Source organism: Pipistrellus kuhlii, unplaced genomic scaffold, assembly GCF_014108245.1.
Source record: "Pipistrellus kuhlii isolate mPipKuh1 unplaced genomic scaffold, mPipKuh1.p scaffold_m20_p_35, whole genome shotgun sequence".
In the NCBI taxonomy this organism is placed as follows: Eukaryota; Metazoa; Chordata; class Mammalia; order Chiroptera; family Vespertilionidae; genus Pipistrellus; species Pipistrellus kuhlii.
The window spans coordinates 2,742,154-2,886,332 of record NW_023425535.1 but is presented as its reverse complement, the minus strand read 5'-3'; the positions used below and the strand labels follow the sequence as shown (position 1 = coordinate 2,886,332).

Below are 144,179 nucleotides of genomic sequence, written 5' to 3'. Positions count from 1 at the left end.
GCTAAAGCCCAGAAGGAAAGAGCTTCCCCTGGGAGGGCCTCGTTCCTCAGACAGATCTTGCCTTCCCCACAGTGGCCTCTGGCTCATTGCTGGCCCTCTTCCTACTGAAGCAGACAGCCTGTAATAAACACTTTTGGAAACTTCCTATGCCTTTGAGGCATTGATATCATGACTCACATAGAGAGAACAACGAACTCAGGAAGAGAAGTGATTCGGGTGTGACCTGCAGCTCTTGCACAAATTGCATAGCATCTCACTCCAGAGTGGGGATCTGCTCAGATGCATAGCACAACGGTAACCTCAACAGCAACCACTCCCATGTGCTGATGTGCCGGGCACAGCGGCAAGCACAGGAACTGCATTGTACCATTTAATCCTTACCCATAACCCTGTGGAGTAGACATTATTAGACCTATTTTATAGATGAGGAAACGTGAGGTCAGAGAGTGTTCATAATTTCCTCAAGATTAGGACTGGCAGGTGGCAGAGCCAACTCTCACTCCAGTCAGCCAATCCACACCAGGAAATGGATATGCCAAATATACAGAGACAGAGCAGTGCACAGCCCAGCCTCCAACCAGGACCCATGGGGACTGGGAGCTTAGCTAAGCCTGATGGATACTCATGCCCACAGCCAGACACTCCAGCAAGAGATGGTGGTGGCAGGGTCTCAGCCAGAGAGGTTTAGTGGGTTTGAAGGAAGTCTTTGCACAGAGGTTGAGGTACGAAAAGAAGGGGCTGCCCCCTAGGGGCTGGCTCTCATGGAAGGTAGCTAGGAGAGCCCCAGTGGGCTCCGGGCAGGGCTGTCCCCAGCAACAAGCCTGACAGCTCAGGCTCTGGGGAGGACAGAGGCCACAGAGAGTCAGGGAAGTGGAGCCCAAATGTCACACAATTAGCATCAGCTGCTCAGCACTGAGCCGGACAGTGGGGCTGGCAGGGAACATGTTACCATTACTAGGCCACAGCTTGGGAGTTTGATTGGCCAGACAAGCAGTGGAGGAAGAATTGATTGGTAGGTAAGAGATCCAAGAGTTGATAACTTCAGAAATGGGAGGAAGTGTGGCCAAAAATGTTCCAAAGCCACCAACTGGCATGCCAAGGAAAGTGGGTGGTTTCTGTCCACCGGCCATTGGTGATTCACAGCATGAGTGTGGCACCAGGAAAGCAGCTGATAAATGTCCCAACCGGTCTGCATGGCAAGCTCTGGGATCCAGGTGAGTTACAGTGTTTCAAGGGCACAGGAGTCACCAGGGTCAAGGGCCATGAAGAAAATGGAAAGGGCCGGGACTGGTTTGGCTCAATGGATAGAGCGTCGGCTTGGGCACTGAGGGGTCCCGGGTTCAATTCCGGTCAAAGGCATGCACCTTGGTTGAGGGCATATCCCCAGTAGGGGGTGTGCAAGAGGCAGCTGATCGATGACTCTCTCTCACCGATGTTTCTGACTCTCTATCTCTCTCCCTTCTTCTCTGTACAAAATCAATAAAATATATTAAAAAATAATAATAAAAATAAAAAAGAAAGAAAGAAAGAAAATGGAAAGGGAACCAGGGCCAGATCCTGGGCAGCCCTCAGAAGAGCCACAGAGTTTTACAGCTACCAGCTGTCAGAGCGAGAGTCCAAGCCCCCTCTGCAGTGCTGACAGATGACAGAGCTTGCCTGATTTAGTCCTGAAATTATGCAGAGTATAATCATGGTAGTGTTTCTCTCTCTCCAGGGAACCCAGTATAACTAACTATAAAGTAGTATGCTCATTGAGACAATTCACCTAAGAACAACTAAGAAACATTTGGGAAATGTTCAACTTCTAAAGAATCAAAGAAATGCCAAATAAATTATCAGTGAGAAATCATTTTACCTATCAATACTCAAAGGCAAACATGGTAAAATCCATTCTGCAAGGATGCAGTGCAACAGGCAGGGTGATACTGGGCATGAGAGCCCAGGAAACAGTGCGGGTCTTAAAAATGCCCCGCCTTTGTGCCCAATCTCTACATTTCCAAGACCTAGCTTAAAGGTATTGCAAGATACAGAAGAAATTGTCTTTCAATGATATTTATTGCAATATTACTTAAAATACTGAAGAATGAAAAGCAACTTAAAATCAAAACAGGGAAGTGATTAAATGATTCCATTTCCACACTCAAAAATCATCCCATCTTTCAAAAAACTCTGCATGGCCACCCCCCACTTGACATAGCTCTGTTCCATGCTGGAGCCGTGCAGGCCGTGGGCCACTGTCCCTGCCCTGCAGACTGGAGGCCGACAGGTCCACAAATCTAAGGGGCAAAGAAAGCAGGTGAAAAAATGGAGTCTGCACAAAAGACGGGGTGGTCAACACCTGTAAGGGAGGACAGGGCCAGTCAATCAAACTTTAGAAAGGGCTGTCCTTGAACTCATTCTTGGAGAACTGGCTTACCGTGGTGATCTGAGTCTGGGGGAGGGCAGGAATAGCTCTGTAGGCAGAGGCCATTTTTATGAAATTTTGATCTACATTGACCGGCCCAGTGGTTTCTCTTCTGACATCTAGGACACAGAGAAGTTGAATCTGTGTTGATCGAATTGGGAGGCAGATGCTCAAGCCTAGAGCGCTACCTTGTGTCCTTATAGCACATTGTATTACTGTTATAGCGGCAGCGAGTAAATTTGCTTGAAAAGTGTCTGACCCCACATTCTGACATGCTCGAATCATCTCTATAATGGTGCTATTTTTTCTGAGAGGCGTCAGGCATTTCTTACAATCAGCATTGGCATTTTCATAAATTAATTGCTGAATTAAAATGTCTCCTGCTATTTCATTGTTGAATTTGTCGACTCACTGCTCAAGTGAAGCAAGCCACAAAGTCAGAAAATACCTCTGTAGGCCCCTGCATACATTTACTAAAAGCTCCCTCAGGGTCCCTTTAACTGGTAAAGCCCACCAAACTCTTCTCCCACAAAGTCTAATTTGCTCATATGCCTGTTGCACATAATTTAGCTGACTTTGCACATCATTATATTGTCCTTAGTCCTGCCAGCATTTCATAAGTTATTTGAGCATTCAGCCCGCGGTTTGTGTGGGCTTGCTCCTGACATTTCTCCAAAAATTCTCCCTTCCATAGTAAATAATTTTCTACATCCAGAGTTGCATGAGCCAGAGAATACCAATCATAAGTAGCTAAGAATGCTTCAGAAATATTAGTCATAATTTCTCTGGTAAAAGGAGCTGTAGGACCATTCTGGACTACATTTTCATGCAATGCCTTTATCATTTTAAAGTTAAAATTTTCATGCTGTCACATTATATGATTTGGGAGCCCTGGGTCAGCTACCTGAATAATAGGAAAAGCAAATTGGTCCTCCACTCTCACATCCTTTAATCTTTCTCAGATAGCTCTTTGCATAGGTGATTCTATTAATGGTGAATTAAATGTTTCGGGATTAGGACATGGAGGTGGAGGAAACCATAAAGGTCATTCCTCCAATTTTCCAAAATCCTCTTTAGGAGTGGAAGGTGCAAGAGGAAGAAGTCTATCCTCTTTCATCTCTCTAAAAGACTTTAGCAAATGCAATACCGTGTTCCACAAGGAGAAACAATTTAAAGGCAAAATTTTCCACTGATGCTGAGCTTTTCTCAAATTCTGACCAATTCTTTCCCAACATTCAACATCTAATGTACCTTCTTCAGGAAACCAACAAACAAGGCTTAATAACAAGACAGCACACACAGCCCACAAAGGGCTACACCAAGACTGTCCACCTCAGGTAACTGGGAAGGCTGTGCTACTGGGCTCTACCAGAACACCTAGCACACAAAACTATTCCATCAAATCAGGGAAGAAGCTAAAATGCAGAGGAGAGGCAGGACACAAAGGAAGGAGATGGAGGGAAAAAAAGAATGGACATTTAGTTCAAAACTACAGTTATAAGGTTTTTCAATAATTTTGTTAAAAATGCTGATAAAATAAATGAGACCTATGAGGATATAAAAAGGATCAACTAGAAATAAAAAGTGATCAACTAGAAATAAAGAAAACATTGTCTGAAATAAAAAATATTACACAGAGCTCTAAAAACAGAATGGAAGATCACAATAATCAAGTCAAAGATTTGGAACACAAAGAGCCAGAGGACACTCCTCCAAAGAAGCAAGAAGATAAGAGAATCCAGAAACTTGAGGATAGTGTAAGAAACCTCTGGGACAATTTCAAGCTAACCGACATCAGAATTATGGGGGTCCCAGAAGGATACCGAAAACATACTGGAAGAAATAGTGACAGAAAACTTCCCCCACCTGGGGAAAGAAATAGACTTACAAGTCCAGGAAGCGCACAGAACCCCAAACAAAAGGATCCAAAGAGGACCACACAAAGACACATCATAATTGAAATCCCAAGAGCAAAAGACAAAGAGAGAATATTAAAAGCAGCAAGAGAAAAGTAGGTAGTTACCTATAAAGGAGCACCAATACGATTGTCAGCTGATTTTTCAACAGAAACCATGCAGGCCAGACGGGAATGGCAATAAATATTCAAGGTGATGAATAGCAAGAACCTACAGCAGAAAATACTCTACCCAGCAAAGCTATCACTCAGAATCGAAGACCAGATAAAGAGCTTCACAAATAAAAAAAAAAAGCTAAAGGAGTTTATCACTGCCAAACCAGAATTGTATGAATTGCTGAAGGGGGTTCTTTAGGAAGAAGAAGAAGATAAAGATAAAAATTATGAACAATAAATACGTAACTATTAACAAGTGAATCTAAAAACCAAGGAAATTAAAAAAAAAATCTGATGAACAATATTAACTGGTGAATATAATAGAATCAGAGGTATGGAAGGGGAGTGGACTGGCAATTCTCAGGGAAAAGGGGAAAGGGGGGATGAGGGAAAAGACTGAATAAAAACTGCACCTATGGATGAGGACAATGGGAGGTGGGGAAAGGGCAGAGGGTGGGGTGGGAACCTGGTGTGGGGGAGCAATTGGGGGAGGGGGGAGGCTGGAAGAGGAACATTTGTAATAATATGAACAATAAAGATTTATTTTTAAAAAATTTTTTAAAATGTAATCAGAGTGGATGCCAACAAAAATTTGAAAGGAAAAAAGAATTATAGTTTTCCAGTGAGTTAATTAAAACATTATTTTTTGGGTTTTGTGGCTTTGCAATATTTTTTTTTTAATTTACACATTGTGGTATTTCCTTTCTCATTCTAAATGAATATTTACTTGCATGTTACAGTTTTCATTTTGAACTTTTGTATTATTTTTCTTCGAGAGAGGCCCACAAAGTCTGTATTTTTCCTCTTCAGACTTTTTGGCTGTTGCTAACCAAGGTCAGTGACCAGCATCACTGCACAATGAACATGTTCTCGAATGGGTAACTTCTGAACTGGTGCTGTCTCTGTCACAGACAGGCTGCCAAGGCACCCACAAGTTATCGTCTTTGAAAAGGGCAATTTTCTCTATTTCTTTTGCTACTTCCCAGCAGGCAGGCAATATAGATGATCTGTGACTGTTTGAACATTTTGGCTTTCACTATTAATTAAGCAAATTTCAAACCAGCTTCCTGAGTGAATGCTCCATTGTTCACAGAGTCCCCATTCTGAGTTTGTAGAAGCGTGAAGAGTTCAAGTTATCTTCTGTGTAAGACACCTGGTTTGTGGCAAGCAGCTGGTGGAATTCTACCTCTGGTGACTTTACTCTAGAAAAGGCGTTCATGCTAAGAAAGGGGGAGCTCATGAGGGCACGGAAATCCCAATCGTGACGATGTCGTTTTCAGGCTACTCAGTTTGTCTTGTGAATCTGATGACTATTCAGCTGAATCAGGAAATTATCCTTGGTTGTGGGTAAAATAAACATCTGTAAAAATTAAACCAACTGAAGTATTAGTTAGGGCGTTGTTCTTTACAATTTCAAAAAATTCTATTTTGTAAAATTACTTTTTAGGTTATTTGCATTTTTACAGATTTGTGTTAAAACAAATTACATTAGCCGAAACCGGTTTGGCTCAGTGGATAGAGCGTCAGTCTGCGGACTGAGAGGTCCCAGGTTCGATTCCGGTCAAGGGAATGTGCATTGGTTGTGGGCACATCCCCGGTGGGGGATGTGCAGAAGGCGGCTGGTCAATGTTACTCTCTCATTGACGTTTCTGGCTCTCTATCCCTCTCCTTTCCTCTCTGTGGAAAATCAATAAAATATATTTTTTTAAAAATTACATTAAAAATCTGGGACAATTAAACATTATGTAAACAAAATAGGGAATAATGCAGTGGTATTAAATTAATTCAATAATAAAAATTCTCCAAAGAATCTTTAATTGAATTGAAATAATGTGTCATTAGAATTCTGAACATCTGCCCAGCTGGCGTAGTTCGGTTGCGGGCTCAATCCCCAGTATGGGGCATGCAGGAGGCAGCCAATCAATGATTCTCTCTTGTTGTTGATATTTCTATCTCTCACTCCTTCTCCCTTCCTCTCTGAAATCAATAAAAGGAAGAAGGAAAGAAGGAATGAAAGAAGGAAGGAGGGAAGGAGGGAGGAAGGGAGGGAGAGAGGGAGGGAGGGAGAAAGAAAAGGGAGGGCCTCCTGATCACTCTCAGATATCCCCTGGTATACTCCCTCCCAATGTGCCACAGTGCATCTGAGCACAAGGCAGCAGGCAGGCTGAGCTTAGCTGAGTAAGACATCAAGGGACCCATCGCTCTTTAAAGAGGTAACAGATCAAAGGAAAATGAAGCATTGGCCATTTTTCAGCTGAGCTGCACTCACATAAGTTGAAATCTTCCCAATTTCTCTCCACTGAAATCATAAAGTCGCAATTCTGCTGCTGTTTTTCACTTCATATATTGATGGGGAAAATGAGACATTTTTGGGGGGCTAGCAATCTCAAACTGTACCATTAATCCAATGCACATTCCTATTAGCCTATAGTCTTGCCACTGCCCCTTTAAATGTCTGGTCCTGAAAGACCTGTTTACTCCCATTTTTGAGAGGCCATAAATTATCCCCAGACGGAGTTATCAGTGCTGGTGCCAGGCCAGGCCTTTGGTTGTGGTCTCAAGGCCCCAGCACATGGGGCTCTTTAATGACTTGCAAAGGGGGCTGGAAACACCCTTATTTGGAAGACAAAGGGCTGGAAAGATATAAAAGGGGAGGGCTTCCTCCATGTTTTGCTCAGGATTTGGAGAGATACAGCCTCCCCTGAGTCTTGTGCCGGTCCATGTGATATGTCTGGAAATAAATGGTTTTTTCATGTGCTTCCGGTACTCCTGCATATTTTTCGGTTGCCTGGTAAAATCTATAACAATATTATGAGGCCTTTACTTTTCTTCTTCTTCTTCTTCTTCTTTTTTTTTTTTTTTAAATCCAAGGGATCTTTTGTTTTAAAACAACACCTGGAATGCAGTTGCTATGAAAATGAAAATAGCATGACAGTATTCTGGACACATTTTTAGAATTCAGACTCTTCTGTGTAATTTCACAGTAAGGAATTCCTTCTTCAATTGCATCAATCAAAGTCAACTGAAGTATTACTTGGTCCAATCCCTTCCTTTTATAGATGGAGAAGTTAAGGGTCAGGTATAGAAAACAATGGTCCAAATGGGTAACATCACTGTTAAAGCAGGATGAGCCATGCACTGGCATTTCTTACATGTGGCAGCCCAAGGTGCGTCCTCAGTTTACCAGTTTACCAGGTTAGGAGGCTGAGTTTTATGGTGGTCTGTCACTTAGAGCTGGGACTGCATCAGGCCAGTCACATCCTTAAGAAACTGGTGTATAACCTAACCAGGCTTTTAGTTGTGTCTCTGGCTGGGTCGCTCCCATCCTCATCCTCACCTGGACCACTCCAGTTCTCATCAGGAGGTGGGTGCACCTGGGCTCACAGCAGCAACATCTTGCTCCAGAGGGTTTCGGTGGTGAAATCTAGTTTCTCGTCTGTCCCGTCCAGCAGAAACACTACATCCTATCAAGTCTCTCTCACCCCCAGGCAGGGTCACAAATACAGGGATAAAGTATGGCTTTTCAGAGCTCCTCTCTCAGGCTCCTCTCTCCTTCTGTTGATGAGTGAAAGGAGTGTTTAGGGGTAAAATAGGCAGGTTTAGGGAATTTTAGGAATTAGAGGGTTGAGGAGGGGAGACGGGGGAGGGGGAGTCATAGTTGGCTGGGGACTTGGAGCTGCCAAAAGGCATACATTCACAAAGAACAAAAGGCACCACAGGATGGGGGAGAGAAAGACACCCATTCACAGAAGATAGGGAAAGCCACGGGGAGCAGAGAAATGCTGACAAAAGGGAAAGAGAGGAAAACAGATTTTCACAGGGGATAGAGAATCCTACCACTGGAGGGGGAGAAGGAGAGAGGGGCCCAAGTGGGGTTTGAGCTTTGAAGCTGCTATAGTGACCAATCAGAAGGGAATATCAGGATGCAAAGAACTGCAGCCTCTATAAACCTTAGAAAAAAGGGGGCTTAGTGGGCTATCCCCTTTGGAACCCCCTCCCTAGGGGGGAGTCTGTGCTTGTTTTCCAGTAAATTTCCACCTTTCCATATGCCACCTTTTGACTGTGGCTTCATTCTTCAAATTCATCTGGACAAGGACCCGGGAAAGAAAGCACCTTGGCATCTTGCTCAGAAGAAACTACGCATTTCAGTTTGGTTCCGGGGGTCATAAGTAATCTCTAAAGATAAATTCTGCCACATGTAGAGCCTTCAGGTCTTCATATAATCATGATCCCCCCCCCCCCGGACCCTGAGCCTCCTTCTTTTAACTTTGAAGAGACCTTGTCGTCGTCATCATCATCATCATCATCATCGTCACCATCATCCCAACAATATTTATTGAGCTCTGATGTGGAAATAGCCCATGGCCTGACTCAGCATGGGCTTCAGATATGACAAAACAAGTCATTCCAAAACAAGTAGGTGAATTATTTTAAAGTATTTGATGTGATATTTCTAAAACAAAACAAGACCCTTCATTACAATAACTAAGCCCTTCATAGGCTTGCTTACATTTTTAATTATTTAGCATAAATTTTATTTTTAATTAGAGCGAGAGAGAGAGAGAGAGAGAGAGAGAGAGACTGAAGTATTTAGAGCCACAAAATTCTTAAAGTGGTAAAACACCATTCTAATATTTCCCGTAAGAGAGAGCTGCAGCCATGTATTTTCAGCTGAGAAAATGGGGCCTGAAGGGTTGAGTAGTCTGCAGAGGTTCCCAGTGGGAGTCAGGAATGGAAATAGGAGTCCATTGGCTTCTGAGTCTTCCTGCTCAAGCACAGCATTTCTGCTGTAAAATCTGGAAATATGGTGACTATATGAAGGTCAAGGGCATCTTCAAGCCGTAAAAACATGTCACATCTCCATGCTTTGCAAGGGACCCTTCTGCAGCTGTGCTCCTGGTCCCAGGGTGCTGTTACGGGCCTTCCTCTCGGGGTCCCTTGCTTGCCACGTGCTTAGGACCATCTCACTTGCTCCCCTTCTCCCTAAAAGAGCAGCAAGGTTGAGGCTGGACTCAGACTCTCGGGCTCCCAGCCACGCAGCACACTCTCTGTATTGAAAACTGTTGGAACAAATGGATTATTTGCAGATATTTGTCAAGAAATCCATAATTTATATCCTCTGACCCTATAACTCCACCCCTGGGAATCCGTCCTAAGAGAATGTACTACACAATCAGTACGAAGCCTTCTCATAGCAATGCTCACTGTAGACTTGCAAGGTGGGGTTGGGAGGACCAGACCAGAGCTCAATGGTTTCCTAAAGATAGGACCGCCTTGAAAGGGATTACCAGGCAGTTTAACAAAGGCTACTTACAAAGCATTTGCAATTACCGGGAATGCAGATGTTATAATGCTAAGTGGACAAAAATACAAGATACAATCAGAATAATTTCAACAATAAAAGATGTTTCAGTAGCATATCAGGACCCCTTGTCATGCGGAAAATGGCTCCATGGTTGGGGTACTTGAAAAACACTGAGTTAACCTTGAACATGTTCTGGGACTTACATGCTAATGTAGTTGTGAATGTTCCAGGCCTAGTATGTTCTTCGGCATCACTCAGCCTGGACTTCTGTCAAGTCTCCCAGTGTGAGCTGATGAGCCAGGAGGACCCGTCACCCGTGAGCCATGGGGAGCGGTAATTAAATAACCTGCGCCTGCTTATGGGGCATCTGGGCGCTCAGAAGGGCACTTACAGCCTAGGAGAGGGACTGACAAATACACGAGATGCTGCAGTGTAGTGTCTTAGCATGTTTAATGTTCAAAATGTCACATCTTCCGCCCTGCCATGCTATTCATGAGCTTCTATTCCTAAGGAACTGAGCAGAGTGCAGCTAAAGACCTACATAAAAAAGTACTGATCTCAGTATTCTTTAATATAGTCCCATGTTTAAAACAATTTACATGCTAAACAACAGAGTATTGAGAAAAATTTAAAATATATGCACATATACACCTGTGAATGGCCAGAACATAGAGAGAGGAAGAAGTACACACAGTGTAACTATGCTGTCTACAGGGCAGAGTCCAGACCAAAGGTTGCTTTTACAATCTTGGGGGGAAGGACTTTGTTTAACAAACACTCACTCTGACAAGGAGGGTCCAATGTGCTCTGGGCTGCCATGCCCTCAGGTCCTGCCTCTGCACCGCAGTGGGCATAGTCTCATCCAGCCAACCAGGAGAACTTGGAAAACCACTTCCTTGAAACTGGTAAGATACCTGCCACAGAAATCAGACCTATGCAGGGTTTTGCTCATAAGATGGTTGCTTCCTTTATGATCAGTTTCATTCTTCTACCAGGACAGCCAGAGACACTGTGAGCCTGGCCACAGAGCCAGGCCTCAGCAGAGGTGGGCAGGGGTCCTAGTCCTGCAGGACCTCCCTGCTGGCTCAGTGGCTCTGTGGCCGCTCTCCCCCAATGTGTTCTGATGGCCTGGGAGTCCCCTCCTGCCCCCTGCACCCCTCTTGACAGGGAGCACGTGAGGCTGGGTTCTGCAGGACTGCTCAAATGAGCCCCTGCAGGCCGCAAGCATTAGGTGATACTAACAGTTCTGCAGAACCCAGCCTCACGTTGGCCCATCATAAAGGAAAGGCCAACCCTCCCTGGGCATTTGGTGTCCTGGTGCCTGTTCCTATCAAAGGTAAAAACAATGACAGAGAAGATAGCGGCTTAGGTAAACACGCCTAACCTGCTGCTGCACACAACAACTTCAAAACTACAACTAAAAACAAAACATCTATCACCCAGAACCATGGGAAAGCTGGCTGAGAGAAAGCTCTACAGCTAGAATGAAAGAGAAAGGAGCATTCAGGGCACAAGAGCTGAAAAACTGAGGTACAGGGGCGCGAGCGCAAAATGGGCGGGCAGCGGACTCCGGTTGGTGGAGGGCATTGCTTTCTTCGACCCAAAGAGAGACAAGCTCCCAATCTCTCTGAAATCCAGTTTCTGGGGAGAAGCTAGACTGTCTACCATCGGGTCGGAAAGTGAGAGTGGCTTGCTTGCAGAGCTGTGTGCAAGAATAATTGTTTGCTGTGCTGGGGCACGAGACATGGGAACACAGTCAGAGAGGCAGAGAAGGCTGACTGGGAGCCATCACTGTTTATCACATGCCCCAGCCTAGTGACACCCTGAGACTCTACCCTGAGACTCTGCCCTGCACAATCTACAAACACACCCAAGCTCCAAGCAGCAGCTTTTGCACATAAATGGCCTTCTCTATTGCAGTTTAACCTAGCAAACTTGCAACCTGGTGCAGATAGCTCCAAAGCTTCCAAACTCAAGCAGGGAGGAGAGGTCTGTGGTTCTCACTGTAACTCCTTGAAGGGTGGCCTCAGACAGCAACTGAACTGCACCCCATTGGAGATCCAGAAACTAGTGTATCTAGTGGTCGGTGTGAGACAACACCAGATTTCAACTACTCTCATAAGGGACACATTCAAGAGACAGAGTCAGTGAATAAGTCCTCCCCCATAAACATGTCTCCAGCAAAGCAATTCTTCCATTATAGACACAGTGGGTCCTCGAAGCCAATTGGCCTGGAGGTCAATTTCTCCCAGTGACACCAATAACAATCAAGACTTAACTACAACAAGGGTGTACACACAGTCCACAAAGGGGTGCACCAAGAGTGTTCATATCAAGCAATTGGAGGCTGATTTATTGAACCATATAGGATACCAGGCCCACAAAGCTACCCTACCAACTCAGGGAAGCAGCAAAAATGCAGAGAAAAGGAAGGAGATCTCAAACAAAAGAAATAGAGGAGAACAAAAGATTGGATATAGAGTTCAAAACCACAGTTATAAGGTTTTTCAAGAATTTCCTAGAAAAGGCCTATAAATTTAAGGAGGATACGAAAAAGAAATTAAACCAACTAGAAATTAAACATACACTGACTGAAATAAAAAAATATCATACAGAGACCCAACAGCAGACTAGAAGAGCGCAAGAATCAAGTCAAAAATTTGGAATACAAAGAGGCAAAGGACACTCTTCCAGAAAAGCGAGAAGAGAAGACAATCCAGAAAATTGAAGATAATGTAAGAAGCCTCTGGGACAACTTCAAGCATACCAACATCAGAATTATGGAGGTGTCAGAAGAAAAGAGAGAGCAAGACACTGAAAACCTATTTGAAGAAATAATGACTGAAAATTTCCCCCACCTGGTGAAAGAAATAGACTTACAAGTCCAAGAAGCACACAGAATCCCAAACCAAAGGAATCCAAAGAGGACCACACCAAGAGACATCATAATTAAAATGCCAAGAGCAAAAGACAAGGAGAGAATCTTACAAGCAGCAAGAGAAAAACAATTATCTACAAGGGAGCACCCATATGATTATCAGCTGATTTCTCAACAGAAACTATGCAGGCCAGACGGGAGTGGCAAGAAATATTCAAAATGATGAATAGCAAGAACCTACAACCAAGATTACTCTACCCAGCAAAGTTATCATTCAGAATTGAAGGGCAGATAAAAAGCTTCACAGATCAGAAAAAGCTAAAGGAGTACATCACCACCTAACCAGTAGTATATGAAATGCTAAAAGGGGAAAAAGAGGAAAAAGAAGAAAAAAGTAAAGATAAAAATTATGAACAACAAATACATATCCATCAACAAGTGAATCTAAAAGTCAAGTGAATTAAAAATCTGAGTAACAGAATAAACTGGTGAATATAATAGAATCAGGGGCATTGAATGGGAGGGGATTGATAATTCTCAGGGGGAAAGGGGTGACTGTGTGGGGGGTATGGGAAGAGACTGGACAAAAATCATATACCTATGGATGAGGACAGCGAGTGTGTGTGTGGGGGGGGGGGGGGACGGGTAAGGGCAGAGGGTGGAGTGGGGACCAGGTGGAGGGGAGCTATGGGGGGAAAAGTAGAAACAATTGTAATAATCTGAACAATAAAAAATTATTAAAAATACTTAAACTTGGGCGGGGGGGAACAATAACAGAATATTTCTGCCTGTCTCAGGAGACTTTGTACAGAGAAATATGCAAGTTTTGGAGATTTATTTATTTATTTATTGCCAGGCCCTGGTGACCAGCTTTTGGGGATCACTGATCAAGCCCAACACTAAATGTATTTCCTTCTATTTCAATGTAAGAAAGTGACCTAGATAGATCTTTCAAGGCAGGCAATAATATTTTTCTTTTATTTTTGGTGAAGTGTAACAAACAAATAGAAATGTGTGCAAAAAACAGATGTAGAAATTAACATAAAACAAAAATTCAGGTAACCCTCACCAAGGGTCATGACATGAAATATTGCCAGCATGTTAGAAGTTACCCTCTACCCATTGCTCATCAAAATTTGTGCTCCCACTGCCAGGTCAAGACCCTCGGGGTCCCAGTCTAACGAAGGGTTGTTTTATCAAGGTTTTGCCCAAGTCTTCCCCCCTTCACCTCTCTCATCCTGGAGCTATCTCCCAGATGTTTCTTGTGGATAGGCAGTCAGTCTTTCAGGTTGTTGGTGGGGGTGATTCTTGGAGCTTCTTTTAAAAACCGCTTCCAACTCTAAAGGCCCGCCAAGTACCCTGCCCTGGAGGAGCCTGGGGCACTCCTCCCACATGCTACCAGCTCTGTCTCCAGGGGCATAGGGGCCACCTGCTCCCACCCTGAGTAACCGCTATTGCCATTGGCCTCTGGGCAGTTATCACAGTATAGGCCTCTGGGCACTCCCTGGGCAGCCAGCAGTGCCCACAGTGCCTGCCTCCAGCAGGCGTGAGCCTAAGCGTGAGCAAAGCCTGTTATAGACTCTGTGCCCACAAACATGGAACCTGAAGCCCTGCTCCCGTTGCTCAGGACTGAGGAGAGAGTGGACCAGAGGGGCACCTGGATGCATGGACCACACTTTCTGCTGTGCTGAGGAGAATTTTCTGGATGGTGCAAACTTGGGGTCTTCCAAGGGCTTTGCTTTGGGCTCACACCCCAACCTTGCACTTCAGTTGTCCCAGGTGTCAGCTACGAGAAACACTCCCAGGAAGGTGACCATGAGCCTAAGGCTGGAGAAAGGCCCCAGCCTGGCCCACGAAACCCCACCATCCTTTGGGACCACTTCCAATGCGCCTGCTTCAGGAGCCTCTCTGCCCCACGGGCCCTGCAGCTTCCTTTCTCCCCAGCCTCGCTTGTCCCTCCTCACGGGTCTGAGCACATGAGCCGCAGTGATGGCCTCAGAGGGGGTTGTTGATGTGTGCCCTTGAGCACCCACACTTCTTCCAAGGGAGCCAGGCCTCACCCTCCGGAACTCCTGGCCGCCTCTCCCCATCAGGGGCCGTGGTAGTGCATCGCTGAGACTGAGACCTGGACCCCGAAAGCAGTCATCCTCTCAATCAGACTTGCTGGGAAGAAATGGTCAATGTGGAAGCAGGTTTGGTTGCCGCCTGCTGGAAAAGAGGCTGACAGAGGGCATGGCCAGGCTGCCTTAGGTGGCACTCTGGGCAGAACAGAAGTTTGCCGCAGTCAAAGCCCAGGTGTGGGCCAGCATGCGTGGGCCAGGAACCAGGAGGTCACCAGTTCTATTCCCGGTCAGGGCACATGCCCGGATTGTGGGCTTGATCCCCGGTAGGAGTGTATGCAGGAGGCAGCTGATTGATGCTGTTTCTCTCGTCAATGTTTCTATCTCTCTACCCCTCTCCCTTCCTTTCTCTCTAAAAATCAATAAAATGAAAAAAAAAAAAAAAACCCAAAACATTAAAAACAAACAAATCCAGGTGAAGCCCCAAGGGCAAGCATGCTCCTTCAGAGTGCCCACTGGGCACACCTTTTTCAATGTTAGAGGCTGGGCCAATCACAAGACAGGAATAGAAGGGAGAGAAGAGAGGAGCCACCCATAGAGAGCCCTTCTCTCTGCCAGTGGGTCCTCAGCCACTCAGAGCTCTGGCTCTCACAGTATTCCTGTGGGCAGCATGAGTATTGCCACTGCCAAGATGAGCACCATGACAAGGAGGGACGTCGCCATATGGGGCCAAGGTCACACCGCATGTAAGTGACACAAACAAGACATGGTCACCAAGCCCTCCCACATGCCATGATGCCACACCACTGCCCACAGCACAGAAAGCCCTGGAGCCGAAATTCTGATTCTCTTCATCCTCTCGCATCTCTATGCATATGTGCTCCTGGCACACTCTCCCCTCCTCCAAGGGAGCCCTTGCCTGTGACGCTCTCTGCCCACAACAGGTGACCAGAAGTTGCCCCATGAACCAGGGGGACCTGACAGCCCCACCTGCGCCAGGTGAGCCCCCACCACGGCTGCTCTTCAGCGGACCTGGGGCTGCAGCACGCGAGCAGAGCAAACACTGCCGGTTTCCGCAAAACTACACAGACCCTCACTCACCGTGCGACTCGGCGGCGTGCTCCTGGGGAGGCTGAAGCATCTGTTCACACAGAAACTGCATGCAGATGTGTACAGCACTTCATTCACAATTGCCAAAACCTGATGCAAGAGACATCCTTTCTTCCGTGGGGATGGATAAATAAACTGTCCATCCAGCTAAGAGGAAATGAGCTACGGAGCCATGAAAAGAGGGAAGGTCAGTGCATATTAGCAAATAAAAGCAGCCAATCTGGAAAGACTCAGTTCTGCAGGGTTCCACCTATATGACATTCTGGAAAGGGCAAAACCATGAAGATGTGAGGAGGTCAGTGGTTTCCAGGGGTTAGTGGGAGGAGGAGGGAACAGGCAGAGCACAGAGGACTTTCAGGGCCATGAGACTACTCTGTCTGACACTGTGGCACTAGATATTTTCATTATAAACTTGTCCAAACCCATAGGCTATGCAACAGCAACAGGAACCGTACAATCAACTATGGTTTATGTGTCGGTGTAGACTCATCATAGTAACCAATGTACCACTCTGGCAGGGGTGCTGAAAGTGGGGGAGCTGGGGGAGGGGGCAGGCGGTATTTGGGAACTGCCTTACCTTCCTTCCATTGCTGTGACTGAAAACTATTAAACTCCTGGTAAAGTATTTATGGATTTTAACCCTGCATCTCACTGCCGAACATGTCCAAGAGGAGACGTCACTGCAACTGCGGCAGCACCAGCACCAGCACCAGCCTGGGCTTCCATGTCACTTATTAAGAGGGAAGATCAGCAACTGGAACAATAACAGCAGTTACCACTCCGATGGCACCTCTAGGTGACGCCCAGCACTCTGACTACCAGTGAGGGGGCCCAGCCCTGAGGGTCACACAGGGCTGACCCCAGCCGTCACTTGGCGGCTGCAGGTCATGGCCATCGGGTGAGAGAGGGGTGCGGCTGGGCAGGGTCACACCGAGAGCCTCTCCACACCGGACACGGCTGCAGGGGAGGCGCCAGGGCGGGGGAGGGGGGAGGGGGGGGGGAGGCTGTTCTGTCGCGATGATGTGATTTAGATTTATTTTTACACCAGATTGTCTTTGTCTCTCTTCAAAATGCAAATGTAATCATGTCACTTCCCTGCTTAGAATTCATCTGTGCTCCCAATCTTTCACTACAGTGATTTTCAAATTATTTTTTTCCATCACCAGAACCATTTATCAAACAAAATGCCAGCCCCTTAGGAGGGCACACTAAGTCCTCCGGGCCCCTGGCAGTGCCACCAGCCCGCAGCCCTGCAGCCACGGTGGAGTACCTGCCACGCTCTGGACAGGCAGCCTCTGTCCCAGGCACGGCTGCCACCTGCAGGGAGCGGCTCTCCCTCTGAGTCCCCCAGCGCCCTCTGACATGCCCAGCACAGTGGCTGCAGCGAGGGGAAGCCAGGCCAGAGAATGGGTCCTCGGAGCTCTCACCAGCTCCCCTCCCCTCACGGACAGAATGCTCTCAGCTGCAGAGGGAACGGCATGGCTCTGCAGGGCTGCCACGGCCTCAGGTGGCGCCTGGCACCGGGCACCGGGCAGGCCCCATACACAGTATGAGCAAGTGGGCACGCAGCAAATGTCTGGGTGACCTGCTGCCTTTCCCCACACAGCAAAGGGAAGGTCTGCCTGTGGGGGCCACATGGGAGCATCAGAGCTCTCAGAAGGACTTTGACCCCAGGGCAGTGGGAGAGGTAAGCTTGGGCAGGGCCTGGGAGAGGAGACAGAGATGGAGGTGAGATCAATAAGGTAGGTTCCTCAAAAACTAGACAGGCACAGGGAGGTACCAATGGACCACCCTCAGACAGGTCTGGGCCCCTGAGCCTTGGGACAAGTGAGCCCACAAGAAGGACCTGGGCTGAGTCTAACTCTGGCTTCCAGGTGCCTTCAGGGGACCTGGCCCATAGCGTCCACCAACTCGAGAGTTCAGGTCTCGGTTTTACATCCCACGCCCGAATCCCGAGGCTGCCAGCCAGGCCTTTGTGAGGTTTATAGAGCGCTCCTAACTCCAGGTGAAGGGAGTTTGCAAATAGCAGTTGCTGCACGCGGGGGCCATACATGCAGAGCCACTGGCACCCTCCTGGAGCTTCGCAGGGACCGGCTGCTGTTCCCATTTTGCAGATGAGGAGCTGAAGCTCAGAGAGATACGAGGTATCTGGTTAATAATGTGGATTTTGCCATCAAAGAAAACACGGTAATTTTAAGAGAAACATCAAAAGTGCTTTATTCAAAGTCATGTCCATCACTAGCTACATATTTTCCCCATCTTTCAGGTAATTTGTCCTAATAGATACCGTCCTGTCAAAGGGGCAGGGAGGAGGCGCCGGGACCCAGGCCTGTGCTGGGAGACTGCCCTCCCAGGTGGGGGCAGTGCCAGGGGAGCCAGTGGAGCCAGGCTCTGCAGACAAGGTGGGCACAGGGTTGTGAGGGCAGAGGGGTGGCTGGGGATTGAGCTACAGTTATCACCTGACAAACAAGGTGACTTCGATCCGTAGTGTCATCCAGTCCACGCCTGTACCCACTCACTCACCAATGGCTCTTGAGCAAACTGGCTGTGACGCAGGCACGCTGTGGTGCTGGGGAAATGGCAGGATATCAGGCTGCTTTCATTCCAGTGAAGAGGACGTAGACTGGCAAACAAAGGCGGTGAGAAATGGTACAAGGAGAAACCTCTGCCTCGGTTCTGTCATTGTGCACTGTATGTGTCGTTATAAGGTTTTCTTTAGCACGGGTCCTGGCACGGGGCATTTGAAAGCCACTAGTCTCAAAGAATTGCTTTAATGCTTGAGCTGGTCCTTGTTTAAACCCAGTTCCTGGGATGAGGCAGGCAGGCTGTGGCTGAGGTTCTGGGATGGGTGGGCAGGCTGTGGCTGAGGTTCCTGGATGGGGCAGGCTGTGGCTGAGGTTCCTGGATGGGGCAGGTTGTGGCTGAGGTCCTGCCCGCCACCTCACTGTGCCTGGGAGAACAAAGGACAGAGAAAGCTGTGGAGGCAGCCACTCTGCAGCTCCTCCTCTTCCACTCACGGTTCATTAGTGCGGGGCTGCCATGACAGCACAACAAGCTGATTGGCTTAAACGACCGAAATTAATTTGTCACAGTTCTAGAGGCTAGCAGTCCGAGAGCAAAGTGACAACGGGATGCATTCTCAGGGCCTCTACCCTGACCCGGTGATGATCACACCCGCCCCTGACCACCACAGCCACGCCCTGACCACCACAGCCACGCCCTGACCATCACACCGTGACCACCACAGCTGCACCCTGACCACCACAGCCACAAACTGACTATCACAGCCACACCCTGACCATCGCAGAAACACCCTGACCACCACAGCCACACCCTGACCACAATAACCACACCCTGACCACCACAGCCACAAACTGACTATCACAGCCACACCCTGACCATCGCAGAAACACCCTGACCACCACAGCCACACCCTGACCATCACACCGTGACCACCACAGCCGCACCCTGACCACCACAGCCACAACTGACAACCACAGTATCACCCTGACCATCACAGCCACACCCTGACCACAATAACCACACCCTGACCATCAGAGCTGCACCCTGACCACCACAGCCACACCCTGACCACCACAGCCACACCCTGACCATCACACCGTGACCACCACAGCCGCACCCTGACCACCACAGCCACAAACTGACTATCACAGCCACACCCTGGCCATCACAGCCACACTCTGACCACCACAGCCTCACCCTGACCACAATAACCACACCCTGACCATCACAGCTGCACCCTGACCACCACAGTAACACCCTGACCACCACAGCCGCACCCTGACCATCACAGCCACACCCTGACCACCACAGCCACACTCTGACCACCACAGCCACACCTTGACCATCACAGCCACAGCCTTACCATCACAGCTGCACCCTGACCATCACACCCTGACCATCACAGCCGCACCCTGACCACCACAGCCACACCCTGACCATCACAGCCACACCCTGATCACCATACCCTGACCATCACAGCTGCACCCTGGCCATTGCACCCTGACCACCACAGCCGCACCCTGACCATCACAGCCACAGCCTGACCATCGCAGCCACACCCTGACCACCACAGCTGCACCCTGACCACAACAGCCACACCCTAACCACACCTGCACCCTGACTGACCATCACACCCTGACCACCCCACCGCTGCTCAGCACCCACAGTGCCCCAGCCGCCAGCCTATCTCTGCCTACATCGTACACCACATGGAGCGCTTCTCCCTCTGTCCACAGGGCAAGCTCCCGAGAGGCGCAGGCTCAGGCCACTGGACTATGGCCACAAGAGGAGTCACTCTCGCCCTTCTCTGCTCCTTCAGCATCTTGTGCCTCAGAGCCCAGCGTGCGCCTGGCCAGACCTCCCTGGGACATTGTCCTTGGAGGACAGTCATGGGTGCACAATGACATTGTGGCTTTAGTGCCATTGAGACCAGCCCACACCCGATCCTCCAGACACTCCAGGGGCCAGTGCAGGTCTGAGGACGCCTGGGGGAGGGGGGTATTTGTGCAAAAAGCCCAGAGCTCATCGCTGGTGCCGCCCTTGCTGCCCCCTGGACCCCCTGAGCAGCTGCTTAACCCGGGGTTCAGGGGGAGGGCGAGAGGGAGGAAGGTATCATCCATGCTCAGAAGGGCGCTGTGCTTGGGTTCAATACCCTGTAGCAGCTCCCGTGAGATTGTAATGATTGTATCTTTGAACATGTATTTCCAAGCGTGGCCAACGGGACAAAAGCCACGCATGGAGTGTGAGCTGACAGAGTCCTGCCTTCCCACCCTGGCAATGGGTTCTGGCTGCCAACTTCTGTGCTTCCTGGTGCCCCAAAACCCACCTGGACCCCATCCCACCTCTATCCCCACCCCCATCTCCATCCTCACTCCCACCTCCATCCCCACCCTATCCCCACCCTGCCACCTCTATCATCAACACCCAGATGGCCAGCAGCCCACATCCCACCACCACCTCCTCTGTGCAGACAGCTGGTTCAGAAAGGGCCCCGCCGGGCACACACTCAAAGCGCCCCAAGCATGGGTGATCATCCCACTGCTGCTTAGCACCCAGGGCTCTTTCTGGAGGTGACTCCCAGGGACAAGCCTCTCCTGCCCCAATCCAGGACGACTGCCTGTCATGTGGAGGCTGCAGCCCCTGTGGGGTCTGTGCTCTGCCTGGGCAGCAGAGCTGTGAGAGGGCAATGGACCTGCTGGCCCAGAGATAGACAAACCAAGGATGCTGGCCTAGGCTCAGCGGCGGGGCCTGGGCTCCCAGGAGAGTGGGCCTGGAACACGCCTGGGGCTGCTTGATGCTTCAACAGGAGTTCCTGCCTGAATGAGGCCAAGGCTGGGCTCAGCAGGACAGAATGAGCAGAACTTGGCCCGGTCTCAGGGGCTCCTCTGCAAGGACCGGAGGTGCTGAGGACGGGGGCGGAGTGGGCTTGGCAGAGCGCTGGCAGGAGTCTGGGGCAGAGGGAGCACCGGGGCCTCCTGGCCGAGACCCAGCCAGAGCAGCGGGCCTCTGGACCCGCCCAGCCAGGGCTCCTTCCCACCGCCTGACCGGCTCGCCCAGCAGGGCCACCAAGCTCCGGCAGGAGCCAGGGCCGTCTCTGCAGCCGCAGGACCCACCAGCCTGCAAAGTCCTCACAGCAGAGGTCATGTTCCCTGGGCTGGGCCCCAGCTGTGGGTCTGGGCTTCCCCTGAGGCCTCAACGCCCATACACACCACACAACACACCACACACCACACACACACACCACACACATACACATACACACACCACACACCACACACCACACCACACCACACACATACACACACACACCACACACATACACATACACACACCACACACCACACACATACACATACACACACACCACACACATACACATACACACACCACACACCACACACATACACATACACACACACCACACACATACACATACAAATACACACATACACACACCACACACACACACATACACAACCACACACCACACACCACACCACACACATACACACACACACCACACACATACACATACACACACCACACACACACACTCACACACACACCACACACCACACACACCACACATACACACACCACACACACACACTCACACACACACAACACACCACACACTCACACACACACCACACACCACACATACACACACCACACACACCACAACACACACACACACACTCACACACACACACCACACACACCACACCCACACCACATACCACATACCACACACAACACACCACACACACACACACCACACACACACACACCACATACCACATACCACACACAACACACCACACACACACACCACACACCACACACACACACACACCACACAACACACACAACACACAACACACACACACATACACACACCACACACCACACACCACACACACACACCACACACAACACACCACACACACACACCACACACCACACACACACACACACACCGCACACCACACAACACACACCACACACACACATACACACACCACACATCACACACACACACATACACACACCACACACCACACACACACACACACACCACATACCACACACACCACACATACACACACCACACACACACACACACACACAACACAACACACACTCACACACACACCACACACCACACATACACACACCACACACACCACAACACACACACACACACTCACACACACACACCACACACCACACACACCACACACCACACACACCACACACCACACACACCACACCCACACCACAACACACAACACACACATACACACACACCACACTCCACACACACCACACACACACCACATACCACACACATACACACACACCACACACACCACACACACACCACACACACCACACACCACACACACACCACACACCACACACACACCATACACCACACACTCACACACACACACACACACACACACCACACACACACACACCACACACACACACACACACACACACACATATGCCCAGCCCCAGGAGAAGCTGCTGGGCGGGGACCTTTAGGTGTGACCTGTTAATGATCTCAGGAAGCCTGGGGGAGAGACTGCAGATCCCATGCAGGGGTCCTCAAACTTTTTAAAGTGGGGGCCAGATCACGGTCCCTCAGAGAGCTGGAGGGCCGGACTATATGAACTACTAATTCCTACTGTAACACCTCGGCTGCGCTCACTGCCCAAAAAACCTGGCGGGCCGGATCAGACTCCTCTGCGGGCTGCATGTGGCCCGCGGGCCGTAGTTTGAAGACCCCTGCAACAGACAGAAAAGCAGTCCAAGGTTCTGGTAAAAAAAGATGGACTCGCAGCTGAAGTCCAGGAGGCCACTCTTGTTTTATTTTTTCTCTTCTTTTCATCCTATGCCTCTTTTAACCTTTGTTTGAAACGTATGGAGTGATTATTTCTAATCACTCTAAGACGAAAAAAATGCATTCAAAGTTTTCTAGGCTGATGTAGCTAATTAAGACCATCATTTCAATATAGTAATAGAGAAAGAACAGCCTTTTCAAGAAATAATGCTGGGCTCATCATGAAAATAGTCACACCTTATACAATGGATCATAGAGATAATGTAAAACATAAAACTATTTTTTAATAGTAAATATTCAGGATCTAGGACTAGACAAACTGTTCTTAACACCAAAAGCACATTTTCTAAAAGAAAAGAATTGACAGATTGGACCTTATCAAAATTAAAAACTTTCGCTCTGAGAAAGACACTGTTAAAAGCTACAGTCTGGGAGAAAATATCTGAAAACCCCATACCTGACAAACTACACATAAATTGAATACATTAAAAACTCCTGAAATTCATCAATAGTAAAACAATTCATTTGGGAAACGGGCAAAGGACATACACAGATATTTCATCCAAGAGAATATGCAAATCATAAAGAAGTTGAGGAAAGATGTTGGAGACCACTAGCCGTTAGAGAAATAAAAATTAAAACCATGACCAGATGCCCCTGCTCACCTACCAGAATGACCAGGGAGAACTGTGACACCAGAGCACCCGGGCAGTGAGCAGGCCTGAGCGAGAGGCTGGACCCCTGTCCTCCCTGGGTGAGTTATTTGTCCTTTTTGCTCATCTGCTGTGACTGACACTCCGCAGCGTCTCAATAAAGGCTACTCACATGGTCACTGTTGAGGAGACAGTGAGGGCAGGGGACAGGGCGCCCAAACCTGCAAAACCAGGCTTGAGAGCAGAAATGGCTTCACCAGAGGGGCTGCTGGTGGCTGTGGCGAGGCTGTGTACCCCAGTCCTTGCACCTCACAGTGTGGTCCCCCACACCAGCCGTGGTGGCCCCACCTGGAAACTTGTTAGAAAGGCACCCCAGGCCTCAGGAGTCAGAACCTGCATCCCAGCGAGGTCACTGCTGGTTCCTGGGCACATTGCAAGCTGCAGGGGGCACTGCCCAGCTCCCATCCGCTCGCTCGTTGGGACGAAAGGCAGTGGCTGCAGCCACTCGCTCTGGAGGCAGAGTGGCTGTGTTAGTGGACGGAGGAGCCCCTGACTGGAGCTGGTCAGGGCTCAGGGACGTGGGTGACGACACTCCCAGATCAGAGGGAAGGACGTAAGGGAGGACTTACCTCAAGATAAGCCGAGGCCGTAAACCAGGCAGCTGCCCGATGCCCGGCCTGTGTGGCCTGACACAGGTGAGAGGAAAGCATATGCAGAAGGGGAGGGTGGCAGGGGCAGTGGCAATCACCAGCCAGACACCCGGAGGGCTGAGAGGAGAGGGAGGGTCCACAGGCTGTTTTCCTTTGAGTCCCACACAGGCTGTGCGCTTGGCCCACACTTTCACATGTGTCAAACACAAGGCCCACGGGCCAAATTCGTCCCGCCAGGCCTTGCAATGTGGCCCGCACCGCGCTGTCATCACTGCACTCCGCTGCGTTTCCATCACAATGACAGTTTATGACTGTTCAGTAAAGCATTCGGCCCGCGATTTAGGCTGGATTTTAGATTTTGGCCCCTTCTCTGATTGAGTTCGACACCCCTACTAGCAGCATGGCCCCTCTGAGCAGGCCCTGTGAGCAGCCCCTGTGAGCAGCGCTGTGCTTCCAGAGCACCCGGGCAGTGAGCAGGCCTGAGAGAGAGGCGGCAGGGGCTGCCCCGGGGTCTCTCCAGGAAGGTTGACATCGCTTTCCAGCCATTCCTTTAGGCTCAAACTACACTTTGTAGAGCAAGCATGTCAAACCCATGGCCCGCGGGCTGCATGCCTTGTTTATTCGGCCTGGTTCACCTTTGAGTTTGGTATGCTTGTTGTAGAGTAGAAGGGCGAAGTAAACATTGTTTTAAAAATCAAAGAACTAATGCACAATAACTTAGCCAAAATAAGTTCCATTGAGAACCATTGTGCCAGAACCAGGGCTCGAGGTTCAGATGCCAGAAATTCAAAAAGTAGGACCACCTCCACCTTCATTGCTTAACTTCCTTCTTCTAAATGTAAACAAAAGTTCCAGCCAACATTCATGCTGGAACCACACTCATTGGTCAACTGCAGACATAGACTCACAACACAAAAGTTCAGCAAAAATCAATGAATGTATTCTGTGAATCACCTGGCTAGATGGACTTTCAATAAAAAGTGGATCTTATTGTAACTTGTGCAATGCACATCCTTCATAGCAATGAAATGTTAATGGGCTTATGTGTGTATGTATGTATGTATGTATGTTTGGGGGTTTCACAGTGCTGGCAGCACTTGCTTAGTGGCTGTCTACATCCGCACTGTTGGTTCCTTAGGTTAGTAAATCCATCATCATTCCAGCCTCCTTCACAACCTCCAAACCCATACCCTATTACTACCAAAATAATTTCTCTAATGGTTAAATGCAGTCTGGGCATGCCCCCATTGCAATTAGCAGTCAGTCCCCAGGGCCTTCTGAAAGCAGCCATAGGCCTTCCTTGTTTTGTCCTGGTCACCCTTGCAGCCTCCTTTCTTATCAGATGCCAAACTGCCTGCTATTCCCAGACTAAACTTTACTTATTCATGCCCCTGGGCCTTCTGTGCTTTCTTAGGCTGGATGCTTTTCCCTTCTCTCCTCCCCTCCCACCTCCTGCTAGTTCCCATCTCATCAGCATTCTAAGCATTCTCAAGCATCACCCTTCCAGCAGCCTGGGCCACTTTAGCACCTGCCACCCCATGAATTGGGCAGGTGGGGCTCTCTGGCTCTCACCAGGAAGATGAGCAGAGAGAGGTTCCCAGAACCTCATTCCCGGCTGGGTACCCAGGAGATATTTAGTAAGTGCTTGTTGAGTGGGTAAACTAATTGAGTGGTTTCAGCTATAGCTGATAGCAAATCACAGGATTTAGCAGGATATATACACACATTTTATCTCTGAATTGAAGTGTTCCTTAAAAAAATTGTTTAAATTGTTGAAAAACTCAGCTGAGCTATTTCTTTCCTCTAAGCATTTGCATAAAACTAGGTGAATCGTTGATGTTTTTTCCATTGTTTTCTGGAGTCAACTAGACATGGTCTGAGACCCTGCCTTAGCCACTGCTTCCTGTAAGCATAACCACAACACCATTCCTGGGGTAAAGGCCTACAATGTGCCAAGGCTTTTAAAGAACAGTGTCTGATCCTTTATGCACACACACTAGGACGTGGACAGTATCACCCCCTTTTACAGGTTAGGAAACTGAGGCCCAGAAAAGTTAAATAATTAGCCTAAGAACACACAGTTATAGCAGATGGTAGAGTTAAGATTTGAACCCAAAACAGACCTCAAAACCTGTGAACCCATTCAAGAGAAAAAAAAATAATAAAGGTCTCAGGTGCTGAAATAATTTAAAAAATATATAATAATAATTTAAAAACCTTCCACCTGGAGAGCCAGAGCAAAGGCAAGCCTTGGGAAGGCGGTTCTTTGAGGTGGCAGAGAGGGAGAATGGGTGTGTGAAAGACAGAGAAAATGTGAGGCCGATGGGAGGAATTGAAAAATCTTCTATCAGATACTTCAATCTTCCCGGGAAAGTAGCATTCAAGGCCACCTGTATGGTGAGGTTCAGACCTGAAAGTGGAAAGGATTTGGTGGGAACATGGGAAGACTGAGACTGGGATCAATTTGAAAGCAATTATGAAGACAGTGAGTGGGGAGGGAGGGACTGGCAGGGATGAGGCTATGCACAGGGTCAGGGAATCAGGAAGGCAGTGGAGGCCCAGTGACAGGGAGAGGGACTGGGGCAAGGCAGGGACAAACGAAGGCTGGCTCAGTGCCTGGTACTGCATTTATTGCTGGTGGAGCGGGCAGGGATTTTTAAAGACCAGGCACCCAGGTTTCATATCTGGAGCCATGATGCCTGTTTATGGAGAAGAGTGAGCAGAAAGGAGGCTTTATTCAGAAAGGGAGGTGGATTCTACTAAACATCAAGAAAGGGCAGTCCCAGGGCCAGGCAGTGCTGAGCAGGGTGGGTGGGTGGAGGGGTGGTGGGGCGCGGAACAGGATCTATAATGATCCAGGGAGGGAGGAGCCTGGGAGAGAGGGGCAGCATCAGCTGAGACTGGCACACCAGCCAAAAGTGCCAGGGCCAGACTGGGGCTTGCTGTTTTCCTTACCAGCCTCAGAGGTGCAATTCCAGCTCCTGCCAAGCTCCCCTGGCAGGTGCACAGTCCCACCCTGAAGTCGTGAGGAGGACGTTGAGGGCAGTCCTCACAGCCCAAGTGGGATCAGCACCTCGGGGGCAGATGCTATAGATGTAGACACCTGTCCCTTATGTGGCTCCCTCTCCAGGTACATTAGGCTCAATGGTGTGCTCTGGCCCAGATGGAAAAAAAGGACCAGTCTGGAGTCAGACAGAGCAACCAGGAAGTGGGGCCGGAACCCATGGAAGCCAGCCGTGCAGACAGAGCGGCACATGGGCCTCGGGAAGCAGAACAGCTGGAGGTGGACACAGGGTGAGCTGCAGACACCGTGCTGCTGTGTCCTTTCTTGTCGTGACAACATGTTTTAGAAGCTGGCCAGGTGCTATACTGAGACAAAGGTCCTGGCTGGTGGCTCAGTTGGTTGGAGAGTGGTCCTGCACACCAAAAGGTTGTGGTTTTGATTCCTGGTCAGGGCACATACCTAGGTTGCTGGTTCAATCTGGGTCAATGCATATGGGAGGCAACAGGTGGATGTTTCTCTCTCACATCAATGTTTCTCTCTCTCTTTCCCTTCATCTCTTTCTAAAAATAATCAATAAACAGCCAAAACCGGTTTGGCTCAGTGGGTAGAGCGTTGGCCTGCGGACTGAAAGGTACCAGGTTCGATTCCGGTCAAGGGCATGTATTACCTTGGTTGCAGGCACATCCCCAGTAGGAGGTGTGTAGGAGGCAGCTGATCAATGTTTCTCTTACATTGATGTCTCTCTTCATCTCTGTAAAAAATCAATAAAAATATATTTAAAAAATAATAATCAGTAAACATATCCTCAGGTGAGGATAGAAAGAAAGAAAGAAAGAAAGAAAGAAAGAAAGAAAGAAGAAAGAAAGAAAGAAGAAAGAAGAAGGAAGAGAGAGGAGGAAGAGAGAGAGAAAGAGAGAGAGAGAGAGAGAGAAAGAGAAGAGAGAGAGAAGAAAGAAAGAAGAAAGAAAGAAAGAAAGAAAGAAAGAAAGAAAGAAAGAAAGAAAGGAAGAAAGAAAAGAAAGAAAGAAAGAAAGAAAAGAAAAAAAGGAAAGGAAAGACAAATGAGTTCCCACGTCCCTAACTGACAAGGGAAATGCCAAATTCAGGGAAGGGCCCATTTGAGGCCCCTCTGCACGGGGAAGGGGGATTTGCCAGGGCAGTCCCTTTGTGGTGCTCCTTGCACACCACAGGGAGCAGGAGACCCGGGATCTGTTCAGTAATAAAGGCCCACATGCTGTCTCCCCACTGCTTCCCACCCAAGTATGTTCCTTGATGAATGAGACCGCTTTAATCTACTGATGGCCCTGATGGCTTTGGGCACCCTCACTCCCACTGGGAGTGCTGCTCTTGGTCACTGGGTGAGGAGGTGGTGCTTTGCCACCTCACCTTGCTGCGCACAGCTACGCACCCAGATGCTTTCCAGGCCTCCAGTGGCCTGCCCACCTGGGGAAGGTCAACTCTGCTCTCCTGGCCTTTCCTCTGCTCCTCGTGGCCTCATTCTGCCTCAGTTTCCATTCACAGACGAGGCCTGGTCTGAAAGAACATGACAAGAAAGCTTCTCTCCACCCTCAAACACTGGTTTGCTCATCCCCCACCCCCTCATTGGCCCTAGGAACTTAGATGAGTTGCTTTACCTCTCTGTTAAAGTGGAATGCCTGTGAGAATTGAAAGGGCAAAGAGATGGCTATGAGCTAATCATTACCCATTTACTCAAATTTTACCGAAGTCAGCGATGGCAGGCCTGCTTCCCCGAGTGCGAAGGCGAGGGGTAAATGAGATCTGTGTTTGAACAGCTTAGTGCCGAGGCGGTCTGCAGGACTGCCCCTCTGTATCTCCCTCTATATCCATTACCTATAAAAATATCTTTTTAATGACAGCACTTCTTTTAGAAATCCTGGAATTCTTTCTATTCCCCTGCTCTCTGTCTATATTAGGGGTGTCGAACTCAATCAGAGAAGGGGCCAAAATCTAAAATCCAGCCTAAATCGCGGGCCGAATGCTTTACTGAACAGTCATAAACTGTCATTGTGATGGAAACGCAGCGGAGTGCAGTGATGACAGCGCGGTGCGGGCCACATTGCAAGGCCTGGCGGGACGGATTTGGCCCGCGGGCCTTGTGTTTGACACATGTGGTCTATATAATTTCTCCCCCTGGACTAAAGCGTTATCCAAACGTGGGGAGGAAGCCATAATGAAAGGAGGAGAGGTGTTCATTGTCTGGGATGTTTTCTTTTGCCCTTAAATTGTTGAAAAGAAAGGCTTTCTAAGAACAATGCCTGGCAGCCCCAGGTCCAACAATGCAGACCCAGCATGCTGCATCTGACCAATGATGGCGACACCTGCTGGTCATCACTGGAACTACATCCAACCTCCTCAATTGACACAGTTCAGGGTGACATTGAGGGCTATCTGGTGAGCAACATTGTCTGATTAAGGTGACTAAATTTTAGGAATCAAAGAAAAACAACACATTCTTCAGGAGGCACCATGCAGTAGCGATTAGACCTATTTCTGAGTTTCAACTCCAGACTCTGCCATTGAGAAGCTGGGTGACTTCGCCCCTCAAAATAGATTCCCTCAACAGAACAGGAGTCTCCTCCTTCTCATATAGCCAGATGAAGAGGATGTGAAATTCGGGATGTGCCAGCTTGACATGCGGCCAATCACTAGCACATTGCTTAACTGAGGAAAGTGTATTTGATGAAATTTTCCCTTGCTGAACTTAATGGTTCCTTCCAACCAGTGACTAATCAGGAGGCCCTTTGTTCAAAAGCAGGAAAAAGTATAAAGGTATTAAAATACATAGATCTGCTGAAACTGGTTTGGCTCAGTGGACAGAGCGTCAGCCTGAGGACTGAAAGGTCCCAGGTTCGATTCCGGTCAAGGGCATGTACCTTGGTTGCGGGCACATCCCCAGTAGGGGGTGTGCAAGAGGCAGCTGATTGATGATTCTCTCTCATCGATGTTTCTAACTCTCTATTCCTCTCCCTCTATGTGAAAAAAATCAATAAAATATATTTAAAAATAAATAAATAAAATACATATATCTTTTTTATTTTAAATATTTTACTTCTAAAACATAACAGCAAAAAAATTTATTTGGTGCTATCATTTAATATTATTAACATTTGGTGAATAATTTCATATAATAAAATTTCACATTTTATTGATGTGGTATCTTGATTTTTTATATTTTTCTGGCTCACTTTGAAAATTCATTTGTCAGGTCATCAAAATTTGTAGTTTTAACAACTTCTAAAAAAATCTATTTTCAATTGATATTGAAAGTGATATCAGCTGCTCTTACAACTGCAAGATGACAAATAATTTTTGGTAATTTTAAAAGTTAATAAAGATCTTTCTACTGATATAACCATTACTGGAGCTAAGACTATTTTATCAGCTCTGATAATATAAAGATAAATTTCTCATAAATTATTTCAAAAGATAAATTTTAGTACATCTAGAACTGATCATTCTTAAGGAACAATTTTTCTAAAAAGATTTAATTCTTTATACAATTCAGTTTTACTAGTATATGTCATCATTTTAAATATTTGCTCTAACATTTTCTGTAACTTGTGCAAGTTGAACAAAAAACAAAGTGATTTGTGTATAATCAAAACACCTACTGACACATTACAAGGAAAAATTAATTTTGAAATTGTGATCCTTGTTAATAATTGTTCACTTAAAGCTTTATATGGAAACTAGAGGTCTGGTGCACAAAATTTGTGCATGGGGAGGGGTCACTTCAGCCCTGCCTGTGCCCTCCCTAATCCTGGACCCCTCGGACATCCCTCTCAGAATCTGGGACTGCTGGCTCCTAACTGCTCACCTGTCTCCTTGCCTGATGGCCTTTAACTGTCCCCCTGCTGGCCTGGTCGCTCCTCACTGCCCCCCTTGCTGGCCTGGTCGCCCCATGCAGCCTGCTGTTTGGTCATTACTGTGAGGGCATCCTGACCAATTTGCATATTACCCTTTTATTACAGTATAAATACCGATCTTTTTGTTGAATTGACAACCTTTCATCTTAATTTCCATTTCTAAGCCTATGGATATTTCTTTGTCATGTTGCATCAGTTTTCAAAATCAGATATTTTAAATGCTCTGTAGAACTCTGATAATTTCCTGATGTGCTTTATTACAATGTCTGTTTCATTTTTATTTTTTAATAAGAGTACAATTTTGTAGCGAAGAACATTACTTCCCGAGTGGGCAGTTTCTGTCCTTGAGTTTAGATCAGAGAGTTCATATCTGAGCAGATGCCTCAGGGATGGGGGGCTGGATAATGGGAAGGCGCCACCCACGGGGGTTCCCGAGCTTCTTCTGGGCCATGGCCACTCTGGCCACCTCTGCTGCTTCTCCTAAAGCCACCGCTGCTACATTTAGTCATTCAAACCTGGACACTTTACAGTGCAGGAAGCCTGTTAGAATTATACTGAGGCAACAGGTATAAACTGGACCCATCCGTACAACCTGGGACATCTGGTCAAACCACCTGCCACACACAAGGCTCACAGTTCCTTGACTACTCTCTTTGAGTGATCTTTGCTTCTCCTTCAAACTTGCCAGTCACAGTTGTAAGTGTACCCAGGAGCTGCTCCATGATGGAAATGTAAACTACAATCTCCCACCCATTTTCTCCTGTCAACACCCCTCCTGCATGCTTTCATGTTCATTGACAACTTTCTCAGTCCGGAAAGCCCTGCTGCCTGGGTGAATTTTGTCCCAATATATTTGTCCTCTGCCAGCTTCCCTGTCCTTCCTGTCCGGCCTGGCCCCTGAAGTTCCTATCATGATGCTCTCAGGAACCCTTCAGCTTCAACAAGCCCAGGGACATCCAGCTCCCAGATACACCCTCCAAGTGTCTCTATTTCTCTACTTGACAGGGGTTGACAGGGGTTCTGGAGAAATGGCCACAATTATGCCATTTTGATTCTATGCCTTTCAATTCAACTGAGGACCAGCCAAGAATCCTTGAACTCCCCATGTGCTTGTCACTCTTAAACATCTTCCATTGGATCTATGAGCTGCAGAACTATTTTGAGGTGTGTGTGTGTGTGTGTGTGTGTGTGTGTGTGTGTGTTGAGGGAGTGGAAACCTAGTGCCTTAGCCAGTCTCCTGTTTCTTCTGTGTAGTTGTTTTGTTTTATTTATTAATGGTTAAAATCTCTGCCCTTGAGCTCAGCTCTCCATGACTGGTCTTCTCTTTGGCTTGCCTCTTTCAGCCCTCTCAGTCTCCCTCCCAGGGCGCAGACCTCTGGAACAATGGGTAAATTCTGCTTCCCAGCTCCTGATGCCCCAACCTTCTGAGTGCAGAGTAAACCACATGTTGAGGCGGATGTCAGTTTGCATGGTCCCATCTCTAAGTATGTAGGTATGTGCCCTCACAAGGGGATCACAATGGGAGGGACCCCATCTCTGCCTGTCACACCCTTGCTAGGTAGACCTTGCTTGATTGCTTGTGATAGAACCTCATCCACGATCCTGCTTTCGAGAAGATAGTGTTGGTGACATCCTTCTTGTTCCTGCTGGTTTCAAGGGAAGCCCTGCTCTTTGTTCTGCATGGGCTAACAGTCACCAACACACCCCGGCTTTCTGAGGAAATGGAATTCTGCAAGGGGACAGAGGGGGAGGCCTGGGTCTGGGTTTGAGACCTTATCCAGTTTTTATGACTTAGCACCCTCAGATACAAGTTTCTTCCCTACTGACCTGGATTGCTTGTCCCTCAAGCATCAGTCAGAGTGTGACTGCCTCCAGTTCAGGAAGGAGTGCCCACTGTCTTCCCTGTGTATCTTTCAGTCAGAGAGCTACATTTTGAAGGATGGTGGCACCTCCCTCTGCCCTCTCCTCAGCCCTGCAGCAAGGCCTGGGCAGGAAAGGCTGATGCAGCCATGTCAACCCTCATCTGGGGATTAATCCTGCTGGGTTTGGGCAAGAAAGACAATGAACTAACCCTCAGAAGCAAACCTGTCCTCGTCTGGGAATCCGTTTTTAGGAGCAGGATAAAGGAGCTATTGAAAATTTGATCACCATATTGTATCTTAACTTCTGCTTTCTAGAAGCAAGAGCCTCTTCTCGGGACCTTTAGAGGGGCTCAGATTGCCTCCGGAGTCAGGGACAAGTGCTGCCTGGGTGAGGCAGTGGTAAGGAAACACCTCTCCAGCAGCCCTCTTGCCTCCTGAGGGACTCCAGATCCTGCACCTACAGACAATGATTTTTCACTCCCTGGTGATACCAGAACCTCCTCTGTTACCTAATAAGAACATGAGAAGCCTTTTAAAATCTCTCTGAGAATGGGTAGAGCTTTTGCAGAGGTTGGGAATTCATAGGGGTTTCCCTGCCGGAGGTTCATTAGTGGAATGCCAGCTGTCTGGCATAGCAGGAGCTCCAGTTTTACATCTGAAAGGTAAGAAACAAAGCCCTAGAGTAGGGGTGTCGAACTCAATCAGAGAAGGGGCCAAAATCTAAAATCCAGCCTAAATCGTGGGCCGAATGCTTTACTGAACAGTCATAAATTGTCATTGTGATGGAAATGCAGCGGAGTGCAGTGATGACAGCGCGTTGCGGGCCACATTGCAAGGCCTGGCGGGACGGATTTGGCCCGTGGGCCTTGTGTTTGACACATGTGCGCCTAGAGGTAGAGATGGAGATGAGGGAGGAGGTGGGGATGGAGGTAGAGATGAAGGTGGAGGTAGAGGTGGAGGTAGAAGTGGAGGTGGGGATGGAGATGGAGGTGGAGATGGAGGTGGAAGTAGAGGTGGAGGTGAAGGTGGGGGTGGAGGTGGAGGTAGAGGTGGAGTTGGAGGTGAAGATGAATGTGGAGGTGGAGGTGGAGGTAGAGATGGAGATGGATGGAGATGGATGTGGAGAAAGAAGTGAAGATGAAGGTGGTAATAGAAATGGACTCTTCCTAAAGATTCCAAGGGAAGGAGACCAGTAATGGGGTGTTGTCTTCTCTCCACCATGGGGCCTGGACTAATCTTCTACAGTGCATGAATTGCAAATGGTAAAATCCACTGGACTGGAAGGAATTCTAAGCTAAGAAATTGTAAATGGGGGAGAGGGTCCATACTGAGAGGTCTAATGGAAAGCCTTCTTCCTAATATAATCAATATTTATTTAAAACAACAACCAGGGTTTTATTTATCAGTTACAGGACTTCAGCACCTTATTCTTTCCCTTCCATTTAATTCTCTTTTATCATTTTCTTCAGAAGATAAATATTGAATATGTTCAATATCTGAGTTTGGTAGAGAGAAGACAATTTATCATAGGTATACCTAAGCTGTAGGAGATGGGTGCAGGACATTAGAAAAAAGAGCCGGTAATGAGGGTAAGGATTAAGAGAAGCCCGAGCCCTGGTCAGTGTGGGTCAGTGGGCTAGATGCCATCCGCACCAAAAGGCTGCTGGTTCAACTCCTGGTCAGGGCACATGCTCAGGTTGTAGGCTTGATCCCTGGTAAGGATGTGCAAGAGCCAGCCGACAGATGTTTTGCTCTCACATCGATGTTAATCTCTCTCTCTCTCTCTCTCTCTCTCTCTCTCTCTCTCTCTCTCTCTCTCTCTCTCTCTCTCTCTACCTTCCTCTCTTAAACCAATAAAAATATATATTTAAAAAGTGGAAAACAAAACCCAGAGGGCTGGCCCCTCTCCTAAGGCATGTCTGTAGTGGGTCTGAAAATGTGCATCTCCAACAGGTTACCTGGTGGTGTTGGTGTTGCTAAGCTCAGGAACCACGGTTTGAGAACTGACATCTTAAGAGAATAAATGTTGTCTGCTTTTTCCATGAAAACATGCATGTGTATTCATCCCGTCTACAGACTTGACTAGCCAGTGTGTCTCTCTCTTGTGTGCACCTGGAGGCCACGTGTGCACGTGGGGGTGAAGGGAAAAGTAAGCCCAAGCAAAGAGGGGGTACAACGTGTAAGTTCAAATCAGAGAACCTCCCACCTCTGACTCCACTTGTTTTGTTCAAGTTGTGACTGAGGAACTGTGTTCATTTTTGGTCCTGTCCTACCCCTGACAAAATAAGCCATCGTTAGTTGCAGATAGAAAGATAATTTGCAATATTATTTTGTTAAATGAATGAGTGAATTCAGGTAGACTGTCTTCCCATGTCATGTTGGACTGGCCTGTTTCCAATGATTCTGAAGTGAAATATGCATGTGAGCACTCATTCATTTATTCTCTCCCCAGTTCTTCATGATCACTGTTAACAATCTGGCGACCAAGTCATGTTTTCTCTACTCGTGCACCAGAGGCTGGACTGCCCCTCTGGAGCCAGCAGGCTCTACCTTGAAAAAGCCCCGAAGAGCATCCCAGTGTCAGAGGGACTGACTGGGGATCTGACCCTGCTCCTCCGGAGGCAGACTTGTCCAAGGGCGTAGTTAGGAAGCCAGGTGGGTGGCTTGGAAGCCAGTCTAAAGGAGAAGGAGGTAAGGAGGTGGTGGAGGTGGATGGGGCCCCTCTGCGGGCATTAGTGTCCCCTCGCTCTGAAAGGGAGAAGAAGTTTCAACATTGGGTTTCTGTGTGTGTGTGTGGTGGTGGGGGGGGGAAAGGCACTGCAGTGCACATACACACTGAAAGAGGAGGTTTGAAATCCTGAGTGGATCGGAGTGGTGCAGCCTCTTCCTGACCTGCCCCTCTGGAGCCAGCAGAGCCTGGGTGTAAGGGGCCTGCAGCATCCCCTCTTCCCTCCCCCATCCCAGCCTCAGAAAGACCAAGGACCCCAAGACAACTTCCCTGGGACAAGAGTCAAACCTGAATCCTTAGCTTTTCCTCTTTTTCTGAGTCCACCCCCAAAAGGTTCACAAGAAGCCATAATAGGCTAACAGGAACTATGCCCTAAGGAGGAGCAAGGAGGCCCGAGCATTCTGAACATTGGAAATTACAGAAAGCATTTCCAATGTTCAGAATAACACCGATGATTACATTCAACCACACTTAGTGAATGTTTTCTGAAATCACACACATGTACTTACACACACTTAAACACGCAGATGTCCCTTCTAGATGTAGACCATTGGAAGCTGATGCGGAAGGCTGCTCTTGCTGTTGAATGAGAGGCTGTCAATAGCATTAAAACTTGGGAGCCCAGTTCTGCCACACCCCTCACTTTACAAATGTTCAGATTCTATGGTCTTTTGTTACCTCCAAATTGTTAACATTATCTTGTGGGAAATAGGAGGTACCTGCCAATACTTCCTCTTGTGTATCCTTGAGCTTCCAGGAAACTTACACTCATGCTTCTTCTATTCTGCCTCTTCCTTTAATTGGAGTCTTCCTATCAGATGTAAAACATGCTGTGTCTTTTTTTTAATTCTCACCCAAGGATATGTTTTAATGATTTTTAGAAGAAAGGGAGAGAGAAAAACACCTATGTGAGAGAGAAACATTTGTCGATTGCCTCCCATTCACACTCCAACTGGGGATCAAACCCCCAACCTAGGTATGTGCCCTGATGGGAAATCAAACCTGCAACCTTTCAGTGCTGGAGAACACTGAAAACAACTGAGCTGCCAGGCCAGGGGTATGCTTATGTCTTGATTCACTGCCTGACTCCTTGATATCCGCCCTCCATTTTCTCACCTCCCATTCAGGTTAATTTGCCTCTTGTCCCAGAGGAGTTGTCTTGGGCACAGCTGGTCCTTGGTTCTTTCTGAGGCTGGGATGGGGGAGGAGAGAGGATCCTTCAGGCCCCTTACACCCAGGCTCTGCTGGAGCCCTGAGGGGTGGTCAGGAAGAGGTTGTACCACTGATTCACTGCAGGATTTCAAACCTCCTCTTATATTTGATACTATTGGCCACTCTAGTCTTCTTGTTCCCCTCTTTCCATTTACCTCCCTGGCAGCTCCTTCACAAGCTCATCCTCTCCATGGCATTCAATGCCAATCCTAAAGATTGACCCCGGCCTTCTTCTCTTCTTGCTCTCTATCCTCTCCCCCTCAGGCCTAGCCTAATGCATCCTTATCCAAGGCTTCAAGTCATCACTGTCGGATTCATCTCTTACCTATCAAGCTCAGCTCTGTTTACACAGCTGCCAACTCAACATCTCTTTTGAGGAGATCAAAAGCCTTCAATCTACCTGCTCTCATGATTTCCCCCTCAATCCCTGCCCTCTTTCCAACTCAGTGAACCGGCATCAACATCCATCCTTACCCATAAGCAAGAACCTATGGCTTTCTCTTGATGACTCCCTCTGGTTCACTGTACACGGGGTCTATCAGCAAGTTCTGTGCACAGAATTTCCTAAACTGTCCTCAGATCCTTTTTCTTAGTATTCCATGACCATCCCCCACATCCAGCCTCTACCAGCTGCCATGTAGACGGCTCAAGATGCCATTCTGACCATGCCACCTCTTTCAGAAGCATGCCAGAGGTTTCCTCTTGCACTTGGGACAAAGACAAGATGTTGAACCTGGGTAGATGGCTGCACTAGGTTTGGTCCTTTTTCAGTCTTCCCAGCTTCTAATAATTCCTTCCTTGTTCTTCCAGCAGCACTGGCTTTTCCTCAGTTTCTCCAACTCAGTCTGCTCCCTCTTTTCACAGGACCCCTGCACACAAAGTTACCTCTTACTGAAATATATCTCAGCTTAAGAGGCAGTTCCTTAATTGTTAATTTCTTTTCTTTATGAATTCTATCAACTCGTTTTGTACTACTATGTATCCATATTGATTTGTATTAGTTGCATTTGCTTACTGTTAATATTTCCATATTACAATGGTTAAATCTGTAAGGTCCATTGTGTTGCCAGTGCTAGTACAGTGCCTGGCAATGAATGGGCATGCATATTTATTGGAGGAATAAAGGAAGAACATAAAGAAGCCTGAGGAGTGAGGAAATGGGGAGAGAATAAATGAGTGAGTGCTCATGTTCCACTTCAGAATCATTGGAAATAGGCCAGTCCAACATGACATGGAAGACAGTCTACCTTAATTCACTCATTCATTCAACAAATATTTGTTTGTTATTTATTCATTATTAAAGTAGCATACATTTTTTTCTGATTATGAACATACCTGTTCAATTTGGAAACCATGAAAAAAATACCCCAAATATAAAAGAGAAATAACCAATTTGCCTTTCATTCCTCAGTCTAATGATGAACTACTGTTATAATAATTTGGCATATTTCTTTACAGGTTTTTTTCTATGCATATCCTAACTAATAAAAGAATAATATGCAAATTGACCAACCCTCCAACACACAAGATGGCTGCCCCCATGTGGTAAAAGATCCAGCCCTCATGTGGACACAAGATGGCCACCACAAGATGGCCAGCAAGGGAGGGCAGTTGTGGGCAATCAGGCCTGGAAGGGAGGGCAGTTCGGGGTGATCAGGCCTGCAGGAAGAGAGCAGTTAGGGGTGACCAGGCCTACAGGAGAAGGCAGTTTGGGGTGACCAGACCTACAGGGGAGAGCAATAAGGGGAACACAGGGTGGCAGGGGAGCAGCTAGGCATCCATCAGGCTGGCAAGGGAGTGGTTAAGGGTGATCAGGCTGGCAGGCAGAAGTGGTTAGGAGCCATCAGGAATGCAGGCAGGTAAGCAGTTGGGAGCCAGCACTCCTGGATTGTGAGAGGGATCAGGGCCTAAATGGGCAGTTGTACATCCCTCAAGAGGTCCTAGATTGGAGAGGGTGCAGGCTGGGCTGAGGGACACCTCTCCCTTCCCCTTACTATTCCCCCCCCCCCCCATGCACAATTTTTTTGCACCAGGCCTCTAGTATAGTATATACTGTAAGTAGGATCATTGTATGCTTCTTTCTATTAATGATATATTATGAACATTTCCTTGTGTTAAAAATTCCTTGAACACTTTACATTTACATTGCTAAAATGCATTCTATTGCATAGAAGTATGCCATTTAGACATCTTTCCACTCACTGTTCGATATTTAGGGGCTGGCCACTTTGTCATTTCTATATATACACGCTTTGTGAGAGCCCGGAGAGAAATAGGGTAATGCACAGACTGGTAGGAGGTGGACTTTGGGAAAACAGGAGGCAGCTTTTTCAAGTGGCTGAAGAGAACATTTATTTGCTTTCAGGTTGCTGAGCATGGGGAGGTGTTCTCAGAATGCAACATACTGTCAATCAAGATAATAAGCTCTCATCTCTCAGTGTCCACCTGCTCCTCGGGGCAGTTTGGCTTCAGCACACCTGGCCTCCAAACCCGGGCAGGTGAGGACCTGAGGCTTTGGCTCTGCCTGGCAGATCGCCCCTGGCCAGGCCAGGAGCTGGAGCTGTGCGACCAGGCGCCGCCATTGGCCCACAGCAGCGCCCCTACCTCCTCTCCCACCCAGTCCCTCTCCCAGGTCCCAGAGGTGCTCCTTCAGCCCCGCCCCCGGCGACCTCACACGTCTCCCCGCCCCCTAATCAGCTCCGCTCCAGAGCTGCAGGCCCCGCCCCGCTGCCTGGGCCCCGCCCCCGCAATCCGGGCCCCGCCCCCGCAATCCGGGCCCCCGCGTTGCACCGCCCCTCCCCGCTCAGCCCGCCCCGCCGGCCGCTCGGAGGCGCAGGGGCGTGCCCTGCGCGATGACGTGAGCGGGCGTGCGCGGTGACGGCCCTCGTCCCTGTTACTCAGCGGAGCGACCGAGGCCGGACGACGCGGTCCCCGAAGCCGAGCCGTGGGCAGCGCCGGGTAGCGGCTGCGGGACCGCCCGGACACGCCGGTGCCTCCGGCCGGCTCCCCTGTCGCCGCGCGCTGTGCTGCCGGTAAGCGCGGGGGGCGCCGCGGGGCCGGCCGGCGCCGCCGTGTTTATGTTATTGTGCCGCCGCCGCCGCCTTCCCTCCGCCGGGACCCCCTCCCGCGAGTGGGGCGGGCGCGGGCCGGGGGGGCGCGGGCGGCGGGCGGCGGGCGGGGGCGGCGCGGGAACCATTGCGGCCCGGAAGGCCGGGGCCGGCCTGCGGCTGCGGCTGCGGCTGCGGGGGGACCCCCGCGCTCCCGGCCATCGCCCTCCTTTTGCGCCCCAGCTCCGCCCTCCCGTCCCCGCGCGGGTCCCACGTCCACGTCGAGAGGGGAAAATGGAGCGGGGCGGGAGGGGCGGCAAGTTCGGGAGCACTGGGAGGAAGGTCGGGCCTGAGGCGCCGGTGCCCCCGCGCCCCGCCGCCCCCCCCGCGGAGCGCTCGGCCGCCGGCCCCGCCGCCCCTCCGGGACCGGGTGGTGGTTCCCGGTGGCTCCTTTGTGTGAAGGATCCGGCGAGCCCGGCGCGGAGCGCGGCTGGGGCCGCCGTGGCGGGGGCGGAGGTGCCGGTGCAGCGCCGCTTCCGTGGACGGCGCGCTTCTCTCGAGGTCACTCGCTGGTGACCTTTTGACTTTTTCACCCCAGCCTCCCATCTCTTTGTCTTGCACTTGCGCTCCAAGCCTTAGGGGCTAAATCCAAGTCCGCTTCTGAGTATTTTGATTCACACTCTTCATTTTAATTTCTGAAAGTTCCTCATCAGATGTTTACATGCTGAGTGCCTGGTGCCAGATAATGCCCAGGTGTTACTGTTTTTACCTTTGAATTTCAGTGATTTTTCCCAGTAGAATTCTGACCTGTCAGCCCCTGGTGTTTTAACAAGTGCCTTCTTGGCAATTAGAACATCTGCCCATTCATTCATTCATTCATTCAGCAACTGTTCAGTACTGCACCCTGATGGAGAGTGTCAACCATGATTGGTGGCACCAATTTAAACACCAACAGGAAGGAATCCTCAGTTTGAGGTGCAGTGAAGAAGGAAAGTTTATTTAGTGCAAGCAGCTCAATTATGCTATAGCAGGCTGTGAAAACACACAGCTGTGGGGCAGCTCTGGGGCCAGGCCCCTCCGGCTGGTCTGTTCTGCTCTGGCCTGTGCTGCTCCACACCCTGGTGGGCTCTACTCCCCAGTGAGGGTTCCAGCTCACCTTAGATTATCAAGGTAGAGCCAGAGGGGAGCTAGCTCTTATAGAAGTCCCTGCCTCTAGTATCTGACTGGTCTGTCCTTATGCAAATTAGGGCTCAGAACCTTTGAAGTTTGGCCCAAAAGGCAATGTCCTGATAGGTCAGAATGGAACTGCTGGAAGCTCTTATTGGATGGGGGAAGTCTCAGTACTATTGGTTGGAATAGGATTCCAGAGACTCCTTTATAAGGGCTGGCTCAGGTGGCAGAAACAATGAGGCAGGCAGTTCAGTGTGGGCCTCTCCCTGAAGTGCAGTTGGCTGGAGGCTTCTACTTTTATTATTTGAGCCTAACTAGTCACCAGGATCCCTTCTTAGCAGGTGTCTTTTCTTTTCTCAGGATTCACCAGGGTTCAAGGGTAAAGAGTAATATCCTTTAATTGGAGAGGATGCTTTAAAATAGAACAGATGTGCCTTTTTTAAAATTTGAATTAGGGTGAGATTGGTTAATAAAACTAGGTTTCAGGTGTATAATTCTTAATCATCTGTGTGTTCTATGGTCACCAAGTCCAGTTTCCTTCCATCACAATTATCTCCCCTTTTCCTCTTCCACCTCTCCCACCCCCCTTTCCCCTCTGATCATCACTATACTATTGTCTGTGTCTGAGTTTTTGATTTCTTGCTTATTCCTTTCACCATTTTTATCCAACCCCACTATTCCCTCCCTCTGGCAGCTGTCAGTCTGTTCTCTGGATCTATGTCTCTGGATCTGTTTTGTTTATTAGTTTATTCATTAGATTCCACATATGTGTGAAATCATGTGATATTTGTCTTTCTCTGACTGGCGTTTTTCACTTGGCATAATACTCTCCAGGTCCATCTATGCTGTCACAAAAGGTAAGATTTTCTTTTTTTTTTATGGGCAAGTAATATTCCATTTAATTCATTACAGCATTATTTACACTAGCCAAGATTTGGAAACAGCCCAAATACCCATCAGTAGATGAATGGATAAAAAGTTCTGGGACATTTACACAATAGTTGTACCTTTAAATAGGGTGATTTTACAGGGTCGTTATTATTTTTACCTCTGAAATTCAATGATCTTCCCACCTTCTTCTGTCACCTCAGTTGTATGTGAAACATAGTTTATTCTTATATTATTATTTATTATTTCCCATAGACACAACTATAAACCTATTTTTGCCAACACTGTATAAATGTGTGTTAAAGAAGATAGAGTTTCACTCTGGTTCATTTTACTGTTTTTTTAGTAGTAGATCTGGGACTTATAGTGTAATGTTATATTAGAAAGTTGAGTTAGATTGTGTCTAAGTATATTCAACACCTTTTATTTATCTCCAAATTTTAATTTTCAGAGTTATAGCCTTATAGTCATTTGTAATGTTTACCTGAGGTTTTCCTGTAGTGGATTAAGCCTAGGAGGTCAGATGCTATAAGTGGACAGTTTGGTTCTATGCCTGACAAAAGCAAGCAGTCAAAGGGGGACTTCTTTAAGGGCATCTTCTTGCATCTGTGACTCCAGCACTGGCCTGGGATAGTAGCAAATGTCCAGTAATAGTCAGTGGTGCAAAGCTCTTTACAATCGATGATATTTAAAATAAGCCTTTAAAGAAAGAATGTTCTCCGTAAAGTTTTGGACGCCTCATGAAACATGTCACTTTCAAATGAGTAAATGAGCAGTTCACGTATATTTTCTGTCATGGCAGTAGCTTTTGAATTACTTCACTATCAGTTATGTTTTTGTTACTTTTAAACCATTTACTATCCTAAAATAAAACCTGTCTAAAATGTATGTCTTTGTGTATCTGTGTATTTTCTTTCTCTCTCCGTCTGTCTCTTACACACACACACAGATACAGTGATATTTGAACAGGGGTCTAAAGTGATTTGTTATCCTTTTGTGAAAAGTTTCCAATGACTCCCTGAAGTGGAAAAGTTGGAACAAAGGAAACAAACTGTATAATTCCCAACAATATTTCAGAAATGTTTAATTTTTAAAAAAAATATGTTTTATTGATTTTTTACAGAGAGGGATAGAGAGTTAGAAACATCGATGAGAGAGAATCATCGATCAGCTGCTTCTTGCACACCCCTTCCTGGGGATGTGCCCGCAACCAAGGTACATGCCCTTGACCGGAATTGAACCCGGGACCTTTCAGTTCTCAGACTGATGCTCTATCCACTGAGCCAAACCGGTTTCGACCAGAAATGTTTAATTTTTAAATTCTTTAACTAATACTGCTGGTGAAGCCCATGGGCCTCAAAGTAAAAATAATATCAATTTATCCAAGTTACATTGTATTTGCAGTCACTGTGTAATAAATTTTAGCATTTGTTTTGGATGTGAAAGAATTGGGGTGAGCTTATCTGATGTAGAGTACAAATAAAGAAGAAAATGATACTTTATTAAATAGTGGATGAAAATCTTGAGGTATTAAACTTTTATTTTTATTTATTTATTTATTTTTTTAAATAAGTTTTTATTGTTCATATTATTACAAATGTTCCTTCCCCTCCCCCCCCCCCACCATTGCTCTCCTCCACCAGGTTCCCACCCCACCCTCTGCCCTTTCCCCTCTCCCCATTGTCCTCATCCATAGGTGCACAGTTTATGTTCAGTCTCTTCCCACGCCCCCCTCTCCCCTTTTCCCCAAGAATCGTCAGTTCACTCCCCTTCCATACCTCTATTATATTCAACAGTTAATATTGTTCATCAGATTTTTTTAATTTCCTTGGTTTTTAGATTCACTTGTTGATAGTTATGTATTTGTTCATAATTTTTATCTTTGTTTACTTTCTCTTCTGAAAGAACCCCCTTCAGCAGTTCATATAATTCTGGTTTGGCGGTGATGAACTCCTTTAGCTTTTTTTTATTAGTGAAGCTCTTTATCTGAGTGATAGCTTTGCTGGGTAGATTATTTTTGGCTGTAGGTTCTTGCTATTCATCACCTTGAATATTTCTTGCCATTCCCTTCTGGCCTGCATGGTTTCTGTTGAAAAATCAGCTGACAATCGTATAGGTGCTCCTTTATAGGTTACTACCTTCTTTGCTCTTGCTTCTTTTAATATTCTCTTTGTCTTTTGCTCTTGGAATTTTAATAATGATGTGTCTCAGTGTGGTCCTCTTTGGATTCCTTTTGTTTGGAGTTCTGTGTGCTTCCTGGACTTGTAAGTCTAATTCTTTCACCAGGTGGGGGAAGTTTTCTGTCACTATTTCTTTCAGTATGTTTCCGATATCTTGCTCTCTCTCATCTTCTGGGACCCCCATAATTCTGATGTTGGTTCGCTTGAAGTTGTCCCAGAGGTTTCTTACATTATCTTCAATTTTCTGGATTCTCTTGCCTTCTAGCTTCTGTGGAGGAGTGTCTTCCAAATCTTTGACTTGATTCTTGCGATCTTCCCTTCTGTTTTTAGGACTCTGTAAAATATTTTTTATTTCAGACATCGTATTCTTTATTTCTTGTTGATCCCTTATCATTTCTTGTTGACTCCTTATTAATTCTAGTTGATCTCTTTTCATATCCTCATAGGCCTTATCCATCTTTTCTAGGAAATTCTTGAAAAACCTTATAAGTGTAGATTTGAACTCTATATCCAGCTGCTTTTTGTCCTCCATTTCTTTCATTTGTGATCTATTTTGTTGTCGCATTTCGCAGGTATAGATGGGGCGGGGTTTCAGGGTGGAGCCTGCAGCTTTGGCTTCCGTCAGCCCCGCCCTATGTGGGTCCGTCAGTGCTCGCTGCCGGCGCCTCTGAGAGAAAGGTGCCCTCGATTTTCGCCTGCTGCCAAACAGTCTGTGCTCTCCCCCAATTAGCCTGGTATTGGGATTCAGTTCAGTTGGAAGTGGAGTTGGAGGTGGCGTTCAGAGCAGTCTGGAGCCCCTGTCTCCTTCCCGTCAGGGCAATCCTGTGGCACAGCCCACCGTCCCTTCTCTGTGTGCAGTGTGCGCGCCACCGGGACCTCCTTTCGCCTATCCCCAGGGTTCCCCCTTACAGCCCGGCTCCCTATAGCTGAGCCTGAGTCCCCAGGGTCTGGCCTAGAACAGGGGTTCAGAGCAGTCGGGGGCCCAGCACAGTCGGAGTTTTATCTCCTTTCCGCTAGGGAACGCCCGCCAGGCACTCTGCCTCCCTTCTCTCCGGCTTCGTCTTCTCCGCGCCCCGTGTCTCCGCACCTTGGACTTTTCCAGCTCCTCTGCTCTTCCTTCTGGTTTTCTCCTTGCTTCTCGCTGTAGAATTTCCAGTCAGTCAACCTTCCTGTAGTTCTGGGCGATGTCCGTTTTATATTTTAGTTGTATTTTATTGAAATTGTTGTGTGTGGCTGCGGCTATGTGTTCACCTGGGCGCAGCCATCTTGGATCTCCGAGGTATTAAACTTTTAAAGTATGTCAGATTCCAGTAAGGGTTATTGATACAAAGCCTTTGGCAGTTGCTCACTGTCGGGTAGTGGTCAAATCATTTTTTTTTGGGGGGGTGGGGGTGGTGTCTATTTTCTGTATGTGTGTGTTTTTTTTTGTGTTTTTTTAATAACAGCATTGTTAAGATATACTTTGTGTACCATAAAATTTACCCTTTTAGAGTGTGCATCATCACTAATTCCACAACATTATCATCACTCCAAGAAGAAATCCCCATACCCACTAGCAGTCAGTCACTTCCCATTCCTCTTTAGATTGTGTTTCTAGGGAAGGATAGCACTGATTCTGTAAGTTTATTCCATTAGTGTGCTTGAAAAAGGCTTCTTTTAAGTGTCCTGGCAGACTTAGGTCCTGGGAGAAAGGCCACTTGAAAAGGAAATTAGTTTAAGAATAAATTCTACCAAAATTAATAAGGTTAGAATATTCACTATTATGGAAATAACCTTATGAAAGATACTAAATGCTCAGTGAAACAACTTGATGTAATTTAAGTTACTAGTCAAACTATCCTAATTGTCATTCTTGTTAGTCTACTTTGTCTTTAAATTGAGTTTTGATAAATTTTAGTCATGCAGATAAGTTGAAATGCTTAGTGGCTCCTATAGAAGTATAACATCTAACATTGAGATGACAGATCTCTAGAGGTCTCAGGTCAGTGGTATGGATAGTGGCCTTTCTGATTTATGTAGTGCAAGGAAGTTGTAGTCATACAGCTTTAGATATGAGTGATTGGCCTATTTCAGAGAGCTGTGATGCTTCTTGCCTGTTATGGTCTCTTTACCTGAACATTTAGAAACTTTGTCTTCTTATTCTAATTCAGATTGATTTGAATTTTGATTTCAGAAATGACTTCTGAGTCAACAGACTTGACTACTGAAAATATTACGGAAATCTAATAATAGCCTAGGTGGTCCTCTTGCCCTTGCAATGTCATCACAAGATGGCTGCCACAAGATGGCCATGCTCACAGCAGGAGTGGGGCCCAGTGGCTGCTATGTGCAGTGAGGCCTGGGGGTCCCTTGGCTCCACAGGGCAGGGAGGAGGTGGTCCCGGCGGAAGAGGGGGATCTCAGAGAGGTGGGTCTCATCAGGGGAGTGCAGTTGGGGCTATCAGGCTGGCAGGGGAGGTCAGTTGGTGATCCAGGCCAGCAGGGGAGGGCAGTTAGGGGCGATCAGGTCTGCAGGGGAGCAGTTAGGCATCAATCAGGCTGGCAGGGGAGCCAGTAGTCCTGGATTGTGAGAAGATGTCCGACTGCTGGCAGGAAACTGGCACAGTCAGAGGGGTCCCAGATTGGAGAGGGTGCAGTCAGGGCTGAGGGACACCCTCCTTTACCCCCCTGCACGAATTTTGTGCACTGGGCCTCTAGATTGAAATAAGAGCCCCTCTATCATTCAGGGTGGTAGGTGGAATCAGATCTAGGTCTGCTTCTCAGTTCTGTCATCAACAAGTCTAGAGCCTTAGAAAGTTGTTTAGCCTTTTTGGATTTAGAACTCTTAACTGAGGCTGTTGGAACTTTTTTTTTTTTTTTTTTTTTTTTTTTTTAATAAAAAGATTGTTCCCCAGATAGGTGATTCTTCAGAAAACATACTGGGACAAAAAGAGCCTTATTTAAGTGATAATCAGAATTTCTTGTCAAGAACAGCAATGAAAGTTGGACTTTTTGTAATTTTCAGAAGCAGAGTAAATTGTTGAGTCAGACATTTTCTGTAATATTCATACTTATAAAACAAATCGAATGCTTCACTGTAAGCTGGCTCTTTCAAGGACACATTTTAGGCCTTCCACTAATAAGATTGTTCTCAGACACTTATTAATGGAAGATGTGAAAATGAAGAATTTAGTAGCCTCAAGGAGCTTCTGATCAGGGATGGGACTGAGGCATGGCTAAACAGTGAATGCATATTCTTTGAAAAGCTTTATGAGAGGTCTTCCCCCAAACAAACTACTGCACAGCTCTGGGCAGGCCAAATTTCATTGAAATTCAGTTTTTAAAATCATAGGTAAATGTGATAAGGCCTTTTCCAAAAATTATTAGCTGCCATTTTTTCCCCCAAAGTGGTGGGTTATATCACACTATAGCAAATATACACAAATATATGTCTATGTATCCTATTACCCTTTGGTTAAAATTTGCTCATTCTTTAGAAAATTAAGGAACCTAAACTTAATAGTGGTTGCTAGCATGGGCTTTAGAGTCAGCCCTGAATAACTACATAGCATACATAAGCTAGTTTAGGTTATGTAACATCTTTTGACCTGTTTTATTATCTGTCAGATGAGAATAATAATAGCACATAATCTCACAGGGCTGTGGAGTTTGAATAAGGCACTGCATGTACAATGTCTGGAACACTAGATGTAAGTATTCAGGAAATTTAACTGTTGTTATCACTTATTATTTTTAACTTGGAACAAATGCAAAATGCCAAGTAAATTTAAAACTAATTTTATGTACAGGATTCATTCACAGTTGTTTCCCTCTGTACCTCTGAGTTTATTTAAATTTGATTATCTTATCTAAATTGACTGAAATGATTTAACATTAAGGGCAGTAATCCTCTCTTGCTGAAAAATTGGAAATGTTCCAAAGCATATATTAAAAGGGATTTTTTTTCCCCACATTCTCTGTCACAGAGTTTGCCACTTTACCTCTCCATAATGTAGAGCACATGTGTCAAACACAAGGCCCGCGGGCCAAATCCGTCCCGCCAGGCCTTGCAATGTGGCCCGCACCGCGCTGTCATCACTGCACTCCGCTGCGTTTCCATCACAATGACAGTTTATGACTGTTCAGTAAACCATTCGGCCCGCGATTTAGGCTGGATTTTAGATTTTGGCCCCTTCTCTGATTGAGTTTGACACCCCTAATGTAGAGAATTGCTTGAGCTTTCCTCAGTTTATTTTGAAGCTATCTAAAGGAATGGGGATCCAGGAGCTCTGTCACATGCCCACATTTGAAGAAAATTGAATGCTGTCTCATCTTTTAAAATTAATCTTATTGGGATCTTTGATTCTATGTGAAGATTGCAACTTTTTCAGAGACCTTACAACCCCAGCAGTTAATTTAGCATTTTCCAGAGGTCTAGAAAAGTGAGGAAAGTTATTTATAAGTAACATCTGGAAATACCTTCTCTGCTTTTTTAAGTTTTCTGTGTGGTGTTTTTCTATTGTTTTAGTGATACATCAAATTTCTTGCTCCTCGAGTTAACAACTCTGAAATGATGCTGGCTCTGCACAGGAAAAATTTATTGAGAATAAGTATGAACAGGTATTAAGTGATGTGAAGGCCAGTCAGTTTCTACTTTCAATGAGTGTAACTTAATGAGAGGCAAGGACAAACATAATTGCCTTTATATTCTAACAAAAGGAACCAAATATTTTGAGGTTATTTCGTTAGGAATTTCTTTAGTCATCAGGACTGATAGCTGGACTTTGGGCATTTTGGGGACATCAAACTATTTTTATGCATTTCTGATTGCTGAGCGGCCCAAGACCCAACATATTTCTTGGGGCACTAAGGGAAAAACAAAACAAAGCAGCTCCTCCTTTTGAAATATACTCACTAGATAAACCACACACACAAAAACAAACAAACAAAAAACACACCAATGTATTCTCTCCTAATTTCTAGTTAAAGTTGAGAGTGTGGTACAGATTACTCAAAATCTAAATAGTAAGAAGGCAAACCTTATGGTCACCTCAAATCCATCTTGGAACGCAACAAGGTATCAAAATAAGTGTATGAACAGCACATAGTAGAAAAGATGCTGCTCAAGTACCGGCAAGTCGTCACATTCAGTGTTGAAGCTCTGAACACATAAGATTAGATCTATGCTGATAGCACTTTCTTAAGCCTTTTTCTTACGCTGAAAAGAGTGGGCTTCCCTGCTTCCTGGTTCTGACCGGCCCAAGCCCCAGTGTATTTCTGGGGATGCTAAGGAAGAGAACAGCCCAGCCCACCTACTTTGCTTGGCACAAGGTATCAAAACCATTGATACTGCTATTTCCTAAAAGCTGTTAATGGAAGTGGAAACTCATTCCCTGACTGCTCAAACATCATTCAGGTCAATGGTGAGATAAAGGAAAGCCATCCTTGTATAGATTTCCCTGCAACTTGAGAAAGGGTCACTTTATGGTCCCAACAAACAACAGCAACAACAGAAATCTGGGTTTGTCTGTTACTGTTGAGAGAGAACGAGTCTTAGTGATTCTATTTTATTTACATTTTATTTATCCTTTGATTAGTGTATTCACTTTTATTCAAAATGTTAAAGATTTGAAAAGATAAACTCTAAAAAGTTTCCCTTCCACTTGTGCAGTCACCAGTTCCTCTGCATGGAAATATGCTAAGCTTCTGAGTCCTTCCAAAGATGGTTTGTGTCTGGGCAAGTAAATAGATAATTACTGTTCAGACCCTTGGTCCAGTTATATTTCAGAATTAAGGGTGTTTTATTTATTTTATGTTTTTGTGGGAGAGGGGCGGGTGACTGTAGAAAGGTAATATAGTAGGTGCACTTACATTAAAGGTAATATAAGTGCACCTACTATATTATCCAAAATTCCTAGCAGGAAGTGGGTTAGCATCCCATAATCAAACACATTAGTATTTCTTTTTAAAAGTATAAGTAGTATATAGGCTAAATAAAGATTATGAACAGTTATATGGAGTTTTTTCCCTCAGGTTTTGACACCAAATAGGTTTGTACTAAACTTTTTTTTTTTTCAATTACCTTTTAGAGGTTTATGGAGTTCAGATTGCCAGTGAGGGATTGTATGTCTTACATAGTATATAGTTTATAGTACATGTCCTCTGCAGGCTGCCCCACCTTTTTCATTTAAGTTATGAGTGTGATTAAACACCTTGTTGTATACTATGCACATTACCCTTTACCTTTGTTGTTAGGTTAACAATATAGCTTAGATATGATTTTACATTAATCATATCAGTACAGAAATAGCATGCTTTTTTTTTTTTTTTTTTTTAACACCTTCATGGCTTACCATTTGTCTTAGTAAGCTGTGCTGCTCAAACAATATACCATAGACTGGGTTTGAAACAAAAGACATTTATTTCTCACACTTCTACAAGCTGGGAAGTCCAAGGTCCAGCTGCCTAGAGATTTGGTTTCTGGTGAGACTCTTCCTGGCTTGCTGAGGTCACCTTCTTCCTGTGTTGTGTGGAGAGAGTGCTCCTCTTTCTTACCCTTTTCATGACACTAATCTCATAATGGGCCCCATCTTTAACCTAATTATTTCCAACTACCAGGCCTTAGGGCTTCAACATAAGAATTTTGAGAAGACACAACAATTCAGTCTGTAATACCATTATAGAGGTGTGACATTTATTTAACCCTTTGCACTCCGAACCATTCTGGACATTGGCTACCAGCTACTCGACGCAAAGTACTTTGCAGCGGAAACTCAATTCCCCGTAATCACTAATAAACTGCAATCTCCCCTGAGAGGGGACATCCGAGTGATATGCTAGAATTCCGATGTCCCCTGAGAGGGGACAGCGGAGTGCAAAGGGTTAACTAGCCTCTTTTTATGTACATTTAGATTGTTTTTAGTCTTTTGCTGTCAAAAGCTGTGGCCGCTGCACATACTTTATTTCACAGTTGTATAGAAACGTATAGGATATGTTCCCAGAAATGGAATTGCTATGTATGTGTACTGATAATTTTGATAGATATGGCCAAGGTGCCACAAGTAGAGGCTGTTCAGCTTACTTTCGCCCGCACTGTGTGAGAGTGTCTGCTTCTTTCCTCATCAGCATTATGAGATTAAACATCTTTTGTCTTTTAAGGGTTCTTTATGTCTTTATTGTGAATCCTTTATATCCTTGTCTGGTTTTCTATCTCTTTGTTGTTCTTTCTTGTATCTGTATATTAGAGAAAATAGCTTTATGCTATTTTTGGAAATAGTTTTCCCAATTGACTGTTTGCTTTTCAATTTTGTTTATCATGGTTTTGTCATGCTGATTTTTTTTCTGTAGTCAGACTTACCAGTCTTTACTGACTTCTAAGTTACATGTCATGGTCAGGAAGTCTTTTCCTAATTCAAGATTATATAAGAACTAGAGGCCCGGTGCATGAAGATTCGTGCAAGAATGGGCTTTCCTTCCCCTGGCTGCCAGCGCTGCCTTTCCACCTTCCCATGCTGCCCAGAGGCCCAGAGTGGCTGGGGTGGTGAATGCCTACGTTGTTGCCTGTCCATTCAGCACCTGCACATGCAAATTAATCTGCCATCTTTGTTGGGTTACTTTGCATCCTCACTCCTGATTGTTTGGTGGGTGTCACGAAGGCACGGTTGATTTGCACTTTACTCTTTTATTAGTGTAGATTCTCAAATGTTATTTATCTAATACTTCGATAGTTTCTTCTCTCTCTTAGTATTTTTAATTCTTTTACTTATTTGGAATTTATTCTGATGAAAAATATAAAGTATGAATCCAACCTTATTTTTTTCTCTAGAGGACCAGCTAATTGTCCCAACATTATTTACTGACTAATCCATTTTTGTCTTATGGATTGGAAATGCACCTTTCTGTTTCAGTGAATTGCATGTTTATTTGGCACCATTTTTGGTCCATTGATTTCTCTATCCACTTGGGAACCAAACCATCGTGTTTTAATTTATACTGTACTTCTGTACTTATTTATACTGTGTTTCTATCAGGGCTAATTCTCTTCTTTTTTACAATCTTTTCTGGCTTTAAACTTTTTTATTTATACGAACTTTTAGATCAGTTCATCTAGTCTAGTATCATTTAATTTTTTGAGGTAAATTTTACATACAGTAAGATGCACAAACCTTAAATTTACAGCCCAATGAAAGTTTGCCTATGTAACACTTGTGTAATACCAATATAACATCTAGAACATTATCATCACCCAGAAAGTTTTCTTGTGCCCTTTTCAAGTTAATAACTCCCTCCACCCCCACCTAATCAACTTATATTGCATAGATTCAGTTTGCCATTAGGATTTACTTTGAATTTATAGGGGAATTGATAGTGTATAGTGTTGTGTATTTCTTTCTAAGAATATGGAAAACTTTACCTTTTTATTTATTCAAGTGTCTTTTGGGGTTCCTAATAGCATTTTAAAGGTTTTTGCCATTAATTTTTTTTATATATATATTTAAGTTTTATTACTTATTTTTCTTGATGGTTGTGTATTTATTTTCTGCCTGGTGGTAGCTAAGGAATCTTTTTATTTTACACTATAGGCCCAGTGCATGAAACTCGTGCACGGAGTGTGTGTGTGGGGTATCCCTCAGCCCAGTGTGCACCATCTCCAATCTGGGACATCCCTCTCACAATCCAGGACTGCTGGCTCCCAACTGCTTGCCTGCTTCCCTTCCTGATTGCCCTTAACTGCTTCTGCCTGCCAGCCTGATCACCCCCTAACCACTCCCATGCCAGCCTGATGGATGCCTGACTGCTCCCCTGCCAGCCTGTTTGCCCCCAATTTCCCTCCTCTGCTGGTCTGGTCACCCCTAACTGCCCTCCCCTACAGGGTTGATCACCTCCAACTGCCCTCCCTTGCAGACCTGGTCCCTCTCAACTGCCCTCCCTTACAGGCCTGGTCCCTCCCAACTGCCCTCCCCTGCTGGCCATCTTGTGGTGGCCATCTTGTGTCCACATGGAGGCAGGATCTTTGACCACATGGGGGCAGCTATTGTGTGTTGGAGTGATGGTCAATCTGCATATTACTCTTTTATTAGATAAGTGGGTAGAGGAGTGGTGCACAGGTGGGGGCCAGCTGGTTTTCCCTGAATGGTGTCTCGGATCAGGGTGGGGGTTCCCTTGGGGCGTGGGGTGGCCTGAGTGAGGGGCCTGTGGTGGTTTGCAGGCCAGCTTTCCCTCCTCCCCCCTCCAAGCAGAGGCCCTGTTATTCGAGATATATTTACTTTCTACAATTGAAACTTTGCAGCCTGGAGCAGAGCCAGAGCCCCCTGCTTACTCTGGCTCCAGCCATTTCAGTTTGGTTTTATATATCTTCTATAAGGTAATTGAAACTTTGTAGCCTTGAGTGGAGGCCTGGGCGGGCCAGGGTGTGTGGAAAGCTTGGCTTCCTCTATTGAAACCCAAGCCTCTCAACTGCTCTCTGTGGCTGCAGCCATCTTGGTTGGGATTAATTTGCATACTCTGAGTGGCTGGTGGGCGTGGCTTGAGCAGAGTGATGGTTAATTTACATATCACTTTTATTAGGTAGGATATTAACATTTGTACCAATATATTAAACCCACTTTTTATTTTTATTTATTTTTAATATATTTTATTGATTTTTTACAGAGAGGAAGGGAGAGAAAGAGAGCTAGAAACCTCGATGAGAGAGTAACATCGACCAGCTGCCTCTTGCACACCCCCTACTGGGGATGTGCCCGCAACCAAGGTACATGCCCTTGACCAGAATCGAACCCGGGACCTTTCAGTCTGCAGACCGATGCTCTACCACTGAGCCATACCGGCTTCGGCTAAATCCACTTTTTAAATTCTGTTGTGGTTTAATATAATAGCTCTGTAATGGAATTTTTTCAGGTATAAATCATGCAATTCTATTTTAATTTCTTTTCTTAAAATATTTTATTTATTTTTGAAATATTTTTTCAATTACAGTTTACATTCAATATTATTTTGTCTTAGTTTCAAGTGTGCAGCATAGTGGTTAGACAATCATATACTTTACGAAGTTTCCCCCCATATTTGCAGTATCCATCTGACACCATACATAGTTATTACAATATTATTGACTGCATTTTCTATGCTGCACTTTATGTCCCATGACTGTTTTGTAACTACTAATCTGTACTTCTAATCTTTTCACCCTGTCCCCAATCCCTCTCCTTTCTGACAACCATTAGTCTGCTCTTTGTATCTGTGAGTCTGTTTCTGTTTTGTTTGTTCATTTATATTCTTTAGATTCCACATATAAGTGAAATAACATGGTATTTGTCTTTCTCTGACTTATTTCACTTAGCATACTATCCTCTAGGTCTAACCATACTGTTGCAAATGGTAAAATTTCATTCTTTTTTACGGCTGAGTAGTATTCCAAGGTGTAAATGTACCCCATCTTTTTATCCACTCATCTAATAATGGACACTTGGGCTACTTCCAAACCTTGGCTATTGTAAATAATGCTGCAGTAAACAGAGGGGTGTATATATTCTTTCCAATTAGAAGTGGAGTCACGGGGTCATAAGGCAGTTCCATTTTTAATTTTTTGAGGAAACTCCATACTGTTTTCCATAGTGGCTGCACCAGTCTGCATTCCCACCAGCAGTACAAAAGGGTTCCCTTTTCTCCATAGCCTCACCAACATTTGTTGTTTGTTGATTTATTGATGATTTATTTTGACAGGTGTGAGGTGATATCTCATTGTGGTTTTAATTGGCATATATCTGACAAATAGTGACTTTGACATCTTTATGTCCTCTTTGGAGAAGTGTCTATTGAGGTTCTTTGCCCATTTCTTAATTGATTGTGGGTTATTTTGGTGTTGAGTTGTATGAGATTTTTATGAATTTCAGATATTAACCCCTTACCAGTTGTATATGTGGCAAATGTATTCTCTCATTCAGTGGGGTTGTCTTTTCATTTTGTTGATGGTTTTCTTTGTTGTGCAAAGACTTTTTAGTTTGATATGGTCTCTTTTTATTTTTTATTTCCCTTGCCCAAGGTTCTTTAGGTTTTACCTTCCTCTCCCAATTTTTAGTTTTTTCTCATATTGTACTAGCAGCAGTGATTTTTAAAACATTTGTAAAGCAAGAACTAAATATCTGCATACCTGCTGACTATTTAAAGAATCTGAATAATAAGTGACATTGAGGAGGGATTATGGGAATAATTCGAGTAATGGGAAGTTTTCTCTCTAACATTGATGTGAGTAAACTTGAATTTTAGTTTTCAAAATGTTAAATAGACAACTTAGTGATCTTTTGACAGCAAATACAGAATTAGTAATTGACTTACTTGTCTCTTATTTAGTAATGCATATAAATTGATTTCTTTGTGTGTAACAGCCAAAGGCAGTTCCCAGGAATATAACTTAGTCTGTTTCCCAAAAATATGTTATTAAGATAGAGGGTCAAACTATATAGAAGTGAAAAGTGACAGGAAAGACTTATGCTTAGAAAAATGGTATTGGCAAAGAAATTTGCAAGTCAATAAAGCGTAAGGGTAGGTGAGGGAGTGAGGGGGCAGGTTGCTTTGAGTTTGGGGTTTGAAATTATCCTTGTGAAATTATGTGGTAGCTGATTGAAGATAGTTGGTCGAAATTTAATAGGGATCTCATTGTGTAATGGATATATCATAGTTTATTTTGTCTTTTTCTGTTTATCTTTGCCCTTCCTTCAAAATCTGAGGTAGTTTTCTATTCAAGGACTCACACATTGCCAACTAAGCTAGAAATAAAAACCAGAAGGAAGGGTAAACAAGAATCCAGAATATCCTAATAATATAATAGCTAATGCTTATTCAGTGCTTATCATATACTAAGGCACTGCTGTGATGTTTCACATATTAACATTGTTTAAACATCACACAACATTATGAGGTAGGTACTATTGGACTGTTGCTCCAATTTTTATAGATAAGGAAGCAAGTGCAGAGAGATTATGTAGGAAATTGTTGGTGATCTTGATGAGTTTTATAAAGTGAAGTAAAAGAAGCCAAATTGAAGTCAGATAAGAAAGAATGAATGAAAAATTTTTTGAGGAAAGGGAAATGAGCAAATCCAGAGACAGTGTTTGTAGCCAACTTTTTAAAGATTAGCTGGGAATGGAACAGAGAAGTGGGTTGGTAGCTAAAGGAACATGTGGGGCCCAGCCAGTGAAAAGGAGAATATGTGGGAAAGGGTATGGAGAGCAAAGAAGAGAGATAGGCCTTTGCTAGAGAGGTGTCTTCCCTCGAGCAGGATAAAACTGAACGCTGAGCAGGAGGAAACACCGAGGCATTGTGTGCGCTTGCAGGGAAGGGTGGTGGCGGTTCGATGAAGGCTTGTCCTAGCTTTCACTTCTTGTGGTTTCTGTTTCCTCAGGGAAGTGTGATGTTGGCATGGGAAGAGGCTTGGGAGTATGGGAAGTTTGAAGAGGTTTGCTAAGAATATTGAATGTTAATTTGGGGTTTGAAATCTTGATTTTAAAGTGGTATCAGTCAGCCTGCTTTTGTGATTTTCTTCTTCCCAGCTGGTTAGATGTATGCACAGGTAAGGCAGATTGTGGGATTCCTCTGGTATGAAGTTTTGCAAGGTGTATCAGTTGAATTCTCCAGAGAAACAGCACCAGTAGGAAATATATATGTAATATATTGTGTATATAAAGAAATTTCAAGGAGTTTGGGTACACTATTATGGGGCTGACAAGTCAGAAGTCTGTAAGGCAGACTTGCAGGAACTTGGGCAAGAGCTGATGCTGCAGTCTTGAAGCAGAATTTTCTCTTAGGGAAACCTCAGGTTTGCTCTTGAGGCTTTTCAACTGAAAGGATGAAGCCGCCCACATTGTTGAGGATAATCTTCTTCCTGAGAGTCAACTGATTGTGGCTGTCAATTCTATCTACACCACACTCACAGCAACACCTAGACAAGTGTTTGGTTTAACAACAGGACTACAGCCCAACCAACTTAGACACAAAACTAAGTCAATATAAAAGAAGGAAAGGGGGCAGGGAAATGAGGGCTTTTTAAAGGGAATGCTTTGAGGAGTGGTGACATGGACAAGAAAGTAGGTGAAGTAAGGATGAATAGTAAGGAAGTGTTAACATCAATGCATTGGGAATTTTAACTAAAATTGTCGGGGATTTGTAGGATGAAGTGAAGTAAGAATTAAAGATGGTGGTCAGAGTGGAATGCTTAAAATAGAGATTTGACAGGTATAATAGTTTCTGGTATTGGTAATACCCAGGATGGCCTTGGGAATGGGATGCTGAGGTGGAATTGAGGAGAAAACCTAGGAAAATGAGGACTAAGCAAGAAAGGAGTCAGGCAATGTGCATGAATGGTGAGGGAAGTAAAGGTACATACATACTACTGTGGACCTTTGTTAACATTTTCACTCAGTGAGGGAGAACTGGCAGGAGGATAGATGAAAAGGAACAATACAGGTAATGTAATCAGCTAAGTTTACTGATTACAATTAGGAATTTCAGAAGGCCCAATAAAGAACCTGGGAGGGGAGGGATGAGGACTTGGGTAAAATGAAGGACATACATACAGTGTAGCAATGAGAACAGAGAGAATAATAGATTACCAGGAAGAGTTGGACTTTTTCTGGGATTTGAGGTGTGATATGATTGGTTCTAATAATAGAAGATGCTGGGCATCGATTGTTTGAGAGGACTCGTTGGCAGTTTTTCAAATTGCTAGTCATGACCCATTAATGGTTGTAGAATGAATTTAGGAGCTCCCAACTAGTGTTTTATTTTTAAATGAAACAAAATAGAAAGTATCAGGATATATCACAAATAATAGGTGGCTAAGAAATTTTTAATAGCTTTAGTGAAATTTAATTTACATACCATTAAAATTTACCTATTTGAAATATACAATTCAGAATTTTATTTTCATGGTGTAAATATGCAATCATCAATCACCACATACTAATTTTAGAACATTTATCACTCCAGAAAAAAACTCCATACTTATAGCAGTCACTCCCATTCATACACACTCGCACACAAGCGCGCACACATGCGCCCCAGCCCACTACTTTTTTTCTCTATATATTTGTCTAGTCTTAGCTTTTCATATAAAAGCAATCATAGCCCTAGTTGGTGTGGCTTATTGGACAGAGCATGGGCCTGCAGTCTAAAGGATTCCAGGTTCGATTCCAGTCAAGGGCACATACCCAGCTACCGGCTCACTCCCAATAGAGGGTATGCAGGAGGTAGCCAATCAATGAATCTCTCTCATCATTGATGTTTCTATCTCCTCTCCCTTCCTCTCTGAAATCAATTAAAAAAAACACCTATCTAATAAAAGAGTAATATGCAAATTAACCATCACTCTGCTATACCCACAAGCCACACCCACCAGCCAATCAGGAGTGAATTTGCAAGTAAACCCAACCAAGATGGCTATGGCCACAGAGGGAAGGAGGGAGGCTTGGGTTTCCCAGGCAATGGAGGAAGCCAAGCTTTCCGCCTGCCCTTGCCGGCCTAGGCTCAAGACTACAAAGTTTCAGTGATAAAAGATAAATAAATCCAAACAGAAATGGTGGCAGCCACAGAATTGGAAAGAGCAGGAGGCTAGGGTTGCCCCCTGGCATTGGAGGAAGCCAAGCTTTCTGCACACGCCTCTGCTTAAGTTTCAATTATAGAAGATACATAAGCCAAAACCAATTTGGCTCAGTGGATAGAGCATTGGTCTGTGGACTGAGGGGTCCTAGGTTCCATTCCGGTCAAGGGCATGTGCATTGGCTGCGGGCACATCTCCGGTAGGGGGTGTGCAGGCGGCAGCTGGTCAATGATTCTCTCTCATCGATGTTTCTAGCTATCTGTCCCTCTCCCTTCCTCTCTGAAAAATCAATAAAATATATATATATATATATATATATATATATATTTATTTATTTTTTTTTTTGTCCTCTCTGAAGCAGGAACTATGGAGGGGGGGAGGGGGCAGGTCCGAGCAACTGCAATCTCCCGCAACTCTCCAGTATCCCTCCGAGGCAGATCCAAATGTGTTGCTCTTTAGATATTTCCCCTGTTAGGAGCCCCGTCCACTTTCACGAGTGACAACTGCCCAACAGCTGGGGCTTCTACTTGTAATCACCGCCCTTGTCCTCGCGCGCGCAGGCTTTCTGTCTTCGCCGCAAGCACTCTACATCCTCTCCCCGCGAAATCTGACCTTTTCGCCGAGCAGTGTGGCACTCCTGTGAGGCCAGGTGTTCGCGCCGCCTGGGATCCGCGTTCTGGGGGTCACAGATGCTTGGTGGTCGCTGCGGCTGTGGATGTTCAGGCCTCTGACACGATCCTATCTTCCTCTCAAGATGGCGAGGTTTCCCGTCCAACCACCTATATATATATATATTTTTTTAAAGAAGATACATAAGTCCCAAGAGAAATGGTTGCCACCATGGAGCAAGCAGATGGCTTGGCTCCTCCACTCCAGGCTATGAATTTTTAGTTGTAGAAGATAGATAAATCCCAGACACACTTGGGTTGCCAGGAGGCATGGCTGGCCTGCAAATTACCACAGGCCCCTCATTCAGATCGCCCCACACCCCAAGGGAACCCCAACCCTGATGCAGGACATCTTTCAGGGCAAACCAGCCTGTTCCTACCCGTGCACCAGGCCTCTATCCTCCTATCTAATAAAAGAGTAATATTCAGATTGATATCATTCCCAACACACAAGATGGCTGCCCCCATATGGTCAAAGATCCAGCCCCCATGTGGACACAAGATGGCCACCACAAGATGGCCAGCAGGGGAGGGCAGTTGGGAAGGACCCAGGCCTGCAGGGTAGAGCAGTTGGAGGGGGTGGGGGGGTATCAGACCTGCAAGGGAGGGCAGCTAGGGTTGACCAGATCTGTAGGGGAGGGAAGTTAGGGGCAAACAGGCTGGCAGGTGAGCAGTTAAGCATCAATCAGGCTGGCATGGAAGTGGTTAGGGGGTGATCAGGCTGGTAGGCAGAAGCGGTTAAGGACAATCAGGAAGGCAGGCAGGTAAGCAGTTGGGAGCCAGCAGTCCTGGAATGTGAGAGGGATGTCTGACTGCCCGTTTAGGCCCGATCCCACTGTGGTCGGGTCTAAATGGGCAGACAGACATCCCTCTAGGGGTCCCAGATTGGAGATGGTGCAGGCTGTGCTGAGGGACATACACCCCCCCCCCCCGTGCATGAATTTCGTGCACTGAGCCTCTAGTAATAAAAGCAATCATACGATAATGTATGTGGTGTTTGTGGCTAATTTTAATTCATTTAGTGTAATGTTTTCAAGGGTTATTCATCTTATATCGATAGCATGTATCAGTACTTCATTCCTTTATCTGTTCTTCAGTTGATGGGCATTTGACTATAATAAGTAATGCTGTCATGAACAATTGTGCATAATTTTTGTGGTAAATATTTTCAGGTATCTTGGGTATATAGCTAGGATTGGAATTGCTGGTTATAAGGGTAATTCATTAACAGTTTGAAAAACTGTCAAACTGTGTTTCAGAATGGCTGCACCATTTTACATTCCCACCAATGAGGTATGAAGTTTGCAATTTCTCCACATCTCCGCCTTTGTTTTGTCTGTCTTTTGATATAGCCATTTTATTGAGTATAAAGTGCTGTCTTGATGTGAGTTTGATTTACATTTCTCTGATGTTGATCATATTCTTCATGTGCTTAGCATATCTTGGGAGAAATGTTTATTCAGATTCTATGCCTATTTTTAAATTCGGTTATCTTTTTATTAGGTTGGGGGTTGTCTTTGAAAAGATAACATCTTTATTTTTTATTTTTATTTAAGGTCTCATTTATTACTGAACCAATCTACAGGGGGAAAATTTACAGAGAAAAATCATGTGACCAATAATTTCCCAATTCAAATGCCCAACTGTCCATGTGAGCCATCGCTCATGTGATTCCTTATAGACCCAGTTAGGTTCTTCTGCAGTGTTTCCTCTTGGAGTTGTACCTGATTTGATTACCAGTTTTCACACTATCTATTGAGGAATAGGCAGATTCTGCTTTTGTTTCTTGGCCAGAACTCTTGATCCTGAAAGTCTTGTGGGAAGATATGGAGAAGGAAAATCAAGTGCACAGACCTTGATGGCAGAGAAAGAGCCCATCTTTCCTTGATTGTATTATTTGCAAAAAAATATTTTAACTTTAATGAAATCCAGTTTATTTTTTTCTTTGTTGCTTTTTGGTGTTTTCTCTTTGAAAGCATTGTCTGACAAGAATATGAAGATGAGTCTTGCATTTTTTTCTAAGAGCTTTATAGTTTTAGCCCTTACATTTAGGTCTGTGATTCATTTTGACTTCATTTTTTTGTGTGTATGATGTGGGAAAGAGATTTGACATCATTCTTTTGCATCTGGATATTCAATTGTCCTAGCACTAAATAATGTGCTCTATTATCAAACCATCTTGTCATTCTCGTTTTTTAAAGAAATAGGTGTTGCTGTTTTTTTCTGAACTCTCTATTTTAACCCATTAATCTATACATTTATGCTTATGCCACTCATCCTTTTTTCCCCTAGAAATTTCTTTATTTGCTCTTTTATTTTTATTTTTAATTAAATCTTTATTGTTGAGAGTACTGCAGATGTCCCCCCCTTTTTCTTCCCATTGCCCCCTTATACCCAGTTTCTGTCCTGCTCCAGACCTTCACCACTCTATTGTCTATATCCATAGGTAATGCATATATGTATAAAAGATCTTTGGTTAATTTCTTCCCGCTCCCCTTTCTGCCTTCCACTCTGAGATTGGTAGGTCTCTTCCCATGTTTCCATACCTCTGATTCTATTTTATTATATTCACCAATTTATTTTGTTCATTGGATTTCTTGGTTTATTTTGATTTATAGATTCAATTGTTGATATGTATTTGTTGCCATTTTAATGTTAATTTTTTCCTTCTTCCTTGTTTTCCTCCTCCTCGTCCTCCTTCTCCTCTTCCTCCTCCTCCTCCTTTTTTCCCTCTTCTCCTCTTTTTATTTTTTTATTTATTTTAATAAGTTTTTATTCATATTATTACAAATGTTCCTTTTCCCCCCCCCACCATTGCTCTCCTCCACCAGGTTCCCACCCCACCCTCTGCCCTTTCCCCACTCCCCATTGTCCTCATCCATAGGTGCACAGTTTATGTTCAGTCTCTTCCCACGCCCCCCTCTCCCCTTTTCCCCAAGAATAGTCAGTTCACTCCCCTTCTATACCTCTGATTCTATTATATTCAACAGTTACTATTGTTCATCAGATTTTTTTTTTTAATTTTCTTGGTTTTTAGATTCACTTGTTGATAGTTACGTATTTGTTGTTCATAATTTTTATCTTTGTTTACTTTCTCTTCTGAAAGAACCCCCTTCAGCAGTTCATATAATTCTGGTTTGGTGTTGATGAACTCCTTTAGCTTTTTTTATTATTAGTGAAGCTCTTTATCTGACCTTCGATTCTGAGTGATAGCTTTGCTGGATAGATTATCTTTGGCTGTAGGTTCTTACTATTCATCACCTTGAATATTTCTTGCCATTCCCTTCTGGCCTGCATGGTTTCTGTTGAGAAGTCAGCTGACAATCGTATAGGTGTTCCTTTATAGGTATCTACCTTCTTTGCTCTTGCTTCTTTTAATATTCTTTCTTTCAGCATTTCATATAATACTGGTTTGATGATCATGAACTCCTTTAGCTTTTTCTTATCTGTAAAGCTCTTTATCTGACCTTCAATCCTAAATGCTAGCTTGCTGGGTAGAGTAATTTTGGTTGTAGGCCTTTGCTATTCATCACTTTGAATATTTCTTGCCACTAGCTTTTGGCCTGCAAAGTTTCTATTGTGGAATCAGCTGATAGTTATCCTATGGGTAACAGTTTTTCTCTTGCTGCTTTTAGGTTACTCTCTTTGTCTTTAACTCTTGGCATTTTAATTATGATGTGGGCCTCTTTGGGTTTCTCTAGTTTGAAACTCTCTGTGCTTCCTGGACTTGTAAATCTATTTCTTTCACCAGGTAGGGGAAGTTTTCTGCTATTTTTTCAAATAGATTTTCAATATCTTGCTCTTTCTCTTCTCCTCTGGCATCTCCATCATGTGAATGTTATGCTTGTTGTCCCAGAGGCTCCGTACACTATCTTCATATTGTTTTATTCTTTTTTGGGTTTTTTTCCTCTTCTGATTGTGTGTTTTTGCTTCTTCATATTCCAATTCATTGATTTGATTATTGGAATTCTATACTCTGTTGTCAGATCCTTGTAAGTTATTATTTATTTCAGTTAGTGTATGTTTAATTTCTGACTGGTCCTTTTTCATGTCTTTGAAATTCTAAGAATCTTGAAAATCTCACTAAATCCCTTGAAGCTCTCATTAAGATCCTTAAGTAACTGTTGTTCTGAACTCTTTATCTAGTAGTTTGCTTTCTTCTATTTCTTTCATTTGTGACATGTCCTTTGTCCCCTCATTTTGGCAGCTTCCCTGTGCTTGTTTCTATGTATTAGGTAGAGTTGCTATGTATCTGAAATTAGTAGAGTGGCCTTGTGTAGTAGGTGTCCTTAGAGGTCAGTCACTTGAGCTGGGTGATCTAAGTGCACCCCTGTGTGGGCTCTGTGCACAGTCTTGTCGTTGAGTCTTGATTGCTGTTGGTATCACTGGTAAGAATTGACCTCCAAGCCAAGTGGCTGTGAGGACAAGCTGTGACTGTAGTGGAAAATCTGTGCAGGAGACACCCTTATGGAGCAGGAATTGTTTCAGTGGGGCTTTGCTGCTCATTGAATATGCCCCTTGAGAGTGTTGCTTGTGAATTTTTACCAGTAGTTTTGTAATCTGATATGGTCTGAAGCTGGGGTCTCCTGGGAGATGCAGAGTCAGGCATGGCCTGGGGACACGGACAGGAGTTACAGAAAGATCTGTAGATGGCTGCTTCTTGTATCGGGCTTGGAAGTGCCTGGGTGAGGCCCAGCTTTGAAGGAATGCAGGCTGGTGCTAGGCCAGGTCTTGGGCCTTTTGCTGATGCCAGCTGCTGCTTGTTTGAGAAATTATAGCAAAGTCTGAAACCTAAGCCAGGACATGGCACTGCAGACAACTTGGGTGAGGCTGTGATTGGATGGGGCATGGTCTCAGGGAATCACTAAGGTAGACAGTGTGGGCCACACTGATGGAAACTCAGATATGGCTCTGCGATGGGGGAGGTTCCAGCACAGAAACAATGACCCTTGCAAGCACCCCAGTCTGGGAGAAAGCCTCTTCCTGAGTTCCTGAGCTGATGCCAGACAGTCTAGTTCCTCCTTGTGTGTCCCTGAATGCCCTCCTCCCCAAGCCACTGCCCCAGCACTGGAGCTCAGAGGGAGCTGGGACCATGTAAGTTCATATGCTAGCCTCTTTAAAAGGAACTCCTGGGTCTTTTAGTAGCCACCATGTCACTAAGCCACAGTCCCTGCTTTTTTATAGCCTGAAGTTATGGGGACTTCTCTTTTTAGCTCAGGAAGCCCTGGACTGGGAGTCTGGGGCTGGGATCTCTTGCTTTTCAAGAAGGGCCTCTGCAGTGGAGATGTCCTCCAATTTATTAAAAAAAACAAAAAACAAAAAACAAAACAAACAAACAAAAAAAACCACATTTGGGTGTCGGACCAGCCCATTCCTGCCTCTGCTCCTCCTATCAGTCTCAGTGTGCTTTCTTCTTACTTGTTTGGTTGTAGGACTTCCATTCAGCCAGATTTCAGGCTGTTCTGAATGATGGTTGTTCTGTATTTTAGTTGTAATTTTGATGTGGTTGTGAGAGGTAGTGAGTACCAGTGTTTACCTATGCCACCATTTTGGTTCCATCTTGAACAAATTCTTTCTTATTTAGCTGTCACTCATCCTGTCTTGATTTCTGAAGCAAAGAATTGATTTTTAAAAATTGTGTTTCATTTAAATTGCATACTTATGTAGTAGAGTACAAACAAAGGTTTGTATATAATGGGTTGTGATGTAAAATGCTTAAAGACTTCTGATTTGAGTTAAGGTGACTCCCTGCAACATGGTTTACTGTCTTGTGATTTAATGATGTGTGTTCCTTCTTGGGAAATAATACTGACAGGCAGGTTAGAGAACCTGCTTGTGGTGTACTGAATTCCTTGCAGATTGGATTTTTCTTAGTTTAGTAGGTGAAGTGTTATTTTTGGAAGTGTATATACCTAAGGGGAGTAAGGAGGGTTTAGAACAACTTTAGAAATTCCTAAAGAACCAATCAAAGATTAATTTAAGAATTAGGAAATTAAGTATGATTTGAAATTTTGAAATTAGCAGGGCTTTGTACTGGGACAGTCTTTAATGACTCTCAAACATTTTTTTTAAAATATATTAAACATTTTTGTATTGAATCTCATTCTCTTGATCCTCTGTGTTTTCCTGCAGGTTTTTGTGTCACTTTATTTTTTTTTATTATGTTGTATTGGTCTTGTATACTGTATATTTTTATTAAGGTATTTATTATGAAAAATTATAGAGGTAACTTAAGGTTTAAGAATATCAACTTCTAAAAAGGAATTTTGTTTACTGTTGGAAGGAGGCTAGCTAGTGACACTTGCAATCTCGGATTATCTTAATCTAGTCAGAGACAAAGATGTTTCAAAGCTGGGTCCAGGGTCTGCAAAGACTGGCCTTTTTTATGTTTTATTTACTCTTGGGGATATAACCTTTTGGAGTGCCAACATAAAACCACGGTGTTATCAGCAACCCACCCATTTCCCTATCACCATACTTTTTGGTGCCTTATTCTCAGTATTTAAAACCCAATCCCCTCATCCCAACCACCCTAGCCTTATAGATCTGTGAAAAGTTCAACTCAACTTCTTAGCCACTTTTATGAATCTGACAAATGCCCCCTGGGAAAAAAGGTCCCAGATGCCTCCCTAACCTTGAAGGATTTTCTTGCTTTCCCAAGATATTAGCCTCCATTTTTTCTTATTGCCTTGTTAGCACTCTGTTGCCTTCAAAGAAATGTTTTGTTTGTTTCTAATTTGCCTGGGTGAAGGGGTGTATGTCTTTCTCATTGCTCTCAGAGAGTTGCTCCTAATTACCTAATTCACCTTTATAAGGGGAAGGAATTTGTTAGCTTAATGAAGGCATATCTCATTAGATTCCCTATTTGAAATTCTCATGTATGTGGTTTCTGTTTATTTTCAGAGTGAAATTTTGGTGCCACTATCTTTATATAGCATTATATATTTATTTAATATACATTATAGCAATTATTAGAGAGGGAAAATAGGATTAGGAATTGAAATGAAGAAACAAATGGCAGAGTAAGAAATATTTTTGCAGTTTGGGAGAAACAGAAATAAAGTAACATTCTCAAGTCTATCAGGAGTGAGGAAGGTCAGTCACACATAAAAGGGGCTGACATATTTATAAGGCTGCAGGATCCTAGATATTGTAAAGGAGACAACTAGAAGTATACACTCAGTTATCTATCTATATATAAAAGCTTAAACAACCTAATGACATGCACTGACCACCAGGGGGCTGACGCTCAACTCAGGAGCTGCCCCCTGGTGGTCAGTGTGCTCCCACAGAGGGAATGCTGCTCAGCTGACCAACTCATCCTGTTGGACCACCAGCCCAGCAGTAGCCACTCACTCCCTCAGTCCTACTAGTCCAATCTTCGGAGAACAGGCCAGGCATTGACAGACTGGCATCGCTGGCCTCCTGGAAGTTATCCTTGGGCACTGTAGCCACTCCCCCTCCCTAGACGCTCTGCAAGGAAGAAATGATATAAAAGCAGCTGCCAGGTGGCTCCCAACAACCACCACAAACATCAGTGGTCCCCCCCTCCCTTTGTTATGGGTGCCAGACGCAGAGCTCACAGCTGGTGAGCGCCACTGTGGCGGCACAAGCCTCTCCTGATCAGGACTGACTGGGCACGATCCCGAGGCAGCAGGGCCGGGATGAGCAGGAACTCCCTGGCAGGCAGGAATGGCAGGCAGCGTTGGACTGTCGGTTTTGGTCCAGTCCCCGCAGGCCATGCCACGGGACCCCACCTGTTCATGAATCTGTGCACTGGGCCTCTAGTGTTGAATAATTGTTTAAAATTTGTTCCACAGAGCCCTGGCCAAGCATCTTCCCCTGTACCAAAAGGTTGCAGGCTTGATCCCCAGTCCAGGCACATATGAGAGGTAACCAATCTCTCTCCCGCTCTCCTGTTCTCCCTCTCTCTAAATCAGTAAAAAGCATAACCTCAGGTGAAGACAAAAAACAACATTTGCAAATGAAAAAGGTTTTGTTTCTTCTTTCACAATCTGTATACCTTTTATTTTTTCTTGTCACTTCCATTATGATATAGGAGTGGTGAGAGGATTATTGTTTAAATTCTTGTCTTGTTCCTGAACTTAGAAGGAAAGTATGAACTTTCTTACCATTGGGATAATGTTAAGTGTACAGTTTGGGGTTGTCATTTTGTTTTGGTAGTTGTTCTTTATCAAATTGAGGAAGTTCCCTTCTATTCCTAGTTTAATAAGAGTTTTTATAATGAATGGCTTTTAGATTTTGTCAAATGCTTTTTCTTCTTCAATTGATATCACAATGTAATGTTTGTTACATTAATAGACTTTAGAACCAGCATTGCATACCTGATATATGTCCCTCTTGGTTGTGGTATAGAATTACTTTTACACATTGTTGTATTTGACTGCTAATTTTTTTCAAGATTTTTGCATCTATGTTTATAATAGACTAGAGGCCTGGTGCATGAAATTTGTGTGCGGGGGGGTGTGGGGGAAGACACTCACAGCTCGCCCTGCACCCTCTCTAATCTGGGACTCCTCAGGAAATGCCCAACTGCCTTTCACAGTCTTGGACTGCTAGCTCCTAACTGCTCACCTGACTGCCTGCCTGCCTGATTGCCCCTAACCACCTTTGCCTTGCCCCGCACCCAGGACCCAGGATTCCCTCCTCTGACCAGTCACAGGCATCCAGGACCTGGGCTTCTCTCCCTCTGGATGAGTAAGAATCCTAGATATTGTAAAGGAGACAACTAGAAGTATACACTCACTATACTCTCTCCCTCTGGCCAGCCGCAGGCACCCAGTACCCAGGCTAGCTTCGCCCAGGTTGACTGCAGCCACAGGAGACTGTGGGCAGGTGACTTCACCTGAGCCACAGCCGCAGGCACCTGGGACCACAGGCCAGGCAGCTTGTCCATCTCCCGGGCTGCAGCCTCAGCCGCTGGTGCCCGGGACCATGGGCCGGTCGGCTTGTCCCTCTCCTGGGCTGCAGGTTCAGTGAGGTCTGCAGATCATCATAATGTTGTTATAGTTCATTAAACCATTGTTGCTCTAGTGTATCATGAGCACTCACTGCGCCATTACCAAAACCCCATCTGTGTCAAGTATTCAAGAATCAAAATGTATACCATTAATGATTTTGGGAAAAAGTCGTTATCTTTAGCCAGACTGAGTAGTTCAAAAAGAGAGAAGCTACAAACTATCTGTATCTCAAGTGAAGAGGAACATCACAACAGACTCTGCAGCCTAAGGGATTATCATAAACAAGTATACATAATAGTTGAACAACTTAGATGAAATGGACAGTTTCTTTTTAAACATATATGCTACCCAGACTGACACAGTGAGAAAGCTGCATGTTCATTAGGGTAATGAGAAATTGAGTTGTAAAGGAAAATGTCCCCAAGGCTCTGGCCTCACAAGGAACACTAATTGGATGGCCCACTGCTGGCCAAGCTGCACTTCTCCAGTCCTGGTGTCTACAATCTTGAAATAGACTGAGGATGGCAAACAGATTTTACAATATCTTTCTGGGTTATTATAGTTATCAAAATTTACCTGCTTAGAAATTAAAATTAAACACTTTGAAAGGTATCAGCTTATTTACAAAATAAAAAAATCAATTACAAGTACATAAATAACTTTTTAATGAAAAACAGCTATTTTCAAAAAGAGAAAATAATATAACCTGTTGTGATACCACAGGTGTCTGAGCCTCTGGAAAACTACATTGGAGAGTGCATTGGAAAGGTGAATGATATGCCTTTCTGAACTGACTTTTTGTCTTTAGTATTTCAGAGTTGTCATTTCCTTGTCTCTGACGTGCACAGTTTCAGAGAAGTCTGGTCATTTTTACCCTGTATCTGGATGAATTCTGGGAATTGTGCATCTCATACCTCCTTGCAGTTGTCCTTTGCTTCAGCCTTGTGGAGTTGTGCCTTGTGCATATATATATGGAAGTTAGTTTTCATCACAGCCGTAAGAGGACCCCATGCTCCTGTCTGGAGCTCTTTCTCCCAGGATCTTTCTTTTCCCAACTCTGTCCTCAGAATTCCAGTCGCCTTCATCTTCCTCATCTGGCTCCTCCTTAACTCAATGAAGTGCGTATGCTCTGTGTAGTGGAGCTCTTTCTGAACAGTGGTCTGGAAAGGGCCCCAGTCAGAATGGCCAGACAGTAATAGGGCTTATCTAATTTGTTTCCCTTTTTTAGGAGTTGAGACCTAATCTCGGTTGTCCAGTGTCTGATAACAGTATCTTATTTTCTGCTCTTTCTAATCACTGAAATAGGATAAATCTAATCCCACTTATCCACCATACCAGAACAGAAGTCAGCTTTATCCATTTTTATTTTTAGAGTTGCTTTAAGAACTATTGTTTTAGAAACACTGAATCCTATTTAGAATATAATGTATAGTATGGACAATGAAATTAACAAATATTTGCTAACTGTTGTGGATCTGGGTTAAGACATACTAATAGCTTTGGTAATTAAATATAATAAGTAAAGGAAATGTCCTTCCAGGACATTCATTCTTGAAGTTATAGATTTCATTTTTTATTTGTTCAAGTGGCATATATTATTTGGTGCTTCCTGTAGGTCAGGCACTAGGCTTAGGCTTTCAGGATACAGAATGAATAAAACAAGCATTTCCTGCCTGCTAGGAGAGTTTCTAGTCTAGTAGAGAAGAGCATTATAAAAATAAGTCAACAATTAGAATCTGATAAATACACTGGAAAAGAGCATGGAGTCATGAAAATGTATAAGGTCACGCAGTTTAGACTGTAGAGTCGGGCAGAGTTCCCCGTTGGTAGTTGTCAGTTAAGCTGAAACTTGAGATTTGAAGGATGAACAGGAGTTTAGAAATAAGGAGAAGAAGTAGGATGAGTAGAACATGTGCAGAGCTAAGAGAAGCATATGCAGTAGCTATCAGGAGAGGGTCTTGCATGTTCCAAGGACCTGAGAGAAGGCTAGTGTTGGAGAGCGTGCCATTTGCTGAGAGAAGGAACTCTGGAAGGCAACCAAGTACGTATTTTGCAGGTGTTGAATTGGAGGTGCCTTTGGAATATCCATATGATGTAGGAGAGATCAGAGTTGAAAATACTCATTTTGATTTCTTTTGTTGAGGTGATAATTGCTGTGAATGAAATTAGCCAGAGCAAAAGAACATAGAAAAAGATGTTCCCCTTTTTAGTGTCCAAGTAGAAAGGATGAGGAATCTTTAAAGAAGCCAAAGAAGAACTGGTTTGAACAAACCAGTTCAATTAATTATTAAAGAAGCTACAGAGGATTAGCTTCCTATAATTGCTTTAACAAATTACCACAAATGTAGTGGCTTGACCCAATAGAAATGGAGAAGTCAGAAGTCTGAAAGCAGCAGTACTGGGGCTTGAAATCCAGGTGTGGCAGTGCTGTGCTCTTCCCATGCCTGTTTCAGCTTGAGGTGGTTGCCAACATTCCTTGATCTATGGCCACACCACTCCATTCAGTCCTGTTTGTGTGGTCACATTGCCTTCTCTTTTTTGTGTTTAATCGCCCTCTGCCTAATAAGGACATTAGTGATAGCATTTAGGACCCACCTGGATAATCTCAAGATCCTTAATCATCCTGCCAAAGCTTTGCTCTGAGCTGTTTTTATCTTTACAACATTTTTAACACCAAATATGTGGGGGTTTCCCCCCCTCATAACAACCAGTTCTCCAGCTCTGGATATCCTACAATACCTGGGTATCCTACAATTTAATTCTGTGTATACTCCAGAACACATGTGTCAAACACAAGGCCCGCGGGCCAAATCCGTCCCGCCAGGCCTTGCAATGTGGCCCGCACCGCGCTGTCATCACTGCACTCCGCTGCGTTTCCATCACAATGACAGTTTATGACTGTTCAGTAAACCATTCGGCCCGCGATTTAGGCTGGATTTTAGATTTTGGCCCCTTCTCTGATTGAGTTCGACACCCCTACTCCAGAGGTTAAGATCTCAGTCCCACAAGATTACCTCCACTTCTGATGCCAGTTGCAAGTCTGGGCCACTAGTACTTCGGGCCAAATGGCTATTCCTCACCACCTCTCCCCTCAGGTTTGATAATACTGGAAATAGCTCACAAACCTCAGAAAGCACCTAATACAGTACTAGTGGCCCGGTGCACAGATTCGTGCACATTGAAAGGAAATTAATTAGAAGAAGTATTTTAATATAGCTATTCACCCTTTCTCTATAATAGAAGTGTCAACCAATTTCATGATAGACAATGACAGCTGTATAACATGAGCTTTAAAGGAGCAAGTTTTTGTGTATATGTCTTATATGGGTTTGGGAAGGATGGTAGCATTGGAGAGTAAGCAAGATACCTATGCCACCATATGAGAGAGCAGCATGTGAAGTGAAAAGATGGTTTAACTCAAAGCGAAGGAGCAAAGCAGATACTGAGAAAAATGATTGAGGCTGCAGGGAAATTTGGAGCTGCATTTCTAATAGCTCCAGAGAAAGATTTAGGAGGTTGAGGAGGAGTGAAGACCTTGGTCAAGGTCAGAGGTGTAGAATGCCATGAGTTGGTGGTGGGCATTTGGTTGGGCATTTTTTTAAATAAATGAGGAATGAGAGCCATGATTAATTTTGTCTCATTCTTTTCTTTGTAACGGATGGTGGGTCCAGTTCCCAAAATAATTGACTAACTTGACCTGAAGTGAAAGCTTCAGGTGGTGGCAGTTTTACCTGCCTGAAGAGGCAAAGGCTGCAGTTTTCAGAGGGTTCCTTCCAACTGTTTTCATGAAAAGGCAGTAGGAAGCCAGAAGGGAAGGAGGCAGAGAAAAGAAGGCGGCGCCATACCTAAACACCCGTGGAAATGTGTGTGGTCAAGTTATCAGTTAAAAACCTGGATGATTGGCTGGGTGGATTTGTAGTATTTTGAGTACTAAGTGGGTTACTCATTGAACATAGCACATCTGTGTTGTTCTCCCATTCTCTCACAGTTAGCCAAGGTATTTAAGGAATGTAAATTAAATGGTAAATAGAGCAACATAAGAGTAAAGCAAGTTCATATGATATGGGTTCCTCAGTGACAACAGATAAATTAGAGATAACTACATTTTGTCACCTTTGAAAATTATTATAAGTAAAATATGATTCAAATAAAGCTTGGAAAGTTTAGGCTAACAGATTTGCTTCTCTATATACATTTTTAAAGCACAGATTTTGTGAGCTAGTTTTGAGCTTCCAGATTCTGTCTTTATTCCTAAAGAGGTACGCCCTGTTTAAAATCATTGCCAAATTGACCATCTGCTGTTGTTTCAAAACTAGTTACTAGTTTTTTATTATATACTTAACCAAACTGTTCATTCCTGATTTGGTGAGTTTCACATCAGTGTAGATAAACTTGTCAGAAACTGATTGAATATCTGTTGGCAGCCCTTGTCAGCATACATTTCTAAACTGACAGGCTCGGTAGCTAGGTTCTCATTGTTGATATAGTCTCTAGCCTCCCAGAGCTGTTAGATTTATCTTCATGATTAATTTAAATTCGAAATATATTTATTAAATATCTGTTATAGACAAGGCAATGTGCTAACTACTTTGAGAAACTTTAAAAAAAAAGTAATAAAACTTGTCTGTCCTCCAAATGCCTACATGAGAAGATAGAATGTATGTAAATATGCCAAAATCTTGTTGTAGTAATTGCTGAGACAAGTAAAGTTAAAAATGCTGTAGAAGTTAAAGAATTCCTAGCCAGGTTGTGACATAATCCTACATGTCTCCTTTTCCTCTCTGTTTTCGTTTCCTCAGAAAGAATCTAGGTAGATGCTTTATAAGTGAAAATAATCTAAAACATAGTGATTCAGAAAAGTTAAAACAAATTCATGGATGTTTACAAAAAAGTAAGAATGATATCAGATGTAGTAGAATTCAAGGCATAAAACAGTAAACAGAACAGAAAGGGTTTTTTTAAATTGATAAATCATAGTGGGAGACTTTAACATACTTATCTCTGAGAGTAAGTATGTAGGAAATAAATAAGACAATAATATTAGAAACCTAGATAATCTTATCAGAAACTTCCAGTTCATGGCTGAGTCAGTGTTTCCATTAAATCCCCCCCCCCCTTTTTAATATATATTTTTTATTGATTTCAGAGAAGGGAGAGAGAGAGAAAGAAACATCAACGATGAGAGGGAACCGTTGATTGGCTGCCCCCTACATGCCCCCTACTGGGGGGTTGAGCCTGCAACCCAGGCATGTTCCCTGACTGAATTGAACCATGATCTCCTGGTTAATAGGTTGATGCTTAACCACTGAGCCAACGCCAGCTGGGCTGAGCTCCTCTATTTCCTTATGGTTAACTCTGTCTCAACTACTGTATGCTGTCTCAGTTTGGCTTGTAAATTAGCCAGTATACGAGCCTTGGGTTCTTTGTTGGTTTTTGGTAGAAAACCAATCCTAAATATTATGTATAAAACAAATGTAAGACTCTAAGAAGTGGAGAGGAGAAGGCACCTAATGACTCAAATAACATGATGTCAGAAATCTTGGATTTTCTTACTGCTTCATATATAACAGAATGGATGTGGAGAAGCTGGCAACCCAGAAATGTTGGGTGCAGACAAAAGCCCCAAGAAAAGTCTATGTCCTCTAGCCAACGACAGGAAAAAAGATAGCTTAATGAGACAGAAAACTTTTAAACAGTAACCACTCCACTGTTGCCAAATACACAGAAATAATCATCCTGATTAGCAAAGCCAAATTTGGTTCTAGACTTTACCCTCCTCAGATGTCATAGGTATCCCTGGAGGTGATGAGGGGAGCAGTGAAGATACACTGCTCCCAGCCAGCATGCTGTTAGTGAGGATGCTGAGCTCTCACCTTCACTCGGTGTAATGAGTTCTGCTTTCCCTTCCCCCTCACCTATGGTCAGTAAAAACCTAATGAGCAACCGGGCCTCTGCCAGGCAGTAATGAGGCTGTGACCTTCTTACCGACCAGAGCAGTGTCAGATGAAGCATACTCTAACCGATTATTTAAATAGGGTCCAGTCTCATAACATCATACCTTAAGTATCCAGGTTTCATTTGAAAATACCTTTTATCAAGAGCCAGAAATGTATCAACTCAAATTAGAAAAAAAACAATGCATGCCAAAACTAAGATAGTACAGATGTTAGAATAAACTGACAAGGATTTTAAAATAGCCATCAAGAAAATGTTTCAATATTAGACCGGTGCAGCCACAGTGGAAAACAGTATGGAGTTTCCTCAAAAAATTAAAAATGGTATTCCCATTTGACCCAGTAATACCACTTAAAGGAATATATCCCAAGAAACCAGAAACACCAGTCAGAAAGGAAATATGCACCCCTATGTTTATAGCAGCACAGTTTACAATAGCTAAGATTTGGAAACAGCCTACATGCCCATCAGCAGATGAGTGGATTAAAAAACAGTGGCACATTTACACAGTGGAATGCTACACTGCTATAAAAAAAAGAAGGAACTTTTACCATTTGCAACAGCATGGATGGAACTGGAGAGCATTATGCTAAGCTAAATAAGCCAGTCAGAGAAAGATAAATATCACATGACCTCACTCATATGTGGGATATAATGATCAACATAAATTTATGAACAAAATTAGATCCAAAGACAAGGTGGCACTGAACAGACCTTCCCACCTCAGAGAAGGCAGGGAGGGAGGGTCAGAGATCATCTAAAGGACTTGTATGCATGCACATTAGCATAACCAATGGTCACAGTAGGGGAGTGAGGGCATGTGCTAGGGGGTGGGAGCTGCCAGGGAGAAGTCAATGGGGGGTAGGGGGAGAAAAAGACTTATGTAATACTTTAAACAATAAAGAACTTTAATTAAAAAATGTTTGAACAAGCAATTACATACTTGAAAAAAATGAAAAAATAAAAATTCTCAACAGTTAGTTTAGCAATCTGAATGAAATGCACGAATTGCTTAGAAAGCAGAAGCTACCACAACTCACACAGTCTGATATAAATCACTTGCATAGCCCTGTAACCATTAAAGAAACTGCATTTGTAATTTTAAAATGAAAGGCCTAGATGGTATCACTGGTGTGTCCTACCAAATGCTTGAAGAATCCACAAGATTTCTACACAATCTCTGCCAGGAAATACAAGATGAAGGAGCCCTTCCTAATGCATGTTATGAAACCTGCTGCTAAGGCCAGACAAAGTGGGAAAAAGAAAACTACAGTCCAGTATCTTTCATAAATATAGATAAGAAAATTTCTTAACGAAATATAAGTGATTATAACTCAACAGCATATAAAAAATTATACACTATTTCCAAGTGGACTTTACTCCAGGGATGAGTCATATTTGAAAATAATTCAGTATTATTGCCCATATTAACAGGACAATGAAGAAAAATCACCATTATGTCAGTTGCTGCAGAAAAAGCATTTGACAAAGTTGAGTACTTATGACTAAATCTCTATGAAAGCTAGGAATAGAGAACTTCAACTTGATAAGGAACATGTACAGAAAACATACAGCATCATACTTGGTGAAAGAATGAATACCTTCCTCCTGTGACTGGGAACAAGGTGGCAAGGATGTTCATTCTCATCACTATTATTCTCACAGTGTTAGAAATTCCAGCCAACACAAGCAGTCTTGGGGGGAAGGCATTCAGTTTGGAATGGGAGAAATAAAGCTGTACTGTTAGCATATGACATGATCATATGTGTAGAAAATTCCAGGTAATCTGCAAACAAACAAAAAACAGGAACTAATAAGTGAGCTTAGCAAAATCACCTGATACAAATCCAACATGCAAAAATTATTATTTTTTTTTTCCTGTGTGGGATGGTTGATCTTGAGCCTGCAGGGAGCAAGCTGGCTCCAGACTTCTCCAATTTCACATTTCTTTGCCTCCAATTACAAAAATTAATTTATACTCTAGCAATGAACATGTGGAAATGGAAATTAAAAATACAATACCAGCCTGAAACCGGTTTGGCTCAATGGATAGAGCGTCAGCCTGGGGACTGAAAGGTCCCTTGTTCGATTCTGGTCAAGGGCATGTACCTTGGTTGCAGGCACATCCCCAGTAGGGGGTGTGCAAGAGGCAGCTGATTGATGATTCTATCTCATCGATGTTTCTAACTCTCTATTCCTCTCTCTTCCTCTCTGTAAAAAATCAATAAAATATATACTAAAAAAAATTTACATTATAAGGAATGTAAGACTCAAAGGCAACAATTATAAAAAAAAATACAATACCATTTTCAGTTGCTCAGAAAAGTGAAATATTTAGCTATGAACCTAACAAAGCATTGTATAGGACTTCTATGCTGAGAACTCTCAAATTCTGATGAAGGAAAAAACACATAGAGGAAAATCTTTGGGACCTACAGCTAGGTGAAGAGTATAATCAATGACTCGTCCTTCACCAAAATTAAAGACATTTGCTCTCTTCAAAGACCTTGTGAAAGGAATGAAAAGCTGCATGCTGGCAGAAAAACACATAGCTGATGAACTCAAAACTAAAATATATAAAGAACTCTTTAAGCTCAGGAAAAGAAAATAATAGTCTAACTAGAAAATGGGCAAAAGACATGAAGAAAAATTTTATTGAAGAAGTTGTATAGATGGCAAGTAAGCACATGAAAAGACATTCAGAATCACTGGCCATCGGGGAAATGCAAATTAAGATTATAGTGCTACTGGAGGCCCGGTACACTAATTTGTGCACCGGTGGAGTCCCTTGATGTGGTCTTTGGAGATCTGCCGAAACTGGCAGTCCAATGCCACCTGCCACTCCTGCCTGCTGATCCCACTCTTTGCACCTGCTGCCACCACTGCTCGATAGCGCTACATGGCATCTGGCACCCATCGGTCAGCTGAGCAGCACTCTCAATGTGTGTGCCATAGGGACCAGTTGTTTGGTCATTCAGTTGCTTAGGCTTTTATAGATATAAAGATATTTTCTTACACCTATGAGAGTCATTAAAGTAAAAATGTGATGGTACCAAATGCAAGGATGCAGAGAAACTGGATTCATTCACTGCTGGTAGGATTGTAAAATGGGATAGGCACTCTGGAAAACAGTTTGGCAGTATTTTTAAAAGCTAAACAAACTCATCATATGACCCAGTAACCACACTCCTGGCATTTATCCACAGAAAAACATTTTCCACACAAAAACGTATGCATGATTTTACTTGCAATCGCCAAAACCTGTTCACTGAAATGCTTTGCAGTAGGTGAGTAATTAAATTAATGCATAGTGCATCCATATTGTGGAATCTACTCATCAATAAAAAAGGAATGGGACATATGCATCAACTCAAATAGATTTTAAAGGCATTTATGCTGAATGAAAAAGACCAATCTTAGAAAATAACTTTGTGAGTCCATTTATATAATATTTTTGAAATGACAGAATTGTAGAACTGGAGTTAGTTGTTGGCAGAGATGAAGAATATGGGAAGGGGAGAGGGAGTTAGTATTTTTTGTGTTGATGGGATAGTTCTATATTCTAATTGTGATGATAGTTACACAAATCTACAAATGATAAAGTGGTTGAGAACTATAAACACATTGTGCCAATATCAGTTTTCTAGTTTTGATTTTATAGTTCAATAAGATGTAACTTTTGGAGAAGTATGGTACATGGTACACGGGACTGACTACCTTTGTAACTTTCTGTCTAACCTAATAATGATAATATGCAAATTAGCCATCACTCTGCTACACAAGCCATGCCCACCAGCCAATCAGAGCAAGTATACAAATTAAACCAACAAAGATGGGGGTTAATTTGCATACACGGAGGGATGGAGGGAGGAGTGAAGACTGAAGACAGCATAGAAGGAAGAGGGAGGGAAAGTGTAAAGCAAGGTGGCTGTGGCTGCTGGAGGGAAAGCACTGGCAGTGCGTGTGGGGCGGGGTGAGGTGTGCAGTGTCAGCGTTAGGAGGCAGTGGGGGCAGCGTGCACGGTGGGTCGTGTGGGTGGGGTAGGGCACATAGCAGCAAGCATGGCCCCAGAGGCAGTGGCATTGGGTGTGGTGGGTCGGGGCGGGCATCGGTGGCTGCAGCATGCATGGCCATGGAGAGGGTGGCGGCAGTGGGGCGAGCTGGACAGGACCACACCTGCCCACCGCAGCAGGAAAGGTGAGGGAGTGGGAGAGGTGGTTGGAGGGGAGCCCACTGGAAGTCTTGGAGGAATATTCCTGCAACAGGTGCCTAGTAAATCTATAATTATATATAATAATAAAAGCATAATATGCTAATTAGACCGGACAGCTAAATGGCCTTCTGGTCATCCTTCCGGATGACCTTCCGGATGAAGTCAGGGCTGAGAGGGCTGAGCCCCTTGCATGAATTTCATTCATCGGGCCTCTAGTTTCAAAATAAAATATTAAAAGAAAATTCTAGCTATAGCATCAAGTTAAAAAAGCAACACTAACCTATGGATTCAAGGATCACAGGAGCCGAAACCGGTTTGGCCCAATGGATAGAGCATTGGCTTGGGGACTGAAAGGTCCTGGGTTCCATTCCGGTCAAGGGCATGTACCTTGGTTGTGGGCATATCCCCAGTAGGGGGTGTGCAAGAGGCAGCTGATCGATGACTCTCTCTCTCTCCCTTCCTCTCTGTACAAAATCAATAAAATATATTAAAAAAAAAAAGATCACAGGAACTCACCTTGGTAAAATAAAAGGAAATCCTCACTTAGCTTTGTTACAGTGAAACAGCATAGAATTATCTAGAGGGGGGAGAGAATCACCTTTCATGGTGTCACACCCAGAAGACATCGGAACTTAACACATTGCGGGCAGATCATAAGCATTCTTGTGTATTCATATTACACAGTGTTTTACATAAATGTTAAAGGCAGCCCTTAAAATTAAATACCTATTGCATTTTGAAGTTTTTTATTACATGTTTTTACAAGCTAATATATTTTTAATGTATGATACTTTGTAAAACGTTTTTTTGTACTTGTTCAATAGAAGCTTATCTGGCCACTGGATACAGCTAGCAATAAAACTACTGGGTTGCAATGGGTTAGGTAAAAAGAAAACAATTTAAATTCTACACCTAAGAAAGGGGAAATTCAGACACTTCAAGCAAACAAAAAACTCAGTGTTTGAAAAGGAAATTTCTTCACCAAAGGAAATTTGAAGGATGTGCTCTAGGAAGAAGGAAAGGGATTCTCAGATGAAAAGCCTGAAATGTAAGAAAGAGTGAAAAGCACAAAAAGTAGTAAATAGATCAGTAAATCTAAACAGTGATTTATATAAATCAGTGATCATATCTTATAGGTATATATAATTGACTTTTAAAGAGGAAGGGGGAGGGAGGGAGGGAGGGAGGGAGGGAGGGAGGGAGGGAGGGAGACAAAGACATCAGTGTGAGTGATACATCAGTCAGTTGCTGCCTGCATAGCCCCTACCAGGATCCCCACTCAGGCATGTGTCCTTGACATGGAATTGAACCGGAAACCTTTTAGTACTCTGGACAATGCCCAACCAACTGAGCCACATCAGCCAGGTCTCATGGGCTTTTTTTTTTTTTTTTTTTTTTTTTTAAGTAGAATTAATGTATGTATATGACATTAATAGCATAACTCAAAGAGGGATGGATGAATGGCTTTAGTATTCTCAGGTACTTGGTAAGGAGAATAAAGATAACTTTGCAGAGTATAAATTAAACAGCATGTATGTTATAATAAAGACTAGCAACTATAAAGAAATAGAAAGAGTAACTTCTTAAATAGAGGGGTGTCAAACTCAATCAGAGAAGGGGCCAAAATCTAAAATCCAGCCTAAATCGCGGGCCGAATGGTTTACTGAACAGTCATAAACTGTCATTGTGATGGAAACGCAGCGGAGTGCAGTGATGACAGCGCGATGCGGGCCACATTGCAAGGCCTGGCGGGACGGATTTGGCCCGTGGGCCTTGTGTTTGACACATGTGGTGTAAACCATGATGTAAGGAAAAGTATGAAATCCAAAAGAAAAACAAAAGCAGTCCACAGAATGTGTACAAATAATAAAAAGGTGGACATAAATCCAAATATATCATTAGTAATACATTAATTATAAAAAGAGCTAAGCCATTAATCTTGAGTGTTAGACTTGCTTTTTTTTTTAAGTAGGTACTGGATCAATTTATTTTTAATAATGAATTTTAATTATTGTGATTTACTTGAACAATTTGGAATATAAACACAGTCATTTTTTCTCCAATTCATTCTTGAGTTCTTACATGCCCTTACTAACAACAAGTCTAATACCTACCCCAGAAAACTGCCCCTAGCATCTGAAATTGGGTACAAATCTTAATCAGAAGTCCCCCTTTTCACAGTTAAATCCTCAAGAGTTCTGTATTACACATTAGCTGGAAAACTTTAAAAGAGCATACACTAGTAATTTTCTATTTCTATTATAGACAATAATTTAAATTTGTAGATAACTACACCTTAATGATATTTAAGATGAGTTATTCCCAAAATAGTATTTGCAGAACCTGCAGACTGGACTTGTTAAGTACCATTCACTTAAATATTGAAAAATACCTTCAAATAATTATTTTCATCTTTGTGGGTCAATATTAAGAACTTACTTCTCATAATATTTGCACAATTTGTTTAAGCTGACCATCCCATTGTAGAAATAAAATAAATATATTGACACCATAAAAAAAAAATCTTAATCAGTTTCCTCCCAGAAGCCTTTATGGCTCTACTAGTACCAGTGTCTAACCAGTTGCTCAAGCCAAAAACAAAATCTGGGAGTCATTCTTAATTCCTCTTTATCCTTTCTTCACTACCATGCATCTAACCCATCAGAAAGTCCTACTAACTCTACCTCTAAAATATATCCTAAAAGTTTTTATTCACTCTTCCCCATCACCACCATTACCAAGACACTATTAGCCCTTGCCTGTACAATTGCAATGGCCTATAAGTTTCCTACTTTTACTCTTGCCCATATAAGATTCATTTTCCGTGTAGCAGCCAAACATATATTTTTAAAGGTAAATCAGATCATGTTTTTTTTTTTTTTTTTAAATCAGTCTTTATTGTTCATATTATTACAAAAGTTCCTCATTTCTTCCCCCCTCCACCAGGTCCCCACCCCACCCTCCGCCCCCTTCCCATCCCCCATTGTCCTCATCCATAGGTGCACAGTTTATGTTCAGTCTCTTCCTCCCTCCCTTTTTCCCCGATAGTAAATCCCTTTTCAGATAGTAAATCAGTTACTTAGCATTTTCTCATATCAATAATACCTCCACATAGATACATTTCACACAAAAGACATTTCCAAATAGGTCACCCAGCCTCATCCAGGCCCCACCCAAGGCACTCACAGATCAACACCCCAGCGCTATACTAACTCAACACATCCAGATCTAAGCCTTCATCACTTGATTCAGCAGACCCTCAAGTTCCCACAAAAGTTTCCAGCCATGTCTGAGAGGCAGCCTTGGAGCGGGGGTAGGCGAGGAGCGAGCTGTTCCGGGCCTGGTTGCTCCGGGCCTGGCCTCTGTTGCTCTGGTCCGTTCCACAACCAGCTGCTCCGGGTCTGGCCACTGCCGCTCCCGACCTGGTTGCTCCGGACTTGGCTGCTGCTGCTCCGGGCCTGGCCCCATTCAACCCGGTTGCTCTGGGCCTGGCTGCTCCGGGTCTGGCCGCTCCGGGCCCTGCCTCTCGAGGCCTGGCAGCTGCTGCTGCAGGCCTGGCCGCACCTGACCCAGCAGTTCCGGGCCTGGACATTCCCAACCTGGCAGCCGCTGCTCCGGGCCTGGCCGCACCCGACCCGGCTTCTTCGGGCCTGGCCGCTCCCAGCCTGGCAGCCGCTGCTCCGGGCCTGGCCGCACCTGACCCGGCTGCTCTCGGCCCGGCTGTTCCGAGCCTAGCCGCTCCCAGCCTGGATGCTACGGGCTTGGCTACTGCTGTTCTGGGCCTGGCTGCTCCCGACCCGGCTGCTCTGGGCCCAGCTTCTCCGGGCCCTGCCACTCCGGATCTGGGTGTTCCTGGACTGGCCACCTGGACTTGGCCGCTTCCACCTCAGGCCTGGCTGCCACTGCCCCAGGTCTGGCTGCTCCAGGCCCGGCTGCCACTGCCTTGTGCCTGGCCACTCTAGGCCTGGCCGCCGCCGTTCCAACATTCTGTCCTTTTTTTTTTTTTTTAATTTTAAAAACGCATTAATGTTGCAATGTTGGCTGCTGAGTTGAGTTCTGACTTAGTCTTTGATTTTTCAAGATCTTTGTGTTCTTTCTTAAGTAATTTTACTATCTTTTGCTCTCACTTGATTTCTTCACATTGAGAACTTCTTCAGTTTCTTCCTCCTTGTCCTGGAAGCTCAGCAGGTTGGCCTGTGGCACTCCTTTGTTCTCTGCGGGCTCCTGCGCTGCTTCAGCCTGTTGCCGGGGTCAGCACCGCCGCCCAGGACGCAGCCCCCAGCCTCGGCTCCATTGCCCGTGCTCAGTGGTCGAAGGCTCGCGGGCACCCCCCCCCCGCTCGCTGGGGGCCCCGTCGCCTGGTTCCTTGCTGGCGCCTGGCTGGCCGGTGTCCGGCAGGGGCTCCTGCTCCTCGTCGCGTTCCTTCATTCTGGAACTTTTTTTCTCCTTCCCGCTAGGGGAGTCTAGCATCAGAGTCAACAGACTGTCCTCTGCACACAGTGCGCAACTCTGGGGGCTCCGCTTTTTGCCACTCCCCCAGGACTCCACCACACAGCCCCGTCTCCCTCTGCTTGAGCCTGGGTCCCCAGGGATTGGCCTAGAGCTGGAGTTCAGGGCATTCGAGAGTGGGGCTCAGCACCGCCGGAAATTTTGTTTCTTCCCACCAGGGCAATACAGCATCAGAGTCAACATTCTGTCCTCTGCTGGCAGTGTGCGCGACTCCAGGGGCTCGGCCTTTCGCTGCTCTCCCAGGACTCCATCTCACAGCCCCGTCTCCCTCTGCTTGAGCTTGGGTCCCCAGTGATTGGCCCAGAACTGGAGTTTGGGGCAGTCGGGAGTGGGGCTCAGCACCGCCAGAGGCTTTGTTTCTTCCTGCTAAGGCAATCCAGCATCAGAGTCAACATTCCCTCTTCTGCGAGCAATGTGCGCGACTCCCGGGCCCTACTTTTCGCCGCTCCCCTGGGATTCCGCCTCACAGCCTGCCCGAGCCTGGATCCCCAGGGTCTGGTCCATAACTGGGGCTCAGCGCTGCCGGTTCGGGGGTTCAGCCCAGGCTGGGGGTTTTATTTCCTTCCTGCTAGGGAACGCCAGGCAGGCACCCAGCCTTCTCCTACTCTCCGGCTGTGACCTCTCCGCGCGCGTGCGGGCGCGCAGCATGTCTCCGTACTTTAGGCTTTTTTCAGCTCCTCTGATTTTCCTTCTGGTTTTCTCTTTTCTTCTTGTTGTAGAATTTTCAGTCAGTCGACTACCTGTAGCTCTGGGCAATGTCCACTCTACATTTTAGTTGTATTCCATTGAAATTGTTGTGTGTGCTGCGGTTAGGTGTCTACCTGAGCAGCCATCTTGGATCCTCCCCCTAGACTTGCTTTTTATGTCAGAAGTAAAGGCTAGGTGCATGAATTGGTGCACGGGTGTGGTCCCTCGGGGTGGCCTGCAGGGTGGCCAGGCACTGCCCCCTCACCTGCTCCACCATCCTGCCTGCAGGTTGATCAATCAGGGCTGGGCCCCCTGCCACTGCTGCTGGTTGGCGATCGGGTCCCCACTCACACCCACCTTCCCGCCACGGTCCAGCTTTTGTCAGGGTCCTTTGGGGCCTGCAGTGTCTCTACTGCCGTCAATGCCTCGTTGATGACACCCGCCATGTTCCGCTCCCCCCCTGGTGGTCAGCACACATCATAGCTAGCGGTCGAACTCCCAGTCAAAGGGATAATTTGCATATTATGTTTTTATTATATAAAATACTATTCCATTATATGTTTGTACCGCATTTTGTTTATTCATTTATCAACATTTGGACATTTGGGTTGTTTCCATCTTTTGTTGCTATTAACATTCATGTACAAGTTTTTAAGTACCTATTTTGGGTATAAGCCCAGGACTGAAATTGATGGCTTATATGTTAATTCTGTGGTTAACTTTGTCAGATATATGAGTTGCAGGTACTTTCTTCTATTCTGTGGGCTGTCCTTACCTTCTTAATAATGTCCTTTGATGGAGAAAGAGTTTTTAATTTTAGTGAAGTTCAAGTCATCCACTTCGTTGTTATTGTTGTTTGTGCTTTTGGTAGCATATCTAAAAAGACATTGCCAAATATAGATTCAAGAAGATTTATTCCTCTCTTTTAAGTGTTTTTACTTTTGTTTTTTTGACCCATTTTGAGTTAATTTTTTAGTATGGTGTAGTTAAGGTTTCAGTAAAAAAATCTTCTTACATAGCACCAGTCATTGGAGGAACCATTTTTACTCATTTAATTATTTGGTACTCTTGTTGAAAATCAAGTGATCATTGATGTATGGGTTTATTTCTGACTTTGCTTTATATACCAGTACCATAGTGTTTGATTACTGTAATTTTATAGTAAGTGTTAAAATCAGAAAGTGTGATTCCTGTAATTTTTTTGTATTTTAAAAAATATTAAATTTGAGAATGAAGTGGTCTTACCACTAATTTATTCCAAGACCAGAATTTTATGGATGAGGAAGATATGCCTCCAAAATTTAAATGAAATTGACCAATACTACACTGTGTAAGTACTTTGTGGCTTCTGAAATTTTTAAATTTCACATTCTGTTCTTCAGAAGCGACGCTGTTAAGAGTATTTCCAAGAGTTTAAGTCCTTCTGCTGCCTTCTCCCAGGGCCTCCTGCTCTGCTGGACAGTGGGATGGCAGTGGGAGGGACAACATCCTAAGTGAGCTCGGGTTGTCACAGTCCTAGCTGGATGGGACTCCTCAGTCAGAGAGAAGGCATCATCATTTTCTCATTTGCTCCTAAGAAATTCACTTTATTTTCAGTTCTCCTTTTCTGCTTTCTATCAGAGGCTGCCCCCCCCCCCTTTTTTTTTTTTTTTTTACTGCCGATAGCCCTTCCTCAGACCTTTGTAGTAGATATAAAATCTTATTTCCTGTAATGTCTTACAAACTTACATGTTTGGCACTGTAGTAGTGTGATGGTTGTGAAAAACTTATGGTTAAAAAAATATAAGGAGAGTTTGCCTTTAGTGTTTATCTTTTGTTGTCCATAAAATTCTTAATTCCATCCAAATTTGTCACCATCTATCCTTCATCTTTCCCCAATACCCACTTCTTAATTCTCTGCTGTCTTTTATAGATTGCAATTTATAATTCTCAAAACACACACCTTATTTGTTTTCATAGAGGAGACAATATGACATTTTCCTTACAGAATTAAAGTTTTTTTCTCGTATCCACTAGATGGCTCAAGTGCACCACTTTGACAGCCCATGTTGCTGTTTGCCTGCTCTGCCTGGGTTTCTGCTTTCTGAATACTGTGTGCTTCTCAGGCGGCTGGATGAGCTAGCTCTCCCTGAACCAGCTCCTCAGTTCCATACACGTTAGGGCAAGTGTCCCTGCATTTTGTGATTATTTACAAATTAAAATCAGCTAAAGTATTCTTCATATAAAAGCAAAGACATTGTTTTACAATGCTGAGAATATTGTGTTTTTTTACTTTCAAGAGTAATCTGTATATAAATCCCCTCAAACTGGGCATATACAATAGTTAATAAATCATTTTTTCTTCCCGACTCATAGTCATTTTGAGTTATTTTGCAAAATATGGTAGCACTTTGGGAGTTTTTATGACACTCAAGGGCTGTTTGCTTCATCTCGGTAGTAATATTTATTGAGTGTTCATGTTTTTGGAACTGTATTAGGAAGGGGGAGGAGATACCAGATGAATAAATAGGACATACTGCAATAATATTTTTCCTTGAGTGATGGCTGATGAGGTCATGTCGTAATCAATCATATGTTCAGGAGAATCTTACCTCTTTTTCACATTGTCTTTGTCGATACTTAGTGAAAATAAGTTTTAAAAACTGTGTTGTTTAGAAATATTTTGTATTCATCGTTAGTTGTTTTGACTTTGTATGTAGAAGGGAAGGGGGACTGAGATTGGTTGAAGGCTCATTTTGTACCAGTTTCTCAATATAGTTGTTCATTCCCACAAGATCTTATAAGACAAATACAAATATCTCCATTTTATAGATGAGAAAACTGAAGGATCAAATGTGTTGAGTAAGTTTTGCATGATTAAACAACTAGTAAGTGGAGGGCAGAATGTAGGTCTTGCTCAGACCTGCTTCAAAGCTCCTTTTTCTCTAGCCCACGGCATCTCCTGGGATGATGTGTCTGTGCTTCTGCAGAGGGAATCTGGTCTCTTTGGGATATCAAGGGTTGCTTTGTTCTTTTGACCAAGAGAAAAACTGTAATTTCCTGTAGTGTCAGAACCATTTTTAATAATGATTTTAACTGAATACTTCATATCCTAAAGCACATGTGTCAAACACAAGGCCCGCGGGCCAAATCCGTCCCGCCAGGCCTTGCAATGTGGCCCGCACCTCGCTGTCATCACTGAACTCCGCTGCGTTTCCATCACAATGACAGTTTATGACTGTTCAGTAAACCATTCGACCCGCGATTTAGGCTGGATTTTAGATTTTGGCCCCTTCTCTGATTGAGTTCGACACCCCTATCCTAAAGGCAGAAAACTCCAAATAGTGATTGTCTGTGATTGCTTTTTAAAAGACCTTTGATATAAAGAAATGTTTTGGCAAACTAGAGCAATCAGTCATTTTAACTCTTTAACAGATAACCTTATATAATAAAAGGGGAATATGCGAATAGGTCGAATGGCAGAACAACTGAACAACCAATCAAAGCATAATATGCTAATGATACACTAAGCTCAACCACTTGCTATGACATGCACTGACCACCAAGGGACAGATGCTTTGGTAGATTAGCTTGCTGCTGGGGTCCAGCCGATCAGGACTGAGCGAGATGGGCCGGACATACCCTGGAGCTCTCCCTCGATCCCTCCCCAGCCTGATCGTGCACTGGTGGGGTCCCTCAGCCTGGCCTGTGCCTTCTCACAATCCAGGACCCCTTGGGGGATGTTGGAGAGCTGGTTTCAACCTGATCCCGCAGGCCACTCGCCTTGGGAGGGCGACAGATGCAGGGCTCATGGCTGGTGAGCACTGCTGTGGCAGCACAAGCCTCTCCCAGTTGGGACTGAGAGGGAGCATCAGCTGGGAGCTGTAGGCGGCATTGGACTGCGGGTTTCAGCTTGATCCCTACAGGCCACCCAGATAGACCCTACCCTTGCACAAATTCATGCATCAGGCCTCTAGTCTATATATATATATAAAAGGTTAAGTGACTGAACAACAGAATGACCGGTTACAGGAGCTGAACCTTCCAGGAGCTGTACCCTGGTGGTCAGTTCGCTCTCACAGCCAACCTTCCATTGTCCCTTCCCCGAGCCAGCCAAATCTCACTGTCCCTCCTCCTCGCTGGCCCATCGGCCCCAGTTGGGGCAGCCGGCCAACCTCCTACAGCCCCTCTCCCTGGCCAACCTCCAGCAGTCCCAATCGCCCTGATTGCCAGCCAGGCCGAGGGACCCCACCTCTGCACAAATTGGTTCATCGGGCCTCTAGTCTTAGAATAATAACCTTCAACTTTGTGTAAAAATTGATTTATCCAGAGAAACTGCACCTAACATTAATTATTCAGTAATTGTGTCTGTATATGTATTTATAAATGTATATATTCAGTACACATAGTAATATCTATGAATTAATTCCATCAGTTTGAAAATATAGTATATTATTTAAAGAAAAGAGGCATGTTACTGATATAAAATATATGCAGATAATAATATGGACTAGATAACAGCTTCTTTTCATAAAGTCCTTGTATTTCTTTGTTTAAGGATCTGGTAGCTAAAGTGTAAAAGAGGAAATGTGGTCATTATCTACGTTTTTTAAATAGAAATAAACTATTTAAAAACTTATTAAAAGGGGTAGTTAATTTCTCCATGGCACTGGTATTACTTTCTTGGCTATGTAGTCTTTTTCCTTTTTCATTGTGTTGATGGGTACAGTCCTTCAAAGTTTTCAAACTTGATGTTGTACCTTCCCAACTATTGAAACAAATAATTAGTACTGACTTGATCCCATTGCTGTCATTTTAATTACAATGTCATCTTTCCATGACCATGAGTAAATTTATTCCTCTCACATCACCTTATTAGTTATTTTATCTCCACAATATACTAACATTTGAAAAACATAACTTTGATTAGCTTCTTTACAAAAATGTCTTAGCCAGGTTCTGGCTTTCTAACATGGAGTGCACTCTTGTTTAATTTCTTCATGCTTCAGGGGTATCATAATCATTGGTTGTTTCTCGGGGTGCCTAACACTGTAGTTGGGACATTTGTCCTTGTGCTGTGTGGTTCCAGCGTATATTTGAGGTGGCCTTTCTCTGTGTCATTTGTTGCATTAAGTCATGTGATATTAATCCATGGGTTTTCCCCCCTTCAGACTACTCATTCTGCTATAGTTTAAAATTGGTTAGAAACCCCTTGAGAAACAAATAAATACACTTAAGGGAGTTAGTACTATTGACATTCATGAATTAAAAAGTCCAAACTGGAGAGGAGGCCTATTTACTTCTGCCAGTTGGCATGATGGATACCCATGTTATGGTTAAATTGTCTTCTCGGTGATTTCATTTGCTTTTCTGTATGGAGGTTATTAAACTTTTCCAGAAATTCATACTCTTGGGGCGGGGGGGGAGCACAGGAGTTGAGGTGAGGGGACAGAGGATTAGAGGAGAAGCACTTAATATCTTCTATGGACTTAGCAAGGGAAAATACTTTAGTCTCTGGCCCTCATTGCTGCTCCTGTGTTGGTAGTGAGAACAGAGATTTGTATAGTCTTAGCACAGGTCTTCTTCAGTGAAGGTGACTGAAGGTAAGCTAGAGCTTAAAACGGAAGCTGCTCCTGGGTGATGGGTTCTGGATTTGTAGCTGAACAACTAAGCCTTTTTACTACTCTTCAACTCAGGTTTGTCACATCTAGGTACCACAATCAAATGGAACTTCTGTCTTCCATCCCACTGAGTTTTCAGATTCTGAAACATGGGATAATTTACTCTGAAATGTGGTTTGTGGTTTTTTTTTCCTGTTTGAAGCAGACACTTTTAATTACAGAAAGCTCTTTGTCATGGAAACATTTTCTTCTAATACCTACCTAGCACTTTTTAAAAATTCTGATTGTAATTACAGTGCCAGCAAGATAAACTGTGGCAATTATATGTAGAATTAACTAATATAGATAAAATTCCCTGGGAATTTGGGACACTTCTCATTTACTATTCATAATTTGTAGTTTTAGGAAGTATCTCTGGTTGTGGTTGAATGTGATCAACATTTTCTTCTTTTGTGAGCCTGAGAATCTTATTACTAAAAGACTTGGCAAAAGTTATTATTAGAAAACATCATTCCCGAAGAAGAAAGATTATATGATCAATTTTTTGGATAGTGTAAGAGTTGATCAAAGGTACTTGCCCTTAAAGCTATGTACGTATTCCTTACATAAGAACTCATTAAAAACTTGTAGGAATTTACAAGTAGGACTTTTTCTTAGCTTTAAAATGAAAATATCTTCTGAGTACCTTGGAAAGCTTGTTCCACAACCATCAAATCTCACAGAACTGCACAGTGCTATCCATCAGGCATGGTGTCAGATTCCTCGCATCACCTTTCAACATCTCGTGGAGTCAATGTAGAGAAGAATCACCGCAGTATTGAAGGCAAAAGGTGGCCCAACAAAGTACTGATGGGGTGGGCATAATAATCTGGCCACTCAGTATATACTAAATGCTTCTCTCTCATATTTTCTCATTTAAAAAATAATGTTATATATTTTTATTTTTCTACCATAAAAATATATAACATTATTTTTTCTACCTCTTTCAACCATTCTTTTAACCATTACAACTTGGTATGTGTCATCACCGGATGTTGAGGGGACAGGCTCTTGCAGTGACAGCACCGTGCTGCTCTGTGTTAGGGTGAGACGTGCTAATCAGCTTCCTAGCATGGGCATCTGTCATCCTCCCAGGTGACACTAAATGAGATTGTGAATTATTTTCGAATGAAAGTTTCTCGATTTCTCACAAAAATTAAGGTTTCAGTACTCTATAATCACGTAAAAAGGACTGGTTTCAGCCCTAACTGGTTTGGCTCAGTGGATAGAGCGTCAGCCTTCAGACTGAAGGGTCCCAGGTTTGATTCTGGTCAAGAACACATACCTGAGTTGCGGGCCTGGTTCCCAGTAGGTGACATTCAGGAGGCAGCCAATCAATGATTTTCTCTCATCATTGATGTTTCTATCTCTCTTTCCCTCTCTTTTCCTCTCCAAAATCAATAAAGATATATTAAAAAAAAAAAAAAAAGGACTAGTTTCAAATTAGTAAAAATTTTGTTTTGTTTTTTCAATTGTCATTTTCTTAAGTATAGCTATGCTAAACAGGCTCTGTGATATTTTTTTCTTCCTAAATGTTTACTTTAAAGTAGCAGCCCTTTTAACATGATCTAGCATTTTATGTTACCCTTAATGAATGAGTAAGAACTTGAATTTTAAGATTGCATGAACTCATTTCGTTAACAATATATTTTGTTCCATTTTGCAGCTTCTTGGTGAATTTTGGATGAAGCCATTAAACTAATTGCTTGCCATCATGAGCAGAAGTAAGCGTGACAGCAATTTTTATAGTGTAGAGATTGGAGATTCTACATTCACAGTCCTGAAACGATATCAGAATTTAAAACCTATAGGCTCAGGAGCTCAAGGAATAGTATGGTAAGTTTTTACTTCCAAAAATTAGGCAAAGAATCATTAACTGCTATTAACTTTCTCTTCTTATAATATAGATACCTTGGTATAAATATTTAATTTGCCTAAAAAAATTTAATTGAAACTATAAAATTTAAATTGATGCAATAAGTTGTTTTGTTCAGGGATTAATGTTACTTTTTATTCATAAAATATAACCATAAGTCAGCACTGCCATCTTCAAGGATAAATTATGATTAAATGCTTGGTTATAAGCCATGTAGAGATAAATGTTTGTAACAGGAGAGGATAAGTGGGTGCTGGTTGTTTCCGTGTGTACATTTGTTCCTAGAGTTAATTGTTTAATAAGAATCTTCATGTAATCATCACTTCCACTCTATAATGAAACTGGAAGTTCAGAAATCTTATTTTACACTGGGGAATGAAGTCAGCTATATCATCTAACTGTGTTTCAAAACTCTTTATGTATTTTTAAAATTTAATTTAGAAGCTAATTTCTACAAAAGGCCTAGACTTTATATATCAGCATCATTACTTATAAGCTAAGACAATCCTACTCATGATTTTAGATCACTAAGTTAGCACATAACTAGTGTTTGAGGAAATTTTTAAGCCTCACTCAAGCACAGTTATATTTTTATTACCTCTTCTTGAACCAGATTTGTTTTAGAATCTACTAAAAAATCATGTGTTTACGACCCTGCAATTCTCCCGGTTCTAGAAAAACCCCTGCATGTGTACATGAAGAGAAATGCATAGGGCTGTTCTCTGTAGCACTATTTATAAAACATCATCAATCAATAGGCAAATGGAAAAGCATGATACATTCATACGGTGAACTATGTACAACATTTTAAATGAACTAGAGCTATATGCATCAATAAGGATAATCTCAGAAATGTAGCTTTGAATTTAAAAGCAAGATACAGACTATACTGACATTATATATAGTTTTTATATAGTTTAAAATAGGCAAACAATACCATATGTTTATTGTGCATAAGTATGTAGAAGAGTATAAATATATTCATAAACATCAAACTCAGGATAGTGCTTTAAAAAAATATATTATTATAGGTGAAGTCCTCTTCTTTCTCTGTAAGAAAAAAAATATATTATTATAGGTGAAGTCCTCTTCTTTCTCTGTAAGAATATTCTTACAGAGAAAGAAGAGGACTTCACCTATAATAATATATTTTTTTAAAGATCGGCCTGGCCAGCGTGGCTTAGTTGTTCAGCATCAACCTATGAACCAGGAAGTCACAGTTTGATTCCCAATTCGATTCCCTGTTGGGGCACCTGCCGAGGTTGCAGCTTGATCTCCAATATGGGGCATGCAGGAGACAGCTGATCATTGATGTTTCTATTTCTCTTTCCCTTCCTCTATTAAATCAATTAAAAAAATTTTTATATTAAAAAAATTTTTTAATCAGAGCAATTATAGTAAGACTAGGGGCCGTCTGCACTGGAGGGTGTCCCTCGGCCTGATCTGAACCCTCTTGCAAATTGGAACCCGTTGAGGGATGTTAGAGAGCTGGTTTTGGCCCAATCCCCGCAGGCCAGGCTGAGGGACCCCACTGGTGTGGGCCAGTTTCGGCCCAGTCACCTCAGGCCATGCTGAGGGATCCCACCGGCCTCTAGTATGCATATAAGATCTTTGGTTAATCTCTTTCCATTCTCCCCTTTCCCCTTCCCCTCTGAGATCCATCATTCTGTTCCATATTTCCATGCCTGTGCGTTGAGTGTCTGCCCCTAGTGGTCAGTGCAAATGGTCCAAAGGTCGCTTAGGCTTTTATATATATAGAAGATGTTAAAATCTAACAAGTTTATGTAATGGGAACACTAACATTTATTCTCTTCTGTATTCTTGAAGTAATATCCTATATAATAAAAGCCTAATATGCAAATTGTCCTCTTGACTGGGAGTTTGCCCAGGAGTTCGACCACTCACTATGACATGTTTGACTACTCACTATGACATGCACTGACCACCAGGGGGTGGTATGGAACATGGCTGGCGTAGGCGACGTGGCACTGGCAGTGGGCAGCAGTGGAAGCGCTGCCAGCCTCAGTGGGCTCTAACAGGAGTGGGACCATGGCAGGATGGTGGAGCTGCAGAGCGGGTGCCGCCAGGGCCCCAATTGCCCTGCCAATCGCCCTGCAGATGGTGACCAGTGGTGGCAGCAGGGGGTGGGGTCACCACCGGGCTCCTAAGTACTGAGGGAGCCAAGCAGGGATCCAGTGACTCAGGCAGAGGGGAGCGCATAGGGGGCCAGGGGCCCAGGTGCTACCAAGGGCCCAAAGGTCAGCTGGGACCTGCCCTTCGATTGTTAGCCAAGCCTACAGATTGCACCTGTGCATGAATTTTGTGCACTGGGCCTCTAGTACAATATCAAAAACTATAGAAGTTTAGGTCATTTTATAAAGCATTTATGGCTGGCTGGTTGTCATCCTAACTATATTTAACCAACTACAAATTAAAGATAAAGGAAGTAGTGTGATACAGTCAACGTGGGAAGTATGCTGATAGGGGAACCTGGGTTCACATTCTAGCTCTGTGACTTAGTAACTTTATGATTCATGGGAGATACTGCTTAGCCTGTTTTCTCTCCAAATTTATTAAATTAGAGTTGTAAGAACTGGATTCTTTATAAATTACTTAATATTATTTGAAAATATAGTAATGTTTCTGTACTTGATTGGGTGTATCTTGAAATTTGTGGACCACTGTTTAGAAAATATTGCCTTGGAAGGGACCTTAAGCCAATTTAGCCCCTGTCCCAGCAATAAATATCTTCAAATTTTTGCTTCTGCTTTAATAAAATATTACTATGAAACAAGCAAACATTAAATAAAATTTAACTCACTATCAGAACCAACTGAAAAACTTAATTTTTTTAAAGACCAATTGGGTCTGAATTGGGACCCTGGAATCCCAGTTGTTTCTGATTAGAAATCTTCATTTCCTTGGATATAAAACGGTATAACCTACTCAGGTAATTTTGAACTTTCGAGCTTGAAATATTAATTTGATTTAGCAGATAAAAATTAATAAGAATGCATTTAATGGTTAAGTTTTTTTCCTGAGCAAAATAAAAGATTATATGTTTATTTTATCTTCAGGAATGTAAAGGACTAATCAGTCAAACAGTTTTTATTATGAAACTAAATTCTGAAGGTGTCTACAGAGTTGGCTTTCTTCCTCTCTTTAAATAGGCAGTCTAAGAAGACTAGAAAAGATAAACTCTGTTCAGTGTTTCTGAGGAAGTAGAAAGAGTGCAAACATAAATGAGGCTTTCATTTGGCAAAATACAGTGCAGTGTTAGCCTTCAACCAACAGTTTCCCAATTTACTCTGCTCCTGGGGAGTGTTCTTTCTCCTTTGTGAGCGGTTGGTGTGCTGCCTGAAGCTACTGTTGTAATGTGTTACAGTCTGTTAAGTTTACACACATTGTCTCCTTCTCAGGAGACTCCTTTTCTGAAATAGTCAAAATTTCTAAACATTTTGCATGACCTCTAATTTATTTATTTATTTTATTTTTATTTTTACTTTAGGAGGGATATATCTGTAAATATGACACTTTCTAGGTAAAGATGGTAATACTTATGTATATTTTGGTATGTGCAGGTATATGCTGGTACAGGATGGTGCAAAAATAGGTTTACGTTATGATGAGTACACAAAACATGGAGTTTACTCTTGTATTATTATTATTTATTAGTTATTGTTATTATTTTCCCTAAAAACAACTGTAAACCTTCTTTTGCCCTGCCCTGTGTATGTGTGTGTGTGTTTGTGTGTGTATGTGAATTCAATAGTTATGGTATATATAGAATGTACAGATGTGTTTCTTTATGTGGTACCAATTTCTTAATGTATATATTTCTGCAATATGTTTGATAGGATATGAGAGCTGTAAAACAAATTCAGGTTTCCAGTTAGGTGAGAGCCATTGTAATCAGGAATGTGCTGACTTTTAAATATCACATAAGCAGAAATAATATTTTTTAGTTTATTAAGTGGTCCAGTGTGAAGGATATAACTTCATGTGTTAGTCTTCTAGTCTTATCTTAACTTTTTAACTTTCTGGCTTAACTTGGGTAAACTTCTGGCCTTATAGCAGGCAGTGGTAAATCCAAATGGCCTTCAAGTTTCTTTTAATTATAATATTCTATAATTTTAAGATACTTTCCTTTATTTGTGCTTGAGTTTCTCTTACCTATGATATGCGTCAGATGCCATTTGGTCAGTATCATGGGAGAGGAGTTTATGAAGAGTAATGAGTATGATGTTATAGTTCCCAGAATTTTAGGTGTTTCATTAGCAATTATGAAGCAGCTTCTGATGGCCTGAAATCTGGCATTCATCATTATAACACCTTGATTTTTAATTTCCCCTCTAAAACCAATTTTAAGGCTTACTTTTCATATAATCTTTTGTATAGATAACCTCTGTCTGTCCCTTCCTCTTCCTGTATTTATGTTGTATCCAAAGAGGATGGAAGCGATGCACTTATGTAGAATGCGTCAGAAAATATTTTGAGTAGAATTTATGACCACATGTATTCTTCGTTTTCTTTCCCTGGTGGAGGTGCAAGATGAGTGTTCATTTAGGCTTTCAGCTATCTGTGGACCTGAACACTTAGTAAACATGTGTATACCGAGTGCCATTTGTATCATAGGTGAGTCTTGGAGGAGCCCAGTGAACAAGCAGAGTGTCTTCACAGTCACAGTCAGTTGTCTCGAGTCCATTTGCATTGTAAGAAGCAGGTAGTGCTGTACATTGGAATGGGCTGCAGTACAAATAGCAAAAACATGGTGGTCATCAGGGACTGGGAGCTGGTCCAATTGCATTTGTCTTTGGAGAACGTGAGGAATCTGAATGCATGTTTTAGAAATTCAGTTTTACAGACTTCTTACATTTTTGTTTTTTAATTTCTATTACAGTGCAGCTTACGATGCCATTCTTGAAAGAAATGTTGCAATCAAGAAGCTAAGCCGGCCATTTCAGAATCAAACCCATGCTAAGCGGGCTTACAGAGAACTGGTTCTTATGAAATGTGTTAATCACAAAAATGTAAGTGGAGATTTTAGAAAGTTTCTTAAGTGTAGATGAAATAAAGATTTGTTCATGAATACATGAATATGAAAATCGTTAAAAATAGTAGGTGTTTTAAATGGTTCTTCTGGATTGAAGCATTGTTTAAAAGGTTTATATATTGCCCTGGCCTGTGTGGCTCTGTTCATTGGAGCATCATCCCATTCAGGGCACATACCCAGGTTGCAGGTTCGATACCTGGTCAGGCACATGTTAGAAGAGCCAGACTATCAGTGTTTCTCTTTCTCCCTCTCTAGCTCTAAAAATAATTAATAAATAAATAAAATGATAAATATATTTTTAAAAATAGAAGGTGTATATATCTGTAGTGCGTTCTGTTGTGCATGGACACTGGAGCTTTGACATGGGTGTAGTCTCAGACCATTTCCCCGCCCACTGCTCATGTCACCTGGTGAGGATAACCAGTGAGCAGAAAAACATTCCAATTCTATTTCCTAATGAGTATAAGGACTTACACATATCTTTCACTCATGTTGAGAATAAGTTAAAGCTTACATTAAGCATACTGATACTTTATAATTATTTTAATAGAGTGATGTCTCCATGTTGAGAGGAAATAAACTGGGATTGAATTGTGCAAGGAACACTTTTATGAATGATTAAACCTAAAGTAACTGACTGGAGATGTTTTGTGGTGTTTCTCCGAAGGAGTTTATAAAATGTAGTCAGCTCAGCACATTCTGGTTGCAGACAACACAGTTTATTCCATTTTATGAGTTAACTATGTGCAAGCCTCTGTGTCACCAAAGGGAAGTTTTATGGAAACATTAAAATTTAGGCTCCTTATTTGGGGGTTTACAGTGTTAATTTGAAGACAAAACAAATGCATAAGGAGTTAAAGACCAGACGATAAATTTTAACTGTCAAAATTTAATAGAAATTTAATTGTGAAAGCATGTGGATGAAAAATAAACAAATGCTTAGATTTCAAGAGAGAAGATTGCTGAGCCTTAAGGAAATGGAAAGGCTTTGGGGAAGGGTGGACCTAGATTATCTATATATATAAAATATGCAAATTGTCCCTGTGAGAGTTCAGCTGGGAGACCAATTACTCGCTATGACATGTGCTGATCACCAGGGGACAGTGCAGAATGAAGGAAGGCCCCAGCCAGCAACTGGCAGCTGAGAAAGGGAGGCCCCAGCCAACAGCCGGAAGAAAGGCCCTGGTCGGCAGCCGGAGGAAGGCCCCAATTGGCCCTGATCGCTGGCCAGGTCAAGGGACCCTACCCGTGCACGGATTTCATGTGCCAGGCCTCTCGTTCTTCACTAATGGGTAAAATTGGATTGCTGGAGGAAGTGGGCCTCCCAGAGAGGAAAAATGGCATTTAAAAAAGACACACAGATGAAGATTAAGGTCAGTGATAGGGAAGTTGTGTCAGCCAGTCTTGTTCTAGGTGGGAGCCAGGCATGTTGCTTGTGGCCTTTTGCTGGAGCCTCCACACTCAGAGCTGCTTGTGCCCCGGGTAGCCTGTTTGCTGACAGTGGTGGTGTCATTGCCTTGGTTTTGTATTGAAGACATGGCCAATGACGCCTACTTCTTAGCCTGGGCAACTGGACAGAAAGATGGCTCCATCAGCCAAAGGAAGGGCATGAAAAGTTTGTTGCACATGGTTAATGCTGTGGTGTAGTGCAGATCCATCCAAGCATTAACCTGTCACCTAGAACAGTGCTGCCACAGAGGAGGTGCTCAGACGTATTTGTTCAGTGAACAAATATTAAGTAAAGATACGGAGTCCTGACCAGGTTCTTAGGTTAGAGTGTTGTCCCATACACTGTAAGGTTGCAAGTTCAATTCCCAGTCAGGGCACGAATGGGAGGCAACTAATCTATGTTTTTTTCCTCACATAGATGTTTCTCTCATTCTCTCCCCTTCCTCTCTCTGTCAAGGAAAAAAAAAGGCAATAAAAACATATCCCCAGGTGAGGATTTTAAAAAAGTAAATAGAGGTAATGGAATTATTTTATTCCATGATGTTTACATAATTTTTTGTCTTTTCAACATTTTCATGTTGTGCACAAATCATCTCTTCATTGGTCTAAACATCTCTGGCTTTCCCCAGTCACTTTTTTGTGTTTTTTGTTTTTTTGTTTTTTAGTGTGGTAAAATATACATAACATAAAACCTCACATCTTACCCATTCTTAAGTGGTATTAAGCACATTCATGTGAGTGTGCATTTCCTACTCTTCATAAATGGTTTTGAGTTTCTTTCTTTCTTTTTTTTTTTAGAATTGAGTTTCTTTTTCACTTATCTTTGAGCGCACTTTACTATGTTACCTAGAGCAGAGCACTGCATGCCTGGGCAAGCCCTCGGAGAGGAACTGGGCTTGTCATTTTCTCTTCATTGTGGACACTGTACCCCTGGGTGAAGTCAGGTCACCATGTAACTTACATCGGCTGAGCAAGTTACTCTTTGTTGCAGGCCTGCTAACACATCACATCTCCTGTTTTTTACTTTCCCTTTTTTGTTGTTGTTGTTTTGGAGAATAAGTCTGGTAGTTTCTGTTTGTCCATATTAAATTTTCTCTGTGAAATCTGGCTCCTGCCTGGACTGGCACTTGCTTTTTTTGTTCGGACTTTGACTTAACTTTGTGTCCCCTTTAAGCTCAGGAGGCCTTCTGGTCCCTGGCTGGTGCATTAGCAGCCTTGGGTGTGCTGAGAAAATTACCTGAGTAAAAATCACCTGGCTCTCCCCAGTTCTTTATCTTATTTATATGGGGATTATTACTGGGGACATTTTTTAAATGCCTTTTTTTAATCTTCATGTAATATATCAAGATGCATTTCTCTGATTTACTCCTGTTGTCCTTTGTAACTGTGGTTTTATTCACAAAAGAAGATAAAGTTTCTCAATGAATTTGACCTGCTCCTGCTCCAGTTACTTCTCTCACAGTAGTCATATGCCACACACTTCATTAGTCCTTGACTTTTGTTTGGCTGTCTAGTTTATGATTGAGATAATTTCCCTTTTGAAAAATCAGACAGCTATTTCAGTCTTCTTTTGTAACCGCTTTACTGAGATACAGTTTACACAGCATACTACTCATCCATTTAATCTGAATAGGTCAGTGTGTGTGACTTCTCATTACCTCAAAAAGAGACCCTATGTCTTATCGCTCTCATCTCCCTATTTCCTCCCCCTCGGCTCTGAACACACACTGGTCTCCTTTCTGTCTCTCTTCCTTTCATCTTTAACATTTTCTTCCACTCTAGGACTTCCCAGATAGGAGTAAGAACAGTGTTAGTACTTGTCCAAGTCTCCCAAGTTAGGAGACTTGAGTTCATTCAGACCAGCTAAATGTTTCCTATTAGCACCTCCCCCCTTTCATAAATACGTTTTGCCCTTTCTGGTCTGAAAATTTTATGAATTTATTTACTGAACAAATATTTTAACGCCTTCATTAAGCAAAACTTTATGCTTAGATGAATTACATAGATTCTGTCCTAACGAAGTTTATGCCTAGAAGAATGTTCTTGTCCCTAAGTATAATTGGCAACAAACATTTTTAAAATGTGTGCCAGGCCTATAAAGGGAATAAGACACAGCTCTTCCTAACAAGGATCCTGGTGTGGCTGGGAAAGGCTGTTGTGAAAATAAGACTATACAACAGTGTGTTAAGTGCCATAATAACATGTAAGACACTGTGGGGATAAAGCAGAGAGAAAATCCAGCTTTCTCAAGGACAAGGGGTTTTCGGACTACAAAAAGAGGTCTATCTTGAAGGTAACAAAGTTCAGTAGGTCAGTGACAAGCATATGAAGCAGTATGTTTAAAGGCATTTTACGTTTTTAAAATTGTTAATTTAGTATGGCCAAAGTATCAAGTTAGTGAGCCTAGTGTTAGTCATTATATGAATTATGATATTATAATCCTTAGCCTATGTAGTAGCACAAAGAATGAAAAGAGGAGGTTGAAGTTCAGACTGACAATGCAATAGATAACATTGTTTAAAATATTTATTACAGTGTGCATACTGAAAAAAGAATAAAACAAAATAACTGAGTCTTCTATTGTAAAAGAGAACGCACTCTAGAACAGTAAGGAGTTCGAGTACAAATAATGAGTTCAGTTTTATATTATTTGTGAGACTTCCTTGTGAAATTGCACAATATCAGACTCATGAGCTAAGCAAGTATTCTTAATTCATATTTGGAAATTACCCACGTAGAGATGTTTGGAGAAAATGCCATAGGTAATGTCACCCTAGGAAAGGTAAGGGTAGAGAAAAGAGGCAGATGGAAGAATAGTGGGAAAGAGGGCCTGCTGGGACTGCGTGTGGCTGGGAAGGTACAGAATTCTGAAAAACTGGGACAAAGGCTGAGATTATATAGAGGTTCAGAGTTGGCTATAAACGAGCATAAGAGATGTCAAATTTGCCTTCAAATCATGTCGAGGATTGTATAACAGTATTCATTTGTGGAATGGATTATGTGGAGCTCTTTTGTTGTAATTTTTTAAAGACTTGTGTGTTTTTTTGAGCAAGTTTTCAGCTCCTAGGAAAATTGAGTGGAAAGCACAAAAATTGTCTCTCTAGCTTCTGCCCTCTCCCCACCCACGTGCAGCCTACCCCATTATCAGCATTGCCACCAGAGTGGGACAGTTGTTACAAGCAGTGAACCTGCACTGACACATCCATATCACCCAGGAAAGCCCATAGCTCACATTGGGGTTCACTCTTGGTGTTATACGTTCTGTGTGTTTGGATTGTATCCCACAGTATTTTTACTGCCCTGAAGCTCCTCTGTGCTCTGGCTCCCTTTCTATCCCCAGCCCCAGGCCATAAAGTTTTAATTAAAAGAAAAGAGATTATTTGAGCTTAGAAAATAAGATTTGAAAATTTTTAAACCATTTGTGGATTTTTTTTTAACCCATGTAGCAGCAGTTGCTAATTTTCTAACCTCTTTGCTTTTGCCGCAGATAATTGGCCTTTTGAATGTTTTCACACCACAGAAATCCCTAGAAGAATTTCAAGATGTGTAAGTGTGATAATTAAAATTTTATGTTAGTGCCTTATTCTTAGATCGTTGCTGTACACTTTAGCTGTCATCTTTTTTCACCCGTGAAGTTACATAGTCATGGAGCTCATGGATGCAAATCTTTGCCAAGTGATTCAGATGGAACTAGATCATGAAAGAATGTCCTACCTTCTCTATCAGATGCTGTGTGGAATCAAGCACCTTCACTCTGCTGGAATTATTCATCGGGTTAGTAGAAACAACTATCATCATAATCTATTTTTATTCATTGAGGTGAAATTCATGTAACATAAGATTAATCATTTTAAAGTGTACAATTCAGTGACATGTAATACATTCACAAAATGTGAAGCCACCACCAATACCAAATTTTAAAATATTTTCATTGCTCCAAAAGAAAACCTCATACCCATTAAGCAGTCACTCCTCATTCCCTTTCTCCCAGCCCCCAGGCATCTTACCAGTCTGCTTTCTGTGTCTATAGACTTAGCTCTTCTTGATTTTATATACTTGGAATAACACAATTATGTGACCTTTGTGTCCAGCTTCTTTGACTTATCATAATGTTTTCAAGTTTATCCATGTTGTAGCATATATGGATAGTTCATTCTTTCTTATGACTAATATTCTGTTTAATGTATTTACTACATTTTGTTAATTGATAAGCATTTGGGTTATTTCTAAGTTTTAGCTTTGTGGATAACACTGCTATGAACATTCATGGTCAAGTATTTATTTGAGTTTTTGTTTTCAATTTTCTTGGGTATCTACCTAGGAGTGGAATTGCTGATTCATATGGTAAACCTATATTATACTTTTTAAGGAACCACCAAACTGTTTTTCCATAGTGGCCACACCATTTTACATTCCTAGTAATAATTTATGGCTGAGAATCCAATTTCTCTAAGTATTTGCCAATGCTTACTGACTTTTTTATTCTAACCCTCTTAGTGCATATGAACTGGTATTTTGTGGTTTTTATTTGCATTTCCCTAGTAACTAATGATGTTGAGCATCTTTATATGTGCTTGTTGGCCATGTGCATACTTTTGTGGGAGAAATTTCTATTTAAGCCCTTGGCCCATTTTTAATTAGGTTGATTCGCTTTTTATTATTGAGTTGTAGGGGTTCTTTATATATTTCAGATACTGAACTCTTATCAGATATGTGATTTGTAAATATTTTCTCCCATTTTATATGTTGTCTTTTAACTTTCTTGATATCCTTTGCAAAAAAGTTTTTAATTTTCATGAAATTTAGTTTATCTTTTGTTGCTTATTCTTTTGTTGTCATATATAGGAATCCATTGTCAAATGCAAAATCATTAAGATTTACCCTTAAGTTTTCTTCTCAGAGTTGTATAGTTTTAACTCTTATGTTTAGGTCTTTGACCCATTTTGAGTTAATTTTTATATATTAAATGTATAAGGTAATGTGAGGTGAGGGTCCAACTTCATTTGTTTGCTTGTAGAAATCCAGTTGTTCCAGCACTTGATTTAAAGAATTATTTCCCAGTTGAATGGTTTTGGCCCCCTTGTTGAAAATTGACCATATATTATTTTATCTGGACTCTTAACTGCTATTCCATTGATCTGTGTATCTATCCTTATACCAGTAACACATTATTTTGATCACTGTAACTTTATAGTAAGTTTTAAAATGGGGAAGTGTGAATCCTTTAACTTTATTCTTTTTTTTAACATCATTTTGAGGATTCAGAGCCCCTTGTGATTTTGAGTATCAGCTTTTCCATTTCAGCAAAAAAGACTATTGGAATTTTAAAAGTATTTCATTTAATCTATAGATTGGGTACTTTTGCCATCTTAACTATCCTACCTAATAAAATAGTAATATGCAAATTAACCATCACTCCGCTCAAGCCACGCCCACCAGTCACACCCACCAGCCAATCAGAATGGGTGTGCAAATTAACCCCAACCAAGATGGCTGTAGCCACAGAGAGCAGTTGAGAGGCTTAGGTTTCCCTGGCAATGGAAGCCAAGCTTTCTGTCTGCCCTAGCCAGCCTAGGCCTCCACTCAAGAATACAAAGTTTCAATTATAGAAGATAAATCCCAAGAAAAATGGCAGCAGCCACAAAGCTGGAAAGAACAGGCTAGGGTTGCCCCCGGCAACTGAGGAAGCAAAGCTTTCCACCTGCCCTGGCTGGCCTATGCCTCCACTCAAGGCTACAAAGTTTCAATTATAGAAGATACAGAAATGGCAGCAGCCAGAGCGAGCAGGAGGCTTGGCTCAGCTCCAGGCTACAAAGTTTCAATTGTAGAAGATAAATAAACCTCAGATACCAGGGCCTCTGCTTGGGTCACCTGTCCCTCCGAGGCTGGCCTAAAACCACCACAAGCCCCTCGTTCAGATTGTCCACACCCCAAGGGAACCCCCACCCTGATCCAGGATACCTTTCAGGGCAAACCAGCTGGTCCCCACCCATGCATCAGGCCTCTATCCTATCTAATAAAAGAGTGATATGCAAATTGACCATCACTCCAACACACAATAGCTGCCCCATGTGGTCAAAGATCCTGCCCCCATGTGGACACAAGATGGCCAGCAGGGGAGGACATTGGGAGGCTCTAAGCTTGCAAGGGAGGGCAGTTGAGAAGGACCAGGTCTGCAAGGGAGGGCAGTTGGAGGTGATCAACCCTGCAGGGGAAGGCAGTTAGGGGTTACCAGGCCCACAGAGGAGGGAAGTTGGGGGCAAACAGGCTGGCAGGGGAGCAGTTAAGACATGAGTCAGGCTGGCATGGGAGTGGTTAGGGGGTGATCAGGCTGGCAGGCAGAAGCAGTTAGGGGCAATCAGGAAGTCAGTCAGGCGAGCATTTGGGAGCCAGCAGTCCTGGATTGTGAGAGGGATGTTCGACTGCCCATCGGGATTGGGTCTAAATGGGTAGTCGAACATCCCTCAAGGGGTTCCAGATAGGAGAGTGTGCAGGCTGGGCTGAGGGACATACCCCCACCCCATGCATGAATTTCATGCACTGGGCCTCTAGTATTTAATATTACAGCTCATGAACGTATGGTATCTTTCCATTTACTTAGATTTGATATATTAGTCTTGGTTGGGCTCCATAATAAAATACTATGGACTGAATGGCTTAAACAAGAGAAATTTGCTTCTCACAGTTTTAGAGGCTAGAAGGCCATGCATGACCAGCAAATTCAGTTTTTAGTGATACCTCTCCCCCTGGCTTATGCCAGAGAGGGGGTTGTTGGGCATGTGTACAAGCTCTGGTATTTTTTACTCTTACACAGATACCAATTATTTTGGATTAGGGCCCATCTTTATGACCTCATTTAAAAACTTAATTATTTCCATAAGGAACCTATATCCAGATACAGCCACACAAGTGGTTAGGGCCTCCACATGTGAATTTGGGAGATACAGTTCAGTCCATAACATAATTCTTCTTAAATCTCAGCATGTTTTACAGTTTTCAGTGTGCAAGTCTTTCACCTCATTAGTTAAATTTTTCTCTAGCTATTTTTTTTATTTTGGAAGCTAGTATAAATGAAATTATTTTCTTAGTTTTCCTTATAGTTTTGTTCATTGCTAGTGTATAAAAACACAGCTGATCTTTGTGTATTGATGTTATATCATGCAACTTTGCTTAATTAATTCAAATAAGTTGGGGAGTTGTTTGTGATTTTTCTTAGTTGTTTGTGTTTTTTGTTTTTTTGTTTTTTACAATTTTGTCTTTGTAAACTCATCTTATTTGCACAATTGTTTGACTTCTTTCTTTCCAATTTGTTTTGATTGGGTTTTTTGTTGTGTTCTGTTGTTTGTTTTGTTTTGTATTGTTTTTGCCTACTTGCTCTGACTAAAACTTCCAGCAAAATATTGAATGGAAGTGGCAAAGGTGGGAATCTGTGTCCTGTCTTGGACTTAGGAGTTTGATATTAGTTGTGGCGTCTTCATAAATGCCTTTGATCTGTTTGAGGAAGTTCCATTTGCATTGGAGTTAGTCACATTATATGATTAGAGAGTATACAGATCCACAAGACCACCCTCACTTCAGGTCAACTGGCTACAAACTTGGGGTCCCCAAAACTACTCTCAATTTTAATAATTCACTTGAATGACTCAGTTCCAAACAGCACCGTAGTTAGGAATATGGTGTTATTACAGCAAAAGAATATAAATTTGAACCAACCAAAGGAGGTGATGGTGATGCTGTGGGTATAATCTGAGAGAGGTCCAAACGTGGAGATTTCAGCCAATTATCCTCTCCTCAGAGTTTCAAAGTACAGAGTATTTGTTAGATAGGAAAGCTCACCCAAGTCTTTTCCTTGCTGCTCAGGAAAACTGCCTGCCTCGTGGCTGACCTTTCGTCTCCAACCCTTCCTAAGAATTACAATATTACCTTTAGTCTCTCACATTGTTAGACTTCCTGTGGCCAAAACCCCAGGCAAACAAAGACTCTGATATCAGTCAGGACATTCAGAGGCCTTGAGGTTACCAATAACCGAGGGCAGAAGCCAAACCTGTCTTTAAGATTAATTTTTTACCACATACCTTTTACTCCAAGTTTAACTGCTTTTATTATGAAAACATGTTGGATTTTGTTAAATGCATTTCTGCATCAATTGAAGTGATCATGTTTGGTTTTTCTTGAATCAATGTGATATATTAAATTGACTCATTTTGTATATTGAACACTTGAATTCCTGGGATCAAATCCCATTTTAGTCATAATATATAATCCTTCTAATAGGCCTTGGGATTATTTTGCTAGTATTTTGCTGAGAATTTTTACATCTATGTTCATAAGTGATATTGCTGTGTAGATTTTTTTTTTTTTTTAATAACGTGTTTGTTAGAATTTGGTATTAAGATAATGCTGGCCTCAGGATGAGTTAGAAACTGTTCTTCCCTCATCTGTTTTTTGAAAGAGATTAAGAAGGATTTATGTTAATTCTTAATTAAATGATTGGTAGAATTCCCCCCCCCCTTTTTTTTTTTTTTTAGATTTTCATTATTGATTTGCTCTCTTTACTTGCTATGGGTAGGTTCAGGTTTTGTGTTTTTTGAGTCAGTTTAGGTAATATTGTGTATTTTTAGGAACTTATTTTTTCATCTAAGTGATCTAATTTGTTGGTGTACACTTGTTCATAGTTTTCCTTTTATAATCCTTTTGTTTCTGTAAAGTTGGTAGTAATGTCCCCATTTTAATTTATAATTTTAGTTAATTGCATCTTTTTTTTTTTTCTTAGTCTAGGTAAAGGTTTGTCAATTTGTTGCTCTTTTTAAAGAACCAGCTTCTGAGCCCTGACTGGTAGCTTGGTTGGTTAGAATGTTGTGGGTTTAATCATAGGTCAGGGCACACACAAAAAGCAACCAAGTCCTGGCCCGGCTGCTAAGAGGTTAGCGCTTTGGCCCACGGACCAAAGGATCTTGGGTTCACTTCTGATCAAAGGTACATACCACAGTTGCAGGCTCAATCCCCAGCCCCAGTGGGGTCATGTGTAAGAGGCAAATAATCTGTGTCTCTCTCACATCAATGTTTCTCTCTCTCTCTTAACCCCCTTTCTTCTTCCCCTCCACGCTCTCTAAAATACTCAATGGAAAAAATATCCTCAGGTAAGGATTTAAAAAAAATAGAAGTAACCAAATGTAATGACAAAAATTGATGTTTCTCTCTCTGCTTTCTCAAATCAATAAATTTTTAAAAAATTTAAAGAACCAACTTCTAGTTTGGTGATTTTCTTTATTGTTTTATTGGTCTCTATTTTGTTAATCTCTACTTTTTTATTCATCATTTTCTGTCACGTTCTTGCTTTCAGATTAATTTGCTCTTCTGCTTTCTTAAGGTGGAATATTAGGTTATTGATTTGAGGTTTATTTTTTATGTAGAAGTGAACAGGATTTATTGAGCACTCATTGTGTACAGAACACAATACCAAAAGCAGTGCCATTTCTATGGAGCTCACCTCACGGTCATGTCACAGCACAGCCACCTGGACCTGACAGCTTGCCAAAGCAGCCCTGCTCTCGGGCCCAATTTGACTGTGTTGTGGCATGACCGTGAGGTGAGCTCCATGAATTTTCTTTTTTAATGTGAGTATTAACAGCTGTGAAATTGCCCCTGAGCTCCACTTATTAGGTATTCCCTAAATTTTGGTATGTTGTATTTTCATTTTCATTCATCTCAAAGTATAACTAATTTTCCTTGTAAACTGTTCTTTAATTACACAAACTGTTGTTTAATTTCCACAAATGTGTGTGTTTTACACTTTTCCTTGATTTCTAGCTTCATTCCATTGTGATCAGAGAAGACACACTGTATGTTTTTTAATTTATTGAGGTTTGTTCTGTGACCTAACATATAGTCTATCCTGAAGACTATCTTGTTGCATGTGCACTTGAGAAAAGTAATGTATAATAATGAAGAGAATATTTAGATATATATGTTATGTCTAGTTGGCTTATAGTGTTTTTCCCACCCTTATTTTCTTATTGATTTTCTAATTGTTTTGTCCATTAATGAGAGTAAGGCATAGAACTCTATACCTGTTATTAGATAACGGTCTATTTTTCCCTTCAATCATGTCAATTTTTTAAAATATATTTTTATTAATTTCAGAGAGGAAGGGATAGAAACATATTGATGAGAGAGAATCATTGATCGGCTGCCTCTTGCATGTCCCCTTCCGGGGATCTAGCCAGAAACCTGGGTGTGTGCCTTTGACTGGAATCGAATCTGGGACCCTTCAGTGTGCAGCCTCTATCCACTGAGCAAAACCAGCCAGGGCCAATCATGTCAATTTTGCTTCATGTATTTGGGGGCTTTGTTAGGTATGTATAGATATATTATTATTGGATTGATCCTTTTATCAGAGTATTGTCCTCTTTTGCCCCATTTAACATTTTCGACTTATAGTCTGTTTTGTTTGATTTTAAAATAGCTATCTTTTGGTTTCTATTTAAATGAAACATAGTATTTTTCCATCCTTTCACTTTCAATCTGTTTGTGCCTTTGAAGCTAAAGGGAATCTCTGGAGATAGCCTGTAGGAGGCACATCTTTCTTTTATGCCTTCTGCCCTTCTCTGGCTTTTAGTTCGAGAGTTACTGTATCTACATGTAAAGTGATTGCTGATAAGGAAGAAGTTACTTTGGCCACTGTACTGTTTGTTGTCATATGTCATATCTTTTTGTTCCTCAGATTTTTTATTACTGCCTTTTTGTGTGTGTAAGTACTTTTTTTGCTCTCTATCTTTTTTTCTATGTTTCTTTTCCTTATATTTCAGTCTTAAAGGTTACCTTGGGCATTACAATTTAACCTCTCTGATTTATAACAATCTATTTTGAAATATTACCACTATAACTTCAGTAGTATACAAAAACTCTGCTCCTATGCAGTCTTCCTTTTCCCTTTATATTATTGTTGTCACAAATTACATATTTAGAGACTGTGTGCCCATTAAGTTAGATTTGTACGTATTGTTTACTGCATTTGCCTTTTAAATCATATTGCGGGGGAAGTACAGCTGGCCTTTTTACGTATCTACTGGAGGCCCAGCACGCGAAATCGTGTGAGTCCCAGACCCGCTGCGCGGGCAGGACCCCAGGCCTCACCACGCAGAGTCGTGGGCCCCACCAAGCCACATGGCTCTGACCGGTTGTTTGGTCGTGACACCACAGGCCTTTTATAATATCCTATATAATAAAGAGATAATATGCAAATTGACCATCACTCCAACATACAAGATGGCCACCAGAGGATGACAGTTGTGGGAGATCAGGCCTGCAGGGGAGGACAGTGGTGGGGGACGCAGGCCTGCAGGGAAGGACAGTTGCGGGGAACCAGGCCAACAGGTGAGGGCAGTTGAGGGCAACCAGGCCTCCAGGGGAGGACAGTTGGGGGAAACCAGGCCTTTAGGAGAGGCAGTTGGGGGCAACCAGGTCAGCAGAGGAAGGCAGTTAGGGGCAAAAAGGCTGGCAAAGGGAGGGTGAGTGGGCCAGCAAGGGAGGGCATTTGGGGCCAACCAGTCCAACAGAAGAGGACAGTTGCGGGGGGGTGGGGGGGGGGGCGCCAGGCCTGCAGGGGAAGGCAGTTGGGAGAAACCAGGCCTGCAGGGAAGGGCAGTAGGGGCAACAGGGCCAGCAGGGTAGGGTAGTTGGGTGCGACCAGGTTGATGGGGAGTTGTAAGGGGGAAATCAGACAGGCAGACAGTGGTTGGGAGCCAGCAATCCTGGATTGTGAGAGGAATATCTGACTGCCCATCTACGCCTGATACCACCGGGCAGTCAGACATCCCTCAAGGGGTCCCAGATTGGAGAGGGTGCAGGCTGGGCATAAGGACACACACACACACACACACACACACACACACACACACACACACACATCTATGCACAGATTACCTTAACCAGTATTCTTTATCTCTTCATTTGACTTCAAGTAACTGTTAGTTGTTCTTTTATTTCTATCTGAAGGACTCTTTAGTACTTTTTTTTTTTTTTTAATCCCCATTCAAGGAGTGAGGATATTTTTTCCATTTATTCTAATAGAAAGGGAAGAGTTCAGGGAGGGAAAGAGTGAAACATCAATGTGACAGAGATACACTGATTGGTTGCCTCCCACACATGCCCCAACCAGGGGGAAGAAAAGGGGCGGATATCATACTGCGACCAGGTTTGTGCCCTTGACCAGGAATCGAACCCGTGACCCCTCAGTACGTAGGCCAGTGTTCTAACAACTGAGCTATTTCAGCTAGGGCTAGCACTTCTTATATGATACATGTCTAGTGACAGATTCCCAAGCTTTTCATTTATCTCAGAATGTCTTAATTTCTCTTTTAATTTTGACTTTGCTGAATTTAGAGTTTCTGTTGGCTTTTCTTTCAACCCTTTAAATATGTTATTTCACCACTTTCTGACCTCCATCATCATCATTATTTTTATTTTTTAGAAAGTAGCTGTTAATATTGTGGATCTTTTGTGTGCTTCTCTGGATGCTCTGAAAATTCTCTTTTTTGTCTTTGTCTTTCAACAGTTTGTTTTTGATGAGTCTCAGTGCAGAGTTTTTGCTTTTATCCTTTTTGTAGCTTGTTGTACAGTTCGGATGTGTAGATTTATGTATTTCATTTGAAAATTTTTACTCATCTTTCAGATGTTTTTCTAGGGGAGAGATCAACCAAAGGTCTTGTATGCATGCATGTAAGCCTAACCAATGGACACAGACAATAGGGAGGTAAGGGTACGAGTAGGGCAGGGGGTTGAATAGCAATGGGGAGATAAGGACACATATGTAACGTCTTATTAATCAATATCTTTATTAATCAATAAAATAAAATATTTTTCTACCCCTTTCTCTCACTCCTTTTGGGCTCCCTTTATGTTATGGTATTCCATATCTTGTTCTCCTGTTTTATCCCAGACAGAGTAGGTTATTCATTTGCCTTACGAAGTTTCCAGAAAGTGCCCTTTCTGTAGCCTAGGACCCGGGTCCCACACTGAGAATGTGGCCTGCTTTCTCCAAGACTCCCACTCAGCCAGGGAGATGGATAGCGAAAGGGCTCTTAAAAACAGGGCATATCTTTTCTATCATTTTTAAGTTGCCTCTTTCTTGATTCTGCATTAACTTGGTTATAAACCTTTGACCGTTTTCCAGATTTCTGAAAAAAAATGATTTTGATCATTTTTCCTCTGCTTTTTAGTGTTTCTGTGAAGCTCGCATTCATTTTTGCTATATCACACACAGCCTTTTATCATTTGGGAGTGTTGTATTTTGCTGATTTATATGGAGTACTATAAAGCTATTTTTGCTCTAAAATTAAGCAGTTAATATTGCCGAAACAGCTTGGGGACTGAAGGGACCCGGGTTCGATTCCGATCAAGGGCATGTACCTTGGTTGCAGGCATATCCCTAGTGGGGGGGGTGCAAGAGGCAGCTGTTCGATGACTCTCTCTCATCAATGTTTCTAGCTCTCTATCTCTCTCCCTTCCTCTCTGTACAAAATCAATAAAATATATTTTAAAAAATAAAATAAAATTAAGCAGTTAATATAATGCCTGCTATCATTAATAATTATATAAAGTTGAATATTCACCAGAGCTGTTTCTTGTATATATTCAGAAGCATTTTCTATTTTTGTAGCCTGTTTTTAACTGATTTACTGAGCCATAATTCACATGCCATACAATTTACCACTTTAAGTGTATAATTCAGCATTTTTATTATATCCAAAGGTGTGCAAACATCGCCATCATCTACTAGTAGAACATTTTTGCCCTCCTTAAAGAAACTTCACTCATTAGCCTTCAGTTCTCAGTCTTCCCTGTCACCTGCACGAACTCTAGCCCTCAGCAACCACTAGTCTCCAGTCTCCCGTCTCCATGTATTTGCTTATTCTGGGCATTTCATACATAGTTGACTCTTGAACAACATGGGGGTTAGAGACAGACCCCCTCCAATGCAGTAAAAAAAAATGTGCATAAAACTTCTTTTTTTGACAGCTTTAATTAAATTTATTGGATGGTATTGGTTAATAAAATTATATGGGCTTTAAGAGTACAATTCTATGATACCTCATCTGTATATTGTATTGTGTGCCCAGCATCTGCACATAACTTTTGACTCTCCCTAAATTTAATTACAAATAGCCTCCTGTTGACCAGAAGCCTTACCAATAACATAAAGTCATTTAACATATATTTGGTATGTCATATGTATTATGTGCTGCAATAAAGTAAGCTAGAAAAATGAAAATATCAAGAAATCATTAGAAAGAGAAAATACATTTACTGTATTTATTGAAAAAAGTTCACATATAAATGGACCTCTCCATATCCAACCCATGTAGTTCAAGGTTCAGTAGTAAATGTAATTATATAATATGTGGTTCATCCATGTACATATCACGTGTCATTATTTCATTTATTTTTTATTGCCAAATAATATTTCACTAATTAGATATACCACATGTGTTTAATCCCATTTTACTACCTGATGGACAGTTAGCTGTTGCCTTTTTATTTATTTATTTATTTATTTATTTATTTATTTATTTTTTGCCTAAGTAATGTTGACATGAACATTCATATACAAGTTTTTGTGTGGACATATGTTTTTGTATTTTAGTTTTAATTCTAGCTTATTCTTTGAAAATAATTGCATCTAATTTGGGAGGAATTTTTGAAAATGTACTTAATTAAGAGGAAGTATATTTTTTTTCTGAGCTACCTTATAACAAATATCCTAACTTATATAATAAAATAAATATGTATATGTGTGCTCAAATTAACTATTTTAAGACAATTATGCACCTGAGATATTCATGCTTACTTATCCTTAGTTATTCTGATTGCCTTGTATATTACATATGCAACTATTATAATATTATATCTAATGCCTTCTTTAAGCAACATAAGATAAATTCTTTTAAATGGAGGAGTATATCATCCTCAACTCATACTCATGTGTTACATGAGATAGAGCAAATAAGTTAAACTTCTGGGTGTTGTTTTTGTTCATTTCCTTTGTCCTTTGGATCAGGACAGGAATCCACCATCAAGGAAGTTAGTTTGATTTTAGTAAAGTAAAAACTTCAAAGTAGAAAATTTTCAGATTAATGGAGGTAGTAGCAAGTGATCAGGAGATATTAAAAAAAGAAAGAAAAGAAAAGAAACAATAAGAAGCATAAAAAGGAAACATTAAGTTACAGAAGATCAATATATAACATTATAACATTAACATCTTAATGAAAAAGGGTTATGACACACACAAAACCAACAGGTACATGTTTCTATAACAAAAACATTTACAGCTAATTTCCAAAGGCTGCAAGCACAGGTGTTAGCAGAGATGTACTGGGAGAATGCAAACAGGATGGAAGAGACTGACAGCTGTCAGAGGGGAGCCGGGTTGGGGCTAGGAGAAAAAGGGAAGGGATTAATAATAATAAGAAAACCCTAGATCTGACAACAATATGGTGCTAACCAGAGGGGAAGGGGGGTGGCGAGAAATGGAAAAGGGCAAAGGGGGATAAATGGTGGTGGAAGGAGACTTGACTTTGGGTGGTATGTGCACGATGCACGTGTGCAGATTGTGTGTTATAGAGTCATACACTTGAAACCTGTGTGGCTTTATTGACTAATGTCACCCAATACATTTGATATAAAAATTAAAATTGAAAAAAAGAGCCCTGGCCAGGTAGCTCAGTTGATCAGAGTGTTGTCCCGACATGCCAATATTTGATCCCTAGTCAGGGCATATACAAAAAAATCAACCAATGAATGCATAAGAAAGTGGAACAATAAATTGGTGTTTCTCTCCCTCTTTCTCCCTCCCTCTCTCTCTTTCTAAGCATCAGTCAAAAAAACAAAAACAAGAATAACTATTTAATCAAGTGAAATTGATTATAGTGGGGGGAAAAGAGTTACTTATAAGGATGAAGGGTATAATACACTTACTAGTATTTGGATAAATAACTATCAAGAAACTTGACATGGAGTAGAGTTGCAATGTACAAATCTCAAATTGTAAAATATAGAATAACTGCACAAATAAAATTGTACGTATTGGGATACTATACATACTCCTTTAATATATTGGCGATAAAGTATTAAAAATACAGTACAACTATAGAAAACTTACATAATAAATTTGAACTAATAAAATTCATAAGGGGGTCTCTAAGGGGAGTAAAGGAAGTACTAGTAAAAGTGCACAAAGGGAGAAATTATATTGGATGCAATCACTCCAGAGGCCTCAGTTGCTAACTCAACTGGACCTTTGCCCCGGGGGGCACCAGGACCTTGGAAAATGAGGCAATTCCTAGGGAGAGGCTTGCTGAAGCTGTTGGCAGCCAACACTGCCAGCAGCTGGAAGAATGAGTGCTCAGTGCTGCACCAGGAGGCCGAGCTTGCAGCACAGCACCCACTGTAGGCACCCCTGGTGCTTCTTGTTCCCACTTTCTTCATATGGTAAGTTCTGGAAACTGTTCTGCCATGGTTTTATTTGATGTCTGTTCTTTTTCTTGAGTATCTTACTAGAAGTGTAATGGGATAAACTACTGCACTCACTTCTGCAGCTGTCTTGAGGCCACAATTTACTCCTCTCTCTGCTCTACTACTAATTCAGATTCCCCTCAGCCTCAGCTAATGCTTCTGCTGGATTGAGATTGCTTACTTGCTAAGATAACCTGAACTTCCATCCTGTAGGGGTTCAGTGAAAGTCAAGGTGTGTGGGGGGGGTGGGGGGAGATGGAGAGGGTGCTTCCACAGTGTCACTCAGAGACCCAGGCTGAGTGAGGCTCCACTGTTTGGTAGTTGGTGCTCACTGTGCATGAGAAGAGGAAGTGGGTGCTGTGTATTAGCTCTTCTGTTCTTTGGCCTGGAAAGGCCACATCATTCTGCTCTAAGCCCATTGTCAGAACCAGTTAAGGACCTGCCTAGTTGTAAGGGAACTGGGAAGTGTGGGGAGGCAGGCTTCAGAATGGTGGTGAGCACCATCTCTGTCACAGTCTATCCTCCTGATTGTCAAAAATCCCTGTGCCCTCTTTATTCCATTGTTACCCCTCAGGTGAGATAACCCAAAGTCCTAGTCTATCAAGGCATTTCACTCCAAGTGACACATGTCATCTCCACATCAGATCCAGACATTGCTCCTTTGGTCCAGAAACATTGGAACTGAAATGAGCAAATTATCCCCCCTTCCTTCCCCTGCCCCCTCCCTTTATTCCCTAAGGTGGTGTCATACAGGGCCAGGGTAACCACAGTCAACTGTCCCATCTGGGAAGCTGAGAAGGGCAGTCATTGCTTATTTGAAATCTCTTGGTCAGACATTGTGAGTGTCTCTTGCCCTGAGGTGAGGAATATTCCTTGATTCTGCCCTAAATCTGATCTCTGCCAGGAGCACCTTGCCCTCTGCTCGCGCTCTCCACCTTGGCTCCACTTTCCTCCTTAGACATATCTGAGGTGGGTGTTAGAAATGTGGGAGCTGCTCAGCTTTCTCTCTATAAAAGATTGGGGTCAAGTTCCATTTTACGGCAGGCTTTCTCAGCCTGGCTACTATTGACATTTTGGATAAATAAATTATTTTGACGGACTGTCCTGTGTATTGTAGAATGGCTAGCAGTTAACCCTGGCCTTGACCCATTAGATGGCAGTTATAAGTGCTCCCCAATTGTGACAACCTAAAATGTCACCAGGCAGTGCCAGATACCCTGGGGCACCATTTCCCTGAATTGAGACTCACTGTTTTAAGGCTAGAACAGCCACGCAGTTATGGAGGGCTTTTTTTTTTCTCTTCCCCTTTCAGAAACTTAGGAGGCTTTTTATCATTTTAATGACAGTTCTTTTCTAAGCACATTTGTTAGCTCGCTGGACTTGATGTCTAACTTGAAGCTTTTGCCCTCTATTAGCTAGTCTGAAGCAGTTTCTTCAATAGAAAGATTTTCTGTGAAGGGTTTTTAGAATGATATGAAAACTAGAGGCCCAGTGCACGAAATCCATGCAGTCGGGGGTGGGGGTCCCTCAGCCCAGCCTGTGCTCTCTCACCGAAGCCCTCGAGGATGTTCGACTGATGGCTGAGGCCCACTCCCCATGGGACATCCTTAGCGCTGCTGCAGAGGTGAGAGGCTACCGCCACCATCACTGCACTTGCCAGCTGTGGGCCCAGCCGTGAGTGGCTGAGTGACACTCCCCCTGTGGGAGCACACTGACCACCAAGGGACAGCTCCGGCACTGAGCATCTGCCCCCTGGTGGTCAGTGTGCTTCATCATTACTGGTCACTCAGCCATTCAGTCGGTTTGCATATTAGCCTTTTATTATATAAGATGATGCTTCAGAAACAAATCGAAGTATCAGTGGCTTAAACGGCATTTCCAGCTTGCTCAGGTCTACAGGTCGGCTGTGTGGCACTGCCCCAGATCCTGGGGACAGGTCCAGGGCTTATTCCATGGTCTGGTGTCATTGTCTAGGTCAGCAGTTTTTACCCAATACACAGGAAGAATGTTTAAAACATGCAGTACCTGACTACTTATCAGGGGCACTGACCTCTTTTCCCATAGACTGTCGTCGTATTTTTGTCATATCAGCAAAAAATAAATTTTTTTGGTGTGCTGCAGAATTTTAGCAACTATGTTATATGTGTCATGAGATGAAAAAGTTTGTAAATCGCTGGTCTGGGCTGAAGGAGTGCCTTCATTGGGCTCATCCTTTTCTCAGGGTGAAAGATAGGAGAGGAGAACCAAGCTAAATCAAGCAAGCTCATTTAAAACTTGTCTTCAGATTTGGTGGACATCACATTCTCTCAGTCTACTGATCGAAGGTGAGAAGGTATAGAGGTATACCGGGCTGGGAGGAGAAGATAACTGCTATATACACTGCTTTTTTTGTAAGTGTCTAGTAACTTTTAATTTTTCCAGAATGTCAAGGCCCTGAAATTCTTAACTCTGTTCCTTTTCATTTCTACTTGTCACCTGGCAGTAAATTGTGTTTACTGCACAGCAGTGCTCTGTGTTATGTTTACTGCACTACAGTTCTTCCAAACCTATCCAGTAGCCACCAACACACACTACGAAAACGTTACTTTCCAATCACTTCTTCCCCAAACTGACTTTGTAAAGGCAAGGCCAAATAATAAGTATTTTAGGCTTTATAGGTGATACAAGCTCTGTTATGGCTTTGCTAGTGTAACACAGAATGGCCATAGACAGTGAGCAGCTAGCTGAGTGAGTGTGGCTGTGTCTTGACAGGCAGGCCTTCCCTTGCCAGCCCTACTCGAGAGCCTCCGCTTCATTCTGCAGGGCTGTGCCTGCGAGTTCTTCCAGGTGACAGTGTCTTCAGAGGCATTGCTACTATATAACCCAGATCGCTTTTTCCAGCTGTGGGATTAGTGTCCCTGCTGCCTCCTACTTGACGGCTAAGCTGTGGTCAGGTGTGTGGAAGCGTAGCACCCTACCTGGTTTCAGGGATATCAGAATGGACCGGCGAGAAGGAAGAGCAGGCTCTGTGTTTACTGCACTCAGTACCACTGGTGACACCGTGTGTGAGTTTTTCTTACCAAACAGTTCTCAGGTTTTCTGTACTTCAGCTGGTGTCCTACAATTTAATTTCGTTCTGACCCTTTCTACCTGGAGACAGCATCAGATCCCACAGGTTCAAAGCTCAGCCTCATCAGACTGTCCCCCTTCCGATGCCGACCACAAACCCTGGTTATTACTGTGGTTCTGACCTCCTGGGTGCCATTCAGAGGTTCCCACATCTTTCTACTCAGGTTCAATGTATTTGCCAGTGCTGCTCACAGAACTCAGGACAACATTTTACTTAGCAAACTACCAGCTATTACAAAGGACGTTCCTCAGGGAAAACCAAAGAGAGATGCATAGGGAAGGAATGTGGGAAGAGGGGTGGAGCTCCATGCCTTTCCTGGGTGCGCCACTCCTCAGATCTTGACATGTTCACACCAAATCTTGTCTTCTGTGGTTTTAATGGAGTCTTCATTTCCTTCTTAGGCATGTTGATTGAATCATTACCATTGGTAATTGAACACTAGCTGAGGTCCGGGAGTGGGTCTGAAAGGTGAAGCTCAAATCACTATGTTGGTTCCCTTGGCAGCCAGCCCCCATCCTTTAGGCTTTGCAAGCCACCCCATTAACATAAGCTCAGGGTGAAAAGGGCTTTAAAAATAACAATCACCTTTTTCTCTTATCAGTTAAGGAATTCTTGCCCTGGTTGGTGTTGTCCTGTGCACCGAAGGGTTAAGTTTGATTCTAGGTCAGGGCATAAACCCGGGTGTCCGTCTGATCTCAGGTCAGAGTATGTCCAAGAGAGAGCTGATCAATGTTTCTTTCTCCCTCTCCCTTCCTCTTTCACTTTCAAAAAAACACCACACCAATAAAAAATATTTTTTTTAAAGAAAGAAAGAAATTCTAAGGTTTTTAGGAGCTCTGTCTCAGTAATTGAGACAAAAACCAAATATGTAAGTAATTATAAATCACAATGTCTCAACTGGGCTATGCTAGTAACAAACCCTGAATTCTCAGTGGTTACCAACTAAGGTTTATTTCCCACATTGCATGTCCAGTGCAGGTCATGATAGGTGAGGACTCTGCTTTACCTTGATGCTCAGCCACCCACCCACACGGACAGAGGGTCCACTGTCTGGAATGTTATAGTCACCAAAGCAGGGCAGGACAACAGGATGCCCTTCTGTATGTTCTCACTCACAGCCGCTTCCCAGAACTTACCACCGTTAGGCTTGCCTGACTACCTACCTCATTGTGAGGAGGCTAGAAACTGTGAGAGAAGATGGAATAATGTTAGCTTAGTTCCACTCTGCTACAAATTCACACCAATTCAGTTGTTCTCATATGGTCCTAGCATCTGTAGAATGCTTATCCTATTGATAGATAAGGGTAGATTTCAGGTAATACTTTTTGAGCCATTTTTGGACAGTGTTTCTTTAAAAATATTTTTAAGTGTATTTTACTCTTAATTTTTTAAAATAAAATGTTTAAAATTAGAATTGTATTTCTAGGTGGGGATGCAGTAGTGTAAAGAGCCATTGATCTTTACCCATCACAGTAGACTTTGAAACTGTATCAAAGCTTGTAAGGTTTTTCTTGAACATGCAGAGTTATTTTGCTGAGTATTGTATTTTGCAAATAGTGCCAACATCATATTTATGTAACAACAATAATGAAAAATTTCATCTTCTGTTTCACTAAGCCTGTTGATCTCTATTTTTAATTTGATAAAGCCCTTGCGTTACATATCTTCTAAAACCATCCATGATTGCCTATGAAAAGATGCTAAATATAACACAGTTTTTCCTGGAGAGAGACGTTGGGAAAGCAGTCATTGCCTTTCAGGCCATCAGTACCCGTAATGGAGTGTGTTTGTGTTGTGGATGCATGTTTGCTTTCTGTGTCTCTTGGTTCACAGTAGGATTCATGGGAGCTAACAGGCAAAATGTCTTGAACTTGAAGCCATGAGTTTTTTCGCTGCTGCCTTCATTTTAACGACCAAGCATGACTGCTTGAAACTTGGGTTAGCTTGTGACGCTGGAAAATCCTTCACAAAGACATTATTTAGTAGCATTAACAGCAAGTAATTATATAGATTAGTGGCACCAAGATAATGCTCTCCTACCTCTATGAGCAGACAGATTTTACAAATTTGTGTGATTTGGGACGAGCAGTCAGTGTGGGAAAGACCGCTGAGGACTGTGAGACTTGGCCATCTGCCAATGCGAGAGGTCAAATGACACTTGGTTTGGATTGACATAAAATGGTCAATTGTTGATTTGCAATATCTACACAAACTTCATTGTGACTTTAAAATTAGTTTTTTTAATGCCTGTAATTTAGTATACAAGTGAATATAAATGCTACCTTATGATTCTGTCTTTCTTTTACCATATTTGTTTTATGTGATCTTTTTTATTTTTTATTTTTTTATATATTATTGATTTTTTTACAGAGAGGAAGGGAGAGAGAGAGTTAGTAACATTGATGAAAGAGAGTCATCCATCAGCCGCCTCTTGCACACCCCCCACCGGGGATGTGCCCGCAACCAAGGCACATGCCCTTGACCGGAATCAAACCCGGGACCCTTCAGTCCCCAAGCCGACACTATCCATTGAGCCAAACCAGTTTCGGCTGATCTTTTTTATTTTTAAACACTAGAGGCCTGATGCATGAAATTTGTGCAAGAGTAGGCCTTCCTTCTCCTAGCTGCTGGCACTGGTTTCCCTCTGGCACCTGGGACCCGGGCTTCCCTCACAAACCCCAGCTTTGTCTGGAAGGTTGTCCTGAAGGATGTCTGGTCTAATTAGCATATTATACTTTTATTATTATAGATTTTTTATTATTGACTTCAGAGAGGAAGGGAGGGGGGGGGGAAGAGGTAGAAACAACATCAATGATGAAAGACAATATTGATAGGCTGCCTCCTGCATGCCCCACACTGAAGATTGAGCCCGTAACCCTTGGCTGGAATTGAACCTGGGACCCTTCAGTCTGCAGGCCTACGCTCTATCTACTGAGCCAAACCAGCAAGGGCTTATGTGAGCTTTAAGATGTAGTTCCTTTACTCCACTTGATCAAAAATTACTAGCTAATCATAATTTCTAGCAAATAAAATACTACTAAATTCTCTAATTGTATAATATGTATTCATAAATTAAAATGCCATCAAGTGAATTCCTCAAATGTGCCTATTATAATGAATTTATGCCATGATACAGATTATGGTGAGAGAAATAAACAGTTTGCATGAATTGTTTTATCAGTGATCTGATAACTTGTGAACTGCAAAATATTTGTATATGTCATAGCAGTCTTTTATTCTTTATTTCTTAAAGGACTTGAAGCCCAGTAATATCGTAGTAAAATCAGACTGCACTTTGAAGATTCTTGACTTTGGATTGGCCAGGACTGCAGGAACGAGTTTCATGATGACTCCTTATGTAGTGACTCGCTACTACCGAGCACCTGAAGTCATCCTAGGGATGGGCTACAAAGAAAACGGTCAGAAAACACGTTTACTTGAAATGCTGTTCTATTTTATGAGATTGCTTATGTAAATATTGAAGATGAAGTGCATAGTTAAATATATGTCACTGAAGTATTTTATTAAGAGTTTGAAAGTAACTCTAAATTTTGTCATAAGTGTTTGGAAAAACTTAGGGCACCTGTCTATTTAATTACAAATACATAACTATCAACACTACTTTGGATAAAGACTTTGTTGCCATGGCCCCTGAAATTTACTTTCCTGTAACTTTACAGTGAATATTTCCAACATGGGCTCAAGGAATATATATAGTAAACTGACAGTTTATCTTTTGTATGAAGTTTAGTTTGCTGTTAGTGACATTTGCACATGTTTCCAACCCCCTGAGACTAGAACTATTAGCAATAGCACTTAGGGTAAATTTGAAGAGCCAAAGTAAAGCCATCTACAGAGCTGAAGGATAATAAAGGTGACCTCTTGTAGGAAATTTTCATCAACGCCCTGTGTCCAGCCTTAAAGAAATGGCATATTATGTGTCGGTATATTCAGTTACGTATATCGGCATTAGAATCAAGGTTGAAGAAAATTGTCAGTTCAGAGGAAAAAAATTCCAGGATTTTCATTTCTGGTAAAAATCTATTACAATAAAATTTCCCTATAGATTATTATAGATTCATAAATTAAAATGCCATCAAGTGAATTCCTCAAATGTGCCTATTATAATGAATTTAAGCCATGATACCGATCATGGTGAGAGAAATAAACAGTTTGCATGAATTGTTTTATCAGTGATCTGATAACTTGTGAACTGCAAAATATTTGTATATGTCATAGCAGTCTTTTATTCTTTATTTCTTAAAGGACTTGAAGCCCAGTATTTATTAAAAAATTAAACGTACACATATTAAGTGAGTTAGGGGTTGAGTGAGTGCACAGACAGGCCTTTATTGACTTGTGGTAACTTCATCCAAAGCACTGCTTGGAATGGGGCCTGGGCTTTTTCCTAGCAGCTTGCTTTGAATTAAGAAACTGTATTAAGTCAATCTTCTTGATTCATTTTTAGAAAAGATAACGTTGAACTGAGGATTTTAACTTCCTTTTATTTTCTGAGCTAATTAAAAACAAATGCTTTAAACATTTCCTATTCTTTTGTTTTTAAATAAACAGGCTGTTTTGTTTTCTTACTATCTAAAATTGTCTTATACCCTAGAGATCAAGTGAGTTAGATTTAATATTAGACTCATTGAGGTTTTGTTATTGTTGTTTATTAGGTTTGTCGTTGTTTTTTTAGAATTGATACAAGTAACCAACATGAAGATTGCTTTTGCATTTGCTTTAAAACCATTGACTGTCTCAGCTACTGTGTAATGTGTCGCTCTGTGTCCTATAAGTGTGATTTGGGGAAATAGCTCCCTGCCAGGAATTAGCACTAAGAAAAAATACCATATTAAAAATTGACTTGCTTTCCTCGTAGATAAGAGTTATGTAGATGACCTTATTTTTCTTTCTTTTCTTTTTTGATCTCAGGAAACTGAGTCAAATGTAATGCTTAATGATGATATCACATTAGCCGTCAAGGGCAAACATAAGAACTTCCTCCACCCACCGTCACCTGTTTTAATAACCTTAATTTTGCCTTTTATTGCAAGCTACCTCAAAGCTTTGTAGAAAGTTTAATATAATGGAATATATTTAAGCTGCTAGTTGGCTATAGACCCATTAAAGGAAGTTTTATGCGTGAACCAGGCTTATCATGTTGAGAAAGTCTTCACTGACCCAGACAAGAACTGCTTTGCATGCTTGCCACTTTCATAATCTGCTTAAAAATGGGTTTATATGATTTCTTAAAGTTTTCTACATAACTTGTGTCCTGGGTATTTAAGTAAAGTTTGTTATTCTCTATAATCTATAGGGAAATTTTATTGTAATAGATTTTTACCAGAAATGAAAATCCTGGAATTTTTTCCCTCTGAACTGATTTATGAATATTAACTTTATTCTAAATCTTTGTCTTTGAAAGTTCAATCGTACTATAAATATAAAAATATTTGCCTTTATTTTAATATTAAATTTTAGAGAAACTTTAATTCCAAAGGTATTCCAAAATTTCTTTCCAGTTTCGCTCCTTTGAGTCTGTGGTGAACTGGCATTCTCCTTGTAAAGGTGTGTACTAGGAAGTACACTTACCTTTCCCAAGTCCTCCAATGTGGGTACAGGTGTCTCTCTCTTTGACATCAATTTCTACCCTTTTCCTTTTTTACCCTTAAAAAATTTAGACTTTCAAGCTTCAAAAACAAAGTTTCTAAGGCTTTCCTTTTAAATTGCTGTCTTCCCTCTTTTCCTAGTAAGCTGCCAGCACCTGCTCTCCTCTTTTTATCTGATTTTCTCACCCAGAGATATCAGGGTGCACTGTCAGTTTTAATGAAGCAGATGGAGATCCTCAAATTGCCCGTTTCTGTGTCTAGCAGATGTTTTTAGCATTGATTAGAGGTCCCATTGTAGTGGGAACTTTCAGACTGTGTTCAACCAAAACTAAACGTCTTCAATCAAAAGCAACTTAGTTTTATGGGCTTAAAGACTTTAGGTAGAAAACATGATATAAACTTTTTGCTGAGTTTTCTGCCTTGATCATTTATTCACTGTCTATACACTTGTTCCTGTTAGGATTGTAGGGTAGATGTAGCACAGCATTGCTGGGGAAACAAGTGACTTGCAATTCAAAATAGACAAAGCACCACTAAAGTACATTTATGAAATCCAGTTTGAAAATTGATAAAGGGCTTTGGATTAATTCTTAACTGTAATTATTCATAGAAATGCATGCTTTTTGTTAAATATTTAACATGCTAAATTATTTCTGCTCATGCCTTTTTGTTGTCTTAAAGAGAGAGCATAATAATGCACAGTTGAACCTCAAAATATTGTCAAGATTCCACTTTTTAAAATTTGCTACCTTGTGTACTTTTTCAACCTTACTTACAAAGTTTATGTTTGCTGCTATTTTATATTTTATAAACAAATTTCCAGTGACAAATTGTATGGGATTTTTAACTACATTATTTCTGTGCATGGCTCTCACTTTAAAATTAGATATATAGTTAAAAGGCCACACTTCACCATCTGCTTTTGTAATTCAAAGCCTTTTGAAAAATATTTTGTTTTAAATTATTCCATTAGCTAAAATTAAAATCACTTTTCTTTTTGTGATGTTTTGTAGTTGTTATATAATGCAGTCATATTACGCTTCTTTGATTTTAATGACTTTTTGCTTTGCTTTTCCTTCTTTTGTGCTGCAAACATATAGTGGATTTATGGTCTGTGGGGTGCATTATGGGAGAAATGGTTTGCCACAAAATCCTCTTTCCAGGAAGGGACTGTATCCTTGTGCTGCTGCAGCAGTGAAATTAGTGATGACTTCCTTATGTTCGCTAATGGGGATGAAGATGGTTTATTCATACGGGGGGTGGGGGGGGGTTTAAACAGCTAGTTTGTGGCTATTATAGTTCAAACACTGCTGAGATGAGAAGCTGAAATGTTCGTAGGCTGCGTCTGGCAGCAGGAAATACAGTCTCTGCTGGTAGTTAGAGCACATTCACTGTCACTCATTTTTATTTTGTACTGCTTTCTATAATTTTAAAGTATACATGGTGTGCGTAATTTTTTTCAATGTTTATATATTTTTTTTTTTTTTTACACTTTAACCAAACTCTTTATGTTAATGTCATTGCATTTTGTTTTCAGTTGACATTTGGTCAGTTGGGTGCATCATGGGAGAAATGATCAAAGGTGGTGTTTTGTTCCCAGGTACAGATCGTATCCTTATCTTTGGCCTAAAATGTAGTTTCTAAAGGTCAAAATGTATGACAGCACTTCAGCTAGGTCAAATATAATGTATTTTGTCTCTCCCTAATAATATTGTTAAATTATTCTACTCTTTCAAAATGCCACCTGCTAGTTGACATAGATTTCCCTCCCCCACGTATTGATTGTGTCATGTTGTTTCTGAGAACTGCCCAAGTTAATTATCTACAATTACTTGTTGGCTTAAATTAGAAATTAAAAATTTAATTAATTAGAAATTAAAATTTAATTTCTAATACTTAGGTATACACTTAATTAAGTCTAGAAGCACTTAGGACTTTAATACGCATTTTGGAATTGTCTTTTGCTTCTGGCCATCCTTTTGTTTTACCCCCCCTTCCCCCACCTCCCTTTGTGTTACTGTTCTTTGTGTTTTGTGTCTTTGGGTTGTTGTCTCATTTCTCAACATAACATACTGATCTTTTCATCTGAGAATTTCAGCAGTAACAGTTTTATTATGGTGTAAGTAGACTTGGAGTCATGCTTTTTGTTCAACGACTATTTTAATATTTACATTACTAGCAAGTGATGTGTGATGTATTTATCAGCTAGTAACCCTGAGACTTACTTTAGGCGGAGGCATGGGAAAACCACATGCACTAGGTCAGTGGTCAGCAAACTCATTAGTTAACGGAGTCAAATATCAACAGTACGACGATTGAAATTTCTTTTGAGAGCCAAATTTTTTAAACTTAAACTTCTTCTAACGCCACTTCTTCAAAATAGACTCGCCCAGGTCGTGGTATTTTGTGGAAGAGCCACACTTAAGGGGCCAAAGAGCCGCATGTGGCTCTTAAAGCGCAGTTTGCCGACCACAGCACTTAGTTAATCAGAGGGCTTTGGCTCTAGTCTCAGGGAGGACTGGCAGTGTGAGACTCAGGAGGAAGGAGATGGGAAGTTCTAACCTCAACAACTTATCAAATATCGAGTCATGTTCACAGGTTTCAGAGCTTCCAGAGTTTATTACCTGAGTTAAAGAAAGCATGGCAAAAGAAAATGCCACTTGTATCAAAGCTGTCATTTTTACAAGTTTTCTGTTAGTGTAGAAAATTCTCAAAAACAAAAGGACAGATTATAAGAAATATTTCTTAGCCTCTAAGACAGTGGTTCTCAACCTTTTTCACGCCTCGACCCCTTAATGCAGGTCCTCGTGTTGTTGTGACCCCAACCATAAAATTATTTTTGTTGCTACTTCATAACTATAATTTTGCTACTGTTAAGAATCATAATGTAAATATCTGTGTTTTCCAGTGGTCTTAGGCGACCCTGCTAGTGATTTCAGAGAACCGCTGCTGTAGAGCCTAAGACCATTGGAAAACACAGATATTTACATTACGATTCTTAACAGTAGCAAAATTATAGTTATGAAGTAGCAACGAAAATAATTTTATGGCTGGTGTCACCACAACACGAGGATCTGTATTAAAGGGTCGTGGCATTAGAAAGGTTGAGAACCACCGCTTTAGGATATGCATTTACATTTTCAGATGAGCCAGAAAAAAATTTTTTTGTATTCCAGAATTGTGTACAGTTTACATTTAGAATGCCTGAGGGTAGTAATTATCATTATTTTTTGAGTCACTTGTCATTTGTATTTGGAATTTGTTGGTTTAAGCTTTCATTTTTTAAAATACGTTTTTGTTGATTTTTTAGAAAGGGAAGAGGGGAAGAAGGGAGAGATAGAAACATTAATGAGAGAGAAACATGGATCTGCTGCTTCCTGCAAACCCCCTACTAGGGATCAAGCCCACAATCTGAGCATGTGCCCTTACTGGGACTAGAACTGGTGACATATTGGTACATGGGTTGGCGCTCAACCAGTTGGGCTAAGCTTTCATTTATATGATAAAATTAATATCCCCCCCCCCCCTCTCTCAATAAGATTATCGGTGCTTGTTTGTTGACCCTTTCTGTCCACCTTTTGCAAGGTGGCTATAAGATAAAAAATTTGTAACTGCCACATTCTTTCTTAGAATTTTGTAATTATTATTTTCTTGTTATTTTAATACGGCTATGACTATGTGTTGAACATTAGATACGGAGTATTTTTCTTAGCTACTTGATATTAGATATTGATCAGTGGAATAAAGTTATTGAACAGCTTGGAACACCATGTCCTGAATTCATGAAGAAACTACAACCAACAGTAAGGACTTACGTTGAAAACAGACCTAAGTATGCTGGATACAGCTTTGAGAAACTCTTCCCTGATGTGCTCTTCCCTGCTGACTCAGAACACAACAAACTTAAAGGTACTTTTAATAAATTGTTTAATTCTGTGTGTGTGTCTGTGTGTGTGTGTGTGTGTGTCTGTGTGTGTGTGTGTGTGTGTGCGCGCATATTATTATGGAGCATATACTAAGATTATTTCTGGGTGGTGGAATAGAGTAAGGTTTTAGTCATTTTTTCTGTAACTAAATTTTTTCATCATATGTATAACCTGATTATATAGTAAAATACTTTCAAAAGTACATACTTTAAAAAAAAAATGAGCATTTCAAGTTTCTGAAATGTATTGCTATTTTTAAAAGCCTTTATGAGGTACTTGTACATTCACATCATTATTTTTGCAGCCAGTCAGGCGAGGGATTTGTTATCCAAAATGCTGGTGATTGACGCATCCAAAAGGATCTCTGTGGATGAAGCTCTTCAGCACCCATACATCAACGTCTGGTATGACCCTTCCGAGGCGGAGGCTGTAAGTTCTTCTCTTCATGTTTAAAGAAGTCATACCCCTTACAGTTAGAATTAAGGTTGGGTTTGGAGGAAAAATTTTATATATATATATATATATATATATATATATATATATATATAAAAGCCAAGCAACTATATATATATATATATATATATATATATATATATATATATATATATATATAAAAGCCAAGCAACTAGAATGGCAGAACGACCGGTTGCTATGATGCACACTGCAGCAGCCAACCGCTTGGCCTGTTTGGCTCTCCCATCCCCTGCGACCACCCTCGGCTCCTTCCCCTAGCCAGCCTGGCCCTAATTGGCCCTCCCAACCCCACCTGTGCACGAATTTGTGCACTGAGCCTAGAGTTTTAAATAAAAATATAGGTAAATGATGATGCTGTTTTTTGTTTTGCATTTAAAGTGCCATAAGTAATGAGCTTATCTGAGCACTTCCTACACAAAATAAAGTCCCTCTCTCAGCTTCTTGCCTTCCTATCTTGATACCTGATCTGATGAGCTAGAACACTGAATGCTTTGGGAGGACATCCTAACTCAGTTATAAAACAAATTATTGTATCCAAAGCAGAGCCCTTTATGTAAGTTCTATAATGTAATAAATTGACCATTTCAAAAGCTGGAAGAAAAGAAAAAGTTGGTTAAATATCTTTTTCCTGTCAGGAAGGATTCTTCCAAAACTAGTCTCTACATCAAAGATGATTCATCTCTCTGGTCTAATAATGTATTTTTACAAACGCTTGCTGTTTAGATGACATTTCAAATAATTATGATGATTTCCATACTCCTAGTAAACTGACTCAATTATTGCTGCCTTTTGTTTTTCAGCCACCACCAAAAATACCTGACAAGCAATTAGATGAACGGGAACACACAATAGAAGAGTGGAAAGGTAACATTCACCAGATCCTGAGAGATGGAGCCGAGAGAGCTTCTGGCTTATTGTGTTGATTTGTTCATCATGTTGAGGAAACTAGAGATACTTTATATTATTCACTAAGGGCCCAGTGCATGAATTCCTACACTTGAAAGGAACTGTGGGCTGTGAGGCTGAGGTGGGCACAGGGATGGGTCTCGGCCCATCCTTCACGTCCCTGCCTGATTCTTCCCACCACTGCCCCACCCCCTACCCCCTTCACTCTTACCCTCTCTACCTGCAACCCCGCTCCTACCACTGTCGCTCCCACACGCTGACAACCACACGCTGACAATGCCAAGCCCTCTCCCACCAGCTGAAGGCGTGAAACGATTAGAGCTGGTGCCAGCAGTGGGTTCAGGCGGAGCTGGCGCTGTCAGCAGGTGCGAGCAACAGCTGCTGCTCCGATCACCCCTCAGGAGCAGGGGAGGTGGAGAAGCCCTCGGGCGATCAGGGATGTCATCTGCCACTTGCACCCACTGATGGCGCCAAGTGATCAGGACTGGCACGGGGCACTGGCAGCAGGTGGGAGTGGGGCTGTTGCTGACAGTGGGTACAAGAGGTGATTGCTGGCCCTATTTGCCCTTTAGGAGCAGAGAGAAGTGGAAAAGCCCTGAGGAGTGATCAGGGCCAACAGCCGCAGATTGCACCCACTGATGGCGCCAAGCGACCGGGGCCGGCGCTTAGTGCCAGCAGCAGGTGCAAGTGCCAGGCAGGACCACAGCGTGTGGGAGCAAAGAATTTTTAGTAACCACCAGAGGCTCACCCTCATGACAGTGACCTGCGCCCTGCCCCACTCACCTGCTCTACCATTCTGCTGTAGCCAATACCCCCATGTTTTGCGCATGCCCCCTGGTGTTCAGCACACATCTTAGCAACCAGTTGTTCGGTTGTTCCACCATTTGTTCTATTTGCATATTAGCCTTTTATTATATAGGACTAATGGCCCGGTGCACAAAATTCATGCACATTAAAAGAGGATTAATTAGAGGAAATAATTTAATATTCCTATTTGCTCTTTCTCTATAATAGAAGTGTCAGAGATGAAAGAAAATTAGTCAAATTGTATATGAAAACCTTTCTCCTGTCAGAGTCTGGGAGCACCATGGGACCCAAAGTCAAGTACCCACCCATCCACATGCCCCTCAAAATCGCCTACCCCCCTCCATTGGGCTAGATCCAGACCTGGTCAGTCTCACCCTTGTCAAGCCCCGCTGGGCAGGGGACATAGCCTCAGGTCCTTAGGCCCGGCACCAGGACAGGGAGCATGGCCTGAAGTCTCCCAGCCTAGACTGGGGCAGGGGCATGGCCTCAGGTCCCCTGGCCTAGCGCTGGGGTGGGGGGCGTGGCCTGAGGTGCCCCAGCCTGACACCAGGGCGGTGGCTGCAGCCAGAGGTCCCCTGTCAAGCCCTGCTGGGTGGGGGATGTGGCCTGAGATCCCGTGTCAAGCCCCATGGGGAGTGGGGGAGGCGTAGCCTCAGGTCCCTGCTGATTGATCGTTAAGGCTCCTTATGGGAACTTGGCTTTAGCTGTGGGCACAGCCATCTTTGTGACATCAATTAGCATATTCCCTCTTTATTAGATTGGATAATTCATATATGGTAATATTATCATTAGTATTTTTTGCAAAAATAGAAAGATCTCTTTTCCTCCCTTACTTAACACATGAAGCACCCAGCCTGTTTTGTCTTCCGGACAGAAAGTATAGTGTCACTCCTAATCTCTCACGTCCCTTATCCAGACACAGAAACATTAGTTCTTTTCGGAGTATTTTGTTCTTTCGTAGTCTACAAGTACACAAGCCTGTGTGCTTGGATCTCCCCCTTCTACTCTCCCACCTGCTTTGGTCTTCATTGGTAGTGTGCTCTGTTGGTGTAATCCCATGTTAAAGATCACCCTCTCCTGCTCCATATGCCTGGCACATGGATTCCCAGCTGTCCAGCTGTGTCAGTTTCTATACCCAGCTCCCATTTGCAGAGCACTCAAGTTGTGTCCAGTCTGTTGTTATTACAACTGCAGTGCTCTTGTGCAAATGTGAGAACATGCCAATAAAAAAAGTCCTATAAGATTTGCTCAGCCAAAGGATATTTTTCAATTATTTCCAGATTACCTTCAAAGAAATTGTAGTGGTTTATATTTCTGTCAGCACTGTAAAGGACTGTCTATCAGGGAGTTCACCAAAAGAGAGTTAATTTTTAATCTTTGCAAAACTAATATAGTAGTTTTATTTTATGAATGTAGTTGAACATTAATAATGCTTCAATAGTGAAATACTTATTTCTATAAAAGATTCCCTGGGATGGCCTGGCCTGTATTGCTCTCAGTGGTTAAAGCATCGGCCTATGCACCGAAAGTCTTGGGTTGGATTCCGGGTCTAGGGCATGCACTTGGGTTGTTGCAGGTTCAGTCCCCAACCCTGGTCGGGGCACATTCAGGAGGTAACCAATTGATGTATCTCACATCGATGTTGCTCTCTCTCTCTCTCAAAATCGACAGGAAAAAAATATCCTCAGGTGAGAATTAACAAATTAAAAAAAAAAAAAGATTCCCTGGGGTAGTTAGGCCAGGTAATTTTTTATCCTGTTTACCTCATTTGTGTTGTTGTTCTGTGGTATTTGGACCACTTTTATAGCTACATGACTTTGGGCAAGTCACTTGATCCACTTTTTACCTGAACTTAAATAGCTGGGTACAGAAGACTTGCTATTAAGAACTGCGTGCCTACACACTGGGAAGAGAAAGGGACTGCAGAGGTATGAAACAGACAGGTGGGCTCTCTGCTCCTCCTATTCATCAGACAGCCTCTCTTCCTGCGCTGCGCCAGCCACAACCCTGAGACACGATAGTGAAGGTCAGAGTGAACAGACGTGGCATCATTGGGCATCTGGTCACCAGGACTGCTTTTAACTCTGGCAAAGTGGGTATTGTCGCTATCAGTGACCCCTTCACTGACCTCCACTACATGGTGCACATGTTCCAGTGAGATTCTACTCGTGTCAAGTTCAAAGGCATAGTCAAGGCTGAGAACAGGAAACTTGTTATCAGTGGAAAGTCCATCTCCATCTTCCAGGAGCGAGATCTCACCAACATCAAATGGGGTGATGCTGGTGCTGAGTATGTGGTGGAGTCCACCGGTGACTTCACTACCATGGAGAAGGCTGGGGCTCTCTTGAAGGGCGGAGCCAAGAGGGTCATCATCTCTGCCCCTTCTGCGGATGCCCCCGTTTGTGATGGCTGTGAACAGTGACAAGTATGACAATTCCCTCAAGATCGTCAGCAATGCCTCCTGCACCACCAACTGCTTGGCCCCCCTGGCCTAGGTCATCCATGACAACTTTGGCATCGCGGAGGGACTCATGGCGCAGTCCATGCCATCACTGCCACCAGGAAGACAGTGATGGCCCTTCTGGGAAGCTGTGGCATGATGGCCAAGGGGCTGCCCAGAACATCATCGCTGCTTCTATTGGCACTGCAAGGCTGTGGGCAAGGTCATCCCTGAGCTGAATGGAAGCTCACTGGCATGGCCTTCCGTGTCCCCACCCCCAATGTGTCTGTTGTGGATCTGACCTGATGCCTGGAGAAAGCTGCCAAATACGATGATATCAAGAAGGTAGTGAAGCAGGCGTCAGAGGCCCCCCTCAAGGGCATCCTGGGCTACACTGAGGACCAGGCTGTCTCCTGCGACTCTTAACAGTGACACCCACTCCTCCACCTTGATGCTGGAGCTGGCATTGCCCTCAATGACCACTTTGTCAGGCTCGTTTTCTGGTCTGACAATGAATTTGGCTACAGCAACAGGGTGGTGGACCGCATGGTCCCCATGGCCTCCAAGGAGTAAGAGCCCTCTGGACCCCCAGCCCCAGCGAGAGGAAAAAGATCCCTCAGCTGCTGGGGAGTCCTGGCTCCAGATTGATCCCTCAACACGCTGAGAATCTCCTGACCTCCGCTTCCATCCCAGGCCCCTAAAGAAGGGGAGGGGTACAGGGAACCCTGTTTTGTCAAAGTTCACTGTACCCAGCCAGAATAATAATAATTAAAACAGGTAATCCAGTTATAAATTTATTTGGGAGGAATGAATTTGATTCTTTCTTCATAGAAATATAACCAGAGATTAGTTTTCTCTGGGTTGACTCTCACAGACATGTAGTTAGACTATGTAGAGTCTACCAGAATGATGCAATTGGGTAGAACCGAGTATATTTTTACTTGTAATAGATAAAACGCAAAGATCTAATTGTGGGCCAGAGTGTATAGTATGGAAATATCTAAACTGATTTTCTCCTATCTCATGGAATCTTAGTAGGCCACCAATTGTAAACACACCATAATGTGCCACTGGTTATACAACCCAATGTCAGAGACATTGTAAGAAAAAGTGCATCTTAAAATCATTGGAACATAGGGGTTTTGTTTGTATAAGGACATACCTGGGATTTTTGAGGATTCTAGACAGGTTCGCCTTTATTCTGAATCATTTCCTTTTAGTCCCACATGCTTTTCCGTGATTACCCGCTCACTGCCTCTTTCAAGATCTGCTGACAAGTTTTAGCATCATAACGCAAAGAAATCCATTGCCAAAGCCATTAACTGCAGATCACTTTGCCCAGTTAGTACTGCTAATTAGCTCTTGTTTGTCTACCTAATTCCTTTTCATAAAGGGGTGCTGTTTTCTCATTTAAAAAAAAGTCCTACCTGGAATGCTTATCATTCCTTTTTGTTTCTTGCAGTAAAGCTTTCCCCATTCTTCCCTCTTATCAAGATTTCCTATTTTTCTCCTTCCAAGTCCAAGAAGTTCACCAAAACAAGCGAATTTAGGTGTCTCTAAGCACTTGTTCATTTCAGCATATCCACTTGTTTTACCTTATTACCAACAGAAACTTTGTCATACCCTATAATCACAGATTCTTTATCTGAAGTTTAAAGATTTACAAACTCCTTAAAATTCTTTGCTAAAATTTTGCTTGCACATTTTCTCAGCAGAAGTACATTGCTTTTCTGCAGTTCTTAAATTATTCCAGGACCCCAAAACAATGAGGAACAATGGCTCTGTAGCTTCTACCAGAAGGTGGATCTTCAGTAGATGTTCAGTCACAGGCCCATCACACTCAGCGTCAGGCGACGGAGGAGAATGCAGGGCAGCATCTGTGCAACTGCCTGGGTGGGCATCCTCCCAGCCCACTGCCCACAGCAGGCAAAGGGCGGGGTCCCGTGGAGAAAGTGTGGCAGTGACAGCATGGCAGGCTGCAGGTTTTCAGGTTTTCAGGTGTGGTTGGTTATCTGCCTCTTCTTTTATAAAAATACCAATGTGTTTTTATACCATTCTTCCACCACTCTCTCATTTAAATCCTTTAACAGATTTGGGTTAATGCCGACAAGTCCGAGGCCCTATCAGGAAATAGACACTAATAAGACAGGTGATTCGAGCCCTCACTGAGGCATCATTAAACAAGTGTGTGCAGTGCAGCGTGAAATGTGGTCTCACGTGGCGTAGTACAGGGTGCAAGTTTTCTAATCACAGCTCTATCCTTAATCCACCGCTAGGAACACCAGTTAAGTCAGAGATTTTGTTCCTTTCAACATAATTCATGGCTGAGGATCAAAGAATTGTTTTTAATATCTTTGAATCTTGGGCTGACATGGACCCTCTACCATTGGAGGATACTATTTGAAGCACTTAATGTGTGTAAAAAATATTTATTTAAAACAGACATGTTGTGCGGTTGGCTTTCAGACTTTAAAGTTTGTTTTTGTTCACCTCTTTTTCAGAATTGATATACAAGGAAGTTATGGACTTGGAAGAGAGAACCAAGAATGGAGTTATTCGGGGGCAGCCCTCTCCTTTAGGTTGGTTACAATATAAGCTCGGTTAAAATTACAGTTTGCTTCTTGTGTTGTAATCTTCAGTGGCCTGAAACCTGCAGTTCTTTGCATATTTACTATCATTATTATTCAAAGTTTAATAAGTATAAGGAGTATAGTTGGGGTGGTTAAGTTGGAAGCATTGATATGTTGTACCAGTGCACTGTACTATCCTACAGTGCACTATACTATATTATATTACAGTGCACTATAGTTTATTATACTGCACTATGCCATACTATACTGCACTATACTATACTACACTATACTATATTATAATACACTATACTACAATGCACTATACTATAAAGCACTATACTATGTTCAATGCACTATACTATAATAGTACTATACTACATGATGCTATACTGTAATACACTATACTATAATAACATATATATGAGTGAATGACTTAATCAAATGCACATTGTTTTCTATGGTACTGACATTCCACTGAAGAACAGAAAGTTTTTTGTTGTTATTGTCTTCAGAGAAGAAATTTCTCACAATGCAGTATACTTAATTTTTTTATGATTTTAGCAGTCTTTACTTTGTATAAGTAAGCTAAAGCTTCGTTGCAAAATTTGGTCCAGGTGATACCAAGTTACTGTCTTTCTTTGTCCCTTTGGTATTTTTGATTTGTTGATTGAAGGCAGGAATATTAGAACTACCATTAGAAAGTGTTCTGTTTTCACCCTGGCCATTTTTGCTCAGGGATTAGAGCATGCGCCTGGAGACTGAAGAGGGGTCCAGGCTTGATTCCTGCTCAAGGGAATATATCTCAGTTGCAGGTTCAATCCCTGGCCCTCTCTCTCACCCTCCCTTCCACTTTCTCTTAAAAAAAAAAACACAAAAAAAAAAACAAAAACAAAAAACTCAGTGGAAAAATATAAGTGTTCTGTTTCTAAGAAGGAACCTGATTTGCAGGAGTTAAGCATTTTATTTTATCACTAGAGGCCCCATGCACAGATGTCTGCACCGGCAGAGTCCCTCATTCTGGCCTGTGATCTGGGATCCCTTGGGGGATATCAGAGAGCTGGTTTTGGCCTGATCCCCCAGGCCAGGCCAAGGACTCCACGGGTGTACAATCAGGGCTGGGAAGGGACTGCGGGAGGGCTCCAAGGCGTCTTGCCCAGTCCCAGTCTGCCAGACCCCAGCAGCAAGCTAACCTACCGGTTGGAGCATCTGCCCTCTGGTGGTCAGTGCACATCATAGCGACTGGTTAAACAGCCAGACACTTAAAATATTAGGCTTTTATTATATAGGATAAGCTCATTTCATTTTAGTACTTGTAAAAGCATAAAGAATTGAGGAAACAGTTCAATGATAGGCAGCATATACATATTATGTGCACATTTACATAAGAAACACTGTTGGTTTATGTACTTTATTTCATTCAGCCTTCAAGACCCCAAAGGAGGGATTTTATGTACACTTTACAAATGAGGGAACTAAAATTCAGAAAAATTAAATGATACAAGGTTACAAATCTATTGTATAAAAAAAGGTAATACTTGAAGCCACATTTATCAATAACTGGGGCATGGTTTCCCCAGCATCTTATCTGCTCTCTGGCTTCAGAGGGCACTTTTATAGAAAAGGTGAACTGAGCCTCGAAGACTGAGGAGTGTTTTAATAGATGGGTCTTAAACTTGACTAAAACTATGCCATTTTAGTTATCCCTGGAAAACTCTTCCACATTCTAAGAAAAAAATTGTATATTATATCTGTTATGAGTAAAAAATTTAACTATAGTTTCAGATGACCATTTTGTTTTGCTGTAAACATACATTTGTTTAAATCATTTTCGTATGACATTTTCGTTATATTTTAAAGTTTTTAAATGTTTTGTTTTGTTAAATCCTTGATTAGAAAGGAAGTTCCAAATTATAATATAGATCCTATTGAAAATATAAATTGGTTTTAACAGCTTTTATTTAGAATTTACTTGTAGCAAAGCTATGTTGTAAATGCTTTAATAGCACAGCTAATTGGCTTGTATTGATAAACAGTAGTAGTATAACTTAGTGCTCACGTGGGATTGGAAAGTCCCTGATTTGGGAGTTCCACAGGCAGCACACTGTCCTGGGTGGCACAAGCTCAATGTGTTGGGTGTTTGAGTAAGCTTAGTAAGCTTATTAGAGCAGTTGTATTTGTTCTTAATTGTTAAGTGAAAAATTTGGATCCTGGATGACTTAACTGTGGTTACAAGAGAAGTCGGTGGAAAGGATAGGATGTCAGGTTTCTGGATGTGTTCTGGGTTCTCATTGCTTGCATAGAAGAGCCTTAGTAAGCTGTTATTAAAATACTCTATTCTCAGTTATATACAGAGAAAAAAGGAACAGTCTTTGATGTAAAAATATCAGATGATCACAATATCATTTCTACTTGATTTTAAAAAATGAGTCAATCATTATCAAATTAAGAAATTTGGACAGAGGAAATTTGAATCAAAAAATAGAGGCAAGAAAAAACATAATATATGGTGGAACCCTTTTATGAATTGAATGTTTCAGTACCAGTCTTCGAAGCTAGCCATTGTATTTGTGTTCTGTTCAGTCACCAGCAAATCCAGTAGTATCGTATGGATTGAACTTTTTTAAAATACCAGGTGTACTGGCTAATAATGCGTATTTTTTTCAATAGACAGAGTTACACATATGTTGATATATATGCGATTTGATATGTATACTGTTTTGTTGTATTGACAATAAACTTCAAAACTTCATATGTCAAATTTGCTGAAGATGTTAACATCATAGATATTTTTATAATTAAAAATGTCAAATTTCATGCCAAAAAAAGTGCACTTACAGGAAGTTTTAATTTATTACTTTATTTTGAAGAAAAGTGCTGCTGAACACTTCCAGAAGCTTATGGTGAACATGCTCCATCTCAAGACACTTATGAATGCTAGTTTAAATGCTTTAAAAGTGATGATTTTGATGTGAAAGACAAAGACGTTCAGGTCAACCGAAAATGTTTGAAGACCAACAATTACAAGCATTATTGGATGAAGATGCATGTCAAACTAAAACACAACTTGCAGAAAGATTAAAAGTTCAACAAACAATTTACAAGCAGTGAGAAAGATTTTAAAGGGAGGAAATGGGTGCCACATCAATTGAAAAAAAGAAAACTGGAAAACCGAAAAGTCATCAGTAAAATGTTGCTTTAATGGCACTAAAGAAAGTCTTTTATGCATTAAATTGTGACTAGCAATGAAAAGTGGATTTTATTTTGAGAAGCCCAAACACACAAAATCATGGGTTGATCCAGGTCAACCATCAATATTGACTGCAAGGCCCAATCGCTTTGGAAAGAAGACAGTGCTCTGCATTTGGTGGGATCAGGAAGGTGTGGTGTATTATGAGCTTCTAAAAGCAGGTGAAACCATTAATACTGATGATCCTTACCAATAACAAATAATCAATTTGAACCACACTTTGATTATGAAATGACCAGAATGGGCCAGAAGACACAGCAAAGTAATTTTGCTTCATGATAATGCATCACCACACACTTCAAAACCAGTTAAAAGACACATTAAAAGATCTTGTCTGGGAAGTATTAACCCACCCGCCGTATTCACCAGACCTTGCTCCTTCAGATTACCACTTGTTCTGATCAATGGCACACACACTTTCTGAGCAGCACTTTAAAACATATGAAGAAGTGGAAAATTGGGTCTCTGGTTTGCCTCAAAAGAAGGAAAGTTCTATTGGGACTGTATCCACAAATTACCTGGAAAATGGAGAAATGTATAGCTAGTGATGGACATTACTTTGAATAAAGCACTTTTGATGTTTCTCTTGAAATTATCATGTTTTCTTTGATGACAAAAATTCGCATTATTAACCAGACACCTCGCATCTTCATTTCACTGACTGGGATTCTGATGGACTTTTTTGGGTCTGAAAGGTTATCACAGTTCTCTTTTTCTTCTCTCCCGACAAGGCCTGAAGTACTCAGTCTGCTTTCCTTTTTCCTGTTGCACCTCTAGTCACCTGCTATCTCTGTGGTTCCGTTCCTTCCTGTCGCCCAGTCCCCGCCCAGCACCCTAAAGATTTGCCTATTCCTACCCGCCTGGCTACTGCCGGGTTGCATTTGAAGACAAGCTCTCAGGGGACCTTTTATACTTGAGTTTTCGTTGTTCATCATTAGACAGAATGGGGGGATGATTTCAGACAGATTCTGTTTTCTGGAGCAGCAGTTTTAAACCTACTTAGTTTTTAGCATCTTTGGATACCTGGAACTGACTCCTAGAAATTTTGGAAACCATTGCTTTTATCTATAAATGTATACTTAAGAACTTTTGTACAGCTTGCATAGTTTGGTATACTTAAATTTGGAATAACCCTATTTAGTGATCATGAAGGGCATTAAATACTTACCAAGTGTATGAATCACCTGAAACACGTTCCCTACCCCCAGTGTCATTGACTCCACTCCTGGCCTAGAGAGGATTTGTCTGTAGGGTAGGTACAGACAGCCCTCGGAAATATTGCAGGTTTGGTTCCAGACCACTGTAACAAAGGGAGTATTGCAATAAAACAAATGTAATCTTTTTGCCAATTGAGGGTCCTGCTTTCACTTTGTTAAAATAAAAATAACTAACGTCCATGGAGTGCAATAAAATAATGTGCAAAAACATGAGACATGCCTGCATTCCTGTTGTTTTTAAAATTCAAGAAATGCTTGGTAGGCTATATTTTTGGTAAAAGAAATAAATAGTCTTCCCCAACTTTATCTGTTTAATAAATCCATATTTGCTCTTATCAAGTATTAGAATAGAAATTACAAGACCTTAGTTTACAAGTCATATAGCCTCAAGTAAATAGGAGCAAGCTAAAGACCCTTTCAATTGAAATGATTTGAGTTTTTGTCTTGGCTTTTGCTTAAAACAATATGTACCAAAAGTATTGTCTGGACTTTATAGTGGGAAGATAATCATAAATCACTCTTTTTAGGGCAGTAGTTTTCACCTTTTTGAGTCATACTTCGCTTTGAGATCATTCTAACAAAAGGCAAGACAGGCAGTTTTGCATGTATTACTGTAACTGAACAAAGAAACAGAGGTTCAGCTGCCTATAGCAATGAAAGCTGAACTTGTAAGGTAGGTGCTGGTGCAAAAAGAGAGGTTTTATTTAGACCTGGGAGAGCGGAGCACTCATGTCTCAAAGACCATCCCCCTCGTCTCAGGGACAATCTCTTCCTGCTCAAGCCCACTGTTCTTAACACGGGTAGGGAGGGAAAGGCATTTTCCTAACCACCTTCCTAGCTTTTGTGTGCTCAGGGTCCCTGTCTCTATATTACTAGCTTTTGACAGCTCAGGCACTGTCCATTTCTGTTACCTGCTTTTGGTGCTCTTGGTGTAAGAATCTCCCCCTGAGCCATTTGGCCAATGGTGGAGACACTCCAGCACTCCCTGTCTATAGTAACAAGTCCTCGCTTCAAAACTCTGGAGCCTTGTAACCTCACAGGATAAATGGATGGAGGTCCCATCTCTGTAGTTTCTTCCTGCTGCCAAGGCCTGGGTGCAGGCACCTTTAGGGAAGGAAAGAGAGGGGGCGGGGCTTAGGGCACTCAGCACACACCGATTGGTGGTTTCATGTAAGGCTTATGATTAGGGACCTAGGGACTTAAAAATGGGGGAGGGGGGCTTAGGGTATTTGGCAGGTGCTGATTGGTAGTTCAGTGCTTAGGAATGTCCGGCTGCAGGTGGAGTTTAAGTCATTCGTCCATCAGTTGGGGGAAGGGAGGAAGGGAGGATCTATCAGTATACAGATCTGCTGCTTCTCGGGGAAAGTTACTGGTGCGTGCAGTTTGCAAAGTAAAAGCTGGCCCACCATGGAACCAGGCACTCTGGCAGATAGAGATAATTATGTGTAAGGTATTGATTCTCAAGCTGGCATTTATCCTGGAGGGTGAAGGAACACCTCTTTTTGTAGTTGGTCATTCAAATAACTATCACTGCAGCTGCACTTTCCTTGGTTAGTTTTGTACTTAGTGCTGAGTATGTAGCTCCTGTATATACAGTGACTCAATTACCTCAGTGGTTGGCAAACTGCGGTTCACGAGCCACATGTGGCTCTTTGGCCTCTTGAGTGTGGCTCTTCCACAAAATACCACGTGTGGGCGCACACATACAGTGCGATTGAAACTGGCCCATGCACAGAAGTCGGTTTTCGGCTCTCAAAAGAAATTTCAATTGTTGTTCTGTTGATATTTGGCTCTGTTGGCTAATGAGTTTGCTGACCACTGAGCTAGCTTGTTTCCCACAGTTAGTATTAGCCAAGGCTCCTGCAGGGAAATACTAGTAGTAATAGGTCGGGAGGTGTCTAGGGGAGCCTCTGGGCCTTCTCATTCATCCTCAGACTCTCGTTCCTTTGTAACATTTCCTGGCAAGGGTTGCTACCCTTTTTCTTTTTGAGTTCTGGGCAGTCCTTTCTTCAGTGGCCTTCCTCTTTGCAGCAGGCTCATTGATGGATGCCTAGTGGATCTTGCCCTTTTCCTTTTGTGTCCGTCTCTCCTTCTGATTTCCCACACTGTTTCTAAGAAAACATTGCCCTGCTTTAATTCCCTTGTTTCCAGATATGGTGAAGTTTTAAGGCTGTGTCCACCGTCTAGGAGGGATTCATTCCCAGTACCCCATCTAAATGTTGGCGCTTCCTTCTGCTATCTGGGACACTTTACCCCCCTCCCCCCCAAAAAAAGTCATGTTTACCCTCGGGACATTTTCTGGTGCCTGTGGGTCATCTCAGGGTGCTTCTGATATGTACCTTCTGTAATGTTCTAGGGGTGCTAGGTCCCCCTATGTGCTTCCCAGTTGGGCTCTGTCAAGGGAATCATCCCAGCTGGGTTGGGGGTCCCATTGGAATTCTCCTAATGCAGACAATGAATCTTTTCATTAGCTTTATCCATAACTAGCTGCCTTTTATCTGTCCTTGGCAGGATGTTGGGGAGAGCCTGTACATCTGTCCAGTTTGGATGGTGAGGGACAAAAAATGGAGGTGATAAGATCTGCCATTTTCTGAGGATTCTCCCTATATAAAGGGATAAAATTTTTCCAATTCAGTAGTTGAAAATGGAGTGTGGGCCCAATAGTGACTAGCAGGCTGGCCTGCCTAGCTTATTCAGTCTATAGGGTATTGCCTCAAAGGGAATTGTCATTCTCCGGATGGGGGGTGCTCCCTGGCCAAATTGGGCGCCCTTCCAGGTCTTCAAGGGGGAGACCATCCCTCCGTCATACAGGGGTGGGGCTGTCATCCCCCAGATGTGCACCTATCTCAAGGGCATCCAGCAGCTGGTGGGGGAATTCTCCTGCAAGTAATCCGAGGTCCCCTGGGTTCAGGACATTAAAGAGACTTATCTCCTAATTTCTTTTTTTCCTGTGTCTTATTTTGAGGCCATTTCCCTTCTCTGAGTCATTAGGTGCCAAATTCTTATTGTGTAAAGACATAAACATCTGGAGGTAAGGGATCTCATCCCATTTCTCTGGCCTTTGGCAGAACAATTACACTGTATGGTGGGGTAGTAATTTAGGAACTATTGAGGGGCCATTTTTTCCCCATGGTCTAAAGTATATATAGGCCAAGGACTATTACAGTAGAAAACCAACTCCTCCTTAGTCACTGGATTATAGCTGTACATGAACTAATCTCTAAAATTTGGCCCAGTGGGCTTCATTCAAGAGTTGAAACAGAACAACCCCTGATGGCACAAAAGTACAAAGTCAAAACTGTAACTATAGCAAGACCCCAGACGAAATGGGAACATAGAAACAAAACTTGGGCCCATAATTCCATTAATCCAAACAAACAAAAGCAAGTCCTAAGGTATTACTAGAATACAGTAGGTTCGGCTGCCTACTGCAATGAAAGCCAAACTCCGGAGACCGGGACTGGTGCAAAAGAAAAGAGGTTTATTCAGGAGCCTGAGAGAATGGTGAACTCCCATCTCAGAGACCATCTCTCTTCCTACTCAAGCCTGTAGTTCTTTTAGGGATAGGAAGAGGAGAGAGGTTTTTTTTTTCTATTAAATTACCTTTCTATCTTTTGGTGCCCTATACATTCATCTTCCCACCCTTTTGGCAGCTTGGATCCTGCCTATTCATATTTCCAGCTTTTGGCGGCTCAGGCCCTGTCCATGTGTATTTCTGTCTTTTGGTGTGCTCAGTGTAAGAATCTCCCCCTGCACCATCTTGGGCAGTGGGGGAGACTCCCTGGTGCTCCCTTACTGTCTAAAATAACATTATCAGTATTCCCACACAGCCTGAAGCCCATTTATGAATCTAGCAACACGACCATTTCTAAGTGTGTCTTGGACTTAACAGTTCTTATCTTGAATTGAAAACAAATTTGTGGAAAGGACAGGACACTGGGTTTAAGACATGTTCAGATCTCACCTCACAAATTGTAATGAAAAGAGTTCATAAATTAGTGTTGTTCTGAATTTCACTTGTGATTATTTTTAGTGGGCCTTTTAAAGTCAAGAGAGAAGTCATTGACCACTGGAGGTGGCCAATATAGTATAAGTGACCAGGTCTGCAACTCTGTCTGCAACTGATTTGCTGTTTTGTTTCTCATAGCACAGGTGCAGCAGTGATCAATGGCTCTCAGCATCCATCGTCATCGCCGTCTGTCAACGATGTATCTTCAATGTCAACAGATCCAACTTTGGCCTCGGATACCGACAGCAGTCTAGAAGCATCAGCTGGACCTCTGGGCTGCTGCAGATGACTACTTGGGCCTGGGGGGTGGGCGGGAAGGGAGGGGGAGCTGTTTAGTCATTGATAGAACTACTTTGAGAACTAAGTCAGTGGTCTTATTTTGAGTGATTTTTCAAAAATGTAGAATTCATTTTGTAGTAAAGTAGTTTATTTTTTTTAATTTCAAGTGATGTAATTTAAAACCTAAGTTTTAAAACAGCAACAAAACTGTATTGTATTTTTGCTGTAATTAACTGTATAATGTAAACCTAATTATTTTATCATGGTTTAAATTTTTTGCATATTTGCTTTATCTTATGCTGCTGATTTTTTTACTGAATTTATAAGATTTTGTTTATCAAAGCAACTATTATGTGGTGACTTGCCTATATCATGAATTATTTAAGATTTTTATAGGTTTTTTTTTTAATTAGAAATTATTTCAAATGTTTTGTTCATGATGCTATCCTTCAGGGTTATGTGCTTATCAATGAAATAACCACAGAGGAGTGAAGGAAAGTAACCTGTAGCCAGTTATATTCAGGAATAACTACTGTAAATGATGAACGTGTTAAGAAAAAAACAAAAACCTCCAATATTGCTACTTGCCAATCCTAATTTAGTTACAACTATTGGTAGTAATCCTACATGAATTTCGGTAAAAGCCCCATCATCTAAATGGCAGAATAACTCAGCATGTTTTTGAAAATGCTGGGCGTCCACCACCACCCTTCTACTCCCTCTCCCCCCACCGAACAAAAGTCAAGTGAAAAGAATATGGTGTTTCCTGCAAGTCTGTGGCATGCTCAGACCTCACCACATAAAGCCAAAAGGATACTTCATGAGTAACACATTTCACTGCAGATGAGCAGATGGTCCACCTCTCCTGCTGGGAGCCTGCTCTTGTACACACTGAGCTGAGCTCCTCAGGCCGCAGGCCCAGTGATGGGTGGTCTGGAGCTGGTCTTTCCTCTCGCAGCGGAGGCTGTGGACCTCCCGGTTTCCTGCTG

At 42.7% G+C, this 144,179-nt stretch overlaps 1 protein-coding gene and 1 non-coding gene across 5 annotated transcripts; one reads left to right on the top strand and one right to left on the bottom strand.

Annotated features, from left to right (window-relative positions):
* Positions 1-40,067: 40,067 nt before the first annotated feature.
* Positions 40,068-143,744, top strand: MAPK8 (mitogen-activated protein kinase 8). Of its 4 annotated transcripts, none has more exons than XM_036461194.2 (12): positions 40,068-40,231; positions 91,371-91,540; positions 96,481-96,610; positions 101,570-101,628; positions 101,718-101,856; positions 120,957-121,122; positions 124,413-124,484; positions 127,039-127,221; positions 127,543-127,667; positions 128,513-128,576; positions 134,367-134,444; positions 143,055-143,744. In XM_036461194.2, exons 2-12 carry the CDS (start codon positions 91,419-91,421, stop codon positions 143,198-143,200), a joined length of 1,284 nt encoding a protein of 427 aa, XP_036317087.1. In that variant the 5' UTR covers positions 40,068-40,231; positions 91,371-91,418; the 3' UTR covers positions 143,201-143,744. The 4 variants fall into 4 exon arrangements, with proteins under 4 accessions (XP_036317087.1, XP_036317090.1, XP_036317086.1 ...); XM_036461197.2 differs by having other exon boundaries at positions 40,069-40,231; positions 143,050-143,744; XM_036461193.2 differs by lacking the exon at positions 124,413-124,484 and adding an exon at positions 124,850-124,921 and having other exon boundaries at positions 40,070-40,231.
* Positions 76,535-76,661, bottom strand: LOC118732193. The gene has a single exon (XR_004992077.1). It is a non-coding gene; the product is annotated as a small nucleolar RNA SNORA38 (small nucleolar RNA).
* Positions 143,745-144,179: the final 435 nt, after the last annotated feature.

What these genes read in the sequence shown, in the direction of transcription:
- MAPK8 (XM_036461194.2), top strand. Translation starts at nt 91,419, where the DNA reads ATGAGCAGAAGTAAGCGTGACAGCAATTTTTATAGTGTAGAGATTGGA. An exon ending in GGAGCTCAAGGAATAGTATG is followed by an intron (nt 91,541 to 96,480) that starts GTAAGTTTTTAC and finishes TTTCTATTACAG; the next exon opens with TGCAGCTTACGATGCCATTC. An exon ending in AGAACACAACAAACTTAAAG is followed by an intron (nt 127,222 to 127,542) that starts GTACTTTTAATA and finishes TTATTTTTGCAG; the next exon opens with CCAGTCAGGCGAGGGATTTG.